This window comes from Physella acuta, unplaced genomic scaffold (genome assembly GCF_028476545.2).
Source record: "Physella acuta isolate Inbredline_101_S28 unplaced genomic scaffold, ASM2847654v3 ptg000011l, whole genome shotgun sequence".
NCBI classification, from domain to species: Eukaryota; Metazoa; Mollusca; class Gastropoda; family Physidae; genus Physella; species Physella acuta.
Window position 1 is genome coordinate 579,734 of NW_026731531.1, and position 106,861 is coordinate 686,594.

The 106,861-nt window shown below is 40.0% G+C and overlaps 3 protein-coding genes across 13 annotated transcripts; all 3 read right to left on the minus strand.

The window, feature by feature from the left end:
• Positions 1 to 1,164: 1,164 nt before the first annotated feature.
• LOC131934551 (LLGL scribble cell polarity complex component 2) lies at positions 1,165 to 45,026 on the minus strand. Of its 8 annotated transcripts, none has more exons than XM_059290598.1 (28): positions 44,946 to 45,026; positions 43,834 to 44,013; positions 13,466 to 13,568; positions 13,216 to 13,313; positions 12,880 to 12,961; positions 12,681 to 12,790; positions 12,369 to 12,512; positions 12,164 to 12,236; positions 11,931 to 12,014; positions 11,683 to 11,809; positions 11,131 to 11,182; positions 10,871 to 11,037; positions 10,555 to 10,772; positions 10,093 to 10,160; positions 9,828 to 9,978; positions 9,568 to 9,720; positions 8,636 to 8,811; positions 8,456 to 8,544; positions 8,206 to 8,347; positions 7,947 to 8,119; positions 7,495 to 7,778; positions 7,262 to 7,364; positions 7,027 to 7,147; positions 6,618 to 6,866; positions 5,860 to 5,955; positions 4,990 to 5,108; positions 4,776 to 4,831; positions 1,165 to 3,974 (listed from the first exon to the last, which is right to left on the minus strand). In XM_059290598.1, exons 3-28 carry the CDS (start codon positions 13,547 to 13,549, stop codon positions 3,747 to 3,749), a joined length of 3,447 nt encoding a protein of 1,148 aa, XP_059146581.1. In that variant the 5' UTR covers positions 13,550 to 13,568; positions 43,834 to 44,013; positions 44,946 to 45,026; the 3' UTR covers positions 1,165 to 3,746. The 8 variants fall into 8 exon arrangements, with proteins under 8 accessions (XP_059146581.1, XP_059146598.1, XP_059146629.1 ...); XM_059290615.1 differs by having other exon boundaries at positions 44,860 to 44,971; XM_059290646.1 differs by lacking the exon at positions 5,860 to 5,955.
• LOC131932556 (uncharacterized) lies at positions 35,927 to 65,993 on the minus strand. The gene is made up of 3 exons (XM_059289506.1): positions 65,757 to 65,993; positions 36,622 to 37,478; positions 35,927 to 36,500 (listed from the first exon to the last, which is right to left on the minus strand). Exons 1-3 carry the CDS (start codon positions 65,991 to 65,993, stop codon positions 35,927 to 35,929), a joined length of 1,668 nt encoding a protein of 555 aa, XP_059145489.1.
• Positions 65,994 to 72,827: 6,834 nt separating this feature from the next.
• Positions 72,828 to 104,344, minus strand: LOC131934600 (rab11 family-interacting protein 4B; the record flags this gene model as incomplete). 4 transcript variants are annotated; one of them, XM_059290669.1, is given in 16 exon segments in its annotated part: positions 72,828 to 75,450; positions 75,790 to 75,930; positions 89,629 to 89,661; positions 90,411 to 90,557; positions 91,110 to 91,247; positions 91,395 to 91,476; positions 91,805 to 91,854; positions 92,241 to 92,331; positions 92,677 to 92,780; positions 92,984 to 93,095; positions 93,331 to 93,366; positions 94,485 to 94,550; positions 94,968 to 95,051; positions 95,620 to 95,852; positions 103,460 to 103,557; positions 104,249 to 104,344. In XM_059290669.1, coding segments are annotated over 16 exon segments (1,631 nt in total), but the record flags the coding sequence as incomplete, so codon positions are not given.
• Positions 104,345 to 106,861: the final 2,517 nt, after the last annotated feature.

Genomic DNA, 106,861 nt, shown 5'->3' on the forward strand with positions numbered 1-106,861 from the left:
TTTTATTTTCTACTTTTCAGTAATTCATAATTTGTGAATTCGAGTACCACTGCTGTCACTGAAAATATTTGCTTTAAAACACTATCAGTAAGTCGTTAAGGACGATACCCCCCCCTCTTTTCTCAAAACCCCTAACCCCCCCCCCCCCCCCCCGTGAAAGCAGCCTCCTCTTAGCTACCTCCCCTAAGTTTAAAATAGTTTCAAACTAAATTATCTGCCCCTAATAGCCGTCACTTAACCCGGCTCTACGATTGTAAACATTTAGCGTGAACCACAGCTCACCAGACTTCCTAGACAGGAAGAGAGGGGACTGCAAGGCGAGCTTACAGCTTGTTTTCTAACGTCTCCAAGAAGAGAATTATATATATAGAAGATTATGTTACCAGTCTAGCTTCCTGTAGCATACTGCTGCTAGCTGCTTAGTAGCATACCTCCATTTGTTTAAAGTAATATGTAATGTAACAGAATGATCTCTACATTAAGTATTTCAGAAAGATGTTAACATATTTTTAACAGTGTAACTATATGAAAATATATAAGAACATTAATTCACCAGTTACTTATCTTCTTCTTGCCTTGAGGTAATTTACCTATCTACAGTTTTGATTTATTTTGTTTCTAATGTGGTTCTCGATTATTTGTCTTCATTTTTCTCCAAACAGAAAATATTTAGCTCTGCCATGGTTTCTTTTTAAAAAATTTCAACAAGGCATAATGTATTTTTTAGTACATGTACTTGTAAAAACAACAGCTGATGTTTGTGCTAGAAATGCTACCCAACAACAACACAGGCATATTGAACCTCTGTATGATACTGTTCTTATTCATGTTCAGACTTTATTAAAATCTTTGTTTTTTCTGATGAAGCAGTAACATTTAACAAGTTCTCCAACATTTATAGAGAAGATGTATATAAATGTCTGCTATACCTCCTGATTTAGATCAGCAGTAAAAGCTGCAATCATAATTCTTTTGCATTACTTTTTTTAATCCACAATGGTTTATAATTTTCGTCTTGCTGAAGAGTTCCTCTCACACAAATACACTGACAAAACATGACACCCATACTAGACATTCACAGTGTACCACACCATCCTAAACAGTACACCATCACCAAACATTTAACAACTTTAAAAAAAATTGGAATTCATAATTTTTTTATAAACATACACGTTTTATTTTTTTAAAGTACTTATGTATTTAAAAGAATTATTAAAAAAAATTGCTTCAACGATATTCTAGCTCTTTGAGTTTAAAAAAATGTATAACTGAGATACAATTAATACACTTGAGTGAGGGGTGACCAATGGGCAGCAATAAAAGCACACATGACAGGAGCCTCTTGACCAGAGTTATGACAATGATTTAAGGCTGGAGAGCAGCAAGAACAGATGTACATAAGGCCTATGTCTGGAGCGGCTTCATCTTGTAACTAGACACAAAATGTACACACGTAATGGCCAGCAGAAAAAAACAATTGTTACATAGCAATCAGAGCAAGGAAAAAACTACTCGAAGTTAATTTGTATTAGAGAAAATAAAACTTAGTTTGACCTATTGGCCAGGCAATCAACAGTAATGAAACTGCATACAAGAAAAATAATTTAATTGTAATAGGATTTATTAGAAATGCCACATTCATAAAACGTGTACATATTAACAAACTTAAAAATGCCTATAAAATCTTAAACATTATTAAATGCTAGCAGTTTTGGATTAGGATAAACTTTGATAAAGAATGCCAAACAAACTAAGTTCCCACAAGGTGCTAGTTCTAACTGTAACTATAATTAGAATATACAAAATATCTTAACCCACATATTTTCCTTCACTAAATGCTCTTATTAACACTAGAGACTCAAAATATGGGGAGGGGGGAAATTTCCATTTCTTTTAACATTTTATTAGCATTTTCTTGGGAGTTTAAAATATTAAAAATCCACTGTAAAACAAAACTCAAGACCCTATATACAACAGAAAGTGGTAAATAATAGCATACACAGGGTCAAGTGTTACATATGTACACATCAACAATAAATTACTTCCCTTTATTTTGCTAAACCATGATTACAAGGCTAAGATTACCTAAAACAATTGTCAACTTTTAATAGCCAGTAAACCTTTTACATAACATTGAATGAGAAATTCTAAAAATGTTTACATTAAAAGTAGTCATAAAGTGAGAGATTTAATTAAAAAATGTAAATAAATCAACACCTTAGAAATACAATTGCCAGTACCAAATGCAACCTCTTGGAATCTTGTATTTCTATGGTGACGAAATACCACTAATATCTAACAAAACCTTCTCCAAATCAAATATTTTCTTTTCTAATGCTGCCTATTCAAAAGTATGATGCAAGGCTATTATAAGGACATTTGTAGATGTAACTGCTGACAATTCATTCAGAGGTTCATGACAAGCTAATGTCTTCCAGCTATCTACTTATATAATATTATGGTAACCTCAGTAATACAGTAATGAGTCTCACAACGCCTTTATTATTGTAAAAATATGTGCAGATTTGTTAAAAAAAACAACAAACACCTCAGTGCTGTTACACCAAACATTAACCAGACAATATGCAGCATAAGACAACTGCTCTTTTTTCCATGTTCAGTATTAAACTAGAAAATTAGCCAAAGTGAAAATACAACTATATATATATATATTTATTTAGTGTATTAAATCATTTATGAAATATGATAAGATGAAAACATTTTAATTGCACAAAGTTTATCGTAATATGGAGTTATGAGATAAAATAATAGCTGGACAACTAATTTATGTAAAGAATAAATGATATAAAATTAACACTGTAATGATTACAGTATATGATTATAAAAGCTCTTTTAAAGAGACAAACTGTTAGTACATTAAAAAGTTTTGACAAGAAATTTTTTTTTATTTTACACAAGTAACTTTAAAGTGAAATTTATTATTAAATCTGAAGAATTCTAAACTTACAAGAACTGAATGTTTTTCTTAACAGCCACAACATGAATCATGATCAAAGTGTGCAAGGATATGGGTAGATAATGTCTGCTACTAAAACTTTTTTCCTAATATACTTTTATTTACTCAGAAAATGAAATGCGTGAGAAAATGGGATGTTACCTCAGAATAGCACTGTACATGTAAACAAAGGACAACAGTTAATTTGTTAGTATGGAGCTTAGGAATGTCCATTTCTTCATTCACATTTCTTCACTTACGCTAACTGGACATGAAACAAATGCTTTAAAAATATCTTCCATTAAAACACATCTTTAGCAGACAGCAGAGCCATACATTTTCACAGCAATGGTAATAACATCCAGCCATTAAGACAATATATATGAAAAAATGTTTAAATTAAAACAATTTCAGGGGCGGTGCCTTTAAAAAAACTACATCGAAGTCGTAACACTATTATTCACAACACAAGTACCTTAGCCTCCACCACATAAAGTTTGTTAAAAATAAGTTTTTGAAGTTTCAATATGAACACAGTCAATAAAAGATTGATCTTAAGATAAAACTTGGGTTAAAACCAGATAAACTGATATAACAAATGAACAGTTAAAATGCAGTCAATAATCCATTGTCTAACATTAACAAAAAGTAGGATTCAAGCAGCCTGTCATCAATAGTAACAGCCACAGAGAGGCAGAGGAAATTAATAGAAGTCTGTAGTTCACATTTTCCTAAAAACTTGATTTCCCAGATAATATTTTATAATTCCAAGAGTCAAACGAGAAAGTAATTATTCTGCAGTAGTAACACTTTCACCATTGGTGGTAACAGTTGCACTTGAAGTGGTGGTGGTTGTGACCATAGAGTCTACCAATTTTTGCTTCAGCAGAGCAGGATCCTCAATGACAGCTGTGGTCATCTTCAGCTCACTCAGCTGTTTGATCACTTCTTCACCTGTGTGGGTCACTTTTTCTGTGGTTTTTGTCACAAATTCACTTGTCCTAGTGGTCACTTCATGCTGGAAAACAAAATGTTTACTTTGTTAAAACAAAACTAAATGGAGATCTTTTAAAAATTGGATCATTTTAGAAATCATGAGAAAATAATATAAACTGATATAAGGATATTGTAGTATCAGGAGCGAGCAACTAGGAGGGTCTTCCTAAATGTTGAGTTTATTCCCTTATATTGAAAAAATGTTGAATAGCACCCAGGTCAGGATTAAAAAAAAACCAGAGACCCCCTCCCCCAATTTCTTCCTATTTTATTTTTTAACTTAAGCAAGAGTACAGGTGAGGGAAGACAGCAAAATCTCCAGAACATCCCTCCCTTAACTTAAAACAAGGAAGGTTCAAGTTCCCACTGGGGTAAAAAAAATCTGGAACTTTGTGGCTTACCAAAATAAGGGAGTTAAAAAAATATCAAAAGATGAAAAAGAAGCAGACAATTTATTTTACTGACACCAATACAGCCAGAAGGAAAAGACATCACTTAATGCAAAAATAGCCTTACCTCAGAATAATTATTTTACATGCCTTTTACTACATTAAAAAACATTTAATGACTACATAAACTAATTTTAAGTGCTCTATTAAGTATAAGAAATTAATTTTAAACCATGCAAGTTCTTGTTTAATTATAAACACACATTTGAAAAATGTAGACAAAAATAGAAATACCAATATTCATGCTAAAAAAAGAAAATGTAATGGCAACTGAAAGATAAAGTTGAACTGAAAACTAGTGGTCTTGTGATGACCAGAGTCTAGCTAAGAGAGGGATGTATTCCTAAAGAAATGAGATTTGCTTCTTCCCTTACCTGTGTTTCTTTCAGTACATCAGTCACACCATCTTCTTCTGCATGCCCATTGGTTACTGCATTGAAAGGTTAATCAAAGGATGTTAAAATACTTTTAACTCAAACCAAATACACAAATGACAGCTTTTCGACTAATGCAAAATGTTGATGTGTTACTTCTGAATAAGTACTAAAGAGTGAAACAACGAGTGTCAATTAGATAAAGGTGGTTAACCTGTAGTCACTGCCCGATGTGCCTCTTGTGTTGCTGTTGCTGCACTCTCTGACACTGTGGATGTTGTTGTCTGCGTGATTGTTCTAACAGATGTGACTATTGTCCCTTCATTCTCTGCACTAAACACACAGAAAAATCAAACTCAGTTGTCTTCTTATCACAACCTTTTATACAATTCATTGAAGTATTTCACACACAAAAATTATCCATTTAACAGGCAAATGCAAGACAATTTGTACCAAAAAAAATGATGCAAGGACAATACTACATTTCTAACTCCAGGTTCTAAATACAGGTTAACATAATAATTTTCCTACATGCCACAACTTTAAAATATTAAAACAGTATAAAAATTAATCCAATTAATTATGAGTATATAAAATCATTATATGAATTATTTTTTGTACTCAGCAGTTTTAACATGTCACATTTTTTTAACCTGTTGCCTACAAGTAAACATGAACTTAATACAGTTAATCGTGACCATTAAGAATCAGAGTTGGTATTACAAACAAGAGATGTGCTAATGATGTTAGTATTATCAATGTCTTTAATAACGAAAGCCCTTGACTCCAAGCAGCGACCAGTGGAGTTCTCGTACAAATAAAATAAGGGGTATATAATTTAATCTTTTACAAGAACTACTTAAAATGGATAACTATGTTATTGTAACTGAGATATGTAACATGATTGTCATGCAGGTGAAATATTTGTTAACTAGAGTAAACAAGTGAGGAATACAAGTCTGTTAAATACTAGTACAACCCAGAATGTTATCTATAATTGTTACATGAAAAAAATAAAAATTATGATGCACTGATTTACGTGGAACAATAAAAGATTATTTCACACCCAAAAACCTGAACTCACATGACATCCCTCACACTGTCAATTGTTATATCTGCAGACATTGCTGACATATTCATGTGCGACTCATCCGCACTTGGCGCTGTAACGTCTGCTTCACTGTTAATTTACAATTTGTCATCATAATGTCAGTGTGCAAGGTAAGTATTAACAAGGTTTAGTAGAGAAACTGGCCATTAAAAATGATCTAATGGACTGGAACAAAACAAAAACAGTACCCTGCTATGAAGCGCAGATATAAAAAAGCTTTTAACGAGAAGGTATTAGCAATGAGAGTCATGTTGAGAATGAAATAAGCATGCTGGTTGGTTAGTTCAATAGTTAATGTGACAGAGTGGCTCAATGCTTTTGGGCCTACTCTTTTCAACATAATGACCTATGTAAACTTACAAAATTGTTCCTAATTCTCCATACAATTTGATTACTTAATGGGCAGTTGCTCTACTAAAAATAAAATAATGCAAATATACAGCCTTATAACGGATTCTACTTTTGGACAATAAAAGATAAAATTAGAAGTAACAAAAAAATTATCTTTATTTTGAATGTATTTTTTAAATATAGATTCTTTTTCTTAAATATATGGCTATAACAGGGATTAGGAAAGCAAATGAGTCTGTTTAAGATTACAGTGGTGCAAATATAAATATTTGTTGAAAAACCCTTTTCTAATGATCTAATCCAACAACAAGTTGATATAAAAATAGATAAACTTCTTTACTAGCTTTCACCTGCTATGGTAGGACCATAGCTAAACCTACCCTTGAGCCTCTTGAGACTGCTCCTCTGAAGCTGGTGTGACTTCTACAGTGGGTTGATCTGAAGCAGCAGCAGCAGCAGAAGCCTCTGGTCTAACCTCTGGTGGAGGTCTCAGTCCTTCAGCCAGCTCCAGCTCACACTTGGGTGTGCCTGTGGTTGTGCTGGTGGACAGGGTAATTCTGCAGAACTCAGAGGGGGACTGCAGATAGAAGCCTTGGCCGTCTTTGGTAAAAACAAATGATGAAATGCCACTGAAAAGCAAAGTGAACAGCCAGTTTAGAGTAAATATCTCAAAGATGATAGACATTTGAAACATACAAGCAAATGTTCATATAACTAAGAGCTAAACCAAGATGTTTATATAACTAAGAGCTAAACCAACATGTTCATATAACAAACAACTGCACTTACTTGATATCTTCTTTACGAAGAGATGGAACAGTGAGCTGCCTTCTAAGTGTAGACACTGAGTACACACGTAACTCCCCAGTATTTGTTAAACAACTTATGTCATATTCATTATAAGCATCACCTGGAACAGCATAAAAAATACACATAACAAAACACCAAAATAGCTAGTTGAGTTTAGTTATTGAGTTTGAAAAATAAAAATCTGATAATGTAATTATAAAATGAAAATACTTACCCTCTCGTCTGAAATTGACAAAATTTATCTTTCTAAGCCTAGCACCATCAATGGCTGTGATTTTGTTCTTCCATCTGGGTTTCAAGTTGGGCAGGGAGAATGTCTACAAAACAAAACAGCTATTTTTAAAATTCTGTCTGAAAGTTCTAAGGGCAACTTAAATTTAAATATTACAAAAAGTTGAATTGACATATAGGTAATGTAAAAAAAAAAATTGTGCATTATGGAAATACCTTCAATTGTTCCTCTGAGCAGATGATAATGGAATGTTGTCCTTCCATGTCAGGTGCCTTAGCTCTTTCATTGATGACTTCAAAGGCATCTGGCAGAACAGTGTTTTTACCATCTATGACAGCCATGCTGAGCACAGGTGCATGGTGCTTAAGTTTTATCTCCTTGGCCAACAAACAGGCAACATAATCACTCGTACGTTTGTCTGAAGGTGGTACTGTTAAGTTGTACACATAAATGTGACCTCCGTTTGTACCAACCCATAAAGAGGGATTATGTGAGCCACCTGGAAAGTTTAGAACATGTTGAAGTAGATGTTGACAAAATAATGTACTACTTCACAAAATTTCAAACATTTAAAAGTTGATAAACTTTACCTATAATAGTATGTCATAACATGTACAGATGATATACATGTTAAAATAGTTAGCGTGTAAAAGAAAAAATAACATACCATTGATTATAAAAGTGTCTGCGAAGTAGAGAGAGCGGACCATTGATGCCATGGAATCCTCACCACTGCGTGCCTCAACTTGTCTCTCTTCTGGCTTACATTCCCCAGCTCCAGTAGTGCTAGAGGCAGCTGGAGTAGCTGTTGCCTGGGTCTCCTCAATATGTGCTGTTGCTCTGTCAAAGTGACCATCCCATTAATCATTAGAAAATTGTTTAACAGGTTTACTAAATATAATGACAACAAAATATAGACAACTTACGTTTTACTTTCTTCCTTTTTGGTTCTGTCTTCCTTCACTTTCTTTTCTGATCTTCGTCTACGGAGTCTACGGAATGATTCACGAAGAGATTTTTTCAAAGATTTTCTGCGAGACATAGCAGTTTCAGAAGTTCCATGTAGATCTGTGGGGGTAAAAATTACAGGTGATGCTGTATGAATATACTACGCAGACAGACAACTAACGCTAATTGCTTACTTGTAATTTGTTTCCAAGTTTTTATTTATCTTACCATTGGGGTTAAGTGTGCATCTTGTTGCTACTTCTTTTTTCTGAGCATAATCTAACAGAGCAAAACCTTGACCAGTACCAGCTGCAACACTGAAATGAACAACAAAATCTACTTAGATACAGCTCTCATGTGACAAAAAAACAATAGTCGCAACTAGAACGGAGTGAGTCAAAAGCTTACAGCTGCCATTCTGAGTGAAGAGCTAATGCAGTGCAGGCAGCTGGGGGGTCTAATTGCATGATACATGTTGGCTGGAATCCCGCTGCATATTTCAAATCATCAATCTTACAGCTCAAAGCTTCATGACCTTTCCACACAAAACCTTCATGGTCACTCATTATATTCACTTTCACCTCCTGGAGAAAACCAAACAAACAATTACAGTACTTCCAACAAAAATTGTTTTCCAGAATATAAAACACAGATACTTTTACCTCTCCTGTCTTAAATGTTACAGCAGGTATCTACCTTAAGACCCCGTTCTCTCATTAAATTAAAATGTTTAATTAGCTACCTTAAGATCCTGTTCTCTCATTAAATTAAAATGTGTAATTAGCTACCTTAAGATCCTGTTCTCTCATTAAATTAAAATGTGTAATTAGCTACCTTAAGATCCCGTTCTCTCATTAAATTAAAATGTTTAATTAGCTACCTTAAGATCCTGTTCTCTCATTAAATTAAAATGTGTAATTAGCTACCTTAAGATCCCGTTCTCTCATTAAATTAAAATGTGTAATTAGCTACCTTAAGATCCCATTCTCTCATTAAATCAAAATGTGTAATTAGCTACCTTAAGATCCTGTTCTCTAAACAAATTTAAATGTGTAATTTACTACCTTAAGATCCTGTTCTCTCATTAAATTAAAATGTGTAATTAGCTACCTTAAGATCCTGTTCTCTCATTAAATTAAAATGTGTAATTAGCTACCTTACGATCCTGTTCTCTCATTAAATTAAAATGTGTAATTAGCTACCTTACGATCCTGTTCTCTCATTAAATTAAAATGTGTAATTAGCTACCTTAAGATCCTGTTCTCTGATTAAATTAAAATGTGTAATTAGCTACCTTAAGATCCCATTCTCTCATTAAATTAAAATGTGTAATTAGCTACCTTAAGATCCTGCTCTCTCTCCTGCCTCTCCATGTTGAAGATAAGAACCTGTCCAGCAGAGCCAGCAGCCACCAGAGTCTCACTCAGGGCACACAAAGCCAATTTCTGAATAGCCAGCCTAGGATCATCTGAGTAGGGGTCAAAAGTTCCAACCTAAATGGACACAAAGCTTTTTAGAAATCTTCTTATCAACTATAAAAATAAATGTAACCAAATTAAATAAAATTTATTTCATCTAGATAATTAAATCCTGCTCTCACCTTTCTAAATGGTGGCCATTCTTCATCCTCTGGACTGTGGCCATCTTGAGCATGGTCTTGAATACCAAAAACTGGAGTTGTGCTAAGTTTGTATATAAGTCGAAGGCTGGTAGATGATGCATCCCAGAAGCGAATTGAGCCATCTTCATGACTGAAAATAGAAAAACCAATGTACTAATGTTTAGCAACTGGAACATGTTTTAAAAAAAATTTATTACAGCGCAGCATTAGTAACACTATAATTATAGTAATAACTACAACTTACCCAGTCAGAAGCAAATCTTTAGATACTGGAGCACTAACCAAATTCTTTCCACCATTGACAGGCCATTCCTTTAAACAATTAAAAGTTCCAATAATCAAATAAAAGAAAATATGCAACATTCACATAATAGTAAAATAGTAAAGACTCCTCTAGACCAAGTAATACTTTGAACAGATGAAGTTGAGTTCATATGTTTCTTGACTCTGCATTTGAAGGGATATAGTGGTCAGCACTATGCCCAGCCGCCTTTACTTTCCCCAACATGAGTTAGATACCCATCAGAGCTTGTTGGACAGGGTCATTCTACTGACTTGAACCCAGATACTAACTCGAGACTTGCGGGTTAGCTGTCTAGTGCTCTACCACTAGGCCATGACATCCTATATAATAGTAAATTACTAACAGTAAAATTTTAAAACATTTTAAAATTTTGACAAAGCAGTATGTGTTGGCTATACTCACCCTGTTTGAATAGTTCTTATTCTGATTGTCTCCAGCGTCAATCATCTTCTGCCAGAGCTGCTCTGGTACATTGCTGATGTGTTGTGAGCAAGTGATGGCTGAGGAGTGCACGCTGTTCAGATAAGGCAGTCTAAATGATGGCCAGGATTCTGATTCCAGATCCAACACTACCAATTCTTCTTCTGCCAGGATTACTAAAGCATGAGGGTCATCTCGATCTAAAACAACAGAATTAAAATTTTTATGATATGAAAATAAAACTTAAAAAAAAAAATAAACCCCTATCTCTCTAGATAGAATATGTTACACCACTCACCAGATTCAATGGCGTTTTTCTCATCAGCTCTGTTGATGGTCACAAAGTCAACAATTCTGGAAGTCAGATCAGCCACCACATGGTTTTCTCCTTGCATAATGCTTACTGTGTGACGATCTCCGTAGCTTGCTCGGGGCATACCACCAGAGAAGGCAATCAGTGGTTCACTGGGTTGGTTAAAGTTAAAAGGATGTTAAAAATCTAACAGCAGAATTTGAATTCTGTATCACTGCTGGAAAAGAAAGTTGAAATACACTTACTTTTTAGTCATTTTCCACTGGAGTTTGTTGATTGCTTTGCAGGGAAATGGACCTGTTTAAAAAAATTCAATTCAATTCATTATAAAATTATATAAATTTATTTACATTCATGACAACAACACTGTCTAACACTTATTAACTTGTATAGGGCAGTAAACAAATTCCAACAGCAAATGCCATTTTATATCTTTGCCGGTCCCAATCTTCCTAAAAAAATTTGTGTGTGATGATTTAGTTTTTATTAATACATGGAGCGTCATTCATTAGCAATATTTTAGCATAATCCATTAACAATATTTTAGCACAATTTATTACTTGCTCATATTTTGTGACACTGCAAAATATACAAAATAGCACACATTTTACATACTTATTGTTCAAATGACTCCTTTATACACAACAAAATTGTTATTTACAAGTAAAAATTGATGAAACTCATATTCAAAGTAGAATGTTGTAGCTGGATGAGTTTTTCTGTCATTTTATATAGTGAATGGTGTGTAGGGACTAGTTATTATCATATATTGCAAGCTATCAAATATTGAAACTTACCATAAGGTGTTATGGCTGCCTCTTTAGGTTCAGATGAATCTCTGGCATTCCATGTGATGTAACTGCCATCATTGTGTGCGCTGATGAATTCTTCTCCACTACGGTGCCATGTGATTGACTCCAATTGCTACAAAAATAAATTCCAAAATTTTATTTCTTAAAGATCACATAAAAAGGTCTATTTTTTTTAAATTAAATAAAGTAACAATCCCAGTATAAGAGCAACATGTTTTAAACAACTGACTTACTTGAGAAGTATTGAAGGTTTTTTCTGATGCATTCTCTTTAGCATTCCATAATACAATCAATCCTCTGTTAAATCCAATCAGTAGCTACAATAATAAATAAATATACAGTTCAACAGGTAAGCAATATTTAAAAAGATGCAATATTTAAAAAGATTAATTTTTTTCAAAACTAGATTATAGTAGTGTTCTGAAGTTTATGTCAATAAATTTGAAGTTTCAGTTAATGTGTTTACCTTTTCTTCACTGACAGGACTGTTTGCAATGGCTTCTACTGCACCTGGGTTGACTTTAAAATCATCAGGGACACTGCAAATATAGCCACAAGGTAAGCATGTCACTACAGAACAACTTGCTTTAAAACATTCAATAACACATGGTCTATTTTGCAATAAGTAAAGACGAACTAAGTCAATCATTTTATAAACAAACAAAATTTACTTTTGAATAATGGCATCCATATTAACAACATCAGTCTCCTTGAGAGTCTTGACATCTATGAAGTGGACATTGCCTGTCTCTGTACCAACAAACAAGGTGTTGAAATCTGTACTTAAGCTGCATGTTGAGATGCTTTTCACTTTCCTGTAATAATAATTAAACCGTTTAAAATTAACATAATAACCTTGAGTGTTCAAAGTGCAATGAAGAAAAATTACATTGAAGCTATTTGATGACAGAAAGGAGTTTCAGTAAAAATAACGACTAGAAAAAAGTATATTATACACCTAAATTTATTTAAAATACACTTACAGAGGTTCAGCTCCATCAAATTTCTTCTCTTCCAGCACACTTGCACCATCTTTTAAATTAATCTCCCACAGATGCAGTGAGCTATCACTACATGCAGATATCAGACGACCCTGAAAGTCAATGTAGCAGTTTCAGTAATAAATACAGCAGACATTATTCAGTATCCAGATATCAAGAAATAAAATGTGTCATTAATTACCTCATCAGGGATGAAAAACATGCTATTGACTGAAACATCACCTTCATGCACTGCTGATACTTCAAATCCTGGTGTGCCATAGCTTTAGATGGTTAAGAGCCATACCAATGAATAATATAAATAACCAAAATGATAAACAGATTTTATTACTTAATCTTTAAACTACAGTTCTACTACATGCCAATCTATTCAACACTACAACATAAGTAATAAATATTATTACTAACGTCTAATTAGAAACTTGAAAATAACCATCAAATAAGTAAGAATATATAAGGTGATTACTGATAAATGTGTAACTATATAGCCATTGCAGACTTTTGCTTTTAAGGATACATTTTAATAACTCCAGATTTAGTACCAATGGCCAGAAGCTGTAGCTTTGGATCATATGCTAAAGCACTAGGCTTAGTTGGGAATCCATGTTCCACACACTGGAGAAATGAAAAAGAAATATTTAGGCTACTACATATTGAATAAAAACATTATTACATTATTATCAACAAATCACATAACTTGTTTTAAGATAAAACATAACATTAAATGAGCATTGTGGAAGTTGATTCAATATAATTTTGAAACTCACCTTTTGAAACTTAAATAGTTCTTTTTTCAAACGCTCTCTCTCCTCCCCCTCCTTGGGAGGATGTTTTTTGAAAAACTTCAACATATCTGGTGGGAACTAGAGCCTGTAGAAGAAAAATACATAAGCTATACAAGACACATAGATGACAAATAGAGATAACTATCAAAAACACAAGCTATATATCTACAAGGAGTAAGATAAATACATAATATGGTGTAAGGTTGATAGGAATAATTACTAAATTATTATGATGCATTATTCAGAATATTGGGGTCAAACAATTTTAAAGAATGTGGAAGTTAATGATAAGATGATTTTTAAATCATAAGTGAAAGACTAACAAATCCATTAGATCAAGGGCTCAGCTAGGACTAGGTGGGCAAATATTTAAATACAAGCCTAGAACAGTATTAGGCATTAGGCCTAATAAATATATATTAATTAAGTTAGCACAGCCCAAAGTGATACAATTTTAGAATATTTAAGTTGAAATAATTTTTTAAAACAATTTCTATATCTAGATCTGCAAATAGGCCAACTGCATCATAGAACATTATTATAGCCTCAGTCAGTGTAGATCAACAAATAAGGAAGTGGCTATTAGGACCCGGGTCCCAATAGCCACGGCCGCTATTGGGACCCGGGTCCTTATAGCCTCGGCCGCTATTGGGACCCGGCATTAAGTTCGTTAAGCACTTGAACAGCCTGTATTAAAATTATACCTTTTATGTTTATTTGATTTTTCTTGTAGATTTGCTCGTATTTTGTTGTCTTATATTGTAATTAGTTATGCGGATTATCTAGCGTTAGTTCTTGTGATGCTATTTCTAAATACCCTATATTTAGCTAAATATAGATAAAGATTAATTACTTATCAATTATTGTAAGACGTCGTGGTCTAGTGGAGAAAGCAGTACCTCCCGCATCTCGATTAGTTACGGGATCGGAACCTAACAAAGCTCTCTATTTTGTGTGAAGTAAAGGGTATTTATCTAAGTTTAAAATTCCCTTTGAGTTGTTTGGTTTAAATTTTTTTTTTATTGTTTTTATTAAAAAGTAGATTTTTTTTCTAGATTTAGGTTTTCAAACACGCTAATTATAAAAACTTCGTTGCTCCATTGATCGCCCGCTCGCGTTTTCTGGTCAGCGCAAGTCACTTTGGTTTATATGTGAACAGTGTAGGCGTATAGCATACGTCATAGCAAAACCATTGCTATGAGCTTGTCGAGATTTGTTGACGTCGTAGTCCCCCCCCCCCCCTATCCCAAGCCAGCAAGAGGGAAAAACGGATTTGGGGTCATTGTGAGTTCAAATGTTTCATCTTGCTTCTATTAAAGTGTACTACAACGCATGCGAGATATTCGTGTTTAAGAAAACGGGCCCGGGAGCTGTAGTCTGCAACCTATATGGGCTATCTAATACAATTATATATATATATATATATATATATATATATATATATATTTGGACGGACAGACCTATGAAATAAAATTACGTTTAACGGAAGAAAAAAAAATAAAACACATTTTAACATGCGCGCTCAACATTCGCTCGGCCATAGAAGTTCATACCATAGGTCATAATTATATTATAGACCTAACGACACCCGCTCATCATAACATATCGGGCATTTAAAGCAAGATCTCAATATATCATTTAGAATTACAAGGAAAAAAATCACAACAGAAAAGATATATTCTGCATCTTAAAAGAATTTTTGTATAACTAAATCTTAACAATTCTATTGGCTGGTCCCAATAGCGGCCGTGGCTATTGGGACCCGGGTCCGAATAGATGCATCCAACAAATAATAGTCTATTCTAGAGTTTTAGATCTAAATTTCTAGCAATAACTCAATAACTGTTTGTATAACAAACTGATCAAAAAAAAAAAGGGCCTGGGCTACTAATTCTAGCTCTACAAGTCTAGATTCTAATATAATAAGTCTAGATCTAGAATCTAGATAGACTCAAGAATCTAGACTTAGACTACTCTAGAGTAGATTCTATTTGTAAATTGAATTTGACAATTTGATTTGGTATGATTTGAAAATACCCGTTACCAAGTCTGGTCTCAGTCAGTAGTCTAAAAGTCTAGTAGGCCTATTGAAATAATTAGGCAAAAAAATTAGATAAATCTAGAATCTAGATAGAGAATCTATATGCGTACAAGGTCTCCGATCAGTATTACTTAGCATTTAGGAAATAAAGATCTTTATCTCGACGCCGGTGTTGTGATTTTTACAGTAGAACTGTAGACACGGACAGTTGTGCTAAAAAAAAATCCGCCAGCAGGCTAGGTGAGAAAATTGAAAGTTTCACAAAAATATAGCCTAGAAATCTAACAATTATCATAGAATAAATAGACCCCCGCTGGCTTCTTAATTTATTGAACTTACTTCTGAAACTAAATTATACAAGAAACAATATCCACACGTTTTCTTGCACAAATCTTATTGCAGACTTTGAATGATAAGCCGCATAAGCCTATCCTACTTTTCGTTCAAATGCAAGGGAGAATAATAATAAGGGGAAAAAGCGTACACAAGCCTGCCAGATTTTTCTAAATTTGTAAGTGAGATCAACCAAAAAAAATATGTGAGACGTGGTAGGCAATAATAATATGAATTAGAAGCCACAAATCCATAGTGTTGTAATATTAATAAACAGTGTTGTTTAAATAACATTTCTTTTTAAAATAAAACTTCACGATGATTAATGATATTAATAATACTATAAATATAGAGTAGTGTGTATATATACTTAATGTCCTGATTAATCTAATAGGCCTAATGCTTAAATCTGTTAAAGATTGAAAGCTAAAACATATATCTACTTGACACAGGATATTATTAGCTACATTTATCAATCAGGTTTATTATTACTATGATTCTTTGATTTATTTTCGGCAGCTATCTGTGGGGTGGGGATTTGAATACAAACTGGCAAGGTCAGGAAGTAGCTGCGTGTTACAGGCCTACATTTTGATTTTAAAGTATGAAAACATAATTCCGACTAGATCTAGATCTAGGCCTCCGCGCTATCAATTCAATACAGATGAGGTGCTATATGTTATAGTTTATATTGTTTTGAAAATAATTGGGTAAACTGATATTTCTAGAATCAACATGCCCTTTTACAAGCGAACAATATGCCTCAACTTAACCCACCCATTGTATCATTTTTAAATAGACACCTGCCCAGATTTTTTTGGTCTGCTAGATTAGTAAAATGTGCAGTGAAGTGAACTGAGTTTTTAAAACCAATACGTTTGAATCATCAAAGAAAAAAGCGAATGAAGTAATTATACCAAGGCCTCCGTATTATTTTGGGTACCTCAATTAAAATGTTGAGAATTATCATCAATGTTTTGTAGGAAGCCTGTCAGTTTCTGTCTAGTTTATTAAGAGCTCTAATTTGAAAACATCACAGACTAGATGCATTAGCCCACATTTAAAACTTCACATGGTCATGGGCTAATGATTTTCTGCACACACAAACGTTATAGGCTAATAGTGATCTATTAAACACTTAAATAAAAGCTGATATATATGCCCGCAAAGCTGAATTTCGCGCTAGTTAAAATAAGTAATAACAATAACATTATGAAACTTTTCTTTAGCGTTGTGGTAGTTTTTTTTTTTTTAAATCCCGTTTAGACAACATAACATTCTCCGCACGAAGTTCGACTATCAATTATGACATGTTTTTTGCCAAACATTAAAGTCTAAAAAATAAAACATGATAACGAGTGGTGTATGCACTGAATGACCTCAACTTTGTGGTAGGGTGCGCATGACTCTCACGCTTAATTTAATGTCTGTCGCTGTATTGATTTTACTGATGGCGAGCTCGACTCAAGCAGCTCAATCTTATTTTCTGTTTGAGATGACAAACATTTTTTTGTCGTCGCTCAAATATTGATCCAATAACTGTCTACCCCTTCACTGCGCATGTGCATGAGGTGAGCTGTGTCCAAAAATAGCAAGTATGACCCAAAAAGGAAACCAGCGCTGCAAAATTACAATATTAAAGATTCGAATATAATTATCACATCTAGACTAGCTTTGATTCAACCCTAACTAAATTGTGGGGGTGGGGTATTCTGAGACATTTATAATAAAATTCGATAAGACGATTTTTTTTTATGTTGTGGAAGGCTTCGATTTTATAACAATGTCGCGTGACAATGACATTCCCCCCCCCCCCCCCCACTACCCGTAATTTCGAAGCAACATCCACCGCATGTTACTGTTAGTTAAGAGCAAAGTGGAAAGCGGGTATTAGTATCGATCCTGTCCTTTTCTCCCATTTTCTGTGATAATAATGGCGCTGTACACCGACAGGGTTGCCAGACGGGACTATTGATGTACGAGCTGAACAATATGACCGGCAACATCGACCTACAAACTGAACGTAAAGATATCGATCACAGGCCTGGCGACTGGACCTTGCTTGTCTTGTGTACAGTCGCATTGATTCGTGGCTGAAGGGAAAGATTAATGAACATACCACTTGTTACCGTAAAATGTGTTACAGAAGATAAAGTGACGTAAGACAACTGAAAGGTCAAAGGTCATCCGTACCAAGAACAAAAACACATGTAAAACCTGCGATAGTAACTATGACATGCGGGGTTTTTTTTTGTTACGTAACCATAAAATATTTCAAATTCAATCAGAAAAAAAAACACAGGGCAACGGACGGAAAAGGTTAGGGACCCCTAAACTGACCAACAAGGAGTAGCAATCGCCGTGTTGTGCTCTAGTAGATACTACTTTTTTACTAGTCCAATTAGTAAATAAGCTTAGTTAACATTGAAATAACACTGTAGATTCTATATCTAATGTTGCCCTCCAAGAAATGTAACATTCAATTCGAATAACTCCTGTGCATGGATCTGTAACAAGACTGATTATATACGTGATGTAGTCCGTAGCATTACAATAATTACATTTAAATAAATAGTGCGTGGATCTGTATCAGTCTTGATACCTTACTAGTCCATAACATTAAAATGGAATAAATACAGTGCATTGATCTGTAACACTAGTCTTGTTAACATACCAGTAACACTACACCAGTATAAAGAATACGGTAACCTTCAACTTACAAGCTCGGTACAACTCCTGGATCAGCGTGCTCTACTTGAATGGAATATCCCAATGGCGTAATAGACAAGCCGTCAATAAAAGTATTACCGTAAAACCTGTAATAACGGGGCTACATTTCACCACCGATCACACGGCTAGCTGAAACGCGAGTCAAGATGGACTGCAGTGCAGCGAGTGGATAGTTTGAACCGAGGCCTTGGTCGATGCGGTGAATGTAAATTATCTAGTGAGGTGTCACACACACTAGTATTAACGAAGTTGGGGGAAAGGGGGGGGGAGAAGCAATGTGATATGAACTATGAGTCATAATAGATCAACATTAGCATATTCACCGGTAGAATAGTTTTATAATGTGTATTTGTCATCGCAAATAATGTCTCGTCCATCATAAGCGAATTTAATCAATTTCTGTCTGGGTTTTTTCCCCTCAAGTATTGTAAATTTGCAAGCATGAAAATTGTAAAATAAGCGTATGAATTAAAACTTTAAAAAAAAAAGACTGAACAGTTAAATCATTTCTGTGGCCTCTGCACATATGGGGATAATGTCGTCAGTTCTATGTCAAACCGCCTTTACTTTCCCAATTTAAGTCAGGTACCCAACAAAGCTGGGTGGACTCAGTGGGACCTACGGAATTCAGTCTGGGAATCGATACAACACATTCGTGCGCTCTACCGCCCAAGCACGCAGTTAAAATGCATAAAGCTGTACATTTATTAAAAGGAAAAAAAAAACAGTAAAAAAAATTATGAGTATATTTCTCTTGTGCTTGCATTTGAAAGCTGTTTTACTATGAGTGCCTTTTCCTTTCCTTAAACTTACACCTGCTATAGCCAAGATGCACGGTGCCTTTAGAATTCGGTACATCAAGGATATCTATTGCCTGTCTACACAACAGCACGTCAAGTGTAGAGTATGCAATGGGTTAAGGGTTATCAAAGGCTGTCAAATTCTTTATTGTTAGAGCAACAAGCAAAAAACATTATCCGATAAGTCCATAGACCCTAGCATTCCCATAACCTACTATACTATTTCCATATTAATTGTTCGTTTTTTAACAAAGACAAAATTGTCATATCTTGTGTTAAATGCCTTGTGGATTGCTACCGTTACAGCTCTACTTGTATACAAATGTCTGACAAGTTCAAGAGCGAGGTTGGAGTAGATAAGCGTACATTAAGTTTTATCACAAAGAATACCAGTCTATTGTACGCGTATAAAAACGGGAGTATTTATGTTATCTGCCGTCAGTGGCTGTCAGCCTGCATAAAACTGTCAGACCACAGTGGAACCTGCTCACGCCGGTGTCCAGTTTCGGGGTGGGCTCTGCTACACCACGAACCTGACACTTCCGTGAGCTGGGCGTGTTTATCGCCCCATCACGTGACCCCCGGACGCCGCTATCACTAGCTACCACACAGAGAACAACAACAAACGCTGCTAGCTATGGCTACCGGCTACGTTGTTCGCGGCATGTACGGAGAAAAACATTTTTATACAACAAAAATATTATCATTTCAAGTGTTTTAGAAGCACATAGTTGAAGGGGTGGTGATGGTGGCTATCTCAAACTTGAACATTCTTTGACTATGAATAACAGGAGTGGTCTAGCTGCAGTAAAGGTGACTACTTGGCTAGTAGCCCGGACATGTGTTCGAGTCTAGCGAAATCAAGTTTTGATAAAGCGTTGAGTCACCAGTGCTCAGCTCAAATTGGCAATCAACGTCTTATGAGAGACAGCAATGTACGCAGGAATGCCATGAGAACTATTTGGCATGTCTATAAAGAATGCGTTTCTTTCAGTGTTAGATCTAGATGACGAATTGTACCCGATAGTATGTCAAATTTTATATAGAAATACGTTGTATTTTTAATGACATTTAAATTTAAAGTGCTTTATAGAAACTTTTATGCTACTGTATGTACGATTTGAACACTACATTTACTAAGCCATGATTATGTTAAAATACCAGCAATTTTTTCAGACTAATTTTTTCCATCATCGATGGAGCATTGAACTATCATCGATGGTGTATTGAACTATCATCGATGGGGCATTGAACTATCATCGATGGAGCATTGAACTATCATCGATGGGGCATTGAACTATCATCGATGGGGCATTGAACTATCATCGATGGAGCATTGAACTATCATCGATGGAGCATTGAACTATCATCGATGGAGCATTGAACTATCATCGATGGAGCATTGAACTATCATCGATGGAGCATTGAACTATCATCGATGGAGCATTGAACTATCATCGATGGAGCATTAAACTATCATCGATGGAGCATTGAACTACCATCGATGGAGCATTAAACTATCATCGATGGAGCATAGAGCTATCATCGATGGAGCATTGAACTATCATCGATAGAGCATTGAACTATCATCGATAGAGCATTGAACTATCATCGATGGAGCATTGAACTATCATCGATGGAGCATTGAACTATCATCGATAGAGCATTGAACTATCATCGATGGAGCATTGAACTATCATCGATGGAGCATTGAACTATCATCGATAGAGCATTGAACTATCATCGCTGTTGCTTGTTCTGTTTCACCTGACACCATAGTGCGAGGGGTATCCATGTTGGTGTTGTGGTCGGTACGTGTCGCACGGGGTCCCTGCCCCACTTCCTCGTCCCGTGGGTCGGACAAAGGTGCTCTCGGGTTACCTGCCCCCACCCCCTCCCCCACGTTACGACAACCGGCTCTGTCATCAAATGCAGTGTGGGCAGAAGAAGAGGGGAAAAAATGGCGCGAAGGAGCCAACTAAACAAGCCGCGGCAACACAAGCAAACACAAGCACCGGTAGCCGTGTGGTTATCTGCAGACCTCTCCAGGACATACACCGTGGGGGCAAAGGCCTCTACATTTAGTCAAAGCTATAAGGTCAAGGCCGTCTGTTCAACCCCACCCCCTCCCCCTTCAATTGGATAACTAACCGCCATTATGAACCAAGCCAGGCGCGTCCAGTGAGGAACAGTTTGTGAACCCACAACTCCCTCCTATTCTTTTTTATCTTTTTTTTTCGCTGAGCACCCCCCCCCTCTACACACACACACCTTTTCTCCCGTGCCCCACTCCGAACTTTCTTTGTCGTTAAAAAAAAAGCCGTTGAGTTTCCCCAGCTTGTTAAGAAGAAACCAACAATACGCTTGACACGGCGAGCTGTGGATGTGAGTTGACAGTTGTGGCCCATTCACTGCAGCGCTGAGCCAACGTGGCCCTATTGCAAGCTGGTTGAAACATGGAATCAATATACACTACCTTACCAGTTCCTGATTTCAAGATTTCGTCAATAACTTTTTTTTAAAAATATTTTAAAGTCTTTGCGTTTTTGTTTTTTTTTTAGTTGAGTTGAATTCATGATCATTGGTATAAAATTTTTTTTTTAGGCCGATAGAAATTTAATTAAGAAAAACGTACAGAAGTATTGTGACTGATCTAGTCAGTGAAATACCTGGGCTTACCCATCCATACAAGAGAGGCTTCACGATAAAGTACTTAAAGTTTCGTGATTTTTAAAGCTGCTCAATAGTAAAACGATTTTTACAACAAAAAATTAGCTAAGATGATAGCTAACACCCTTATTGGTAGACTACTATTTAAAATGTGGCAAATTGATGAGGTTAGAATCAAAATGATTTAGAACGAATTAGTGAGGGAAAAATGAGTTGTTAAAAATAAACAACTAATAACAAAACTATTCTGACATTGCTAAAGCCCGAAAGGACATTGATCTTATTTTTGTGAAAACAACCGGATTTTGTAAGACTGGAGTGGCAAATCTATCATTTGGGATCGATAACTAGCCGTTATTTTTAGACACGCAGTAACCTTGGCAACACGTGGCCTTGGACACACGTGGGTACGACCACGTGCTCACGCCCATCCACGTCCGGGCGGCCATGTTGAGCAGACTTAGTGACGTGACAGGCGTGACGTCACGGGCGTGGCGCGAGGCGCTACGTCAGCCTGGCACAGACCAGCCCACAGACATGCCGATCGATATCCGGTCACGTGAGGAGACTGGAGCGGCGAACTATTTGTCCGGAGCACCCGTCTGGCGCCATCCTTCAGGAGGGAGGCGTCCGTCGGCCAGATAAACATAACGGGTATATGGACATAGACAAGAAATGTCTAGAAATGATGGAGTATCAATACATCGACAAAATGTATAACAAAAATACGTGGATTGATACGTGGATTAAAAATGTCTAACAACAATTAGCATACAAATAAACAGATAATAAAATATATTTAAAAACGCAATAACTGCACATTACGCAGACGGTTACAACGACAGGACATACAAGAAGCACTACACACTAGATTAGCTACAGTTTAACGGATACCTACAACTCTACACACGGAAAAAAGATAATTAATTGACCTATTTCAGCGCATGAATTTTTAAAAATCTGAGGACCGACTATTAATACACACGTGAAAGCTGGACAACTTAACCTAATCAAGCTGACAATTCACGGATTTCTTTAGTTTTTTCTTTTTTTTTAAAGAAAGAAGAAAAATATCTTAATAAATTGTTACTTTGCAATCATTCAATAAGCCATGCCCTTATAGTACGGCACTAGTTTTATTCACTTTAAGTCAAGAAGTCACTTTTAGAAGAAACGGTTCTAGACATACATAGACTGAAAACAGTGCACCGAGTTTGGTCTATGTAGGAAACTCCTGCCAGAGATAAAAGATATGCAGTCTAACACTTACGTACTGGTGCACCTAAAGGTTGCAAGTCAGGGTAGTTGCAGAGCTTGCAGTATAAAATACCGGACAGACTACAACTGCACGCGAGGCTATTTTAGTAGCAAGTCAACTTATCTACAACTAAATAGCCGGGGGGGGGGGTATAGTTTAGTAGCAAGTCAACTTATCTACCACTAAATAGACGGGGGGGGGGGTATAGTTTAGTAGTAAGTCAACTTATCTCTAACTAAATAGACAGGGGGTAGTGTGTGAGGTCCCGACGTTTCTGGAGATATAGCCTAGCCAATAACCAAACTAAAATAGTTCTTGACATTAAACATGCAAGCATCAGCCCAAATCTCTCCAGTGTTTCTTCCAGACTTTTTTCTCCGCAGAGAAGAAACACTGAATCTTTCACGGCTGATATGTTTTATATATTCACCAACATCGTTGTTTGAATGTTTTACTTTTAGCCTTAAGGTTTTCTTGTTAACCAACGGAGTGTTCAGCTAAAGGTTAAAATATGCATGAGGTTATTTCCAGATACATTTGATTTAAAGCAAACTAAAACTAAATTAAGACGCCTGTACAAAATATTTAAAAGCAAACAAATCACTGTTAGTGGATAATTGGTCTTTAATCCCCCTCCCCTAGTCACACTAGTTGGGCGCTACAGGAGTCGAACCTAGTGTCAACACAGTTTACAACATACAAGCGTATTCGATTTACCGTACACAGTCGAAAAGAAAACATTTGAAAAAGATATGATTCACGCTATGATTTAAAGAGGCCATTTTGACAGTCTGTATATTCACGCTAGACAGTCTATAAATAACCCGTGTCGAGGTGACCGTGACGTAATCACGCGCTGATTTTTGAATGAACCAGACAGGTAAGTTTACGTACAGGAGCAGGTGGGGAGGGGGGGCGGGGTTGTGTGCAAACAATCTGATAATGGAGAGGTCGTGTAGGTAGCTGTATTTGATAGGAGACACGTGAACCAAACGGGCAGGTGGCGGAGTTTAATTTGGAGCTAAACATGAGAGCTAAGCAGGTTTAGGGAGCTGGTAGACAGGTAAAAATACTGACATTAGAATAGGGTGGAGAGGTCAAACGGTTAAACACTGACATGATTTACGTAGTGTTGAGGTGGTACACGGGTTCTATACAGCCTATCCTAGCAACTATAGGACAATACAGACACGCATCCTTACGACTAGTGATTAACTACGGAAAACTAAACAAGATTACGTTATCAACATCAATACTATTTAACAAATTGACCTTCTGTACGTCAAAATATTAGTTTATCTATGCCATATTTTCTAAAGAATGTTGTAGTTAACTAATTAAGTACTGGTGTAGATCTGCATTGTTCTTGTTAGCCCAATATTACTCTCTACTTGAAACCCAAGAGGGCAATTGTTACACTTCTTGTTACATTATACTTGTTACACTGTACTTGTAAACTAGCAGACCTACTGTTAAATTGTACTTGTTACGCTGTACTTGAAACCTGAGCGGTTACTTATAGGCCCACTGTTAAACTATACTTATAGACCTATTGTTACACTATACTTATAGGCCTACTGTTACACTATACTTATAGACCTATTATTACACTATACTTATAGACCTACTGTTACACTATACTTATAGGCCCACTGTTACACTATACTTATAGGCCCACTGTTACACTATACTTATATACTATAGACCTACTGTTACACTATACTTATAGGCCCACTGTTACACTATACTTATATACTATAGACCTACTGTTACACTATACTTATAGACCCACTGTTACACTATACTTATATACTATAGACCTACTGTTACACTATACTTATAGGCCTACTGTTACACTATACTTATAGACCTACTGTTACACTATACTTATAGACCTACTGTTACACTATACTTATAGACCTACTGTTACACTATACTTATAGACCTACTGTTACACTATACTTATAGACCTACTGTTACACTATACTTATAGACTATAGACCTACTGTAACTGTATGGGAAAGTCTCCACACTACCGTTGTGTTATCTGCGACCTGACCTCGTCCTATAACAGCCGTAACCGTGCAGGCTAGTCAGAGATGGTACAGTTGGTGTTTGGTTAACACACTAGACTAGTCAGAGATGGTACTAGAAGTGTTTGTGTAGCACATTAGGCTAGCCAGAGATGGCACTAGAATTGTTTGGTTAACACATTAGGGTAGTCAGAGATGGTACTAGAAGTGTTTGTGTAGAACATTAGGCTAGTCAGAGATGGTACAAAGGGGGTTGGTGTAACACGCTTTGCTAGTCAAAGATGTTTGTGCAGCACACTTGGCTGGTCATAGATGATACAGAGTTTGTGTAACACACTAGACTAGCTAGAGACGATACGTGGCTAACCAGAGGCGATATAAAGTAAATGTGTTTTCCCCACACCTTGTATTCCCATCATCAGGTATAAGAAAGTAATCGATGAATCGATCTCGGCTTGTTGGCTAGGCTGTTCAAGGGCCACCAACACACGCCCATGTTCGTGACGACCGAGAGCGAGAGCGGGATTTTTGTTGCCACGTAAATCTTACATTTGGGAGCATTGGCAAGTTTTTCAACTTCACATTTGTGAGCATTGGCAAGTTTTTCAACTCTCACTTTTGTGAGCATTGGCAAGTTTTTCAGCTTCATATTTGTAACCATTGGCAAGTTTTTCAACGTCACGTTTGTGAGTATTGGCAAGTATTTCAACGTCACATTTGTGAGCATTGGCAAGTATTTCAACTTCATTTGTGTGAGCATTGGCAAGTTTTTCAACTTCACATTTGTGACCATTGACAAGTATTCAACTACTTATTTGTGACGATTGACAACAACTGAAACCTAAAATTTTTGACACTATTGAAACCTCACACCGAGAAGTTTTAATAAAAATAACACGTTTTTTTAATCGACCTTGAACTTGAATTCCGTACACAACCCGGCCCCAATAAACGAAAACTGCACCACCAAGAACCTGTTTTGTGACAAGGTATGGGAGACTGGGGCGTTCAAGAGGTGCATTCAGAAACGGGGATTCCCTAAACAACAACAATGAGACTTGTATACTTATGCTGAGATGTTAAGATACGACACAAATTTTGTTGACGCAATTAAAGACGCGAAAATTCGCTTCTGTTGCGTAAAATATGACATATAACTATACGGCGTCGCCGTACGTATTTTTTTAAATTTTTATTTAAGGATTCCAGCGAACGAGCCGGTTCAGCAAGAAATGAGTACCTGGACGGAACATGTATTTTATAATCTCTGCAGGTAAGCCAAAAACTGCTGGGTTAAGCCGACCAGCAGGTAAAAGTCTCGTCCAGCTAACGACGACACTAATCATCGTCATTTTCCTCATCTAAAATGTCATTCTATTTTGAAGCTGGCTTGTCTTACGTCATAGCTCTACAAATAGCGACACGAGACGCCGAGCGTCGTTACCATGGAGACATTGAATTGTCATACAATACTCTTGTCTAAAAACCTTGCAAGGAGCTGGAATTTGCCTTGCCAGTGACTGCAAGAATGCAAGACAGAATACACGCGCATGCATGTTTGATTCCGTCAGATGATAAACAAAACATTTTTCTACTCAACTTAAGGTTTTTTAGATAGTGGAAATATAGGTAGCCATTTTACAGCTTTCTTTATTTGTGGGATTTTAAATAGATTCAACTCTGTTAAATCGTCGCGTATGGAACTGAATTTCGTCATTCCCTTTTTTTAATTCCCTAAAGTTATCATATTATATTGATTGGTATTTTTCTATTGAAAATGGTGTATGTTGCGGCACTATTTGCTTATGGTAAAATTATGTTATACAACTATGTTTTTGCCTATAGTAGAACTGTATGATCCGAGTTTGGTTCTTGACTTTGTACGGGGGTGTCTTGAACCTGTGCAGTCACTACACACGGTCTAACTAACACAGAATGTAGATTCGCCCATTCACCTAGTATAACTTTCATTCTAACGGGGAATGTATGTAGATGTACCCTATTTACCTAACAAAACTTTCATTCTAACAGAGAATTAGCACAGCGAGATCTAGTTCATGACAAAACTCGGTTAAATATTTTTATTTATCACAATGTAATACCTACAACCTTCCCCCCCCCCCCCCCAGCTACGTATTCCAACAATGTGTCCCCTCTCACCATTTCCCAGCATACCTATCGTGACAATACATACACCATCTGTTGTCGTCTAGGGACCTTATACCACCAAAACACAAATACCACAAGTACCATCAAGTCTATAATACCACAGGCTTACCTAGGTTTCATAGTACTAATCTGTTAATACCCTATTAAAACAAAAAAAGCATCCTCCCCCGTCAACCACATATCTTGTAGACTTACATACCAGACGGTCCTATACCATAGGCTATACATGGAAGGGAAGAAAACTAATGCCAGGTATGTCTGGCACGCCGCGATGTCTCGGGATATTTATATATCTGTCACGGTTGGGTAGGCACACAGGTACACTCCTACACAAACAAAATGTTGATACACAAATTTAAGACAACAGAAACCGTGTCACAACCTCCCACTCACATAAGCCTGGACGTAGACATCAACAAGTATTAGAGTTATGTGCAAGGTGTCTATGGTCAAATTCTACTTTCTCACTCTCTCGCATTCCTCATGTATCCTTTCGTTTCTCTCACTCCCTTACTCCCACAATATCCACTCTCCCTCTCTGTCTTTTCCTCGGTCTGTCTTCCCCCTCCTTTCTCTTACGTCTTTCCATCTCATTCTTATTTTCATTAACACCACAAACCACGCCCAGCTAAATATTACGCATATCATAAACACAGAATCAATCGCAGACAACCATCGATTACAGTCCCAACCTCCAGTCCCCACCTCCAGTCCCCACCCCAAGTCCCCACCTCCAGTCCCCACCCCCAGTTCCCACCCCAGCATGAAAATAGAATTCCAACACGCAATTCCTTCTTTTATCTTGTCTCTTGATGCCCGCTAATGCCTCTACTTAATGCCCATACACAATGCCACCACAAAATGCCTCTACTTAATGCCCATACACAATGCCACCACAAAATGCCTCTACTTAATGCCCATACACAATGCCACCACAAAATGCCTCTACTTAATGCCCATACACAATGCCACCACAAAATGCCTCTACTTAATGCCCATACACAATGCCACCACAAAATGCCTCTACTTAATGCCCATACACAATGCCACCACAAAATGCCTCTACTTAATGCCCATACACAATGCCACCACAAAATGCCTCTACTTAATGCCCATACAAAATGCCACCACAAAATACTTCAATGCTCCCCACTCAGTGCCTAAACACAGTGCCTCCAAATGTCTCCAAATGCCAACCCAAATGCCAACCCAATGCATTTTCTGTTACCTCCTGTGTCTGCGTCATGACAGACAGCCGTCTCAATGGCATGACATACCTGACCTGACCACCTGACCTAACATGACCTGACCACCTGACCTGACATGACATGAACACCTGACCTGAACACATGACCTGACATGACATGAACACCTGACCTGAACACATGACCTGACATGACATACCTGACCTGACCACCTGACCTAACATGACCTGACCACCTGACCTAACATGACCTGAACACTTGACCTGACATGACATGACCTGACATGACAGACCAGCTGACCTGACAGAGCGCCATCTAAACATGTTGATGTCCCCACACCAAAAACTCGGCCATGGTGCAGGTGTATATTGATAAACACCGTCAGACAAGCACTTTTATCTGGCTAGTCACAAACAAATCTCTGTCATCTTCAGATAGTGAGTACTTTACTTACATTTTCAGGGCTTTTTGTTTACATGTTACACCATACTGATGGTACATTTTAGCCTAATACTGACAAATTTCAGAATTTTTCCGAATAAAAAATAAATAAACATGACATCAACTCTCCCCTATCCTTTACAACAACTCTCACCCATCCTCTACAACAACTAAAACCCCACCCCTCACCTCCCAACAACACTCCCTTTCCTTGTACGAAAATATGACACCATCGATTGATTGAGATGCATCTACGAAATACGACCACCCGTTACCTCCCCTTTCAAACAAATAACAATTAGCATTGATTCTTTCGATTTTTTTTTCTAACATAAAAAATGTAGAATTTTTAAAGATAAGCTATCTATTTATAGACAGTATTGTTCATCTTTTTAAACAGTGTAAGAACAAGCCACCTAAACTCCAAGTAAACAACAACATAAACCATTGTTCACTGCATGAATAGAGCTTAACAATGGTAGGTCAGACATTCTCAGAGTTCAGAGGTGAACCCGTTGACCAATCGTCTTGTTCGGATGATCTCATTGTTGTCTAACTTAGCAACTCACCATCGATCTGGTGAGCTGATGAGCTGGTGGGATTTGTACCCAGTGACTGTAAATAGTCTGGTGGGATTTGTACCCAGTGACTATAAATAGTCTGGTGGGATTTGTACCCAGTGACTATACATTTTAATAGTCACAAGCGTAAGCAGAACTCTACTTATGCTTTTGATTGATAGCTCTGGGACTTAACACAGCCTAGGGACCGCATACACGCCTATAACACGAATGGCATATCATTGGTATATAGACCAGAGATGTGGTATAGCAAAATGTTACATGGCACTGCCTATGATTTTCTTTATTCTTATTTTCAATGTTTTATCATAGAATTGCTGAATTTTATTGTTCATCATAAACTTTTCCCGTTCATGCCCAAGACACATGGGTCAGATGAACACCTCGGCATACGAGGAGACCGTGTGAATAGCTCTAAACCCAGCCGCCTGTATTTCCCTTAAGTCAGGAATCAGACTCGACCCTGGGACCCGAACTCGAGACTTTACAAAACAGTTGTAAGCTCTACCATTCGACCACGCCATCCCTGAATTTTATCGTTATCTCTTGAACAGATTGGTTATCGATGGGTAGGAAATGAGCAAATTATTCTGTTTCACTTGTTTTATTTGCTAACACTCAAGACTTGTTAATCTGGTCAGTGCAGAACGCGAAGAGCGATATAATGTGATACATATTTACAAGTATGGAACATTTGGGACGGAGTGGTCTAGCGGTAGAGAGCTGGACTGACGGCTGGGCATAGTGCTGACCACACTGTCTCTTCATATGCCGAGGTCACAGAAACAAGCGAACTACTTCACTTGCCCCATAGACCGTCAGGTTTGAAAGGGAAGCTTTTTAATGGAACATTTGTAGAGACGGCTAAATGGTTTACTTGAAGATATTGTTCAACACTACATAGGTCGATTTTATAACGACTTTTATTAAACAGTCATGACGCCAAAATGACAAAAACAAATGTACTGTTCTACAACTGAAGGAGAGTTGGTGGTCTGATGAAAAATATTGAAACAAATCAAAACATGCACGGGAAAAAATGCCTGACCTGAGATTGTTGACAAACACAAGCTGATCAGAAAAACATCAACATATTAGAAAGTTGAGCACTGAAAGTTGACCATTGAAAGTTGACCACTGAAAGATGACCACACAAAGTTGACCCGCGAACACAAGCGAACGAAATCCGTTGTTTACCTCCCACAAACCGTCTGACAATGTCCGGTCTAGGTGAGCAGCCACCGATGTCTACGTCAGCTGTAGGTAGGTCAATATGTGTTCTATTTTTAGAAGGTGAGTCGACGCCTGGAACTCTGGCAGGATTACATCAGCGCACACCACCTGAGTTACTCACTTCTTTTCTGCGTAGCAACGGGATTTCCTTGGGTTTTTTTTTCGGGAATTCCCTCTATCAATATTTTTCTAGTTTTACGTAAGAGGTGGAATATCAATTTTCAAGAAAATCCCCCCCCCCCCCAGAACGAAATAAAATTTGTATAGAAAGTATATACTTTTACCAGACTTCCCCCCCCCCCTACGAAAGTTTCAAGTGCTCCCCGGAGAAAATAAAGCCTGAAAGAAACTCATGACCGAGGGATAAAAAAACTATTGTCACCTCAACTCCAAGCTATCTTTTAATTTAAATTTACTTTTAAAAATCGTATGTGGATTTAATCATGATGTCAATTTGAGCTCAAGAATATTCTTTTTTTTAAATACTTGTGTGTCGTTGATAAAAAAAAAAAGATTTTCAGCACTACACCGACGTAGATCTAGATCCAGGTAGTTATGTTAGACCACATAGAGTGTCATTCATACAGTGGCTTGGGAAAGGCAAAAACGTGTGTATCGGGGGAGGGGGGATCTTTAACGTGAATATCGACGGATATATCTGGCAACTTTCGGTTTTACCCTGGGGCGTGTACAGTAGACAGCAGTTCATCCCTCATAGATGTGAAGGTCAGAGGTCGCTGTGTGTTCTACCTTGAGATGTTAATGGTCATGTTCTTAGTCATTTTTTAGCACATTGAGTAGATTTAACGCAAAGAATAGAAATCGCCTGTGTTAGTAAACTCTTAAATAAAACATGGTTCATCACGTATGCGTAGTCTAGGCGTCAATTAAAGATCACACATTAACCAACATAGAACATACACTAGATCTACAGACGTTATAAGCTCAGCTGCCAAAGATTAGTTAGAGATGTAAGTGTAAGGATGATGCATATTTTAGACACAGGTAAACTAGGATAGCCCACAATACTAGTGTGGGGCCCCTATCTCCGATACGCCAATACTAGTGTGAGGTGCCTATCTTCGATACGCCAATACTAGTGTGGGGCGCCTATATTATCTCCTATACGCTAATACTAAAGCATGTGGGACCTGATCACGATAAAGAAAAAAAAAAATCATTCAAAAATCTAGGTCAATCTTGTGCGGAATTTCCATAATCGTATGTTAGGCGCCATATTTGATGGAAGGCTTCGCCGTTTCCTTGGCAACCCCTTCCTGCATCGCATGCTTATTCACCGGCAGAATAAACAAGGCCATGGCAAACAGACAAAAAAATTATGGGTCTCTTTAAATAATCAATAGCGTATCCATTAATTCATCCTGAATCAATCGTATTCCCAATCAACGATTCGGGTCGTGTTTGTAATCATTAACCGTATCTTTAGATAAATAATTACTCATTTTCAGCTGATTTGGCCCACTACCAGTAAACACCGGGTCAAGGACAGATGGATATTCCGTGACGTCACAGAAACCATTCTTCATTCAAACATTTATCAAACATGACTTGAATGCCAAACGCTGAAGATGTAGATCTACCAGTCTTAGTGGGTAGTTATTTCCACAACGGAAGGGGAAACGTAATGAGAAAATTAGGGGAAGCTACTCCAATTTTAAAAATGTAATTCCTACAGCCCTAAGAACAGATGAATAAAGCAAAATGGACGTGCTCTCCCTATACATGTTGACAATCATGATTTTTAACTATCTTCTGGCGAGGTAACTATCCCATCACTAACGTGATAACTAGCCCATCAATGACGTGATAAGTAGCCCATTGCTGATGTGTCAACTAGCCAATAACTGACGTGATAACTGTCCGATCACTAACGCGATAACTAGCCCACTACAGACGTGATTACATGCTTTTCAAATACACGAGCCCATCAGCAGATCTCTTACACTTACAGATATTACGTTTGCATTAGCTTACACGCCCCAGTAAAGACAATTACATTCAGAAATAATCAAATCGGACTGTGCTATTTTTAAAAGAGTACACAATGACACACTGAACTTGTTAATACTAAAACATTGATAATAAAGGAATTAGGTGAGTCATGCGTACATAGTAAACAGCACCTCGTAAATAGCACCTCGTAAATAGCACAACGTAAACAGCACAACGTAAACAGCACATAGTAAACAGCACATAGTAAACAGCACATAGTAAACAGCACAACGTAAACAGCACATCGTAAATAGCACATCGTAAACAGCACATCGTAAACAGCACATCGTAAACAGCACATCGTAAACAGCACATCGTAAACAGCACATCGTAAACAGCACATCGTAAACAGCACATCGTAAACAGCACATCGTAAACAGCACATCGTAAACAGCACATAAGTACAGACTAAAGAGAAGCACTAATCTCTGTCAGGAGATGAGGGCTTTTAATACAGTTGGGCTTATATATTCTGTTCAGCGTGAGTGTGTGTGTGTGTGTGTGGCGTGGGGGGGGGGGTAGGATTAGCAGACGTGTTGTCTTACCAACTTTTGTTTTGTCAATTTGTCACCAACAAAACAAAACTTTATCGGTTACAGTAAATGCCCCACACCTCTGCTTACACTCACCACACAACTTACGTCTGCTTCGCCTGAACAAAAACAAAATGTCAGCGTATATTGATGAGGGTTGGTTGTGACTCACAGCGTCATGTTACCCAAATACCTTAGTGCGGGAGGGCGGGGGGATTATTTTAGACCACTGTGACCTAATTCTTGAGTTTAATTGACAAGGAGCATCACTCACAATCTAGGTCACAACAGCAGGCGTCGTCTGTCAGGCCGCGGGAAAATAATCCTGGGACGGATGATTGAAAAACTGTGAACACTTTTCGAAACAAACGAAACAATGATTCATCATGACTAATCAACACAGGAATTTCACTAAATTTTTAACACATGGTTGGATAATAACAAATCGACTTAAACAGCTAGAATTGATTGACTGGAAAATTTATGTTAAATTAATTTAAAATGTTAATGTGTGTGGCTAGTAGGTTACATATTAGCCCCGCCCCTTTAGTAACAGCTGGAGAGACATAGGCTTAGCCCATCTGTCCATTGATGGGTGAGCATCAGTAGCAATGCTTGTTTATTTCATGAATCTTATGCTAATCACCAATAAATATATTCAGTTCTGAGTCATTCATTGTTTTTAAAATTACCGTATATTTTGACTGGAGTTAGATCCAAATATATCTCACAGTTCTAATTATTTATTTTAAATTGAATATTTTTTAAAAATTCCCAGAAATCCCAATTTTACAGAAACGAAAATATTGTTTGTGGACAATAGGAAATTCTGTAGGGACGAACCACAAACAGAGGATGTAAAGATTGCGGAGTCTAAGTTTACAATTAAATGTTCATAAAATACGATCAAATTGTAAGATGGATATCATGTAATAAAACGCCCCTTAGGTAATCTCATATCAGGATTTATCTACATCATACAAATATTTTTGACATGATATTTAAATTTAGACATGATAAATTATATATAAAACTTCACAGCCGCGTGATATAGATATATTTAATATTTACTGCATGCAATAATCAGTTTGATTAACTAGGTCATGTGACGTGCTTTTATTACAACTGGAAAAACCAAGCAAACAGGGTACTTACAGTACTGCTGGATAGCAGGGTACTTACAGTACAGCTGGATGTGGGTCGGGAAGTCCCGGACAATGTAGCAGACGACAGAATGAGCACAGACACGCTTTTTTTGTTCCTGACTCACGCGCAATGCACGCGTAGTGACAGTTTCTGGGTGACGCTAATCAATACTACATAACGTTGACTCACTCTGGTGGGGTGGGGGGGAGGGTCGAACTTACTTAAAGCACAACCGTTGACGTACTGTATCGCGAGCATTGTATCAAGGCTGGTTTGGGCGTCTGGGGTAGAAAATATAGGAATATACGGTCTTTGGGGGGGGGGGGGGGTGTAGTAGGCTAGGGGAGGGAGGGGAAGTAATTGTATTCATGGGATGAAAGATGGATTAGGGGCATAGCTTTTTAGTGTGTGTTGTGACTCGTGTTAATGAGGGTTGGCTAAACGTAGATTAGTGACAATAGATTTTTAGAAGATATTTAAATTTTTAAACACAAGTAATTTACAATGCATATATTCTCTACTTCTATGTAAGGGACACATGAAGCCCCCGCAGTACCTATGTGTAAACACGGGGAATTGAACCCACATCCTTCACGCATGGATACTTCATGAGAAAATATTTTAATTGCAACCTGGTTTCGAACTCAGCTTGCCACGCTCGATTCATCTATTGTGTTTTAGTAAGACGATGTGTTATAGATTCCTCTATAGCAGGGATCTCCAAACTACGGCCCGCGGGCCGGATGCGGCCCGCGAGGTCCTCTCATCCGGCCCTCGGAGATCTTTTTGTCCACGGAAAAAAATGTTTGTTGTAGGTGGCTGCTGAAAAATGCCACCCGAATGATATACCTGGAAGAATATCTGGCCCCCGAACTAATATTTGATAGTTAATGCGGCCCTCGGGCTGAAAAGTTTTGAGACCCCTGCTCTATAGCATCGGGAAAAAAAATCTGTGCCTCATACTTTTCAATTCAACTTTTGGTATAATCCGGTTCTATAAAAACATGAACAATACTATGTCTACAGTTTTATTCAACATTTGGGTATAATCTGGTTCTATAAAAACATGAACAATACTATGCCTACAGTTTTATTCAACATTTGGGTATAATCTAGTTCTATAAAAACATGAACCATGCCATGCTGCCCGGATTAACGACTACCCGGTTGGGATTAGTCAACAGATGTTGCTCCGATTATTTGTATCGATAAGCAATCAATCGATATTCACGATACCCTGTACCCGCACTGCCTCCATTAAAGAACCCGAGCTTTTAAACGATGAATAATTGAATGATTGGAGTTGGTCTTGTGAGATATTTCCAACTGTCTGTTGCTGGGTCGAGTAGGACTGGGCAGTTTGGGGCAGGATTGATTAGGACTGGGCAGTTTGGGGCAGGATTGATTAGGACTGGGCAGTTTGGGGCAGGATTGATTAGGACTGGGCAGTTTGGGGCAGGATTGATTAGGACTGGGCAGTTTGGGGCAGGATTGATTAGGACTGGGCAGTTTGGGGCAGGATTGATTAGGACTGGGCAGTTTGGGGCAGGATTGATTAGGACTGGGCAGTTTGGGGCAGGATTGATTAGGACTGGGCAGTTTGGGGCAGGATTGATTAGGACTGGGCAGTTTGGGGGAGGGTGGAGTAGGACTGGGCAGTTTGGGGCAGGATTGATTAGGACTGGGCAGTTTGGGGGAGGGTGGAGTAGGACTGGGCAGTTTGGGGCAGGATTGATTAGGACTGGGCAGTTTGGGGCAGGGTGGAGTAGGACTGGGCAGTTTGGGGCAGGATTGATTAGGACTGGGCAGTTTGGGGCAGGATGGAGTAGGACTGGGCAGTTTGGGGCAGGATTGATTAGGACTGGGCAGTTTGGGGCAGGATGGAGTAGGACTGGGCAGTTTGGGGCAGGATGGAGTAGGACTGGGCAGTTTGGGGCAGGATTGATTAGGACTGGGCAGTTTGGGGCAGGATGGAGTAGGACTGGGCAGTTTGGGGCAGGATGGAGTAGGACTGGGCAGTTTGGGGCACTGTGAGTAGGACTGGGCAGTTTGGGGCACTGTGAGTAGGACTGGGCAGTTTGGGGCAGGATGGAGTAGGACTGGGCAGTTTGGGGCAGGATGGAGTAGGACTGGGCAGTTTGGGGCAGGATTGATTAGGACTGGGCAGTTTGGGGCACTGTGAGTAGGACTGGGCAGTTTGGGGCACTGTGAGTAGGACTGGGCAGTTTGGGGCAGGATGGAGTAGGACTGGGCAGTTTGGGGCACTGTGAGTAGGACTGGGCAGTTTGGGGCACTGTGAGTAGGACTGGGCAGTTTGGGGCAGGATGGAGTAGGACTGGGCAGTTTGGGGCAGGATGGAGTAGGACTGGGCAGTTTGGGGCAGGGTTGAGTTGGACTGGGCAGTTTGGGGGAGGGTGGAGTAGGACTGGGCAGTTTGGGGCAATGTGAGTAGGACTGGGCAGTTTGGGGGAGGGTGGAGTAGGACTGGGCAGTTTGGGGCAGGATTGATTAGGACTGGGCAGTTTGGGGCAGGGTTGAGTTGGACTGGGCAGTTTGGGGGAGGGTGGAGTAGGACTGGGAAGTTTGGGGCAATGTGAGAAGGACTGGGCAGTTTGGGGCAGGATTGATTAGGACTGGGCAGTTTGGGACAGGGTTGAATAGGACTGGGCAGTTTGGGGCAGGGTGGAGGACTGGGCAGTTTGGGGCAGGGTGGAGTAGGACTGGGCAGTTTGGGGCAGGATTGATTAGGACTGGGCAGTTTGGGGGAGGGTGGAGTAGGACTGGGCAGTTTGGGGCAATGTGAGTAGGACTGGGCAGTTTGGGGCAGGATTGATTAGGACTGGGCAGTTTGGGGCAGGATGTAGGACTGGGCAGTTTGGGGCAGGATGTAGGACTGGGCAGTTTGGGCAGGATTGAGTAGGACTGGGTAGTTTGGGCAGGATTGAGTAGGACTGGGTAGTTTGGGCAGGATTGAGTAGGACTGGGCATTTTGGGGCAGGGTGTAAGTACATAACACGTACACACCGAAAGTTAAGGTTTTTCTTTGCGAGAGATGGATGGGGGAGAGGGCACATCATTTTACTTTTTACTTTACATAATGCATCACTTGAATTTCAAATCTGTAACTAACACAATTAATACACCACTTCTCACATAGCCGCCGAAAACACTGTTGACAAAACCCACAAATAAACCATATATTAAAACATTACCCGGCAGTACAGCTAGATGTATTAAATAAATATTTAGTTCCTTGTTTTAACATTTGACATTTGACCCGTGGCATTTGCATGTTGCTGATATAGATAAAAGTATTGTACCAACACGTCTACAGTAGGCCACATACGTTCGGCATTACATCAACACAAACATAGCCGATGATACCATTTTAAATCTTATCCAACATTTTTAATCTTATCCAACATTTTTAATCTTATCCAAGATTTCGCCCAATAATTCATTGAGTGTTGTATTAATGCAACACGGGTTAGGATATGAAGTATTAGTACCACACAAAGTCACGTGTTAAGTCCTGACATTTCCGGTTTCGAGCTTGCGATATCGAGGCTATCCTCGTGAGAAAATATAACATGTTCATATCAATCTGCCATATAGATCTATTTGTAAAGCCAATAACGGTGTTTTTATTTTGGCATTGTTTTTTTTTAGTACAGAATGTTCAAGGCTAGATTAGAGTTGAAATGTCGTATTTGTGCTGCAAATTATATATATATATATATATATATATATATATATATATATATATATATATATATATATATATATATATATATATGAGACCAAAAACTTCTGTTGCCCATCATTTTTTTTGCTCTTGTAATAAAAGCCTTAATGTCTTGTAAAGAAGCTCAACATGGAAATTACCCCCCCCCCCCCCCCCCCCCCCCATTTCCCCATCTCCGGTTACCCAGCTGATGCAGGCACCAAACGTAAACACGATCCGGCGATCAATTTTCCCAGAAGAGCACAAAGCGCCATCTACTTGGCCTAGCATGGGACGCGTCCCTGTAGCGTTACACGCCGACGCTCGTCAAGCATAGCTGGCCTTCGTCAAAAAAAAAAAAAAAAGATCTATAAATAGAAACGTTCTTTGTAATGTCCAACCAACGTGTCACACACGCCCTCGCCCCCCCCCCCCCCCATCCCAACATTTGGTAACGCTTAGCAGCTGTGTGGCCACGCCTCAGTGATCATTCACTCCGATGATTACGTTTCACGGTAAAAGAGATCTTTGTCGAGTTAACTGCCGTGCCTCGTGCGGTAGAAATCCCCATCAGGTTTCAGCAGGAGGGTCGCTTAGGCCCAACACACCCCTAGACCACCGTTAGCTGGACTGTGGTCCTTGTTACACCCTAGACCACCGTTAGCTGGACTCTCGTCCTTGTTACACCCTAGACCACTGTTAGCTGGACTCTCGTCCTTGTTACACCCTAGACCACTGTTAGCTGGACTCTCGTCCTTGTTACACCCTAGACCACCGTTAGCTGGACTCTCGTCCTTGTTACACCCTAGACCACCGTTACGTTAGCTGGACTGTGGTCCTTGTTACACCCTAGACCACCGTTACGTTAGCTGGACTGTGGTCCTTGTTACACCCTAGACCACCGTTACGTTAGCTGGACTGTGGTCCTTGTTACACCCTAGACCACCGTTACGTTAGCTGGACTGTGGTCCTTGTTACACCCTAGACCACCGTTACGTTAGCTGGACTGTGGTCCATGTTACCCTATGACGCGACTGGTCCATGTTACCCTATGACGCGGCTCGCCTAGTTACCCCATGACGCGGCTGGTCCTTGTTACCCTATGACGCGGCTGGTCCATGTTACCCTATGACGCGGCTGGTCCATGTTACCCCATGACGCGGCTGGTCCATGTTACCCCATGACGCGGCTGGTCCGTGTTATCCCATGACGCGGCTGGTCCATGTTACCCCATGACGCGGCTGGTCCGTGTTACCCCATGACGCGGCTGGTCCGTGTTACCCCATGACGCGGCTGGTCCATGTTACCCCCATGACGCGGCTGGTCCGTGTTACCCCATGACGCGGCTGGTCCATGTTACCCCATGACGCGGCTGGTCCGTGTTACCCCATGACGCGGCTGGTCCGTGTTACCCCATGACGCGGCTGGTCCATGTTATCCCATGACACGGCTGGTCCTTGTTATCCCATGTTACCCCATGAAGCGGCTGGTACATGTTACCCCATGACGCGGCTCGCCTAGTTACCCCATGACGTCCACCACGAACTGTCAGCCTAACAGTGTATCCGCTCAGCCGTATCATTTCTTTTACTCTCGTTTTAATGCCATAGTGATCTAAGTGCACCGACTCAAACCCATCGTTACCGTGTTCTAGTTAGAATACTTTAGACCAGTGTGACACCGCACGGTGTTTTTGCCCAAGGGACAGAAGCATCAGACAATCATTTCCCTTTATCTGTGTCAATGTTCAGCATTGAGCTGGACCACATTAAACACAACACTTGTCGGTAGAGAATACTATTCTGGGCAATTTTTGATTCGGTACTTTCTCTACAGTTCAAACCTTGGTTTAAAATCCACACACAAGTAGACTGGCTATATCCGGCCAGAAAAAAAAATCGGTTTTTACAAATATTTAAATGTGTTATCAATAGAATCTTCCCGAATAACCGTAGTCTCATTTTGTATTTATCTGATACAGATGATAAAGATATTTAATTTAAACCGTTAGATTTATGTGTACGATTTTTAGTACCCTGTAAATTGCAAACGTTATGTTTAAGTATATGGTAATATTAAGTTTGGAGTTGATATGGCCTATGAATAATCCTTTCTGTAGAAATAAATACATGTCACTTTGTTAGTGCAGTTATTTGAGAATGCTCGTTAACTAATTAAACATTTAATTAAATGGTAAGTGAATCTCGCCATAGCGAATATGAAACCATTGGTTGGGGTAAGAGCTAAGATCAATGCAAGTTTGTGTTTTTGTAAATTATAACTTCCAATTTTGTTGGCAAAATATATGCAATTCTCCATACATCAATAAGGCGAATTTATAATTATCCTACGTTTTTGTTTAATGAACACCGGCAGACGATAGATCAGCCAGTCAACCCCATTCTACCTGGCAATATGAAGAGCTGTCAAAGTATGTCGGGCTGACTTTTACCTGGGCAGATAACAGGCGCAGGTAACAAGTGCGGCAAGTATGAATCATCGCAAACATTGAGCAAACAGTTTGGGCAGTTGGCGGGACGTTTGATCTTCCCGCCTAGATGGAGGGTCTCAAGTTGTGCTCAATGGGGTTTGGTCTTACCGCCTAGATCGTGGGTCTCAAGTTGTGCTCAATGGGACTTGGTCTTCTACTTTTGGTGGTAGCAGTCGATGACTATACACACATACATACATTCAAACAACACACGTGTGCGTTACGACAGCACATTAGGACAACACACACATTCAAACAAAACACATGTGTGCATTCAGAAAATACACTTTGAACTCACATAAGCATGCAAACTTCATGCCCTGGGACATATGTCCCCCACACGCCCCCCCCCCCCCGCTACGCCCCTAAAACACACACACACATTCAAACAACACACACGTGTGCATTCAGACAATACACTGTGAACACACATATACATGCAAACTTCACCAAGACCCACATATATTCAAACAACACACACACACACACAAACATTCAAACACTACATCATTCTGATCGCAAAATGACAGATTTGAAAACCCCACAGATTCGGTAGTAGCCTACAGAAGTTCTCTTTGTATTTTCACACTGGCTGCCTTCAACTATTTGTGTTGGTAATAAATTAGTTTATAAGAAAACCGGAACTGACGCGTTTTTTCCCAAAAACACACAATACACCCACACAAACTGAAACAGAATACAAAGTCTACACTTGCGAGTAATTTTTAAATTTGATTCCAAGAGTCCAAGAATGATAGCAGAAAGAAGGCCTACTTTTGTACGTCAACCTTGAACAGGACCAAACCCGTGATATTTTTGTCTAACTTTAGTTCTCGGAAAATCCGATATTTTTTTAAATGGGTGCAGCAGTAAAAACAATTGAACGGTACGGGGTGGCGCTGATTTCTTCCCCAGAAAACCCATCCGTCAGTCACGTGATAATCCCATAACTCATGTGAAAAAACACGCGACATTAGTATCGCTCATAAATAATAGAGCCAAGGTCAAGGCTACGGCCATGCGTATAACAATCTGTTCTTTGGGATAGAAAAAAACAACAAGAGTTTCCCACCTTGGTGGCCACTTCTGCTAAAAGTCTGGCCAAAAGTGCAGGTGAAATTCCGACTGACGTAGCAACAGATTGTATGTTGACTATTTACTGCCCCCGGCCTTGGCCTAAATACAATCTTTTAATGATTGTAAAATTTTATTTCAAAACCGTCTGATCAAAATCACAAGGCTGGTGTTAGTCAAAGTAACGTCTCTTAGATAGCAGTCAAGTACTAGCTGGGTGTAGCAACTGTGAGTGGCTAGGTGTAGCCGGTAGCGATGAGTATGTAGCTCGGGGTTGGTGTGTCAGTTCGTGTGTCCGTTCGTGTGTGACATCAAAGTCCAACTTCACCCATTATTCTTTGCTTTGATTTTTACCTAGCACATTACAAGTTTGTCAACATTTCGTCACAATTTTGACACCTTTTTTTAAAACAGTGCCGAAATTGTGTGAATCAAGCTTTGAGCATCAATAACTACCATACGAGCATGTATGTGTGTTTAGTTAAATCCGTGTTATTGTGACATCTGTCAATCACATACAGCCTTTCAAAAACATTTAGATTCTAGTACACATCACCTTCCCGTACACATAAACAATGACCACGTGACCAGGATACGTAGTCTATAGTCGCTATAGACTACGTATCCTGGTCGATAATTGGAAACATAATATTTAAAAAAAATTGTTTTCTGTTCAACAATTCCAAAGTTTAATTTATATTTTAATGTTCAATTGCGAAGGTAGCGTATATAAAGAAGAGGTTCTGACTATATTAAAACTGGGATTAAAAGAGAGAAATATTGGTACCCCAGGGTACCATCTACTCCATTCTTCAGCAAACACGTTACTCCCTATCTAACTTTTGTAAGCTGCCACCAAATTTGATGACATCATAGATCTATTTTTTCAACAACACCAAGCCAGTCCCAACCCCCCCCCCCCCCCTACCCTTTGTGAGCTGGGCTGAGTCACGTGGTCCCTCGCAGCTAAATTTAAACTCATTGTTTTGAGGACTGTTCAAATCCCGAAAGTGACATCACCACCACAACAAAAGTACAACTTTAAAACTAGCAGCAACATGCTGATAAACACAACTTTAAAACTAGCAACTAGCTGATAAACACAACTTAAAAAACTAGCAACAACAAGCTGATAAACACGAAAAAAAAAATTGTTGGGAGTTTGGGACCAAAAAAAAGTTGGCAAAAAAGTAGCACGTCATTTCAATTTTTATCAGACATTTGTTTTTATTTTGCTTACATCATGCCTAATTCATGTCCATGAGCATGTTATTTCTCAGTCATGTCCGTGCGTGTGGTTTTTTTTTTTGTCGCTGTAAACATGTTAAGTGCTAAGTTATATTAACTTATATTTAAATATATTGACATCGGGAAAGACAAAATAAAGAATAACATTGGGAAATAAGGTTGGGTCTGTTTACGTTTTAATGCAACTTTTACATGGCCAGAGTGGGGTTTTTGGCCAATTCAGTGGCCACTCTTTCATGGCCTGTGGTGACTTACTAAGGTTAATTTTAAGGCCACTGTTTCATGGTCTGTGATGACTTATGTTCAGGTCAAAAGCCACTGCTTCATGGCCAGTTATGTCTTAAGGTCAAGTCTAAGGCCACTGTCTCATGGCCAGTTAAAGGGCTGCTGGCCAACAAACAAAAATGTCAGTGTATGACGTCACAGCAGAGAATTGTGAGTGTTTATTGATGGGTCTTTACACGTGCATTCAGACGTCCATGGTTTAACATTTTTTTTTCTTAACTATGAAATATGGGAAAATAAAGTTACAACAGATTCCTGTAACTCTGTAACTATTTTATCTTGCTTTATTTAATGTTTTATGGTCAGAAAAACGACAGAGGTTATGATAAAATAAAATCTTACCTGCCAAATGATTTATCCTTGCCTCTTTCCAACACACAAAGGTCCACCCACAAAGGTCCTTCTAAAAGACACAAGGTCCACCTACGATTGTCCACACAATGTGTTTTAAAGTTTGTAAAAATTGATGTTTATTAAAGTCCAAAGTTTATAAAGAATCCCTGCGTCACATAACCAATTGTCCTGCGGGTATAAAGAAAAACATGGAACTAAAAATATTATCTTTCAGTTAAAGCTAGTGCTTTAAAACGGCGAAATAGTTTTTAAGAAATCTTGGAGTAGAGAAATTCTAGGCCGAATTTAAACAGAAACTGAGCACTATCTGCATATCACCTGAACAACATCTATCCTACTAAACCAAATGACCGTGTTTTGTTTTGTGAAATTATTTTTAAGAAGACAATCTACAACTTTTTTTTCAGCCTAAAAATAGCTTAACCACTATTTTTGGTAAAAGGGATTTACCGATTTTGTGGATTTTTAAAACTAAAATTTGCTTTCAGTATTTATTTTATTTTCCTCATGTAATGGGCTTATCCTTGTTGTTGAATAACACTCAATATTTACTGTTAGTATACACATGTAATCTGACAATATCGCTGTATTTATGTAATTGGTGTAAGCAAACAGTTGTATTATCTGACTGATCGAACAGGATTCACGACTTCACCAAACAACACACAATAGACGAAATGTACACTACACACGTAGATTTACACTGGAGGTAACTCGGGTAAACAATGACAAACATTGGGTTGACCGTTGAAACTAAACACAACTTCACTGCTTGTAAAGGTTGAGGGTCAATTAACTTAATCACAAAGATAAACACTACTAGGCTAACCTAAAAGCTTAACGCAAACTAACAACACGAAGTCAAACTACAATCCGTCAGTTCTCATTTCACACATAGCTACTTTTAAGTACAGCATAGGCAGTTAATCTATAAATCAATTATATATATATATATATATATATATATATATATATATATATATATATATATATATATATATATAAGCTATGCACGCTATTTATAAGCCTGCAGTGTTAATCAGTCTAACCACCAACACAAATAGAATGGCACAATATGCAGAAAGATCAGCTAGACGCACCAATGCCTACACCGCACGATGAGAGAGTGCTTTGTTGAAGTGGTAAAATAAACCGGGGAAAAATTGACCTCCGACCGGGGCAAATGCAACCGATGCAACTAGGACAGCGGGGACGGCGAGGGCGAGGCTGGCGGTGAATGGTCCCGTGATGCAGGGCTCTTACGGTGTCTTACCAGTAGTGCCACGGAAAATGTATCCGCCTCGCTACTAGTCTCTTTTAGGCATCGCTTAGGATGCTTGCTACCCGAGCATAAAAACTGAAGTAAAATAAATTCTTACGTAATGATAATTGTTAGCTTCAAATGGTTATCTTTATAGCTCAAATAATGTTATTTAGTGGAAAAAAGTGTGCATTAAGAAACCATTAACTTTGATTGAATTATTAATGGCGGCACATTAGTGGGTCCGACACCAAGCTTATAATTAGTCCTACGTGCCTCACACAAACTACCCCACACCCCACACAACTAGTCCTACGTGCCTCACACAAACTACCCCACACCCCACACAACTAGTCCTACATGCCTCACACAAACTACCAGCTTCCCCCCACACAACTACATGCCTCATACAAACTACCCCACACCCCACACAAGTACATGCCCCACACAAACTACCAGCTTCCCCCACACAACTACGTGCCTCACACAAACTACTAGCTCCCCCCACACCACACACAACTACATGCCTCACACAAACTACCCCACACCCCACACAACTACATGCCTCACACAAACTACCAGCTCCCCAACCCCACTACCCACACCCCACACAACCAGTCCTCACACAAACGACCACATTCCCCACCCCACATTCTATAGCTTATATATTTGACCTGTATGTTCGCACATGCAGGAAGCGGCACTGTTTATGACGGGTCATGCTGACATTTCAGGCGTCTCGTGTTTAAAAAATGGTGCACATCATATCGTAATCATGCGCCTGAGTTTTGTTTGGTTTAGTGCATAAGGCGAGGGCTTCTGTCTGAGTGTTGAAATAATATTGTTTGGTTTAGTGCATAAGGCGAGGGCTTCTGTCTGAGTGTTGAAATAATATTGTTTAGTTTATATGTGAGGGCTCCTGTCTGAGTGTTGAAATAATATTGTTTGGTTTATATGTGAGGGCTTCTGTCTGAGTGTTGAAATAATATTGTTTGGTTTATTGCATAAGGCGAGGGCTTCTGTCTGAGTGTTGAAATAATATTGTTTGGTTTATATGTGAGGGCTTCTGTCTGAGTGTTGAAATAATATTGTTTGGTTTATTGCATAAGGGGTTTTGTCTAAGTGTTGAAATAATATTGTTTGGTTTATATGCTAGGGCTTCTGTCTGAGTGTTGAAATAATATTGTTTGGTTTATTGCATAAGGGGTTTTGTCTAAGTGTTGAAATAATATTGTTTGGTTTATATGCTAGGGCTTCTGTCTGAGTGTTGAAATAATATTGTTTGGTTTATTGCATAAGGGGTTTTGTCTAAGTGTTGAAATAATATTGTTTGGTTTATATGCTAGGGCTTCTGTCTGAGTGTTGAAATAATATTGTTTGGTTTATTGCATAAGGCGAGGGCTTCTGTCTGAGTGTTGAAATATTGTTTGGTTTATTGCATAAGGCGAGGGCTTCTGTCTGAGTGTTTAAAATAATATTGTTTGGTTTATTGCACAAGACAAGGGCTTCTGTCTGTTAAAATAATATTGTTTGGTATATATGTGATGGCTTCTGTCGGAGTTGAAATAATAGTTTGTTTATTGCATAAGGCGAGGGTTTTTTCTTGTTCCCAAGCCCCAAGCATATAATCCTGCTCCCAATTTGTCCCCCTCTAATATAATCCTGCTCCCAATTAGTCGCCCCCCTCCCATATAATCCTGCTCCCAATTTGTCGCCCCCCTCCCATATAATCCTGCTCCCAATTTTCCCCCCTCCCATATAATCCTCCTCCCAATTTTTCCCCCCTCCCATATAATCCTGCTCCCAATTTGTCGCCCCCCCTCATATAATCCTGCTCCCAATTTGTCCCCCCCCATATAATCCTGCTCCCAATTTGTCCCCCCCTCCCATATAATCCTGCTCCCAATTTGTCGCCCCCCCCTCATATAATCCTGCTCCCAATTTGTCCCCCCCCCTCCCATATAATCCTGCTCCCAATTTGTCGCCCCCCTCATATAATCCTGCTCCCAATTTGTCGCCCCCCCCCTCATATAATCCTGCCCCCAGTTTGTCTGACCCCTCCCATATAATCCTGCTCCCAATTTGTCCCCCCCCTCATATAATCCTGCTCCCAATTTGTCCCCCCCTCCATATAATCCTGCCCCCAATTTGTCCCCCCCTCCCATATAATCCTGCTCCCAATTTGTCCCCCTCTAATATAATCCTGCTCCCAATTTGTCGCCCCCCCTCCCATATAATCCTGCTCCCAATTTGTCCCCCCCCCTCCCATATAATCCTGCTCCCAATTTTTCCCCCCTCCCATATAATCCTGCTCCCAATTTGTCGCCCCCCATATAATCCTGCTCCCAATTTGTCCCCCCATATAATCCTGCTCCCAATTTGTCCCCCCCTCCCATATAATCCTGCTCCCAATTTGTCGCCCCCCCCTCATATAATCCTGCTCCCAATTTGTCCCCCACCCCATATAATCCTGCTCCCAATTTGTCCCCCCCCCCTCCCATATAATCCTGCTCCCAATTTGTCGCCCCCCCTCATATAATCCTGCTCCCAATTTGTCCCCCCCCCCCTCCCATATAATCCTGCTCCCAATTTGTCGCCCCCCCTCATATAATCCTGCTCCCAATTTGTCCCCCCCATATAATCCTGCTCCCAATTTGTCCCCCCCCCCCCCCCCATATAATCCTGCTCCCAATTTGTCCCACCCATATAATCCTGCTCCCAATTTGTCCCCCCCTCCATATAATCCTGCTCCCAATTTGTCCCCCCCATATAATCCTGCTCCCAATTTGTCCCCCCCCTCCATATAATCCTGCTCCCAATTTGTCCCCCCCCCCTCCATATAATCCTGCTCCCAATTTGTCCCCCCCCATATAATCCTGCTCCTAATTTGTCCCCCCCCTCCCATATAATCCTGCCCCCAGTTTGTCTGACCCCTCCCATATAATCCTGCTCCCAATTTGTCCCCCCCCCATATAATCCTGCTCCCAATTTGTCCCCCCATATAATCCTGCTCCCAATTCGTCCCCCCCATATAATCCTGCTCCCAATTTGTCACCCCCCCCATATAATCCTGCTCCCAATTTGTCCCCCATCCCATATAATCCTGCTCCCAATTTGGCCCCCCCCCCTCCATATAATCCTGCTCCCAATTTGTCCCCCCCATATAATCCTGCTCCCAATTTGTCCCCCCCCTCCATATAATCCTGCTCCCAATTTGTTCCCCTTCCCATATAATCCTGCTCCCAATTTGTCCCCCCCCCTCCATATAATCCTGCTCCCAATTTGTCCCCCCCCCCTCCATATAATCCTGCTCCCAATTTGTCCCCCCCCTCCATATAATCCTGCTCCCAATTTGTCCCCCCCTCCATATAATCCTGCTCCCAATTTGTCCCCCCATATAATCCTGCTCCTAATTTGTCCCCCCCCCCCATATAATCCTGCCCCCAGTTTGTCTGACCCCTCCCATATAATCCTGCTCCCAATTTGTCCCCCCCCCCCATATAATCCTGCTCCCAATTTGTCCCCCCCCTCCATATAATCCTGCCCCCAATTTGTCCCCCCCTCCCATATAATCCTGCTCCCAATTTGTCCCCCCCCCCCCCATATAATCCTGCTCCCAATTTGTCCCCCCCATATAATCCTGCTCCCAATTTGTCCCACCCATATAATCCTGCTCCCAATTTGTCCCCCCCTCCATATAATCCTGCTCCCAATTTGTCCCCCCCCATATAATCCTGCTCCCAATTTGTCCCCCCCCCTCCATATAATCCTGCTCCCAATTTGTCCCCCCCCCCTCCATATAATCCTGCTCCCAATTTGTCCCCCCCCCCATATAATCCTGCTCCTAATTTGTCCCCCCCCCTCCCATATAATCCTGCCCCCAGTTTGTCTGACCCCTCCCATATAATCCTGCTCCCAATTTGTCCCCCCCTCCCATATAATCCTGCTCCCAATTTGTCCCCCCCTCCCATATAATCCTGCTCCCAATTTGTCCCCCCCTCCATATAATCCTGCCCCCAATTTGTCCCCCCCTCCCATATAATCCTGCTCCCAATTTGTCCCCCCCCCCATATAATCCTGCTCCCAATTTGTCCCCCCCATATAATCCTGCTCCCAATTTGTCCCACCCATATAATCCTGCTCCCAATTTGTCCCCCCCCCTCCATATAATCCTGCTCCCAATTTGTCCCCCCCATATAATCCTGCTCCCAATTTGTCCCCCCCCCCTCCATATAATCCTGCTCCCAATTTGTCCCCCCCCCCCTCCATATAATCCTGCTCCCAATTTGTCCCCCCCCCATATAATCCTGCTCCCAATTTGTCCCCCCCCCCATATAATCCTGCTCCCAATTTGTCCCCCCCCCCCATATAATCCTGCCCCCAGTTTGTCTGACCCCTCCCATATAATCCTGCCCCCATTTTGTCTGACCCCTCCCATATAATCCTGCTCCCAATTTGTCCCCCCCTCCCATATAATCCTGCCCCCAGTTTGTCTGACCCCTCCCATATAATCCTGCTTCCAATTTGTCCCCCCCCCTCCATATAATCCTGCTCCCAATTTGTCCCCCCCCCATATAATCCTGCCCCCAATTTGTCCCCCCCCCATATAATCCTGCTCCCAATTTGTCCCCCCCTCCATATAATCCTGCCCCCAGTTTGTCTGACCCCTCCCATATAATCCTGCTTCCAATTTGTCCCCCCCCCATATAATCCTGCTCCCAATTTGTCCCCCCTCCCATATAATCCTGCATCAATTTGTCCCCCCCCATATAATCCTGCTCCCAATTTGCCCCCCCCCCCATATAATCCTGCTCCCAATTTGTCCCCCCCATATAATCCTGCTCCCAATTCGTCCCCCCCATATAATCCTGCTCCCAATTTGTCACCCCCCCCCATATAATCCTGCTCCCAATTTGTCCCCCATCCCATATAATCCTGCTCCCAATTTGGCCCCCCCCCCCTCCATATAATCCTGCTCCCAATTTGTCCCCCCCCCCCATATAATCCTGCTCCCAATTTGTCCCCCCCCTCCATATAATCCTGCTCCCAATTTGTTCCCCTTCCCATATAATCCTGCTCCCAATTTGTCCCCCCCCCTCCATATAATCCTGCTCCCAATTTGTCCCCCCCCCTCCATATAATCCTGCTCCCAATTTGTCCCCCCCCCCTCCATATAATCCTGCTCCCAATTTGTCCCCCCCTCCATATAATCCTGCTCCCAATTTGTCCCCCCATATAATCCTGCTCCTAATTTGTCCCCCCCCCCCCTCATATAATCCTGCCCCCATTTTGTCTGACCCCTCCCATATAATCCTGCTCCCAATTTGTCCCCCCCTCCCATATAATCCTGCCCCCAGTTTGTCTGACCCCTCCCATATAATCCTGCTCCCAATTTGTCCCCCCCCATATAATCCTGCTCCGTTTGTCCCCCCCCCCCATATAATCCTGCTCCCAGTTTGTCTGACCCCTCCCATATAATCCTGCTCCCAATTTGTCCCCCCCTCCCATATAATCCTGCCCCCAGTTTGTCTGACCCCTCCCATATAATCCTGCTCCCAATTTGTCCCCCCCCATATAATCCTGCTCCGTTTGTCCCCCCCCCCCCCCCCCATATAATCCTGCTCCCAGTTTGTCTGACCCCAAACTTCCTACCCTGACTTTTCGATGACCTACTTTCACCGAAACGGGAAGACAACTCTGATTGAAACCCCACGGGTCACGTGACTGGCAGAAATCAGAACCGAAAGTGAAATTTTGAAATCTCGTCTAACTCCACACCAGCCGCGAAGCACCGAGAGAGATTACCCAGACATCTTCTCTATCCTGTCTACGTACTGGCATATCATCCTTGTGCTGGATGTACTAGCCTGTATAGGCCCACTAGCCCACATATGCCTGTACTTGCCCAATTAGCCTACATTTTCCTGTATTTGCCCATTAGCCCACATATACCTGTACTTGCCCAATTAGCCCACATTTTCCTGTATTTGCCCATTAGCCCACATATGCCTGTACTTGCCCAATTAGCCCACATTTTCCTGTATTTGCCCATTAGCCCACATATGCCTGTACTTGCCCAATTAGCCCACATTTTCCTGTATTTGCCCATTAGCCCACATATGCCTGTACTTGCCCAATTAGCCCACATTTTCCTGTATTTGCCCATTAGCCCACATATGCCTGTACTTGCCCAATTAGCCCACATTTTCCTGTATTTGCCCATTAGCCCACATATGCCTGTACTTGCCCAATTAGCCCACATTTTCCTGTATTTGCCCATTAGCCCACATATGCCTGTACTTGCCCAATTAGCCCACATTTTCCTGTATTTGCCCATTAGCCCACATATGCCTGTACTTGCCCAATTAGCCCACATTTTCCTGTATTTGCCCATTAGCCCACATATGCCTGTACTTGCCCAATTAGCCCACATTTTCCTGTATTTGCCCATTAGCCCACATATGCCTGTACTTGCCCAATTAGCCCACATTTTCCTGTATTTGCCCACTAGCCCACATATGCCTGTACTTGCCCAATTAGCCCACATTTTCCTGTATTTGCCCATTAGCCCACATATGCCTGTACTTGCCCAATTAGCCCACATTTTCCTGTATTTGCCCATTAGCCCACATATGCCTGTACTTGCCCAATTAGCCCACATTTTCCTGTATTTGCCCATTAGCCCACATATGCCTGTTCTTGCCCAATTAGCCCACATTTTCCTGTATTTGCCCATTAGCCCACATATGCCTGTACTTGCCCAATTAGCCCACATTTTCCTGTATTTGCCCATTAGCCCACATATGCCTGTACTTGCCCAATTAGCCCACATTTTCCTGTATTTGCCCATTAGCCCACATATGCCTGTACTTGCCCAATTAGCCCACATTTTCCTGTATTTGCCCATTAGCCCACATATGCCTGTACTTGCCCAATTAGCCCACATTTTCCTGTATTTGCCCATTAGCTCACATATGCCTGTACTTGCCCAATTAGCCCACATTTTCCTGTATTTGCCCATTAGCCCACATATGCCTGTACTTGCCCATTAGCCCACATATGCCTGTACTTGCCCAATTAGCCCACATTTTCCTGTATTTGCCCATTAGCCCACATATTCCTGTATTTGCCCATTAGCCCACATATTCCTGTACTTGCCCATTATCAACATCAATTCCCTCTGATGTACTCCTGCCTTAAGTCACACAATGTGGCTGCTATATTTGTCATGTACACCTGTACGAATGTTACGTGTGTGTATCAATGTAAACAGGTTATCTGATAGATAATCTAAGACCAAATTCTCCGATTTGTTTCCGACAAAATCCTATCATCACATCTTATCAAGTAGCAAGTGGCTGACTTCAGGTATAGATGCAAATATTCAAATCGAGGATGTCGCTACGTCACGCATAAATAACGTGTCACTTTTCAAAAGAATCAATCACATTTAATGTTTTCTTCTAGCTCGAGACACCACAAAATTGTTATCAGAAATTTCAACCGATTCACTCTACATTCCCTAGTCTGCACATTGCGTGTCGCTCCGTCTTGGAGAAACACTAGGTTTTGTAGATGTTTTTCTTAAGCTGAGAGCTATTTTACTGTTCCAGTTTTGAAGTAATCTTTTTTACTTCTCGAAAAAAAAAACAACAACAAATATTAACAAAGATTGATATCCAAGGTAAACTAAATCAACTATAAAAAAAAACCCAAGCCGTTCAGCTCCTAACTGTTGCAAATATTAGGCATAAACCGATAAACCCTATAGTTCAGCTGTTAGGAACTCATCGGATTGTGTCCTATTCAATTGAATTATTTAAGCGAAATCGGTGACGCCTCTTACTCTCCCCCCCCCCCCCCCCCCCCACACACACACTCGCTCTGGCCTGTCATATTTAATAACCACGTCAACTAGTCAGCACCAGCAGTCAAAAATCTGCCTGAAGATGAAAACAAGGAGCTATCACACACCTGAGCGCGTGTGATTGATGGGGTGTAGCGTCCAGCTCGCTGACAGGCCAGGTGACGCGGCACTGGTCAGCTGTGTCACGGACAGACCAGGTGTGGTTAACGGATGGTGACTCACCAGTGGTCAGCCATGCTGAGCATACAATGGAATTAACGACTGCATGACAGGTCCCGTCCTGCGCAAACAGTCAGGTAGCCACGCTTGAGGTTACAGGGGAATGGTAGCCACTCTAGCTACAGTGAACCTTGAGGTTACATGTCAGGTAGCCACGCTAGCTACAGCTAACCTTTAGGGCACAGGCCATTTTTGAAGATTATACTTTTCTCATTAATCGTCCAACCAGGCACTAATCGTTACCAAAGAAATCAAGAGGTTGGCCAGGATTTTTCCGGCGAGGTGACCAAATCTTACAACTATTGTTAACTGCTGTGTATTTTGGTCTATTACAGAGCTGAGTACGTCACTGGACCAACAGTGTGAGAAGTTGAGTGTATGTAGTGTTGAGTAAATTAATGAGTGTATGTAGTGTTGAGTAAATTGATGCATGTATGTAGTGTTGAGTAAATTGATGAGTGTATGTAGTGTTGAGTAAATTGGTGTATGTAGTGTTGAGTAAATTAATGAGTGTATGTAGTGTTGAGTAAATTGATGAGTGTATGTAGTGTTGAGTAAATTGACGAGTGTATGTAGTGTTGGGTAAATTGATGTGTGTATGTAGTGTTGAGTAAATTGATGAGTGTATGTAGTGTTGAGTAAATTGATGAGTGTATGTAGTGTTGTGTAAACGGATGAGCGAGATCAAAGTTCAAGTGAAGAGGGTTTACTATCCACTCGAGTGGATTACCCTCGTATCACGTGCTGTCATCCATCAAGGCAAGGCTTTGTTTCTGATTGACACCCAGGCTAGGGTTAAGTGTACAACTTCCGGTGCTTGTCCCTAGTCTTTGCTTTGGTGCACCAAGTGGGGGCGGGGTTTGCTCGTTGCAAATGGTGGCTTGGACAGTACTAGATATTTGGACGGGCTTTCATCCTTACGAATTGGATGTGTTGTTTTTTTTGTTGGTGTGGTGTGTGTGTGTGGGGGGGGGGGGGCGTTAGTAACGTCAAATATAGGACGTGGTTCGATCAATGGAAATTGTATCATATTCCAAACTGTACTTAAACTAAGTCCTGGATGATTGACTTCTATTGTAGGCCTACTACAAAATGTGCTTGTTTCATTTTGTCAGTCGTCCACCAGCCATCAACATAACATTCCCTTGTATACTCGGCTATTCTCTAAGTTTATAAAAAAGTAGAACAATTCCATTCCCCTTTCCACAACTATCAAAATGTGACTTCAAGAAAGTGCTACTTGAGAGAGTAACTCAAACAAACTTGAAAAGTCAAATATAAAAATCCTACTATATTCGTTTTAATCAGCAACCTAAAACAAATTGAAGTGTGTTCAATTTGTTTAAAGACTATTATTTGCTTCAAACACGCCGGATATAATAATGCCGGCTAGACCAGTGGTTCTTAACCTTTTTGGAGGTACCGAACCCCATCAGTTTCTTATTCGCAATCAGCAAACCCTTCGTAATAGTCCTATCGTCCGCACTGACAAAATCCGATCGCAAATAATAAGAGTCGGTTGTTTGTCTTGACGTAAGCCGAAACCCTGTGACTGACTCACCGAACCCCTGGGGTTCGATCGAACCCAGATTAAGAAGCACTGGGCTAGAGAGAAGTAGTTTGGTGGGTGAGCTTGAACTCTAACCCCCACGTCATGTTCCGGGTAGACAAGAGATTATTTCCGGGTCATGACGTAACGCGGTCTTCCGCCATCGAGATTTGTATGGCAAAGGTCAAAGTGTATCCAACATGAAATTTGTAGCTAAGCCGCGAGATAGCCTACAACTGTAATTAGTTGGGGCTGAACAATAGCGTGGGTTTATCTCGTGTGTTTAAAGATTAGTTAGACATAGCGGGAAGGGGGAGGGGGAGGGGGGGGGGGAGGATGACGGGGCTTGCTGTCATTAAAAAAAAACGTAATTTAAACTGGATTAAGTTGGAGCAGAGATGAAAGGGGGTTTTAGAGGATCATAACTCATTGCATTTTTATGTTAAAATATTGTTGATTATCAGATGTTTAATGATCATGTTTAGTTTAGCGTGTAGGTCTAATTGTCGAAAGACGACACGGCCAAACGTAGTAATACACAGGTATGTCCAATGTGGATATAATATTCGGGAGTTCTGGACATACAGACATTTGGACTTTTGTCAGACTTAAGCGAATTTGTGTGTGTCACCCTTCCTTAGCGTTTATCCTTCTTTATAAACTACACTAGCAAGGGCATCATAGACACCAGATCTACACTAGCAAGGGCATCATAGGCACCAGATCTACACAAGCAAGGGCATCATAGGCACCAGATTTACACTAGCAAGGGCATCATAGGCAACAATCTACACTAGCAAGGGCATCATAGGCACCAGATCTACACTAGCAAGGGCATCATAGACACCAGATCTACACTAGCAAGGGCATCATAGGCACCACATCTACACTAGCAAGGGCATCATAGGTACCAGATCTACACTAGCAAGGGCATCATAGGCACCAGATCTACACAAGCAAGGGCATCATAGGCACCAGATCTACACTAGCAAGGGCATCATAGGCAACAATCTACACTAGCAAGGGCATCATAGGCACCAGATCTACACTAGCAAGGGCATCATAGGTACCAGGTCTATAAATAGTACAGTACAGTTTGATCAGGATAGATCACGTGGTACTGGCCAAGTGACTAGTTGTATGTACAGCTGTCTCTCTCTCAGGCTCTAGGTCAGGTTATTGAACTCGCCCACGCGTCAACACCCCCCCCCCCCCCCACACCTCTGCTTGTATGGCTGTACAGATCTAAAGATAATAGTTTTACCAAGTCCATACAGTGTGTGTGTGGGGGGGGGGGCATCCAACTGAGCACACAGCAATTTTCTACATATGAAACACTTATTTTGTTGTTCTATCATGTTAAAGACAAGACGGCTGAGAACTAAGATTATATAAATAACAGAAATGTATACCCTTTACCCCAGCCCACACCCTGCACAGCCCAAATTTTTAAAAAAGTTATTGTGTGTTAAATCTATCAGCCTTGCCACAAGGAACAGGTAGACAAAAAACTTGGGACAGCAGCCACGAATAAATCTTTAAAAAATATCTTAAAGCTGTTACTGAAGCACGTGAACGTACACTGCTTGTGAGCCACTCTTCACATAATCCACATACTAACCCTCACCCTCTCCCAACTGTCTTTTTAGACCCCCACCCCACCGTCTGTTTAGACCCCCCCACCCATCCTCCCCTTGGTCTTTCTACATCCATAACTACTTCTTTCATGTCGTTATGAATCGGAACTATTTTCATTATCGTAAAAATCAATAGCTCATTTTCCTTCGTTTGCTCCCCCCCCCCCCAGTCCCTGCTCCCGCCCCCCTCCCCAGCTTCCAGTATGGGACTTCTTCAAAGCACGTGATCACTGCTCCAGTCGAGTGCGCATGCTCACACTCTCCAAACCAGCTGGTATAGACAACGTTACTAGGCGACGCCCTAAATGCATCTCTCTTAATTAAAACAAATAAAGGTATTTTGATCTAGAATATTTTTTTATAACGGCAACTAAAAAACGCAGACACCGATTTTTTTTTTGACGAAGGGCAGAGAACTCCAGTGGCGGGATTGATTTGCAGCAGGTGTTTAACAAACCGCGGGAAAACTCAGGGGAGGTAATATAGCCGAGCCGCAAATTGTACCAAATTCAGATTGATGGTGCTGTTACTTCATGCTCCGCTCGGTACACGCGTTTATTTGATCACATTAATGAAGGAGCGTAATTAACGTATATATAATTATAAAAAAATATCTTGCGCAATGCCAGTCCTGCTTTAATATCTAGTTACCTAAAACTTCCTTGGTTAGAAGTTAGAATTCTAAATTTGAACTCTTCACCAAGATTTCGAGTTACCTCCCTTAAAGGTTAGTTCAGGTTATTCAACCCGGTAACAAGATATTGTGATGTTGTTGTCAGGTTATTTTAACCACTGGCTAAGGGGAATTGAACACAACACGAGGGTTAATTGAAAAACACAAGTTAATGAATAAAATAATTTGTTTATAACCAAGAGGCTGGTTTTACGATAGAAAAATAAATTAATATGTGTCCACAAAATTAATGAAGATTGAAATTTGTAAAGACTTCATCTCGTTTGATAGTAACTTAAAAAAACCTAATCGTTAATTAAATTTTGGTTCAACAACCCAAAATCACAGCTAAAATGTTCCGAAAACTTTATTTGTTTCCTGTGAAACTTGTTACATAAAGGTCACGTGAAACTTGTTACATAAAGTTCACGTGAGACTTGTAACGTAATATTCATGTAAAGTAATGTTTAAGTGAAACTTGTTAGTAATGTTTATGTGAAACTTGTTAGTAATGTTTATGTGAAACTTGTTAGTACTGTTCATGTGGAACTTGCTACATAATGTCAATAATAATGTTCCCATGAAACTTGTTAAGTAATGTTCACTCATGACTTTGTGAGTGACGTGAACCAGTTTTAAACAATTGACACATTGTAGTGCTCAAAAACTCGGCCTGTGATAATAAATTGCGTGTAATAGTTACATAATACATCAAGTGTTCTATCATTACACAATACATCAAGTGTTTTATCATTACACAATACAACAAGTGTTATATAACCAAGTGTTTGGAAGAGAAAATTTAAAACAATTTTAAGTACCCGGAAGTTATAACGTATTCATAACTTTTTTTTTTTACATAAGGTTACAAAAGTTATAACGTATTCATAATTTTTTTTTTTACATAATGTTACAAAAACTCACTTGAAAAGTTTAAATTAGAGAGGATGAGTTTCTGTCGAAGTGTATTTGTTTCTGTTGGTCAGCATAATGTGAAGTGTGGTCAATTGATCGACCGACCATCGACCAACATAATGTGAAGTGTGGTCAATTGATCGACCGACCATCGACCAACATGTGAAGTGCCGTGGTCACTACACAGACCGGGTGACTTATCTTCACTGACTGTGCGAGTTGGGTGGCCTCTGGGGCCCCCATATGCACTAACTTGAACCACAGCTTAAAGCGTATCAATAGCGCTCTACCACCTAACCCCACTTGAAAAGAAAACAAGTTTCCTTTATCTAGCTGAGAGTTGATAATCAGGGAAGCGGATTAAGGTTTAGCGAGCCCTCAGATGAGGTAGCAGGTCTACTCTTAGAGTCACGTGACCTAACTTAAGTGACTGCCTGGTGTAAGCTACGTCCATGGGATCCATGTAGTGTAATTTACGTCACGTGTGAGCTACGTCTATGGGATCCATGAAGTGTAATTTACGTCACGTGTGAGCTACGTCATGATTGAGTCCAACTTTAGCTACGTAAAGTGTGATTTTAACGTCCATCAATTTTCGTGTTGTTTGATGTAAGCGTAGTGTGAATTACGTCTATTCCGCTTTAGATCCTTTATGTCTCATTAGAGAAGATGTTGGACGTTCCTATGTTTGAAGTCCCAATAGATCTACATGTACTAGAGAAGATGCTTGATGTTGCCTATGTGTGACGTCCCAATAGACCTACATGTACTAGAGAAGATGTTGGACGTTGTGTATGTGTGACGTCCCAATATATCTACATGTACTAGAGAAGATGTTGGACGTGGTCTGTGATTGACGTCCCAATAGAATATATCTACATGTACTAGAGAAGATGTTGGACGTGGTCTGTGATTGACGTCCCAATAGATGTACATGTTCTAGAGAAGATGTTGGACGTGGTCTGTGATTGACGTCCCAATAGAATAAATCTACATGTACAAGAGAAGATATTGGACGTGGTCTGTGATTGACGTCCCAATATATCTACATGTGCTAGAGAAGATGTTGGACGTTGCCTATGTGTGACGTCCCAATAGATGTACATGTACTAGAGAAGATGCTTGATGTTGCCTATGTGTGACGTCCCAATATATCTACATGTACTAGAGAAGATGCTTGATGTTGCCTATGTGTGACGTCCCAATAGACCTACATGTACTAGAGAAGATGTTGGACGTTGTCTATGTGTGACGTCCAAATAGATCTACATGTACTAGAGAAGATGTTGGACGTTGTCTATGTGTGACGTCCCAATATATCTACATGTACTAGAGAAGATGTTGGACGTTGTCTATGTGTGACGTCCCAATATAACTACATGTACTAGAGACGATGTTGGACGTTGTCTATGTGTGACGTCCCAATAGATTTACATGTACTAGAGAAGATGTTGGACGTTGTCTATGTGTGACGTCCCAATATAACTACATGTACTAGAGACGATGTTGGACGTTGTCTATGTGTGACGTCCCAATAGATTTACATGTACTAGAGAAGATGTTGGACGTTGTCTATGTGTGACGTCCCAATAGATGTACATGTACTAGAGAATCTGTTGGACGTTGCCTGTGATTGACGTACCAATATATCTACATGTACTAGAGAAGATGTTGGACGTTGTCTGTGATTGACGTCCCAAAAGATCTACATGTACTAGAGAAGATGTTGCACGTTGTCTATGTGTGACGTCCCAATATATCTACATGTACTAGAGAATATGTTGGACGTTGTCTGTGATTGACGTCCCAATAGATGTACATGTTCTAGAGAAGATGTTGGACGTTGCCTATGTGTGACGTCCCAATAGATGTACATGTTCTAGAGAAGATGTTGGACGTTGCCTATGTGTGACGTCCCAATAGATGTACATGTTCTAGAGAAGATGTTGGACGTTGCCTGTGATTGACGCCCCAATAGATGTACATGTTCTAGAGAAGATGTTGGACGTTGCCTGTGATTGACGCCCCAATATATCTACATGTACTAGAGAAGAGGCTTGATGTTGTCTGTGATTGACGACCCAATAGAATATATCTACATGAACTACAGAAGATGCTTGATGTTGCCCCTATCAGGACTGAAGGCTTACCCAGCTGTGTGGATCCGATACTTTGTTTTCGCTCTAATCTCCCTCTGACCTGACAAACTTTTGGACCACCAGCTTCCCAGTCGATAACTAGTTTTATCGCGTTAAAGCCCTGGTTATCGCTCTCATTATCGCTCTAGTTATCGTTCTCGTTATCGCTACCTTTACGGCTACATGCCTCTCTCACACGACGATGTGATAATTAAGAACTAAACAGTTTGACATCACATTACGCTTCAAAAGTGTCGAATATGAGTCATGCATGACATCTTCTGTGCAGAACGGAATGATCTTTGATGTAGAAAGTCAAATGATCTTCAATGCAGGTGATCAAAAGATCTGGATTTTGGTGTCCCCAGATATGTTGAAATATGAAGTCAAATTATTTTAGGCATTCTCTCAAAAGCCTAAACTGCTCCATTTTAAACTACCCACCCTCGATACAGTCACAATAAATTAGCTGGTAGGATATCGGTGCATATTGTGTACATTCTATGGGGTGTATACATTTCAATAATTGGCTGTCAATCAGTTACCTCCCCCCCCCCCCCCACACAAGATAGTGAAACCTAATATATTCACAGACTTTTGGATAATGATTGTTGTCAGAGGTTAGATAATGATTGCTGTCAGGGTTTAGATAATGATTGTTACCGGGGTTTAAATAATGATTGTTTACTCGAGGTTAGATAATGATTATTTTTGTACAAACATATTCTGTTACCAGAGTCAATAACAGGGTTGTGATTGTAATCGATATTGGACACATTCGATTACAATAAAAAAACACCTGAAAAGTGCTAAGCTGGAAGAGAAGGAGAACCTACCGGACTTTCAGCCAGGTCTATCCCTATTTTCAATTTTCGATTTCATTCAATTCAGCTCTTCGCTTCAATACCATATTGTTGGCATGTAGCCTTAGCACCACAGTGCTAGCATATAGCATTAGCACCACAGTGCTAGCATGTAGCCTTAGCACCACAGTGCTAGCATGTAGCCTTAGCACCACAGTGCTTGCATGTAGCTTTAGCACCACAGTGCTAGCGTGTAGCATTAGCACCACAGTGCTAGCATGTAGCCTTAGCACCACAGTGCTAGCGTGTAGCATTAGCACCACAGTGATAGCATGTAGCCTTAGCACCACAGTGCTAGCATGTAGCTTTAGCACCACAGTGCTAGCATGTAGCCTTAGCACCACAGTGCTAGCGTGTAGCATTAGCACCACAGTGATAGCAGTAGCCTTAGCACCACCGTGCTAGCATGTAGCCTTAGCACCACAGTACTTGCATGTAGCCTTAGCACCACAGTGCTAGCATGTAGCCTTAGCACTACAGTGCTAGCGTGTAGCATTAGCACCACAGTGATAGCATGTAGCCTTAGCACCACCGTGCTAGCATGTAGCCTTAGCACCACAGTACTTGCATGTAGCCTTAGCACCACCGTGCTAGGATGTAGCCTTAGCATCACAGTGCTAGCATATAGTCTTAGCACCACAGTGCTAGCATGTAGCCTTAGCACCACCGTGCTAGCATGTAGCCTTAGCACCACAGTGCTAGCATATAGTCTTAGCACCACAGTGCTAGCATATGGCCTTAGCAACACAGTGTTAGTATATAGCCTTAGCACTACAGTGCTAGTACACATCAAACCACCGAGGCACCCACAACCAACCACTCCCCCCCCCCCCCCAAACGAGGGAAGCAGGACCAGTCATCAGCTGGAGCAGACGATCACACAAAGACACGGGGAGGTGGGGGGGGGGGGGACAGCTTCTGGCCAGGTATTCCAGCGTTGTGTGTGTGTGCATGTCTGCTTGTTTGCCCGGGGGTGGGGGAAGGGGAGTGAGGCTTGAATGTCAAACATCCAGTTCTATTGTGTGGTTATTAATAAAGGACCAAAACCACTGGAGGTAACCTGTTTTTTAGCTGGTAGTGGGCAATGTAATTCTCCAGTGGCGCTTCCTGTTGGGGTGGTGGTGGTGGGGGGGGGGGGGGTAGTGGGCAAGGTAATTTTACCAGTGGCGCTTCCTGTTGGGGTGGTGGTGGTGGGGGGGGGGGTAGTGGGCAAGGTAATTCTCCAGTGGCGCTTCATGTACGGGTGGTGGTGGTGGGGGGGTAGTGGGCAAGGTAACTCTCCAGTGGCGCTTCTGTTGGGGGGGGGGGCTGTAGAAGAAAAATATTTTGCGTCTAAGTTGTATTGTAGGACATCACAACTCCGGTGCTAACTAGACCCAACGTCTCTTGTCAAATACTGGGTGGGGGGGGGGGGGGAGAATGAGCCGGGAACTAACCGGAGAGACGTCACCTAGAGATGAACCAGAATACTTTTCTCTCACGGCACGGGATGGCGACAAGAAATTCCTGCACTAAACTTGAGCAGACTCCAACAGATTCTACCATTACAAATGGCGACAAGAAATTCCTGCACTAAACTTGAGCAGACTCCAACAGATTCTACCATTACAAATGGCGACAAGAAATTCCTGCACTAAACTTGAGCAGACTCCAACAGATTCTACCATTACAAATGGCGGCAAGAAATTCCTGCACTAAACTTGAGCAGACTCCAACAGATTCTACCATTACAAATGGCGGCAAGAAATTCCTGCACTAAACTTGAGCAGACTCCAACAGATTCTACCATTACAAATGGCGGCAAGAAATTCCTGCACTAAACTTGAGCAGACTCCAACAGATTCTACCATTACAAATGGCGGCAAGAAATTCCTGCACTAAACTTGAGCAGACTCCAACAGATTCTACCATTACAAATGGCGACAAGAAATTCCTGCACTAAACTTGAGCAGACTACAACAGATTCTACCATTACAAATGGCGACAAGAAATTCCTGCACTAAACTTGAGCAGACTCCAACAGATTCTACCATTACAAATGGCGACACGGTGATGCTTGAATGTTCCTGGGGGCTCGGGTTACCCAGGTCATCAGTTGACAGGGGCGTCGACAACCAGCCAGACTAGCGGTAGGGAGAAGTCAACGGCCTAAAAGTCACACGGGGGCGTCGACAGACAGGTTAAGAGAGGCGTGTATAAGGGTGGTACTCTAGTCCGGTCGATTGAATGTTGATCAATGTTTAAATTTCGATCAGCAATTACTCAGTTCAGGTTCTGGATTGGAATCGCCAAGAAAAAGAGGAAAGTAGGTGGGCTTAAACAAACATGGAAAAGATCATCTCTCAGTGAAGCAGATGCAGCCGGAATGTCGTGGGCCCAACTTGGAGGAATCGCTCAGAACGATGAAGAAGTGTGGTTGTGTCATTATGCTCCACAAGGGCTCCACAGGAATGATGATGATGGGGACAATATGGTCACCATCTAACCCAAATCGATGGATACCTGATTTTGTTTTCTTCAAAAATCAAAGTATCGATTTAAATTATTATTTCAGCCTGCAGCATTTCTCAGTGCAAGTTGACACAGGGGGCATAAATATTTATATCGTCACGTCCACAGTGGGTGGGTGGGGGGATGGAGGGGGTGGATTAGATTGAGCTACGTGTGGGCAGTAGGGGAGGGGGAGGAGTGGGGGGTAAATCGGCTAAAATAGCGTGACATCAATTATGGACGACCCCCACTAAATTCTACAAAGATCCTATACACCCTGTCAGTGTTTCTTCCAGACTTTTTTCTCCGGGGGCGCTTGATATTTTAGGAGGGCGGACAACATTTTCCCGGGGGGGGGGGGCACTGGTAAACGTATATTGGGGGGGGGGCTCTTATCTGCACCCTGTAGGTATTTAAAAAGTTGAATCGAAGAAAAATTCAATTATCTTTCTAGAAAGTGCCAACGCGTTGTTTGACTAGATAATCTCCCCTGTTTCGAACTATATTATACGTCTGTCTTGTCAAGCTAGGATTATCGTACACTATCAACCTATACCTTAGGGGACTGCAGCAGGAGAAAAAAATATTGATCGCTTTAGACCCTGATAAAAATGTGCAATCTTTAACTTTCTTATCCCTCAATTTATTACAGTAAGGGAACAGAAACAACTGTTTTGATTGGACGAGGTTCAGCCTTTTGTTGCTTCCCACGGTTCGCAGCCAATGAAACGGCCCGTGTTAAACAAATATAAACTTTGCTGGGCAAGATTTACGACGATTGTATCGGCTGGGTCTGACTGGGTTCGCTATCTACCGCGGTCAAACAAACACTAAACACGGTAAATAGACACGAGGACATTATCGCAATCATTGCTACCGTACATTGTGTCCCTCATGTTTTGCCATTCTTGATGTATGACACATCAGACAATGACGTAGACGGGGGGGGGGGGGGTATTAGAGGATTAGACCCCCCATGGACACCAAGCTTTAAGGCTGCATTTATTATATATATATATATATATATATATATATATATATATATATATATATATATATATATATATATATATATATATATATATATATAATATCGTCCCCACAATAAAATCCTGTCTGCGCCACCGTGTCAGAAACTGAGACATATCCCCGTCTTAAGACAATTCAACGGCTAACCTGTTGGTCCTTGGTTGCCCCCAGGGACATGAGATAGGTCGACCTTGACCTGTTAGGTCACCCAGAATTTAAAGGTTACCTGTTTAGCTCACGGCAAAAATGTTTGCTAATCTTACTCGTGTTTCATTACTTCTCCGTGTCTCATAGATTCCAACAATACTGGAGTTGATTCATTTCTCCAAAATTAACTATAATAAATAGGACTAAGTTTAAGAATGTATATTTCCCAGAATTAAGTGTGAATACCGATTTTTTTCACAGGGGGAGGGGGAGGGGGGTGTCGATCAGAGGCCTAGCGACCCATTACGGCGCCCGGGACGAACTAGCAGTTTTTTACACCCCCCCCCCTTCTCCCCATTTATATTATAGTAATTAATGTTTGTAAAAAAGCGCTCCCTTCCCTCTGGTTAAAAAATTTTGTGGCACTGTTTACCATTTTTTTTTGTGCCACACAATGGGTATAGGAAACAGTTAAACCTTAACGTTGTGTGCAATTCAATACAAAATGAGCTTTAACATTTTTTTCAACCCGTTTTGCCGCCCGCGTTGGGTTGGCGCCCGGGGCGGCCGCCCCACCTGCCCTCCCCTAGCTACGCCACTGGAGTCGATCCCTACCCATTCCCCCTCATCGTCACACAGGATAAAAGAAAGAAACAAACCTTAAAATGACTTCACACTTCAGCCACCCCTTCCCCTTCCCCTCCTCGTTTTTTTTTTACTTCATGTTTTCATAAACATGTTTAAATTATATTTCTATAATTCCCATACCGGATATATATCTCTAATTGACTTAAATCTAAAAATAATTGTTCTCTAGGAAAAATATGCATCAGTTTTTACAACGACTGTTTTGAAAACAATAGACAATAAAACCCAGACGAACAGCTCAGTGTCAGTGTCTATAGCATGTCATGAGTTCACAATACCGGCACTGTACTGACAGGGTCAAAGACCGGCACTGTACTGACATGGTGGGTCAAAGACCGGCACTGTACTGACAGGGTGGGTCAAAGGCCGGCACTGTACTGACAGGGTGGGTCAAAGACCGGCACTGTACTGACAGGGTGGGTCAAAGGCCGGCACTGTACTGACAGGGTGGGTCAAAGACCGGCACTGTACTGACAGGGTCAAAGACCGGCACTGTACTGACAGGGTCAAAGACCGGCACTGTACTGACAGGGTCAAAGACCGGCACTGTACTGACAGGGTCAAAGACCGGCACTGTACTGACAGGGTTAAAGACCGGCACTGTACTGACAGGGTCAAAGACCGGCACAGTACTGACAGGGTCAAAGACCGGCACTGTACTGGCAGGGTCAAAGACCGGCACAGAACAGAGCGACAGGAACAAGGTAATCATAGACTCGCCTGGTCTGACTCATGTGGGAACTGAAAGTTGTCAGCTTTTAAAAAATCACCTTGTAGCTTATGATCTTAAGGTCCTTTAGCCTGGGGCTTACGGCCGTATGATCTTAAGGTCCTATAGCCTGGGGCTTACGGCCGTATGATCTTAAGGTCCTCTAGCCTGGGGCTTACGGCCGTATGATCTTAAGGTCCTCTAGCCTGGGGCTTACGGCCGTATGATCTTAAGGTCCTTTAGCCTGGGGCTTACGGCCGTATGATCTTAAGGTCCTCTAGCCTGGGGCTTACGGCCGTATGGATCCAGGCTGATGGGGTGGGTTGTGTAACGTTGAGTCACCGATAGGGCTATAGTGTGTTATCTGTAATTTCACGTCATAAAAACAGGCTTTTTAGGCATAGGTTTCTTGTGTGGGTCCGCAGAGATTAATTTTAGGGGCCACAATGTATATGAAAACAGTGTTGGACCACATTTTAGTGGGACCACAGTGGGGAGCCACAATATTGGACCATGTGGTGAGGGACCACAAAATATAGGAACACATTGAGTGGGTCCACAATGTTGGACCATAAAGTGTGGGACCACAATCTTGGACCATAATGCAAGGGACCACAAGATGTAGGACCGCAGTGTTGGGCCACTTTGAGTGGGAACACAGTATCAAGCCACAGTGTTGGACCAAAATGTGAGGGACCACAATGTGTGGGACTTGAGTGTTGGACCATAACATGTGGGACCACAATGCTGAGCGAGCGCAAACCTTGCGAGTACAACCGAGAGAGACAAAAAAAGATGTGAGAATAACACACGCAACCACAGCTGGTTGTCAACTTAAAAACAACCCCCGGCTACGACTGGAATGTTAAAGTTTGGTATCCGCCCCACCCACCTCTTCACCCCACCCCTCCTACACACCCCATTTAACCCTGACAATGGGAGGAGGATGGGACATGAGTGTAGTAAAAGATGGCTGTCTCATGCTGGTGAACACCAAGTGTAGTGGAGTTTCTGTGACCCCTAGTTAGGCCTACACTGCGACCCCTTGCTAAACCGTGACCCCTAGTGACATCGTTACCCCTATTCTCACTTAGACCCCGATAGACCCGAATATTAAGACACATATCTATGTTGTGACTACCAACATTGCCTCTAGCAAAAGTTGTATGCAACATTTGTACTGGGTGCACGGGCCATGAAACACTACAAGCTTATGTGTATTTTACAACACAACAACGCGGTATGTCTACAACTAGTGCCCGTCCGCGCAGCTTAAAGGGAGCTGTCATGAAGACCCCTAATCTCAGTTGACCCACTCGAAGCTCTGGGTTCACTGTGACCCCTAGCTACAACCCGAGTCTCATTATGAACCCACTTCAGAGCAAATTCCTGTTTTATTCTAAAATATTTAATAGATTTGCTGTTGTGGTTGGCTGATGATAATTTCAACAACGTTTTAAACAATTGATTTTGTTTTGCGTGTACGGAAATATCTGTCGGAGTTAAATATTTTAAAAGTTACCCCCCCCCCCCATACTCCAAATATTGTGTTAAGTCACTTAAAGGATGTTATACATGAAAATGTACTCTATAGTTGAATGACATCATGTCATAGTCTAATGTCATTGCCTCATGCCATAACGTCATGTCATAACTATATATCAGAAATGCAACTAATTTAGGGGTAGGGCATTTGTTGGAGGGTGATATGTCATCACCATTAGATGCACTCACAATCTGAACATAATTATCCTAGTTCAGTTGTTCCCAAGTGGAGTTAACCTTATACACAATCCTATGTGTGGGATTGTGTGGAGTTAACCTTACATATATGTGTGGGATTGTGTGGAGTTAACCTTACATATATGTGTGGGATTTTGTGGAGTTAACCTTACACATAACCCCATGGGTGATTACCTCACTAAAAATTACTTAACCAGGCTATTCCATAAATATGTTAACGAAGCACAGCATGCGAACCAAATTTTTATCTGCAGACAAGGTCTACCAGATATTCGTCAACAAAAACCCAGCCCACCCCACATTGGCACGACATAACTTGTAAGTTAAAAGTAGGCCTACACTACACGGTACGTCTGTGTAGCCGATAGTTTGAAAATAAAACATTTCATTAAAATTAAGTAAGTTTTTCAAATATACGGATATCTGTAGTCATTTTAGTTATATGCAGATATCTGTAGCCATCTTAGATGTATACAGATATGTGCAGCTATTCAAGTTTTATTAATATATCTGCAGCCATTCTTCCAGACAGCCAAGAAGTTAGTCTGGAACTTGACTAATCAGATTAGTCGGCGTTGTTATGTTGTCTATTAATGTCTATGACTAATCTAATCTTTCTTGGATTATCCCCCAGTGAGGAGGTGTTGTGGTGTGAACTAGTTTGTGTGTGGTGTGTGTGTGTGGGGGGGGGGGAGATTTGTGTGTAATGCTAACGGCGCCTGTAAAAAATTTAATCCGATCTCGCAGAGAACGTTCTAAAGTTCTATCCAGCGACCTTTTCCACAGAACCAGGTCATGCCGACCCAACCCTCCCCCACACTGCCTTGTCGACGTATTTTTAAAATGTCACCTTTGACCCCCCTCCCCCCCCCCTCCCCACAGCTAGCAACGACTGTGACAGACATACGATTACAAGACGCCATTAATAAAACTGAGCGTGACATTTCTACACTAAGTACTGGCGACTATTTCTACACTAAGTACTGGCGACTATTTCTACACTAAGTACTGGCGACTATTTCTACACTAAGTACTTGCGACTATTTCTACACTAAGTACTGGCGACTAAATATTTCTACACTAAGTACTGGCGACCAAATATTTCTACACTAAGTACTGGCGACTATTTCTACACTAAGTACTGGCGACTATTTCTACACTAAGTACTGGCGACCAAATATTTCTACACTAAGTACTGGCGACCAAATATTTCTACACTAAGTACTGGCGACCAAATATTTCTACACTAAGTACTGGCGACCAAATATTTCTACACTAAACACTGGCGACCAAATATTTCTACACTAAGTACTGGCGACCAAATATTTCTACACTAAGTACTGGCGACCAAATATTACTAAACTAAGTACTGGCGACCAAAAATTTCTACACTAAGTACTGGCGACCATTTCTACACTAAGTACTGGCGGTCAAATATTACTAAACTAAGTACTGGCGACCAAAAATTTCTACACCAAGTACTGGCGTATAACTACACTTTTTCTACTCGCTAGCAATTATCTAATACTGTTATTTAATAGTTTTAGTAAAACTGATGACTTTTTTATAAATGGATACTGAAAATAGTCGTTTTTTTTTCTCTTATAAGCTCAAATGACTTTCTATCGAGTGACAAATAGCCTTCGTGTGACGATGTTAGATCATGTCTACAATACATTGAAGCCCATTCATCACTTGCACGAGCTAGTGTAGGTCAACGAGACGGGGTCATTCAACCGTACAAAGATAGCGCTGGGGTATTCCGATACGGTGCATGGGCACATTACAACACAGCGATTGCCCTTGGGTGAAGCAGACGATCGGAGATAGCGACTGGGGGATCAATGGTTTTCCCGGGGGTTGGGACGTTATCCAATCAATAGCCGACCTAGTGACGCCATCCAATCGTTTAACTGCTCGCGCTCGTCTGCGGTTACCATCACGTGTTTTAAATTGTGTCCTAAAGGTGACATTTTCTAACTGAAATGACATTTTCTAGCTCAAATGTGACATTTTTAGCTGAAATGTGACATTTTCTAGCTGAAATATTACATTTTCTAGCTGAAATATTACATTTTCTAGCTGAATATTAAAAAAACGAGGACAGTGCTTTAAAAATGACTTTTTGTTATAGGTATGTCAATATGCGTAAGTGGCGGTGGTGGGAAAGAGTGCTGGTTTGCCTAATATATTTGATGTATAAAATATAACTTATTACAACATTGTCTCAAGCAATTTTATAATTTTTAGTCATATTATCATGTTGCGTTTGTGTTTACATTGTGTTTTCTTTTCTTTTGTGTTTGTCTTTTCTTTTGTGTTTGCGTTGTGTTTGTGTTTAATTTTGTGTTTGTGTTTTGCGTTTGTGTTTTCGTTTGTGTTTTTTTAGCGTTTGTGTTTGTTTTGAGTTTGCGTTGTGTTTGTGTTTTCTTTTGTGTTTAGTTGTTTTCTGTTCCATAGCTGGAACATTAAAAAGATTCCCCGTGGCTAGGAACGGATAAGCAGCTAGTATATATATATATATATATATATATATATATATATATATATATATATATATATATATATATATATATATATATATATATATATATATATATATATATATATATATATATATATATATATATGTATGTTCTTTTGAGCAAATCGGGACTCCCTCACCCTCCCCCCCCCACACACACTACGTCGGTACTTAAGCGATGCCATACAATCTGTGTCGGCACCTCCCATCAAAAATAAACATCCAAGTACCGTTCCATGAAGAGCTCCTCAAGAGTTTGTTACCATGACAACCAGACCACGCGTGCCGACCTCCTACATGCACCTGAGGATGGCTCCGGGTATCTGGTGACGTCCCGCAGGTACGCAACCGTCTACAGCCTGCAATCGTCTGCTCGGCGACTGATCGATTTTTAATCAATTCGACGTCACCCGGCAGATTTATGATTTTTTTTTTTACTGCAGAGTTAAGGCATGTCAGGTTGTAATTTATAGATGGAGTGGGGGTGTATTTTATAGATGGGTGTGGGGTGTAATTTATAGATGGGTGTGGGGGGTGTCACGTATTGATGAAGTAGAGGTATAATCACATTGTTTAAGGCACGGAGGGACCATGGTCGGGATGCAATAGACGGGGTACGAGTGGGGAGGCCCGGGAGGCTTTTTTTTTTAGATCAACAGTTTCGGAGGGATGGAGTAGAGAAATTGAGACAGTCACTGAGTGTGTAAATACGCCACTGAGACCAGTTATTTGGTTTCAACGTCATTTGTGGGCCCCTCACCCTACTGTTTTTAGTGGTGGGCCCCCTCACTCTACTGTTTTAGTGGTGCCCCCCCCACTCTGTTTTAATGGTGGCCCTCCCACCCTACTTTTTTTGTGGTGTTCTCCCCTCACTCTACTCTTTTAATGGTGGGCCCCCTTACTCTACTGTTTTAGTGGTGGTCCCCTCTCACTCTACTGTTTTAATGGTGGGCCCCTCACTCTACTGTTTTAGTAGTGGGCCCCCTCACTCTACCAGTTTAATGGTGGGCCCCCTCACTCTACTGTTTTAGTGGTGCCCCCCCCCCCAACCTACTGTTTTAGTGGTGGGCCCCCTCACTCTACTGTTTTAGTGTATCTTCATTGCTCTCTGGACATTTGAACTCGTGCTCAGCACGCATGACCACAGCATCGATTTATGTGACCCGTCTTATCTAGACTGAACCAAGTCTAGCCTAGAGCCCTTGAGCCTGCAACTATTGCTACGCAGCTTCCCTGTTGCGTGTCTCGCAAAGTTTTAAGAATTAAAAAAAAAAAACTACTCGATTACGGAGATTTGTTCGTCGCCGTGGAAACCGAAAGTGGGATTATACGCAACTTCCTCACATGCTAAAAATTCCTTAGCACAAATTGACAAACACAACGTTATTTTTTAGTATTGGAGCTTATTTTCTTCGCCTACAAATTAACAAAAGTTGTCTATCTAAATATATTAAAAAAAAAACGATTTCTCGGTTATTGCCAAATGAGGTTTTTTTTCAGAAGTTGCCAGGAAAGATTTTTTTCCCGCTATAAAATCTAAAATAATTTTTTAATTTAATTACTCATAATTCGTAACAATCTGATTGAATTCAGTGCAGTAAAAGTCATTAAATAAAACACGAGAATGCAGAGAATCAATAAAAGAATACCAATCAAGAATGAAATAAACTACATTAGAACAAACGAAATGGATATCTGAATCGTCGTGGCATTATCGCAACCATCTTCTGCCTGTCTGGAGAAAAGAAATAGGAAACATCCAACAGGAACCACACACTGTTTGATTGTTTTCTGGTATATAGGTCAAGGCTTCTTGTTTATTAGGCTAGTAAAAAAAAAAGGTTTCCCTCAAAGAAATTTCTCTCTGCTTGAGCAAATGTTCACATTGTTGCAGGAAATCAATGTGTCAATTGGTGTCAACCAGTCACTCAACTGCCGGGGCCTTATCGTTTAAACCATAAATTTTCTTTTTCATTTGCTGAGCAGGTGTAAGTAGTCAGGGGCTTGGATGTAAGCAGATCTGTTTGTGTCATTATAATGTAGTAGCTTGGATGTAAGTTTATCTATTTATGGCATTACAATGTAGTTGCTTGGATGTAAGCTGATGTATTTACATTGTAGGAGCTCGCAGATGTGTTTTTCATTTCAAATGTAAGCAGATGTATTTATGTAATTGAGTGGTACAGAAAGGGGATGGTGTGGTAGTGGGTTACAACCTTCCAAATGACAACTGTCTCATTTATAGACCCTCGTGTAAACAAGAGTTTACCAGCTAGTCTACTCAATGTTACCCGCTGTTTGTGAGAACTTTGCTAATATGAACAAATCCCTTTGGTACCCACCCCACATAGTAAAATAAACTAGTGGACAAATCCCTTTGATGCTTACCCCACCCAATCAAAAGCAGACAAATCCTTTTGAAAGAAACCATCCAGTACAAAGCAGTCAGCATGTACATTTTACATTGACCACACACCACCATTGACAAACAACAGAAACAACAAATAAACAAAAAATAAACAAGGCAACTCCATGACACAGCAGGATGGCAACGGCAACTGTTTATTTAGAGAGTGTGAGAAACAAATCTCAGTTTTACAACACTAGTTTCAACATCTCAATTCTTAAGTATTTTTTAGGACTGATAGCGATAGAAATTAGAATCACTTGGACAAATCACCGCAAGGTACCAAATACACGCCAAATAGGTAAGGCAATAATATGTGGACAGGAAACTGTAACAAAATATAGGCATTCAGCACTCAGACTTGGAATCAAAAATTTATTTTACTAAAGTTTATCAGTCTGTGTTTGAGGCTTCTGCAAAAACTAGAAAACATTTCATTCTTACATGGACAACACATTATATATTTAAAAATTAAGTTCAGATGAAAGAATTAATTCATTATAAACAGAATCAGAAAACTAGTAAGTCTGCATTAGATAGGGTTGACGTTAAGTTTAAATGAAAAACACAGCTTGCTATCTTTCAATCGAAATGAAGCATTATGTTCAACATAATGTTCTTCAAAGTTTCTTGAACTTAAGAGGTCAGACTACCATTTCACATGTACTACGACTGCTCATACTATGACCACAAGCCATCCAAACAGCTGGCAAAATGTTCCATTCATACAGCCACAAGAATACCCACAATTCTTAGGTAGCTTACTGTCATAACATTCTTAACCCACTCCGCAGGGTGATGATATTTCTGGGTGTCCACATCTAGTTCTTGTTCTTAAATAAGTTATATAGATTTCAACAACAATTAACATTTCATCGAAGATGTGCATAGCTACAGTTGAATCACACACATGGTCACAAGGTAAAACAAAATCTAACACTGTGAGCCATCACTAAAAGCCACACTAGACCTACAGCCCATGGTTAAACAAGCTGGGTTACAATTTAAAATGCCATTGGACAACTAAGAAGGTAACAAAAACTAAACCAGTCTAAGCTTGGCATTAAATTAAAAGCGCAACAATATACAAAAACAAAATACAGATGTTTTTCACTGGGTCAAAAAAAGTAATTCCGCAGCCGACAAGGTCTTACAATCATACAATATTTACAACATCATCAATATTTATTATTATAAAATGTTTTTCACAATATTAACTTGCACCAGGTATAAACAATATGTTGTAATTTTGTGTTATGAGATATGGTGATTTATTTTTCTTAAGTCTCACTGAACTACGTTAGCTTTTATGGCAGAATACTACAGCAAACTATTAAAAAAAAAAAGAAATAAATAAAGTATAAATGCTAAGGTTTCCAACAGAAGCTAGAGCAGTTTTTATTAGAAGGCTTGCAAATTTTTAAATAGTAGCCAGAAAATTGTTTGATGTACTGAGACGGGTTAGTCCTATTTGAAAGACTTGTATTGTTAAAAATTGTTTAAAAATGTTACTTATACTTATAGGGTATAATTAAAAAGATTATGAAAAGAGTTTTTTCACCTGTTTTGTACATTAATCTTCACACAGTGACAAGGTTTCTTCAAGAGAAAATCCTACAACTAAACTTTTTATAAAATTCTTCAATATTTGTAAAACACAAGTCCATATAGTATACTGAAATATTTGTGTATGTGAAAATACTAAATAAAATTTTGTACATTCCTTAAAATTTGAAATTCTTTACAGACATGCTAAAACTTTGTTTACATTTGTGCTTATTTTTTTGTACATTGATTTTTATTTAGTGTTATCACAGTATTGGGTCCGCAGTAAAGGCGGATCAAATGCCCTAGACTTCTTCTAACTGCGGATTTACAAGTGTTAAAAATGTGGTTAAATATAGCCCAACAGCACAATGGGTAGGTGCACATAAAATTTGATCTCTGACCTCAATATTTGTACTTTCAACTCTGACCTCAATATTTGTACTCTCAAATGACTCTGCAGGTCCTCGCCCACACAACAGATTATTTATTTACACAACTAAAATAAAACAACTGTAGCTCTTTAGTGCGAGCCTTTCAAACAAGTTGGACATTATGTACATTTGACACAGATTGTAATTTACAAACAGGTTTAAAAAAGTTAAAAATGACAAACTGTCGTAAAAAATGTGTTTGGTGTTCATAGAAACACAAGGCCAAGTTACTGTTAAAATGGAATGCTTGAAGTTCGTACTTGCAGCTCCCTGGACGAGGGTCTAATCAAAAAGTTGCAACTAAAATCTCCAGTGTCTGTTTACACAGAGTCTGTCCCTAATGGCAGGCAGGTTTATTTTTTAATCTAAATCTCGCCTAAACAACTTCCTCTTCATCAGAAGATTGACCACAAGGAGCACGATTATAAAAATAACATTGAGAGTCGAATTTCAAAACAGCTGCTTAACATTTTTCAAAATATAAAAGTAATTTTTAAACGCGTAAAATATTAAATATGATTTCCTTTCCTATTAATAAACACCACAGGTAAAAATTTGTAGTCTTTTGTATGAACCTTGTATAAATCTTGTTACAAATGGTAAACTTCTATTGTGGACAGGGAATAAGGGAAATGGATATTGCAGTAACAGGGAAATGTGAAGGCATGGCGGACTTGTAAGCAGCCTTCACCTGTGAGTTATATCCAGCAATGAAGGATTTTTTTCAAGGATTGTGATGATAATATGATCCACATACTGCTTGAGCCGAAAGTTTACATCACGCTCTAGTTTCAGCTGAGCCAGGAGCTGTAGAAAAATCAAAGATGCAATTTACGTCATGTAATTTAATATCAGTGCCTGAGAGGAAAATAATTACCTTCGTTGTATTAATAAATTCATGATTCACTGCTTTGTCAGACAATACTCACCTTTCCATTTCCTAAACAATATTATTTTTAAACAAAATACAGTTTTAAAAGATTGGTAATTTGGTAATGTTTATGTTATCATCATTACAAAAACTATTCTCCAAAATGGATATGCTTCTTGTGATACATTTTATATCTTTGATTTACATACAAAAAATTTGAAACCGTTCACTAATAGCTTTTCTGTAAACTTGATTGAATAGTGAGATTCACTAACCTCTTCTTTAGTTAGGTGCTCCAGCTCCTGTGCTAGAGACTGGCCTTCTGTATTTCCCAGCAAGGATTTACCTTCCCCGATACACTGATTGAGAAGCTGGGCATTCAGCTCTTCATTCGAGTCATGAAGATGCCGGTTTTCCTGAGAAAAAAATATTTTACAGTTAATATATCTACTAAGAGATAAGCACATAAAAGTAATACAAAAAGAAAATAATGTAAAATAAAAAAAATATGTTTAAGAAATAATTTTTTAAAAATGGCCTACAACATCTTGAATTATGAAATAGAAAACTTGTTTTTAAAAAAAGGGAGCTGTCAGAAATTAAAAAAAATAACTATGCTTAAATGTGTATAAATAAAAGAAGTAAATTAAATTTAAAAAAAAAAAAAAGGGGTCATAAAATTTTAATCTACATTTTGAGAATAGAATAGTCTGATTTTGCAGAAGCCTGATTTGTCTAATTAAAAGAATAAATCCAAAGGCCAGTTGAACCAAAGCATTAAATAAAAATGATAATAATATTGGCTAGGCTAAGAGTAAGACATAATGCCAATGGTGTGCAAAAACATGCAGAGGTTGAACATTGTTTATATAAAATAGATTTAGCCAATAACAGCAAGCATGCAGACAAAAACTTAAATTAGGCCTGCCCTGCACCTTAATTTAATTTCTAAATTAAAAACAAATTAGATCTAGGTCTTTTTGATTAGAAAAATTGTAAATAATTGTTTTTATAATAAACACTATAAACAGTATTAAAATGGCCTAGATCTACATGTCAGGACTGTAAAGTGTAAATATGTTTATTTTATATAATTAAAATTATAGATCTAAAAAAATGCAGAAACTGGACTTAAAATCTAGTTTTTATATTTTACATTTTAAAGAAAAAAAAACTATGTAGAAAGATCTATAAATTTTTTAGTTTAGTTTTTTTACCCCAATAATAAAATTAAAATAAATTGATCTTGACTTAGCTTGGGGGAAAAAACTGCCCATTTTTATAGAGATCCTTCGATCTAGTGCAAGTACAATAACATCAAAAAGGTTTTTTTTTAAAGTAGACCTAATCCCTAACTAATTATTTGAATTAACATCTACCAACAGCAATTTATTCTAATATTGTTCTAGAAATCTAGAACTAATTTAAATGTAACCCACATATAAAATTTAAATTCTAATTCGGAAGGATCAAACTTTTATCAGAAACAGACAGCGGCAGGTGCTCTTCCTGTGAGAAAGCATTTGTTGCCTGATAGGATGCAGTGGCAGCAAGGATAGCCACTTCTTGCCAAACGTAATATCTTCAGCAAGAATTAAGTGCTGATAAGGCAACGCAAGGGGGACAAAATGGCCAGACTATCTCCAAGTGGCTGGTTGGCTATCAGATAAAGGGATTTAAAAATAAATACATTTAAACAGTCCAAAAGTTTAAAGAGGCAATAATACAAGAGTAATTGGGCAAAAAAGAAACAAAGCTTTCCTTAAAAATACAACAGTTTAAGGTAAAATAACATTGACAGAATAAAAAATTAAACGGACATAATTATTGTGAAGGAAATCTACGATTGCGTGCGTTTACAATTAAGTGACGTGGGATGAAACATTTTAACTAACACAAAACCTGTGCATTGGATGAAAACAAACAACAACTATAAATAAAGCACCAAGGAAATACGTTTGCCTTATTGCATAGTGTCTCTGGCACTTGTCTTTTGTAAAACGAAGCTATTGATCTGCAAATTTAAGCCTTATATTTTATCCTGTTAGACTTTGGCCTTGTATGCTGTTGTAATCTTTTTGATGTTGCCTCTACACTTCGTTCTAATATTTGAATACGTTTATTTATTTTGAAATATTTATGACTATATTTCATTTAAATATGTTTGCTCCTATATTTTATTCTTATATTTTGATTTTGTTCACCATAAATCTTTATCTTGTATATTTGATGTTGTCCCTAAATTTTATTTTAATATATTTGATGTTGTCCCTATATTTTATTCTAATATATTTGATGTTGTCCCTATATTTTATTCTAATATATTTGACTTTGTCCCTATATTTTACCCTAATATTTGATCTAGTCCGTGTATGGCGACCTACATAGTATGGTACTTCAATAAAAGAAGAGCTCCAGTCAAGGATTCCATTGTATCACGACTTGATTTATTTATAAACAAAGGTAAACTACAGGCGCGATTGGGCAGATGGCGAATAGGTCACGTGTGCTAGTCACGTGAGATAATCAACGATATTTGGGCAGGATGGAGCCCAGCAGTGATAGGAGCAGGGTGTAGAGACACTTTTGTTGGGTCAATAGGTCACAGTACAATCGGTTGCTAAATCGCCAGCGGCGGGTGGGGATGGGGTGGGGGGTGGTGGTGGCATTCACAATGTGAGCAACGTTTGGTAAGTGTAGTAGGTAACTCCTACCGCACGAGTTAAGTATCAGTTGCTTTGGTTAGGAAGAAAGTAATAAACACTGCTGGTCCTCAGGGAGAGGGGTGGGGTGGATAACGATGGCTTGTGCTGCTAAAATCAAATTAAGATCACATTATTGTATTATCTGGACGGCCAGGGGAGGTATAATGGAATTTGTGTGCGTTGTGGGGTGGCACTCTCCAACAGCGAGATAGTGGTTAAAGGAACTGCTGCCGTATCCACGTTTTTGACGGAGTAAAATTAGTACAATCTACGTGATAGATGATGCTGTTTAAATCATGAATGAACGGATGTGATTATTTTGGTTAACGTCAGTGAGTTTTAAATTTAAATCTTATCCGTAGATTAGATACTATCTTTCAAAAACTGGACCATAATAAAATGATCAATAAGTGACGTAGTTTAATCCAGATGTTAACAAATTAGAAACCCAGTCGACGTTAGGCCATTCTAACGCAAAAGAAAAAAAACAGCAAGAAAAACAACAACAAAACCATCACAACAATGTTAGTGTCACGCTAAAAAACAACCCAGCACTTCAGTTTTACTATGATGAATCCAAAACACCCATCATGACATGTAATACCATTATAAGGTTGAATATAAGCTGCAATTAATCTTATTAATTATGTCTGGCGTTGTTCATACGTACAGCGTGGATTTATAATTGCGGCTGATTGGGGTGGCGAGCCAGCCCGCGACGGGTGATTCATTAGCTAAGCAGCAATCAGACATGTTTCACCGAAAGTAATTAATTGACTGCGTGCAGTAGCAGGTGGCCTTGACATTGGTATCTGCCTCGAAATTTATTTCTATGAGAACCCATTCAAGAAAAGTTGACTGTAGAACAGCCAGTTAGATGAGCAAATGCTGTTGTACAGCCCGTTAGATAGCAAATGTTGTTGTACAGCATGTTAGCAAATGCTGTTTTACAGCCTGTTCACAAATGATGCTGTACAGCCTGTTAACAAATGCTGTTGATGAGCAAATGCTGTTGTACAGCCCGTTAACAAATGCTGTTGTACAGTCTGTTAGCAAATGCTTTTGTACAGCTTCTTAACAAATGCTGTTGTACAGCCTGTTAACAAATGCTGTTGTACAGCTTGTTAGATAGCAAATGCTGTTGTACAGCATGTTAGCAAATGCTGTTGTACAGCCTGTTAGATAGCAAATGTTGTTGTACAGCATGTTAGCAAATGCTGTTTTACAGCCTGTTCACAAATGATGCTGTACAGCCTGTTAACAAATGCTGTTGATGAGCAAATGCTGTTGTACAGCCCGTTAACAAATGCTGTTGTACAGTCTGTTAGCAAATGCTTTTGTACAGCTTCTTAACAAATGCTGTTGTACAGCCTGTTAACAAATGCTGTTGTACAGCTTGTTAGATAGCAAATGCTGTTGTACAGCCTGTTAGCAAATGTACAGCCTGTTCACAAATGCTGTTGTACAGCCTGTTAGCAAATTCTGTTGAACAGCCTGTTACAGTAAGTTACTGGTAATTAAATGTAGGGGGGGACAAAGTAAAAAAAAAAAACAAGACTGAACGTGTGTTGTTGTTCAGGGTGCTAGAGCTAAAGTATAGCAAGTTTTAGGATCATCTGTATGTTGAGAAACTTCAAGCATTGTACGCACTACCCCAATTTGAGCTACACTCGATCAACATGGGTTGGAATTTCCAGTTGTAGACACTCAACTCACACGCCACACACAATCCACAAAATCCCACACACACACACAAGATTGACCATTAAACACAAGTTCAGCCAACCTACAGTTCAGTGAATACAACCACGCCTACATATTGTAACATTAAAAAACTGCATGAAATAGGTCATCGTTTTCCGAGAACAGGGCTAGAAAATGAGGACAATAAACACCAATTAGTGGACAGTTAGGAGCAATTTTCTGGCCTGAAATGTTCCCCTTTCGGCTCCACGCAGACACGGGGAAAAAGGTAACCTTTCCAACAGAAGATTTCCAGTTTCCGGTCCATGCGTGGACGGGGTGGGCGGGGGCTTACGTAGTAGTGACGTTTTGTTGAATAAAAAATATAAAGCAAATATTTTGTGAAGTATTGAGTAATTTTTACTTTAAAGAAATTACACATACTATTGCTTTTCAAACAGAAATTTTGTTAACATATTTAACTTTATATTTATTTTTGACAAGGTTACAGCTTTAAGTCAACAGTATATAACACGACTTTTAAATTTGATATATTTTAAACGTCTAACAACGTAGAAATGATGTAGGCCTACTTGATACAAGTTTATATTTTATGTTACACCTCATGTATGCCCAATTATGGTTGAGTTACCGCTGAAAGTGAAAGTCAACATACTAATTAAACAAAATTTGCAGCCAATGAGGCATTGCTAAAATTATTCCTCCGAAAGGAAGCCAGGTCAGGGGGTTTCTAAACGCAGGGGTCGACGTACAGGGGTCAGCGTACATGGGTCGGCGTACAAGAGTAGATGTCGAGTGGGGGGGGGGGGCAGTCACGTGATGATATAACGACAGGATGTCAGCTGAAAGTGTGATGACCGATAGCGAAAGTAAATTAACGACAAACACCGAGAAGGCGGGTCCACGGAAACCCCATCAAACGCAATTAGCCGACAATAGAAATATAATGAGCTGGTTTACACCGCAGTGACCTGACAAAACAAAACAAAAAACCGGAAGTTAAAAAAAAACCTAGATTCTAGTAGGCGAGATGAACACTTTTCACGAAACTGTGGGTGGCAACATTGAACTCAGTGGGACAAACTAGACCTGTTTCGTCACATTTATTATTATTTAACAGGTTGCAAGCACACAAAAAGGCTAAAACACGTTGAATAAGAGGAGCATATTTAATAAATACGAGACGGCCCGCGGCATAACATACGCCGCTATTTAGTTGTTTCTAATTTTCAATAATTCATAATTTGTGAATTCGACAGTACCAACGCTGACACTGAAAATATTTCTTTAAAACACTATAAGTAGCTCGTTAAGGACCACAACCCCCCCACCCTTCCTTCCCTCCCCCCCTCCTCCCCCCCCTACGTTTAAAATCGTTGGCTCTGCTTGTAAACATTAAGAGTGAACACAGCTCACTAAAACCATGTAGGGGTGGGGAGGTAGGGAGAGCGTTTGCAGCTTGTTTTCTAACGGCTCGAAGAAGAGAATTATATATATAGATTATGGAGGCGAAGTTTAGAAAAATTAACAGAATACACTTTTCTTAGGGATTTCTTAAAAAACAAACAAACAAAACAACAACGACAGACATGCACGCAATTGAGCACACAGACGTAACGGAAGAACCATTCTAGCCTGAACATCTACAGAAGCCTTGTAGTGTGAGCACTATTTAAATTCCATTTAAATAAGCCCACGCCACAGCTCACGAAAGTTGCCTTGAACCAGACATTCTACAAGCCAACATAGCGCGCCCCCTACCGAACGTCAGCACCAGAGAGACGTAATGTTACACAAATCATTGCGACACCGTGAAAGCAGGAATTGGCGTCAGTGTTATGACAGCTGAGGAATGTGTAAGGGCAACACTGTAGCCTGTATTAATTTTACACGCTCCCCTCCCCCTCCCCTCCCCAGCCTGGCATCTTGCGACTCACCATCTCCCATTACCGCTGGCCATATGGTGGAGGAAGAAAGTGTTTGCTTAATGTGGCCACAATAAGCGCTTACCACTAGACTCGCGAGGGGGCAGCTGGAGGTTCAAGTTGTAAGTCAACACCAGGCACGTGCATGGAGGGTCAGTGGGGTCTATGGAACCATGGACCAAACTTACAGGCACGTGAATGTAGGGGTCAGTGTGGTACCATGGTCCAAACTTACAGGCACGTGAATGTAGGGGTCAGTGTGGTACCATGGACCAAACTTACAGGCACGTGAATGTAGGGGTCAGTGTGTTACCATGGACCAAACTTACAGGCACGTGAATGTAGGGGTCAGTGTGGTACCATGGACCAAACTTACAGGCACGTGAATGTAGGGGTCAGTGTGTTACCATGGACCAAACTTACAGGCACGTGAATGTAGGGGTCAGTGTGGTACCATGGACCAAACTTACAGGCACGTGAATGTAGGGGTCAGTGTGTTACCATGGACCAAACTTAAGAGGCACGTGAATGTAGGGGTCAGTGTGGTACCATGGACCAAACTTACAGGCACCTGAATGTAGGGGTCAGTGTGGTACCATGGACCAAACTTACAGGCACGTGAATGTAGGGGTCAGTGTGGTACCATGGACCAAACTTACAGGCACGTGAATGTAGGGGTCAGTGTGGTACCATGGACCAAACTTACAGGCACGTGAATGTAGGGGTTAGTGTGGTCTATGGTACAATGGACCAAGCTTACAGGCACCTGAATGTAGGGGTCAGTGTGGAATCTTGGACCAAACTTGGCACAACCGAGTATGACGGCATTGAGGATTTCCTCACCCCACCAAACAACTATAGCACCAGGGCCTCTATAATCCGATAACGCAAGCAAGTTTGGCTTACTGTATATCTAATTATAAGGCCAACGCTTTGTTTCCAGTTTAGCTGTGTGCGCTTAAAAAAAAAAAAACATTGTTTATCAAATTTCATTGCGAAAACTCACTCCTAATATTTTCTCTGTGTTTTTAAAAACACAAAACATTCAAAAATTTTAGAAAATTTTTTTTTAGATTTTTCAAACTAAAACATACATGCCAAGTTAAATAAACATTCGTAGGAAGAATTACGCCCCCTGCTCCCAAGGGTTGTCAGACAGAAATGATTATTTCCCCTGAACAAGCAAACCCTCTAGTTTCTCCACGCGCCAAGCTAAAATAATAAATCTTAATCTGGACCAACAATTCAAGCCTGTTAGCGTGTCCGCACGCAAGTTTGTTTTCACATAGTACATCTTCTCTTGCCCCCCCCCCCCCCAACCATCACCCCCTGTAACTAATGTAGCTTACCATTCTTATAGTAGATCTCTTGCCCATAGCCCGGTGCCTGCCCCCCCCCCCCCCACCCCCAGTAACTTACCATTATAGTAGAGCTTCTCATGGCCACACGCTGTTTGCCATCCCAACCCCCTCCTCATCACCTTACACTCTGCACTATCCTCATAGATCTCCACATGGATTACTCCCCGTTCTAGACTTCACCCCACATTTATTTACACCCCACTCTAGACTACACCCCACACTCGACTACACCCCACACCCACCATGCTATTTCTAAGGAGAATCCCCCCCCCCCCCCGTGTCTGCCACCAGCGCCCCCTCCCCACACAACCACCCACTCTTGTATTATAAATAACGTGAGTGAGTGTCTGGAGCATGGCGGCAACATTCCACGAATACCACTGCCTTCACTCAGCTCAGGGCCACTGGGAGGGGGGGGGGGGAGTAGGGGGGGGGGAGAGGTGAGGACGGGAGCCGGTACCCAAGAGTTCAAAGGTCAGATACCATACACGCGTTGCATTGTGCGCACCATGCGAAACATGCCGAACATGCGTACCCAGGGGCTTCCACGGGAATTTTACCTAGAATCTAGGTGATGGGAGGGGTGGGGGTGTTGGCATTGATGGTTGGTGAAAGTTGGACTCAATGGATGCATTATTGTCAAATACAAAATCCCACTCCTTGACTTGGATAAAAGATCCACCATTCAATGTTTTAGCAAAACACAGATTTGTAATGTTTTTGTTATTAAGAAAGTCTATGTAAGCATAACAGATGAATACAAGATGTTGTCATGCCTTAGTGAAATACCCAGAAATCTAGACCAGTAGAGGGTGGAAATACCCAGGCGTACACAGTTATACAGTGATGGCCTTGGTAAATTTATTTTTTTAAAAGTTTTAAAAAAATCTTGTCCTGACAAAAAGTTGTTTTGTTTTATCCGAGTTCCACGTAAGTGGATAGAATTTTATATTTAAACGTGATAAAAACTGGACAACGGAGGCTGTCTTCGGGGTGCAATAGGCTGTCTTCGTGGTGCACTCACTGGCCAAAGTTTAGTGCTCAAAAGACGCGGGGGGGGGGGGGGGGGGTCAAAAGATTAATGCATTTTGAGTCGTGGGGGGGGGGGGGGGGGGTAAAGTATACACAAGGTTAGTAGGTTAGTAGAGGAACAATACGGGTGTCTGGGGAAAAAATTAACACAGGCAGAAACTAGGAACGGCAGAGTTTAACTGAATCGTTTTATGAATGAAAGCATCTGCAATATTAATTTAGAGTACAATGGCACTGACGAAAAGACTGTTTCGAATGAGTTAAATAAATTATGAAATAATGTTTTCATTTTTCGAAAAGCATAAGTAGAAGTGGAACTCATTCTAAACGACCCCTGACCCTTGGAAATCCCAGCATTCCCAACAGGAAGAGGTCAACGCAACGACACGAAACAGCTCGAAAGATGAATGATTCGCCGCTCATTATCACCCCTGACAGTAATAGTAGCGAGGATAGAGGGAGCTAACTTCTGACCAGCTTACAATAATTTTCTATTCCACACTTCTGACCTCCACTGCAGTTATCATCCTCCAGTAGCCACTAAACTACTTAGAGTTTCAACACTAAAGTTTGATCTTATAAATAGACATCATTGCATGGACAACCTACAGCAGCTTCACAAAGCGTCAACAGGCAAACATGCACAAAAATAGATGTGTCTACTCTAATAACAAAATCAAAGCGGATGTTAAGTGAAAGTGAAAGCGGAGGGAAAAAAAGTTAAACAGGAAAACATTTTTGATGCGTTAGATAATTGACGGGATGACGTGGGAGGGGTGGATGTCGGTGGGTGGGGGGTAGCTGTTTATGGGAGGGGTGGCTGTTGGTGGGAGGGGTGGCTGTTGGTGGGAGGGGTGGCTGTTGGTGGGAGGGGTGGGTGTTGGTGGGAGGGGTGGCTGTTGGTGGGAGGGGTGGCTGTTGGTGGGAGGGGTGGCTGTTGGTGGGAGGGTTGGCTGTTGGTGGGAGGGGTGGCTGTTGGTGGGAGGGGAGGTGGATGTTGGTGGGAGGGGAGGTGGATGTTGGTGGGAGGGGTGGCTGTGGGTGGGAGGGGTGGCTGTTGGTGGGAGGGGAGGTGGATGTTGGTGGGAGGGGTGGTGGATGTTGGTGGGAGGGGTGGCTGTTGGTGGGAGGGGTGGCTGTTGGTGGGAGGGGAGGTAGATGTTGGTGGGAGGGGAGGTAGATGTTGGTGGGAGGGGTGGCTGTTGGTGGGAGGGGAGGTAGATGTTGGTGGGAGGGGAGGTAGATGTTGGTGGGAGGGGAGGTAGATGTTGGTGGGAGGGGAGGTAGATGTTGGTGGGAGGGGTGGCTGTTGGTGGGAGGGGAGGTAGATGTTGGTGGGAGGGGTGGCTGTTGGTGGGAGGGGAGGTAGATGTTGGTGGGAGGGGAGGTAGATGTTGGTGGGAGGGGTGGCTGTTGGTGGGAGGGGAGGTAGATGTTGGTGGGAGGGGAGGTGGATGTTGGTGGGAGGGGTGGCTGTTGGTGGGAGGGGAGGTAGATGTTGGTGGGAGGGGAGGTGGATGTTGGTGGGAGGGTTGGCTGTTGGTGGGAGGGGAGGTAGATGTTGGTGGGAGGGTTGGCTGTTGGTGGGAGGGGCGGCTGTTGGTGGGAGGGGTGGGTGTTGGTGGGAGGGGTGGCTGTTGGTGGGAGGGGTGGCTGTTGGTGGGAGGGACGGCTGTTGGTGGGAGGGGTGGGTGTTGGTGGGAGGGGTGGCTGTTGGTGGGAGGGGTGGGTGTTGGTGGGAGGGGTGGCTGTTGGTGGGAGGGGTGGCTGTTGGTGGGAGGGGCGGCTGTTGGTGGGAGGGGTGGCTGTTGGTGGGAGGGGTGGCAGTTGGTGGGAGGGGTGGCTGTTGGTGGGAGGGGTGGGTGTTGGTGGGAGGGGTAACTGTTGGTGGGAGGTGCTGTTGGTGGGAGTTGTGGGTGTTGGTGGGTGGGGTGGCTGTTAGTGGGAGGGGTGGCTGTTTGTGAGAGGGGTGGCTGTTGGCGCCAAACTCAAACAGCAGAAGCAGATTTCTCATTACATGCAGCAGTGGGGAATTTTTACAAAGCAGAAGTGAAAGTTTGTTGGGCGTTGGCGAATGTTGGCTTTTGGATTTGGCTGACCTGACCAAGGATTAGACTGTTGGGGGAGGGAAGTGAGCGAGGTATCTGTGTTTTGTTTAGTGATTTTTTGTCGGCAAGTCCATCAATTATTGTCAGCTTTTTTAAAAACTCGATTGAATGTTGTGCACGGAATCATAAAAATACATTCAAAATCGTGAACTTTTATACTAAATGGAAGAAGCAACAGATTACATTGTAGTTTAAAAATCGATAGTTGAAAAGCTAAAAGTTGCACATAAACCCCATAACAACAGCGTTAAAATATGCGGGGAGAAAAAAACACACCAACAAGAAGCAGAGCAGCCCTTTGCTGTGAACTATATTTGATGACTTAATGGGAAAACAAGCCTTAGAGTTATCGATCTTGAATAATTGAGAGTTCAGGGCCTTTGATCAGCCGACGCCCCTTGCCGGGCAGGATGCGATAGACGTGGAACAGTGTGGAGTAGGGGGGGGGGTGAATTGTGACATTAGCGACATACAGATTCCCCGTCTCTCCTGATTCTCGGATCGATTCGATGGATTACGTGCTTGTGACAGCATTACCACGGGCTCTCACAGACTAAGGTGGATTTACATCATTGATTACACGGCTAGGGGTTGTGTTTGTGGTTCATGCAGAAGCCGATAGCTGAAGTCAACTATCAGCTCAGGTGGAGAAACGGAAACATGAATACTAAATAGTCTTACATTGGTCTTACATGTAGCGTATATTTAGGTATCATTGTAACCAGAGAAGTAGAGATTCTTAATCGAACAACCCCCCCCCCCCCCCCCACCCCGGGATAAAGTAATAGTGAAAGGATCTATGAATTGGTCCATATCAGCCCGTAGCCTTGACCACAATTCATGAACACAAGTTTTATGTTGCCCGCACTCCCTAAAACACACACTAAATTTTATTGGTTGTTGTATCGTACACGTGATCCAATCTATCGTATACGTGATCCAATATAGCGTGGATAAGATGTAACTGAAATATGGATATTTTTATGAATTGGAGGTGGGGGGGGGGGGGGGAGTTACTGATTTGATTGATTTGGGGATTGGGTGGGAAGCAACTGTTATGATGGGGAGACTAACAGTTTGGGTGATGAGATGGTAAATAGGCAACATTCTGTACCGTGGGGGAGGGGGCGTGCTGTGGGGTGGGGGTTACGGATGATTTATTCAATCCTTGAGATGGTTCTCTATGAAAGACTAATACCATTCGGAATGCTACAGGAACAGATTTGAACTTGAGCCAGTTGTGAACGGGGAAACAATTGCCAATGCAACATCTGGACTTCAATACACAGGCTGGAGCCCTACAACATTCCATCCCATAATTTCACCACGGTAGGTAAAGCTGAAGCTATTATGTACACATTAAAAAAAATAATTCAACTTTTACTAAGCTCTAGTTGTATACGATAGCTCAAGAGATATTTGCTGACATGTGTATCCAGTCTCTCAAACCATCTCATTCTCATCAGGACCTCAACTACTACCATGTGAACGTATCCAGATCTAATCAACTTCACCCCCACTCCCCAAGTCTGTCTATAACTCACCCAGATCTCACCCCTACCCCGTCCCCTGCTGCCTAGAACTCACCCCTTATCTTATCTATAAGTCATGGTATCACTCTCTCCACACCCCCATGGCCTTGTTTCCACCTGCCATAAAATAAACAGCCTGTAATGGTTTGATAACAAGACCTTCTGTTGGCTGTAAACATTTGTATGGGACTCACTCACCATTATGGCACACACCCAGGGCCGGTCATAAACCAGCACAGTAAAGGTGAGCTGCTTCATTACACTAATCATTCAAACATGCGTGTTGAGGCTAAACAATGTACCAGGCTAGGAACGTAACATAAAGAACTGGGAAAAATCCCTAAACAAAACCACTCCATTTAAAAACTAGGTACCTATATTCCACATAAAAAACTAGGAATTTCCTCATACAAATTACTGCAACTAAAGCAAGAGTTACATGGAGATAATTTGTGATTTCCATTTATTTTAACCCAATATTTGTTTAATTACTGATCAGTGCATGAACGCAAAAATGAATTACTCTGATAATTATTTTCTTTCTTTAAAATAATGAGTATAAATTTTTAAACACAGCCTCCCTCCCCCCACTCCCTTCCACAAGAAAAAAAGCATTGTGCGATGAATTTTGTCAACCATCTTGTTTAACTATTTTATACAGCAATTAAAGTTAAGATGTAAGAAAAATAATTGTAGATTGAGTTCGTATTTGCACAACTAATGATCTTTAATTTTCCTAAATCAGTTAAAGCTTTTACTTTTTATAGCTTGTAGTATGTTTTCTGAAGCTAACATCAAAGTGACAATCAAGTGAATTGCTAATTCTGTGTAATCCTTTAATGATAAAATGGGGACGTTTTCCAATCAAGAATGTCTAAATTATTTACTTTGTGGTGATTTAGGTCTGATTAACCTTACACTAGATGGTATGGGATGGTGTGGCTGGGTGGTAGAGCACATGACTGCTAACCTTAAAGTGACAAATCATGGGCTGGAGTCAAGAGGTCATCCCTTGCTCCACCCAGTCCTGTCTGATGTTAGGGAAACTAAAGGTGGCTGGACATAGTGTTGACCACAGTATCCATTTGTATGTTGAGCTCACAGAAACAGACAAACTCTACTTCATCTTCCCCATAAACATCCAGGCTGGTTTGAAACGGTAACTTTACTTTCTTATTTCAGTTTGAACATAAACATCTGCCTAGGCTGCATTCACAACAGTTAAAAAAAACATGCTAATTAAACCTGAAATTTGATGAACTGCATTTTTTTTTCCAGCTCAGCTTTATGTTATTAAATTAAATTTTTCATAATTTCAAGGTTCTTTTCTATGATTAAATTATTCATGTTGAAAAATATAGGAGTTAGAGAGATGAATTAAAATTCCTAAATATAGTTGAGTAATAACAAAATTAAGTTCAACTGAAAAGTAAATAAAATAAAGCAGAGCTGCTTGCTTGTGCTTTTGTTGAATCAAACTTGACTACACCGTAAAGCCATATATAACACATGCAGGCTCAAGCATAGTGTTTGTGTGTTTTGGACCACTTGGTGAACACTCAAGACATTAATGAGTACATAAACAGTTTTACTGCTAAACCAACAGAGAAAGTAAACAAACAAAAATGCTGAAAATGAACACAAATAAAGCTGTTATAAAATATAAAAGTGAAAGCGAAACTAAAACTAGAAACTTGGTTCCAACTACATCCAGGTTTTTAGAGTTTTTGTTTTATATTCTACGAACCTTCCACAAATCCTTCCATTCTGACCACATCGCCTTCGTTAAACAAAATTAATTACAAAAAATGGTTAAATAATGTATCATTTCCTAACTGGGAATCATTTCACTTTAAGAATAACAATTTTTCTTTTAATGAAATATATTGGTTGATAAATGTACAAAGGGGAGGTCACTCTTGAATAATTATGAGGCTGGGAAAAACAGAGTTACTGAACTTGACTTTTTAAAACTATTTAAAGCTTGAACTAAAACTATGTATTAGTACCATACATAAAATCATGCTGAAGCTTTAGTATGGACAAACCAGGCCTCCAACAATTACATTAATTGTTTTTTGTTCATTGCTTTTAGTTTTATATGTAGAATCTACTATCAAGTTTTCGGATTAAACATTTACTTTAAAATAAATATAAAAATTAATTCTATTTTTAAGCAATTTATTAAAAAAAGTAAAGGCCTACAGTGGCTACACTATTTTAATTTTAAAATTATGTAAGCAGCAATACACTGTTTTTTGACTTAATAATTAATCTGCCCTTTGAACTTTATAATGTGAATCTAAAAATAGAATATATATCTCTCAAAAGAAACATGTTTGACATTATTTACTCTTTATCAGATAAAACTTGTAAAATATGTTTAAAAATACATGTCCAAAGCTGTTAGATTGAATAAGAATTTTTAAATGGATGAATAAAATCTGGGTTAAGGGAGAGAAAAACTAAGTGAGCTGCTTGTGATAAGAGTGATGGAACTTTCAACGCCTGCTGTAAAGACAAACTTACCTCTTTCAGCTTGTGAATCTCATTCTGCAAGTCCCGGTAGCGTCCAGGCAGCTCGGATATACTCCCGCTGGGCGACCTGGCACCATTCTCCATGTCAATCCTGTACCTCCGTAGTTCCTCCAGCTCTTTTCCCATTTCATCTAACAACTGACAAAGAAAGTTGGAATTAAACCCCCGGACTTCTTAATTACGTGTAATGTTGGATGGGATTTACTCCAACACAATTAAATATTATTTTAAACTTGTTATGCACCATATATGGTGTTGACTCTGATTTCAGCCTGTTCTTCTTTTTTTTTTCCATAGCCTTTGTCCATCTAAGAACAAACAAAAAGGTAGCATTAGTCTGATTTTGGAGTTGTCTCTCCTAGAAGAGTTGCTGTCCCCAGCTATCAAGCCTCATCTGCATGAGGGTTTTTTCTGTTCAGCAACCATAACCTTAGCCGACCCAACCACGTCGACCTTGCCCAAGGTTTTGGACTGGGGACATTGTTTTAGAAACCATGAGCTTTACAACCCGACCACACAACCACACCCCACCCCCTACAAAGATTTTAAAAAATCTTAAACAATATCAAATTTTATTGATTATAATTATAGAAGTTTTGTACCAACAATAACACAATTTTAGTTTTATTAAATAATTAATTTCTAAATGAACTACTACCAACTGTGAGTCCACAGCATTGACTTTCTTACCTGACCCGTACTGTGCCTCTCTTTCTGATGTAAAACCTCTTGCTTGTGATAATCTGCCTTCAACTTTTCGTGGTCGTCATACAGAATATTATAAGTCTCTTGCCGTTCTAGTAACCTTTCTTGTATGTCCATTTTTTCCTAAATAACAAGCCAAAAGTTGTAATGAGGAAAACTTTATCTTTTTCACTAAACGATTTTGATTTGATAGATCAAAGAATCCTGTTATACAGATTTATATTAAAAGAAAATTTTTAGTTTAAACTTAATGTCAAAGAAAATAATTACCGTTCTAAGTTTAGCTATCTCTGCATGTAATCTGGGTGCTTCCTGCTTTAAAGTTTCATACTCTTGCTCTATTCTGTGTAACCTGAAAAATGTTTTGGTATTATTTTAATTGAATTTGGCATCTATTTTTTCAAAGTATACAGACATAATGTTGTACCACTGATGTCTGTGTGAATTTTCCTCACATAAGCATTTAAATATGCCAACTGAGTGATTCAATATACAAAATTCTTGAAATAGAATTAAATTCATTAGGTCTATCCAAAATACATTAAATATTTAAATAAAAAGCTCATGCAATACATGCTATATACAAATGGTAGCTGCAGTGAGGTTAGTGCAAATAGTAATAAAACAGATGCTTTATTACTAACTGCAATATATGTTGGAATTCTATGAAAGACTGTTACCTTTGTGTAATATAATCAACTTGTTCATTTTTATCTCTTTCTTGTTTGGACTGCAACAAAAGTATTAAAAAAAAATTAAGCTCTTCTACAAAAATGATAGGGTTGGCCAACTTTCCAATGTTAGATAGGATTTATATATTTTATTTTATAATACTAGCCGAAAAGATACACAAAGTTAAATAAAATAGTGCAGTATGATAGACTGGTACAAAAAAGAAATAAAGAATTAATATGAGACAAATTTTGACATGAACAAAAAATTCAAATGAAGACTACAATGACAACTTATATGTGTAAAGTTCCCTTTTAGACCTGGCAGCCCATGTGACAGGTGAAGGAGAGTTCAACTGTTTCTATAATCTTTTTGAACAATGCACAATTTACTAGAGAAGAATTTTAATTTTTGTATGATAAAAAACAATAGATATGAATGTACCATAAATTCTTGGTACTTCCTTCGCTCTTCAGACAATCTGTCTTCTGATTTCACCTCCATGTCTCGCAACTGCTCCTCTAGGTAGATGACTCTAAAAATAACATTTAGTATTGAATATAACACATGTAGGCCAATGTATGATTCTGATCAAAGGCAAAACAAAAACTATTTTTTTCAAAATGAAAACAATTTTTCTATGACACACTCGTAAAATATGTATCAATCCATACATTGATTATTCATTATAATAGAAAATAATACTAGTTTGGTTTCATACATTATCAAGCATTAAAATTTACCATAGCCTGATTTGATTGTGTTCAGGCAAAAATAAAATAACAGGATCTATGGATCTATTGCAGGTTTGAGACCAATAGGTTAAAAAAATTATTCTGTAAATTGTAACTTGGTTTCAATAAAATGTACACAAACTCACTTCTGCACTAAAATATTGTTTTCGTCTTTAAGCTTGATCTGCTTGGTGTTGGTCTCTGTCTGAACTTGTGTCAAATGCTGCAGCTGGTCTTCTAAAAACTTTAACTGGATTTTAAAGGAAAGAAATTCACCCATCAGTTAAGAATCATTACAATGTAAAGCTTAAAAATATTTAAAACTCGATGAATCCTTTTAACTGATATACACAGAGCACAGTAGTAATGTTATACTACTGTTATTAACCTAATTAATTTTTTTTAAAGAATCGTTAATTAGAAAGCTCTATGTAAATATAGCATGATATTCACCCTGCCATCAACACTCTGAAAGTTGCCTTCAATATCGTCAAATATTTCATCCGAGCCAAAACTGCTGCGTCTGGTACTAGATGGGGAGTTGCGGGCACTTCGTTGAAGTTGACTAAATGCGTGAGAGCAAGAAAACAACAAAAAATTAGATTTTAAAATGTGAAACTATCTTAATCCATTTGCTTATTTAGTCTACCTATAAGAAGACAAGCTTAACTTATTTTCCTGAATTATTTTAAAAAGTACAAAACTAAATGTAAGCAAATGTATAGAATAAATTTTAATATTTAAAATTGTGATGATAGCAAAACTGTAACTCAACCAAAAGGCAATAAAAGCATATTCACCTAGCAAGCGCTGCAGATGTAATTCTGCGGTTCGGACTGAAATACATAATTTAATAAAATTATAAATATAGAGGTTATGCTGCTTTAGTTGATCTTTTCTTACGTTTCGTTAAAAAAATGTCCAGGATCTGATTTTTTAATTTAAAAAAAAATTTGGTTTGACCATCTGTATTTTAATGCAAATTGCAGACTTTGAATTTTGTGTTCTTCATCAGCCAATTTTAAAATATGTGTAAGACTATTTTACAAAAGCTGTAATCTAGGCTTATATATTTAGCAAAATTTGACCAAAGTAATATGAATAAATACTGCAAGCCATAGAATGTATAAGATTAAAAAAAAGCATTATGAAAAATAAGCAAATTATATATTTCTGTGGCTCATATCACTGCTAGCTAAATGTTTGTTTATGAAATGACAGATACTTCAAGAATATAAAGATATATATGCCGCATAGGCCTACTGTAAAACACCAATTTTTCTGGTTTAGTAAGGGAAGTTTACTAGAGTGACAAACACAAAGAGACATATGAAATTTGTAAAGATTACAACAGTGAAAAAAACAACTAAATTTAAGAGAGACTATACATGTCTGACAAAATTAAGTATCAACTTTTTAAAATTGTTGTGGGTTCTAAAATTAACAGAATTTAAGAATTTAAGTAATTACTTTATTTTCATAAACAACTTTTATTAATAAGATTAAAAAATAAGTTCAGTGCAATGTGTTGTATATGGCATGTGTTTGTGCTGCTAATTTGCTCTATTTCTACTGTGAAGAAAGGCTTTAAAAACAAAAAGAAACAGTTGAAATGCTACAAGCAAATTAGAATATTTTAATAAGCATTACAACATTTTAGTCAGGAGATCAGAAATGTAAACATTAATTACACCATCATGATCAAATACCACTTTTATAAGAAGGGAACAAAAATATTAGTACCATGAAAAAATATTAAAAAAAAAAAAAGCTGTATCAAAGTTACGAAATGAAATCGCAGACAGAAGACAAGCAAAAAGTTGATGCACAAAGCAATGCTCCTGGCTGTGTTAGAATAAAAAGAAGCCATTTCTCAGCCCAAAAGAGAAGAAGTTTACAACAGAAAGCTAACCAAGAAGACACCAATGCAATATAAAAAGCTTATGACTACCACGATTTTTTATGGTGTCGAGAAAGGGGATCCTTTCTGTCTGATCGTTTTCTCTGTGTTGAGGGAGTTCTGTTGATGGAAGTTGTTCAGTTTTACAAAACTTTTTTTTATTTGGTGTGAATTTAAACTCTGAGCATCTTTGGTTAAACACTGTTTTTCTAAAAACAACTTCTCTTCAGAAGTAAAAGTATTTCAACATAATAAAGATAAAGCTGGAAAACAAATCTTTAACATATTTTACTTAATTTAATTGCTGAAAAGGTTTTATTCAAAACATTGTTTAGACAAAAATAAAAACAATACTGGATCAGAAACAAGAACTCAAATTGTAATTCAAAAACAATGTTAGGGCAACAAATATTATTTATTGTTTTGCAGGTGTAAATTTAACCCTTAAAGCGCGCCATGGTGGCTTACTCGTTATAAGTTATGTAACAGCATGTAATGGCTTGGCCCTCCATGGTTAAAAAAAAATGTACCACTTACAGATGACCCTGATCAGAGACATCTGCTTCTGATTCGATCTCTCCATAGTCTTCATAGTTTTCTTCATCTGTTATTTCCTGACGGCTGAAACATGGGTCACTTTTCAGTTAAAAAGTTTAAAATAACAAGAGATAGAAAAAACAAGGAAATTTTTTTATTGAAATAAGGTTAAAATGTTAAATTAAATAGCACATTTTAATGAGAAAAACTAATAGTTTAAAAGTAAACAAATAAGATTTTTTTTTCAAAATTTACAGTCAGTGTAACCTTAGTTTTAGAAACAAAGTATCAATACACTGATCTATTTATATCTTTTATCTTCAGCCAAGAATAATCATAAAACACAAGTGGTACAGAGTGTGTAAGAGTGCCTTGTGGCAAGGTCTTGTTTTTATGGGCTATTTCTGTCTCCTAACTGTGTACTGAGGCTGATCATTACAACAAATATTTTCCTATTCTAAAAATATTTGCTATGCTTTTATTTACATTTAGATCTATAAAATATGCAATTTTTATTTGCTACTTTTCCTAAAGTTGAAATAAAACAAATCAAACGGATCAGATTCTAAAGGAAAGTGAAAGATCAACAAAGATGTTATAAAAAAATGAAATAAAAGTTTTAATAGAAGGAAAAAGTTACAAAAAGACGTACCTGTTCTCATTGATTTCAGAAGATTTCCCACTTATGGCGCTATCTCCCTCATCTTCAGAGAGGTGTGGCAGCAGAAAAGGGTTTCCGTTGAGTTCAGTTTGCGGCAGGATAATGTTAGACTGGTGAGTGCTACCATTCAGGTTCAGGCCTATCCCTGAGAAGTCGTCAAACCCAGACAAGTCGTACTCAGCAAAGGTGTACTGGCTGCTGGAGGTGGAGTTAGGCTTGTGGGTCTGAAAGTACATTTATTTCATAATATTAGAACATTTCTGTGAAAATTTTATCCTAACATAACTAAAAAGTCTAAATAAAAATAGGATTAAATAATTGTTTTAATTATTTTAATATGCACTGAGCAAATGGTTGTTTCAATAAAATAGGACAAGTTAATTAGTTAGAATGTTTTCTTTAAACTGGGCCTATTGCAGGATAAAAAGCTAACATGGCTAGCCTAAAACAAAATAAAAACAATAAGTTTTATAAAAAATAACCTGGGATGATGTTTTGACTACATTTTGTTAAACAAAAATAACCAATAAATAAAGTGAAAGTCTTAAGCTTTGTAAAAATAATTTGATGCCAATTTTCTAAAACTTCAACAGTTGGATTTTTCCACAAAGGTTGAGGAAAGTAAATACAAACATGCGACATTTTGTTATCTCCCTGTAAGATGATTTTGTTGCAAGTTGGGCACAAGAAGAAAATGTTTCAAACAGCTAAAACAAGTTCATTAACACAGCAGGACATCTATCAACAAGTTTTTTTTAGACTATGTCTGGCTAGAGTTTTCTCCCCTTTACATACTGTTTGTGTTGATTATTTTCCCATCACAACCCTGTAGGCCACACAGCAGGGGAGACAATAAACCTGTACCTGCCTACCATTGTCTGACCTGTCTATCATTGCCCCAAGTTATTATATGGTGTGGTATGCCCAACATTGCCTCAAGTTATTATATGGTGTGGTATGCCTAGCATTGCCTCAAGTTATTATATGGTGTGGTATGCCTAGCATTGCCTCAAGTTATTATATGGTGTGGTATGCCTATCATTGCCTCAAGTTATTATATGGTGTGGTATGCCCAACATTGCCTCAAGTTATTATATGGTGTGGTATGCCTAGCATTGCCTCAAGTTATTATATGGTGTGGTATGCCTATCATTGCCTCAAGTTATTATATGGTGTGGTATGCCCAACATTGCCTCAAGTTATTATATGGTGTGGTATGCCTAGCATTGCCCCAAGTTATTATATGGTGTGGTATGCCTAGCATTGCCCCAAGTTATTATATGGTGTGGTGGTGACAAGAACAGAAGCTGTATTTAGTGAGGGGCTGGGTACAAAAGAGCGTTGACATTACTTTGAGTCGGTAGAGTTAACATTTTGTGTGGGTAGAAGATCTAGTATAGATATATATTCCAAAATCAGGTGCATGTGGCCTTATAATATGTGTAGAAAAACTAATCTGTCGTGAAAATTTCCACTGAAAAATAAATTGTTACAAAGAAACTAGCTAAAATTGTGACATTAATTTCTGAATAGTCAAACGATTGATTTTTTTCAGCAATATTAAAATATACGCACCCCCCCCTCCCCTCACAAAAAACAACAATACAGGGGCCGTATATTTTAGTTTGGTGGGCACACCGCTTGTCAAACGGGTACTAAGCTCGGTTGGACCTGATACCTTCCGTTGTGGTTGGTGTGACAGAGTTGTCAACAAAACCAGATCTAGATCTAGACTCTATAGATCAATGTCGGTACCGCGTTTGTTTCTAGGTGCAAGTAAATAACGTATGCAATTTTTACGTTTATTGGTCTATAAGTGCGTAGATCTACAGGAGTCAAAGGTTAAATAACAACGTTTAGACCTGAGGTACCAGAAAACAACACAAGCAGTAGATCTAGAACGAGGCTGGTAGCTAGAAATGTGTGTTTTACCTTCAGATCGCTGTCATTAGAATCCTCCGGTCGGCTTGACATCCTTATGTCAACACAAAATCGAAACAAAACGTTGAAACCTCCCTAGCAGAACCCCAGCCCTCAAACGTCCGTGCCGCCGAGGGCTACTAGTCACTTCCTGTCCACTTAAATCGTTAGCCACTTTCTCGTCGGCACGTTACGACGTATATAAGTCAACATTCGCCTACACGAGATGGTCAAATCATCAGGCTGATGTATACAACATTATAACGAAACCACAAACTTGGTAAGGTACGTCTCATCAACTTCAGGCAGCACTGATCTCTGCAGCACATCAGAATATGACGGGTTCTAATCCGTTAGCGAAAGAAAACACAACAACACGTCAGAGGAACTTTGACAGCGTTTGACGTCTGACAACACAGCACTGTGTTGGCCGCCACGACACGGCGACTATAAATAATATCACAGCCTGCAGACGTAAATAGGTGGGAACAGGTAGGGGCAGGTCGCAGAAACAGGGAAGGAAAAAAAAAACAAGTAGAAAACACGACTGTAAAGTATAGTATTATATCTGAATGTGAATCAGGAGAGGGAGGGGAGGAGGTTGATAGACGAACGCAAATTATAATCAACATACAAACATTGTTTTTATAAAGATGTGCTTGCTTTACCAGGCTAAGCTTAAGGCACCATGCCAAAACATGTTCATTGCCAGGGGAGACAAATGGAATGTGAGAAAAGGAACATTTTCGAAACCAAGGGAAACAACAAGAAAAAACTATATTTCCCCAATAGTAAGAGTTGACTTCCATTAATATTTATTACGCATTGGACATCAAAGTATAGTGAGAAGTCAAGAGACATTCATCATAACAAAAGTTAAAAAACATTACGCACGGTAACTTGAGTTTAGTAAATATCATAAGTTTTTAAATACAGGACTTGTATTTTTATTATACAAAAAGCCAGCATGGTCGGGGTTATATCAATTCATAATATCGCCAACATCCCTGGCTAAATACATGTCTGTTGCAGCTGGTCAAATAAGTCTTTGACTCCAGGTATGGCATAAGGTAAGGACTGCCCTACTCAACGTGGTGGTAGTCCTACACAACTAGGTGGTAGTCCTACACAAAGTTGGTGGTAGTCCTACACAACTAGGTGGTAGTCCTACACAAAGTTGGTGGTAGTCCTACACAAAGTTGGTGGTAGTCCTACACAAGTTGGTGGTAGTCCTACACAAGTTGGTGGTAGTCCTACACAACTAGGTGGTAGTCCTACACAACTAGGTGGTAGTCCTACACAAGTTGGTGGTAGTCCTACACAAAGTTGGTGGTAGTCCTACACAAGTTGGTGGTAGTCCTACACAAGTTGGTGGTAGTCCTACACAACTAGGTGGTAGTTCTACACAAGTTGGTGGTAGTCCTACAAAAGTTGGTGGTAGTCCTACACAAAGTTGGTGGTAGTCCTACACAACTTGGTGGTAGTCCTACACAACTTGGTGGTAGTCCTACACAACTTGGTGGTAGTCCTACACAACTTGGTGGTAGTCCTACACAACTTGGTGGTAGTCCTACACAACTTGGTGGTAGTCCTACACAAGTTGTGGTAGTCCTACACAAGTTGGTGGTAGTCATACACAACTAGGTGGTAGCCCTACACAAGTTGGTGGTAGTCCTACACAAGTTGGTGGTAGTCGTACACAAGTTGGTGGTACTCCTACACAAAGTAGGTGCCTAGAGACAACACACAACTAGACATTAGTCTGAGAGACACAGCAGGATATTCCAGACAACCGGATATGTCAGAGAAATGCCAAGACATTAAAACATGAAAACTGCTCAATCGAATCTGCCCCCCCCCCCCACCTCTCCTGTTAATTCAAAACAAAAACACGAACAGTTTTCTGGTCTAGTGCTACTGTGGCCAGTATCTCGTCCTGATATTATACCAGGCAGGTAAGTCGAATTTACCCCCCCCCCCCCCCCCCACAAACATCCAGATCCAATTAAAATGATGTCAAAAGCTCCACAGTCAACCTCTCTCAATATAAGTACAATTTCAACGACGAAAACTAACAAAAGATATTTTAATTTCGTTTTTTTACGCCTGTACTCAGGCAACCAATCGTCACTCAGTCTTCAACTACCTCACACATCGGTACGTGACATTATTTATGTTAGGTACACATGTTAACTAGCTGGGACTGCTACACACCAGCCGATCCTGCTTACAACACCAACCCATCCTAACACCAACCTCCTAACACCAGCCACCCCTCATCAAACACCAACTCATTCTACTTACAACTCTATCCTTCCTCACAGCTCGTCTATACAGAAGGTTGTCAAACTATCCCAACATTCCCCGCATCTGTGTTAGTTATCCCATGGTTACTAACATCATACGATACCTACCCCCCACCCCCATCCCATGGCTACTAAAATCATACGATACCACCCCCACCCCCATCCCATGGTTACTAACATCATATGATACCCCCCGTCACACCCACGTGAATGACCTTTCAACTGAATGTCAGCCCGTTTATGGACAAAGAAATCAATCAGTTATTAGCCCGAGGTAGTTTCATACTTCTCGCTGACCACTCATTTCACGTGACGAACAATTCGAAATCTGTTGCTTGGATCACTTGCAGTCAAACCTGTACAAGAGTCGTAGTTGGTTGCAGTTCTCACGTCTGATCTAACTCTCGCTTTCGCTAGCTCTAAGCGCCTAGAAACTTATGATGGCTTCATATGTAGCTCATTCTAACCATACACCGTCAATTGATCGATTTCTGTCGGCCTATCGATCAGACGAAGTAATCGACTACTCACCAAGAGCCTAGACACAACAAAAACGCGTGGCGAGTGAGAAGAATCGGATTGAACGAGAAATCAGGTCAGCGATACGCCATCGGCCAGGCTCGAGACGCGAGGTCGGAATGTTATTGATGGCCGAGGGAGGTTCTCATGACAACATGGCCAGCTGTCGCCGCGGCCAGATTCGAACTCATCACATTCTTTATAGACCCCACCCCCGGGCCGAAACTGGAATGTTATGTTATTTCTCTAAGCTCAATAAAAATCACAAGCGTCGTTTCGACAAAACTAGCAGATAAGAGACAGTGAACGACTAAGTTAGATAAAGAAAACTAAAAAAAAAAATGTAAACACAATTTTAGACTATATCTATTATAGCCACCCCCCCATTACCCACATAGTGATTACAAGGGAAACAGTTTTAAACATACAGTTGCAGCTGGTATAATTTGGAGGACGTAGTAAACAATCAACTAATTAGTACCTGCCTTAAATTACACCATCACGCGGTGACACGAATATTGCAATGTTTACATAACAGCCGTCATTAATTAGAGAACACAAATTATGGGATAGATCACTGATAATTTGTGAGCTAAATAATAATTTAGTCAGGAGACGTCGCAACCTTTCCTTGTTTGTGGACATTTGAGGACGGGAAAATCTTTTCATTTGGGGGTCTGAGGGATCCATGCATTTGGGGGTCAGGCGGATTCTTGCGTTTGGGGGTCAGATGGATCTCTGCATTTGGGGATTAGAGGGATCCCTGCATTTTGGGGTCAGGCGGATTCTTGCGTTTGGGGGTCAGATGGATCTCTGCATTTGGGGATTAGAGGGATCCCTGCATTTTGGGGTCAGGAAGACCCCTTAACAGCGAGAGACCCGATCTCCTAACATTCCCCTAGAGAGGTCCCATTTGACAAGCGTACTCAGTCTAAACAATTGATGCCCTGTTCTAATCGATAGAAAACTGTGCTTTGATAGGTTATTGATCGGTTATTGATTTCTTGAACAGAATATTTTTTGTTATTTTGAATATTGTTTTAGAAATAGTTTTTTTCCTTCTGATTACAGAAGATGCAAACACAGTACAATACATTAATGCTGGCAGCCAGCTATTAAAGTGGTCAGCTATAAGTTGGTCAAACATCAATTTATGGCCAGCTATAAGGTGTGGTCAAACATCAAGTTATGGCCAGTTATAAGTCTGAGGCCAACCACCCCAAATCTCATGTGACAGAGTGGACTAAGGATGGGCTAGGAAACGACTAATAACTACTTTTTTGATAGCACATGTAGCACTGGCTACTAAATGTAGCAAAATTTTCAAACATAATCCACACAGATGATATACTTACCCCTCCAAATTACGAAGTTACGTGAATACAATGTTACATAGCTGCTCTATAGTCACGATAACTGTTGTATTGGCGTAAGACAAAAGACAAAACTCCCAATTGAGCGAATCAATAACTTGATAATTAATCGATAACAAAATCCTGCAGGGTGCTGGCCAGGAGAGCTAGGGCTCACTGTCACAGGTGATGGTACAGGAAATAAACCCTGCAGCTCTGGCAGAAGAGGTCGGAGGTGAGGCCAAGAGAGACCCACACATCACACCACTCACACACGCAAGCCCCACACACCACGATTCCCATCAACCACCACCCACCACTATCATCCACGCTTCTGGTTAACGAACCAATGAAACCAATCAATCGATGCAGCTGATCAATAATGGATCCAACCCATTGTTACTGAAAATGTCCTTCTGGCTATAAGTAGCTTCAGGGCTTTAAACTTTACCGTGTTGTTTAAAAACTGCAAAACTGTACACATTTTTCATATCATCAACTTTTTAAAACTAGAAACCTGATACATATCTACTCTTGTGAATGTCAATCTTTATAATTTTATATTGGTACTCAAGTCAATATTTTGTCAAAAGATATTTGAAACGTCAACAGCAAGCTAGGACTAGAAGTTTAGGTCTAACAAACTCATCCAATTCTGTCTATCTAATGTTTTTTTAAATTCAGTGTTATCACATAGATCGCTAGATAACAGATCGATTGAGTAGAAATACTGATCGAAGCACTCGTTGATTGACACGATTACTGGGCGACCTTGAGAGATCGAATAGATCAAGATAAGATTATTGGGAGAAGTTCAGGTGAAAGTAGAGATCAAATATTGCCCAGGTGTTGCTTGGATTGAAAATTATTTTAAGACGAATTCATACAGGTGAATAAACGAAGTGATGATACAGATGTCTAAATTATGTGTTTGTTATTGACAGTGATATCTGAACACACATGTGTCAATAAAACGTGACAATACATGTGTTTTAGTGATGTGTTGATAAAAGTGCTCTAAACTTGCAAATAAGTTTCAGTATACTTTTCTTCAGTGTAAAGTACATAACGTCAACGGATGACATGCAACATCACCTGAACTAAGCATACCTCTGGTGTTATCTACATTTTATATAGTTAAGTATTTTTATTGCAGAGACAAGGCAATATAGATAACATATGGACTTAGCTATAACGGAGAACATAATTTATTTTAGATAAGACCCAGATCTACCTCTACCACAGAAAAGACCTAGCTCACCATAAAAAATACCTCTAGTATAGAAAAGACGTACCTTTACATGGCTCTTCTGTCATAGAAAAGCTCTAGTATAGAAAAGACCTACCTATGCCATACCACTGCTCTAGAAAAGATCTACCCATACCATACCACTACTCTAGAAAAGACCAGAGTTTCTTCCAGGCATCTCTTTCCGAACGAAATGAAATTTATATAATTTATATAGAAAATATATACTTTTAACAGTGTCCGCCCCCCCCCCCCCCCGAAGAAAGTCTACCCCCCCCCCCCCCCGAAAATTTCAAGTGCCCCCCCCCCCCCCCAAAGAAAAAAGTCTGGAAGAAACACTGGAAAAGACCTACCAATGCCATACCAGTGCTATAGGAAAGACCTACCTATGCCCTACCAGTGCTATAGAAAAGACCTACCCATGCCGTACCAGTGCTCTAAAAAAGACCTATCCATGCCGTACCAGTGCTCTAGAAAAGACCTACCTCTAACACCGAAAGGTCCCCAGCGATGTCTAAAGGGACGAGCGTGTCTTCACTGACTAAGGTCTCCTGACTGACACTGCTCTTAAAGGTCCTGGCAGCTGCAAGAAGAACATGTGTTTGACAGATGACAGATGATGTACCAGTTTTTGTGGCATGATGGATGACAGACAGTATAGATGACAGATGATGTACCAGTTTTTGTGGCATGATGGATGACAGACAGTATAGATGACAGATGATGTACCAGTTGTTGTGACATGATAGATGACAGATGATGTACCAGTGGTTGTGACATAATGGATGACAGACAGTATAGATGACAGATGATGTACCAGTTGTTGTGACATAATGAATGACAGACAGTACAGATGACAGATGATGCAGCAAAAAAAAAACATTTTCTTACAGATGGCAGATAATATGGATGTAATTTTCGACAGATAACACAATGTAGAAAATATACACTATGACAGACACTAGACATGTTTAAACTTTGAGGTGTGACAAGAGAATGGTTACATGTAACAAAAATTGTATCTGACTGACAGTTTACAAAGCAGATGGAGAATAGACTGACAGACAGACAGACAAGCTGACAGCCAGCTATGCCAGATGACAGACACATCTATGACAGATGACTGACACATCTATGACAGATGACAATCAATGACAGATGACAGACAATCAATGACAGATGACAGACAATCAATGACAGATGACTGACACATCTATGACAGATGACTGACACATTTATGACAGATGGCAGACAATTAATGACAGATGACTGACCTTGTTGCTGTATCTCAATTATCTGCTGTATTCCCTCACAAAAATCTGCGTAGCTAATTAGTCCACGCCCCTCTGGGTCAAGTAAATTTATAATTCCTGTTAATTCCTGTCAGAACAAAAACAATTATAGGATTAGTTACAGAAGAACAGACATTATTCTACTTTTCTGACATTTAAATATAATAAAAGCAATCGTTGTTTATAAAATGAATTGACTTGTGAGGTGGGTGAAGATTAAAATGGACAAACATTTCTCGGTGCCCGACATTTGGAATGTTTCTCTCTATAGAAGTAAGTCGTATGGTGGCGTGTTGTCTTTGGGAAATCAATAGCAATCAAGGGCAGGAGAATAATTAAAACCGTAGGACTGGGTTTGGTAGTGTCGGGATTTACGTTAGGTTGACAATGTAGGGGTGGGTGGTGTGTGTGTGTGGGGGGGGGGGGGGGGAGTCTAAATAAATCATGGTCATGCCAAGAAAGTGGGTCTAAATTAAGATGGTCAAGCCAACAAATTGGGTCTAAATTAAGATGGTCAAGTCAAGAAAGTGGGTCTAAATTAAGATGGTCAAGCCAACAAATTGGGTCTAAATTAAGATGGTCAAGCCAACAAATTGGGTCTAAATTAAGATGGTCAAGCCAAGAAAGATGATCAAAACACGCAGAAGATCGGTTATAATCGTAGGTAGTTGGTCAAACATAATTTCTCTTTAGCAGCCCACCAAAATGACCAAACGGGCCTACTTATGCTGGTTCTGAAAGCAGTTAACATTTGCTAACAAATCAAACACTACAGAGAATCCAGTTAGTATCTATACTGAGAGTGTAGTCTGTGAAATCTTGGTGGGGCGAGATTCAACTTCGATACAACAGTACATTAAACACGCAGGGGAAAACTGGGAATGTTCAGATTCCTGAAACAGCCATATCTCATCTACACCGACACGTTACTTCTGTAACATGCATATTTATCAGCCCTCTTACAATATATCAACATTGAATTTAAACTCCCACATTCAAGCAATTAAGAGCTAGCAGTACAAAAACACGGACTACAACACGCTCCCGTTTTGTAAATTGTTACGAGCATTAGCTGAGTTAGTCAGCAAAGGGCAGTTCCCGCTAATGCGATTAGCCTAAACCCCTGGTCAAATATCCCAATCAAATACTCGGGGCACTAGGTCACGTACATGACAGGTATTCTCACCTGCAACACCACAGGTGCTGGTTACCTGAGGTCACGTGTCTCCCGGTGGAATTCAGAGTGCAATTACGTCACTGTGATAGGAAAATGATCAATTTGACTCGACTTTGTGGAGGGAGAGGGGGTGAGGGGGTGCAGCCTGAATTGACCTGCTAGACATAACTGGAGAGTGGCACATCACCAAACGAGGTGAGGTAAGAGAACAAGTCTCCCATATTTCTCATGTTATTGTATCATCCCCCCCCCCCCCCGCCTGAAACATGGCCGTTACACTCGCTAGCAACAGCAAAGAAGACGAGCAAGCTTGTGGCACTAGGTGGACGGAGGGTGTGGACTGCGGACCCCTCACTCACAAGTCGCCAGATACCTCACCCTCCCTGTGTCAACGGCAGGGACAATCAGTAAGACGGAATGTGACGGTACGCAAGGTCTGGGGGCCCAAGACTTTCTACAATGTACAAACTAGAGCTAATGGTCTCACACCTAGTTTTGTTTGATCTACGTCATCAACACGCCTCTCATCTACGTCATCAACGCAGCATTCTTCTACGTCATCAACACGCCTCTCATCTACGTCACCAAATACAGCACAGTTAGCATGTTGACATGGTGTGCTCTGAGTATTACAAATGTAGCAGGTTACACCGTCCTTACGTTCGCAGGTTCTGCCCCCCCCCCCCCCCCCCCAGACTGACTCCTACCTGCGGGGATCAAAGCCCACCACGTGTTGTTTAAACATGGCGGCGGCCAGTCCCAGAAGGGCATCATGGGAAATCAGACAAACACGGCCATGTTTGTACACCACTGACTGGCCACGGCAGATTTCAATGTACGGCCATTTGACATGGCCATTAGTTTCACACGGCAATCATACTTTCACACGGCAATCATACTTTCACACGACAATCATAATTTTACACGACAATCATAATTTTACACGACAATCATAGTTTCACACGGCAATCATACTTTCACACGACAATCATATTTTTACACGGCAATAATATTTTCACGCGGCAATCATATTTTCACACGGCAATCATATTTTCACACGGCAATCATATTCTCATATGAAATTATGTTTTCATTCGGCTATCATATACAATTATATTGATATTAATGCATTAATATCTGCTTAAAAAACACCAATTAAATGACGGAGTGTAATTACAGTCCCAACCCTAGTCATGGCATGTTTGATGAATGAAAGCCATTAACGTATATCGCGATGTCTGGCTTGGTCAGCCTTCAGAGGTAGACAAAAAGGGGTGGTTGTGGTTGTGGTGTATGTTGCTTATGGTGGACAGAACACCGCATACACACCCCATGATATTAGCCAACCACTCACGAGTTTACACAATTCGCCAACCCTTCTTCAACCACTCTCGCCCCCTCTCCAATATTACTCCACC

Coding starts and splice junctions, on each gene's coding strand:
- LOC131932556 (XM_059289506.1), bottom strand. CDS start 65,993: ATGATTACCTTGTTCCTGTCGCTCTGTTCTGTGCCGGTCTTTGACCCT. Junction 37,479..65,756: donor CAGTGCCGGTCTTTGACCCT/GTCAGTACAGTG, acceptor CAAACTGCCCAG/TCCTACTCACATTGCCCCAA. Junction 36,501..36,621: donor ATCCTGCCCCAAACTGCCCA/GTCCTAATCAAT, acceptor CAAACTGCCCAG/TCCTACTCCATCCTGCCCCA.
- LOC131934551 (XM_059290598.1), bottom strand. CDS start 13,549: ATGTTGAAGTTTTTCAAAAAACATCCTCCCAAGGAGGGGGAGGAGAGA. Junction 12,962..13,215: donor AAATCTGGAGTTATTAAAAT/GTATCCTTAAAA, acceptor AACCATCTAAAG/CTATGGCACACCAGGATTTG. Junction 12,015..12,163: donor GTCCTGTCAGTGAAGAAAAG/GTAAACACATTA, acceptor TTATTATTGTAG/CTACTGATTGGATTTAACAG.